The sequence below is a fragment of the Mastigoproctus giganteus genome, chromosome 4 (genome assembly GCF_048544385.1).
Source record: "Mastigoproctus giganteus isolate SK-2022 chromosome 4, ASM4854438v1, whole genome shotgun sequence".
In the NCBI taxonomy this organism is placed as follows: Eukaryota; Metazoa; Arthropoda; class Arachnida; order Uropygi; family Thelyphonidae; genus Mastigoproctus; species Mastigoproctus giganteus.
The window spans coordinates 64,306,814-64,450,992 of record NC_143578.1 but is presented as its reverse complement, the minus strand read 5'-3'; the positions used below and the strand labels follow the sequence as shown (position 1 = coordinate 64,450,992).

The 144,179-nt window shown below is 37.0% G+C and overlaps 1 protein-coding gene across 1 annotated transcript; it reads left to right on the top strand.

Moving 5' to 3' along the window:
* Positions 1-74,485: 74,485 nt before the first annotated feature.
* LOC150086797 (uncharacterized) lies at positions 74,486-141,135 on the top strand. The gene is made up of 6 exons (XM_090371583.1): positions 74,486-74,725; positions 86,903-87,046; positions 96,502-96,639; positions 110,738-110,852; positions 125,827-125,986; positions 140,965-141,135. Exons 1-6 carry the CDS (start codon positions 74,527-74,529, stop codon positions 141,073-141,075), a joined length of 867 nt encoding a protein of 288 aa, XP_090227709.1. The 5' UTR covers positions 74,486-74,526; the 3' UTR covers positions 141,076-141,135.
* Positions 141,136-144,179: the final 3,044 nt, after the last annotated feature.

The window sequence follows — 144,179 nt, the reverse complement described above, 5'->3', positions numbered from 1 at the left end:
ATGATAGAAATTTAGTGTGTATCTTATGACTTGCAAGAAATGAAAATTAGAAAGCATCGATTTCTGACTGACTTTGTGGGCATATATATAGAGTATATAATTATTTTACTTATCTTAAAAGACTTTCACCCTTTGGAGAAAAGATGAAACATCCGTAATCAATAACCTGTAATTAAAATCATATGGTATACTAAAATTTTCGTTTCCTGTTATAACTAGCTATTGACCTTTCATTCGTTAGAAAATTCAGAGAAGACAGGCAATGATGGGTTTTGAGTTATTGGAGAGTCGCGACATTAACTATTAGAGTGAAAAGAATATGCATAACAATCTACAAGCAGAATAGCGATAAACATACATATGTTCCCTAACAAAAAAAAAAAAAAAAATTAGAGAAGAGGCACGAAGTTATACTCACATATTTTAATATAAAAACAGTGTCTACTACATTCTTTTTCCCCTTTACGCACAAACATGTTACTTCAGTGATGAAACGCGTACATCCTGGAAATCCATCTCTTCCTTGTTCTTTACTTCCTCCAATCACGCGTGAATTGTTTCACAAAGTAGTTTATTCGATTCTTTTTTAGAGATCCTCTTCACAACAGATTGCTGACGTTCATAATATCTTATGAATTAAATTTACAGTTTTATGGAAAGAAGGTTTTACTAAGTACTGCTAAAACCTGTTTACAGACTTTTTCCTAACTTTTACAAAACATAGTTTGAGTACCACACGTTAGTTTCGTTATCACGAACACATAACACACAACCACGTTTTAGTAACAAATGAGTGCCAACTCCTCAGACACACACACAAAAAAACTTTTAACTTCAGCTGTTTTGAGTACTGTATTTTTAAAATAATTCTCCAAGAAATCAACTCAGAACGACCATAGTTGTAATAAGTCTCCAGAAAGTTATCAAAAATTATCACAGAACAGATATTTTTTAAGGGCAAAAAGAAAAAAAAGCCAGATATTGTTATACTGGACATACTAGTTAGGTATTAATCAGAGATTAGATGTTGCTGAAAGCTATTAGGCAACTGAGGGGCCATAAAATGCTTGTATTAATAACATTAAACATCAGCAGCAGGGTCGCTCCAGGATGTAGTGCACACTCTTTTTCCCACCCATTATTAATAAAAAGTTGCAATTGTAGTAATAGAGTTTTAGGAGCATCAGCGACTAAGACGATATTGCTCAGTGTGTATTGGATGTTAATTGCATGTGTTTTGAATTCGATTTTCTGTTTGCTGGGCAAAAAAAAAAAAAAACAAAAAAACAGAGTTTCCGGGAGAAAAACCATTTGCTGTCCTCACCTGAAACCGACTAACTCAGCCACGTTATGAAAAATCCCATAAAAATCCCTCTCGTTGTCAACAAGACTCTCGAACTCAGGTCTTTTCTACCCTGTGTCGGGAAAACGGCGATCCTATCAACTGCGCTACCCACGAGGGCATTAATAAAAAGGAAAGTTATGTAAATTTTAAAACTGAATTTCATTTACAATCAGCATTTATGTATGTATATGGATAACATTTGAGTTTTATGTTTCAATTGTGACTTATAACAATGCTTTGGATCAACCACTGGAGATACTAAAAAATACCCTTTGAATAATGTTTGATATTTTATTAACGTAAAGAAAACAAAAATAAACGTTAAACAAATAGGTATTTTAGAATATTTATAACTTTAATTTTAAATAAAGTAATAAATATTTTAAAATAAAGTAAATAGATTATAGAATCGCAGGCCTCCCCACATTATTATTATTTATTTATTGTCTTTAGCCATATGGTGCAAGAAAGCCTGAGGCTTTTGCTGCACCAGCCAAAAAAAAAAAAAATCTCTGTTACCCTGAGAGAGAGAGATGGGGGGGGGGGGGGAACAATAGTAAAAGTTGAAGGGAAAAAATAAAAGAAGAAGTAAAAGAAAGAGAAGAATGACGATATCCAGCTTAGAATCCTAGGTGCGTCATGCCCATACTCACTAGATGTGAGACCATGGGTGGTAAAACATGATTTAGAATCCTGTCTATGGCATGAGGAATTTTTATCGTTATTTTTCACAACGTAGCTAAATTATTCGGTCTCAGGTGAGGGCAGCACAGTTTATTTCTTCAAGAAACAAGTTTTTAGTCCAGCTAACAGCAAATTCACCACAGAACACAATTACAGAGATCTCAATTTATAGACGTAATACATACGGTGCAATATGGCCTAAAACGCTAGAAAACACAAACAGTGACTTCAGAAAAAAAAAAAAAAAAAAAAAAAAATATATATATATATATAAATAAGCACGATTTCGGAACAGTGGAAGTGTCTGGTATTATTCCTGGGAACGGTAAGGGAAAGCAACGGCGCAACCAGAAATTTTTTTTTTGGTACACTCTTTTACGTTTTAGATTCGTCGCTTTTACAAGCGCTAAACAGGTGACAGTAGAATTATATAATACAAGGGAGGATAATTTAATCCACGGACTGGTGCAAGGTCTTATCTTACTTGTCATCATCTGAATCTTCTGTGTATTTCTCTTTCTCGAAATACTCTAGACCTATATGCCTTGAGTGCTGCGTACAGATTTGGAGGCCTCAAATTAGAAGAACGTAGAGTTGCATTAGTATGTACAGAGAAGGGCAACAAGACTGGTGAAGGTAAGAAAGGGGTCCTCTTACCAAGAAAGGCTTAAATTCTGCAAATTGCAGCGGCTGGAGACTAGGCACCTGCGAGGTGATCTGTTTGAGGAATATAAGGCCTGGAATGGGTTGAGCACGCTGAATACTGATGGGACTCTTCCGCCTGCTCAGATTACGAACTTGAGGGAGCATAAATTCAAATTGAGGAAAGACAGTTGTAGAATAGATGTGCGGAAATTTGCTTTTAGACAGCGGGAGATTAATTGCTGGAACAAACTTCCATTTGTCATTGTGGAAGTTGATAGGTTAAATAAATTTAAGGAGGAACTGGACAAATTTTTAGAGGGAATGATTGCGTGAAATTGTTTTTTTTTTTTTTTTTTTTTTTGGCTGATGCTACATAAGCTCATACGCTTGCTTCCTTACATCACACGCCACTACTACTACTACTGCTACTACTACTCTCCCTTCAACTTTAAACACTTTCACCGTCGTAACCACGCATTAAATGCTTCTTGCTAGCAATTTTTCGAAAGTCTGCGAAGTTCTTCCATTGTGGCTCTGCGAGGATGGTTGTGTCTTATGCGAAACACTTGCGTGAATAAGGAGAAATGTAGCAGAACCTCGGCATCTATAGCAGTGATCACTGCCTGCACAATATTAGCCATATGACTATAATAATCTTGACGGAGAAATCACTTCACACCGGAAAGTTCGGTCACACCTGATTTTGGCCATCCTACCAAGTCACTCATTATCATACGCTTCATTCATTTCTTTAACTGTTTCCGATGCATTTAAGCCTCGTCTGACACAATAACAAATCACATAATGCTGTTCAATCTGAAGGTCAGACATGGTGCTAGCTTCAAAACGATTGTCAGTGACACGAGCCTGAAAAACTCTCTTCGCGCAACACTAGCTCGACAAGTACTGCTATGCGCACAAAGTCTGTTCAGTAGCAATCAGAGAGAGCGCCTGTATTATTATTATTATTATTATTATTATTATTATTATTATTATTATTATTATTATTATTATTATTATTAGCTATATGGTGCAAGGAAGCCTGAGGCTTATGCTGCACCAGCCAAAAAAAAAAAAAAAAAAAATTCCCGAGTTACCCAGAGAGAGAGAGAGAGAGAGAGAGAGAGAGAGAGAGAGAGAGAGAGAGAGAGAGAGAGAGAGAGGGAGGGTAGCATTAGTTGATGCATACGATGCAAGAAAGCAAGCTTATGCAGCATCAGCCAAAACAAAAAAATAAAAATAAAAACGCTCCCATTTCATCCCTCCGTTCGTTCCAAATACCTGTCCAGCTGAGCCTTAAATTTATTTAGGCTATCAACTTTCACAACAAAGGATGGAAGTCTGTTCCACCAACCAACTACCCGCTGGCTAAAGGCAAACTTCCGCACATCTATCCTACATCTGTCTTTCCACAATTTGAATTTATGCCCTCTCAGGTGATTATTCTGACCAAGAGGAAGAATCCCATCAACATTGAGCATGTTCAAACCATTCAAGGCTTAATACACCTCAATCAGATAATCTCGCCGGTGCCTAGTTTCCAGAAACTGTAATTTGCAAAATTTAAGCCTTTCTTCGTAAGGGCAACCGTTTGTTCAATTCACTAATCTTGTTGCCCTTCTATGTACTAGTTCCATCAGACCTACATCCTTCTTAAAATGAGGCCTCCAGACAAGGTCTGACCATTGATTTATAGAAGGGTATAATCACCTCCTTAAACCCTGCTAGAAAAATTCCTGTATATCAGTGACAAGACACTTTGAGCTACTCTTGCAGACCGTCTGCACTGCCCAGAAAACTTCATATCTCCCTGCACAATTACCCCCAGGTCCTTTTCGTTTTCTACCACTGTCAGTGTAGTACCACAGAGTTGTTACGTCACCTCTGTGGTACTACAGAGTTGATACGTCATTCTGGAGTTACTGCTTTCCATATGTAGTACTGGAAATTTGTCAATTTCAAACTTCATTTGTCACCTCTCAGCCAGTCTGCTCAACTTTTCTGAATTCTGTAGCAGCAGCGTACTGTCATTAGTGTCCTTAACAACCCTGCCAACCTTTGTATCGTCTGCAAACTTGGTTATTAACCTTAATATACCATCATCAATATCATTTATAAATACAGAAAACAACAATGGACCCAACACTGAACCCTGAGGTACTCCACTAATAACATTATTCCTCGATGAGCAGTGTCCATTGATTACCACTCTGTCTTCGCCCCCTCAACCTTTATCCATAGCAGTAATTTGCCTCCTATGTCACATTGCTCCAATTTGTGCAGCAGTTTTCAATGTGCAACAGTATCAAAAGCCTTTCGAAGGTCCAAATATATGATATAAAAGTTATTCCCCTGCATCCAGTTACTTTGTGACAACATCAAAGTATCCAATCATATTGGTCAGGCAAGACTTTCCCTTATTGAAACCATGCTGTGTCCAAACTATAATTGAAGTCTTGTCTAGATGATCCTGCAGTGCTACTTTAACCAGTGGCTCCATTAATTTTCCTGGAACAGAAGTTAAACTCACAGGCCTATAATTACTTGTGTCAGACTTTGATCCTCCTTTGTGAATTGGGGTCACATTTGCACATCTCCAGTCTATGGGTATCTCCCCTGAATCCAAAGAAGCTCTCATAATTATGGCTAAGGGTTTGCTTACTTCCTTTTCTGCCTCCTTTAATATAACTGGATAGATCCCATCCACCTCGGTTGCCTTTTTTATGCTTATCCTCAACAATTTCTCCTCCACTTTCCTCTCAGTTATTACAAAATCATCTAGCTCACTGCCAGAGTTTACTTCACCTCTTGCATTCCCCTTCCTGAATAACACCTCGCGTGAATGTAGATGCAAAATACTCGTTTAGTTTGTTAGCCACCACAGCAGGATCCTCAACTGTTGAACCATCAATATCCAGTGGGCCAATCTGATTTACCCTTTTCCTTCTAGAGTACATAGGTAAAGAATTCTTTTTTGTTTTTCTTTGCATCCTTTGCCAAGGATTTCTCATAATTTGCCTTTGCCCGCCTAATCTCCTTTGTGACTTGGTCACAGACCAGCTTATATCTATCATGGGCTTCCATGTCAGCCAGTCATTTATATGTATCCCATGCATTTTTCTTTTCTGCCATATGTCTCATTAGTTCATCTGACATCCATTTAAGCCTAAACCTTGAACAGTATTTCTTAATTGACATGTAAAGCCTAGTAGCCTCCATGATAGGTTTTTTGAATTCTTCTCATTTGGAATTTGCTGTTGGTAACATCATCAGTTGGTCCCAAAGAATAGAATTTAAACACTGTCTCTGACCATCGTAGTTGCCTTTACGAAAGCAAAAACCCTTCCCTTTACCCCTGATGGTAGTTACTTCTTTGAGTAAATCTCACTTCAGTACACTGTGATCGTTGCCACCTAGTGGTTCCTTTATCTGCAGATTCTTAATGCATGAAGAATCACTACTGATAATCAGATCAAGAGTATTATTCCCTCTAGTTGCCTCCCGAACACGCTGATGTAGAAAACAATCATCCAATAAATCCACAAAAGCCTTGCTAGTGTGTGAGTGACCAACCCACAAATTCCAGTCAATATCTGGGAAATTGAAATCCAACATTATAAGATTCTAGGATTTACTGGCCCACTCTATTTCCCTGTACAGTTTCGTATTATTCTCATCAGAGTCATTAGGTCTATAGCACACTCCTACTCTCAATTTTGATCTCCCACTGCTTATGTCATATCAAACTGACTCGACACTGTACTGTCCAGTGATGTCAACTGGCTTCACTTCCTTGGATTTTATGTGTTTCTTAACTAATTGCATATTCCCTCCTCCCTTCCTATCCTGTGTATCCTTTCTGTACAGATTGTACTCCCTAAATTCGAGTTCTGCATTCATTATATCTGTGTGATACGACGTCTCTGATATCTGTCTTTGATGTTTTGAGCAATACCTCATATTCATCAAATTTATTTACCAATCTCCTAGCATTGGTGTACAAACAAGTATACATGCACCTGTTCCTATTTTTAGCTACCCTAACACAACCCATGTGTTAACGTATACTGCAATGACTCCCAGCAGTCTCTGAAATACTCTGCATCATGTTTTCCAGGCTGCTGCTCATTCCAATAGAAGCAGTGCAAGAATCACTTTCACCTCTGCTAGTGGCTACTGTTAATCTATTAGTCTTTGTGTCCCCGGAAGCTAGCAGTTTTCCGACCCACCTAGCACTGCCTCGGTAGCATCAGTATAATATTTTTGCACCCTTTCTATTTAAGTGTATTCCATCCCTGTAGAAGCAGTCTCTCCTGTTAACAAGTACAGACCCGGCTGGAAAAAATTCTAACCCTCGGGCCTTGCACAACCTTTCCAGGGCCGAATTGATCGACAAGGCTCTCATCATATACTCCCCCTATTGTATCTGGGCAGAATTGCAGACACTTCCAAATGTACAAAAGTAGAAGGGAATCACCAAGAAAGAGAAGAATGATGATATCCAGCTCAGGACCCTGGGTTTGGCGGTAGTTATGGAAGATTAGTGTTGTATACAAAAAATCTTGCACCAGTCTGCGAATTGAATGATAACCACTCCTATAAAGCAAAATGTTTTTGTGGAATTTAACTTCTCAGTTCCGTGTAGGAAGTGAAAGTGTAAGAAGTGTCTCAGAGCATTTGTTGACTCAGAATCATAGTCATCAAATGTTCACATCATAGGAACTTCAGAAACGTAGCATCACTGTGATATTGCGAAGCAAAATTGGAATACGAAGGGTATAGTGTGTCCATAAAGGACACGTCAGGAAGGCAAATAATTGTTAACCAATAAATCATCGTTTTTTGGAGTAATGCTTTTGTTAAAAAGGATACAAATTGTAATATCAAGAAAACCAACTGGCACTGATTGCAAGGTTACTGTTGAGTCAGTCTGATGTGTTAAAATTATTGGAACATTGGCCAAATTGCTCCATGGGCAAATTTCTGGATTTAGTCATTTGTTACGTTTTATAGAGAAGGAGATGATCACTCAGTGTGTAAGGATTGGAAAGTCTTAATTTACATAAGCTCGTTAACACCTTCTGGGACAACACACATAGCTGTAATGGGAAACAGATGGCTGCGGGAAATAATTACGAAAAGTTTGCTTTCAGCCAGAGAGCGATTGATTGTCGGAACAAAATGGAAATGGATGGATGGATAGTTTTAAGAAATTTAAGGAAGGATTAAACAAATTATTAGAGGAGATGGACAGATGATATGGGTAGTTTTTTTTTTTTTTTTTTAGTTTTTTTTTATTTTGGAGGAGAGGGAGGCTGTGTAAGCTTGCTTTCATGCATCATTTGCTATTGCTAATATTAAAATGAATTATTATTATTATATTCGGGTCACCTAGAAAGTTACTTTCAACTATTATCAACTATTATTGCTGTTATCTCCCAATAAGTGTAACATAAAATAAGGAAAAATCAATTATCAATCAACTACCTATGTGAATGGCGTCTGTAAATTGTATGTGTTCTCTGGTCGATTTGCCAGTTTTGCTGGACGAAAAACTCCAGTTTTGCAGGGTAAAAAAACCTTGCTATCTACGCCTGAGACCGACTAACTCAGCCACGGAATGAAAAAAGCCCAGAAAAGTTCCTCGCATCATCGACGGAATTCGAACCCGGGCCTTTCCACCCGTGGGGAGGACGGTGACGATACCACTGTGCTACCGCGCAGACATTAAAAATGATGTAGAGCTGCTGGAACGGTTGCAGAGAATAACTAACAAGATTAAGAAAGGACACAATAGATTATTTTTTACCAAGATGGACTTCAGCCCTGCAAATTGCAGCATGTGAAACCTACACACTTTCAAGAGGCCTGACTGAAGGGATTCAACTCTCTAAATGAGCTGAGTAAACTAAATGGTGATGCATACTTTCTTATTCTAGGCCGACACAAACAAGAGGGCATAAACTGGAAAATCATGATTTCAGCCAATGAATAATTGGTTGTTTAAACAACCTTTCATCTGGTGTTGTTCAAGTAAGCAGTTAGAAAAGTATAAAATATTGGACATATGATGAAAACGATGGGTAAAAACAAACATATTTAAGTGGCTACGAAAGAAAGCAAATAGGTATGTGTTAAGCGCCAAAACAACTAATGCTACGAGATGTCAGTGTATAATTTCTGTAGTTGCTTGTATTCTTTTTTTGCCGAACATAAAACCAAGTTATAGTTAGAAAAATCATGCAACTCTCGTTGTGAAAGTTCATAACAATTCTTCAAGTTAATGACAAAGACAATAAAATAAATGTCCGTTTTTACTTTAGACGGTGAAGCTTTAAGAGTTTCACTTAATTGTAACTGTTTTAATGAAGCCGACATAACAACGCAACTAATAATAGGCTGTGCAGTTTTTGCGGCAACGTACCGGCTCGATCTCGTAAAGTGAAATTTTACGTCCGCGCACGTTATTCCAGGACCTCAACCAGCCCCTGTTGTTGTTGCTGTTGCTATTGTAGGGTTTAGGAATATCAGTGACTAAATCCATATTGCTCCGTATACAGGGTGGTCCGTAATTCGGGGTACAACCGGCAAGAGGCTGATTCTTCATGAAAAAATAAGTCGACATTGCAGAATAAATTTTTTTAGTATGAGGCTTCGTTTTTGAGAAAATAGGATATTAAATATTAGTTGTGTACGCGTGCACTTGACTAAGACACCGTTGAGCGGATTTCGATACCGATTTCTGTTTATAGTGTCCAGTGTGTACAGTACTTTAACATAGGGTGTGTAAATTAAAATAAGACACGATATATCCTTTTGATAATTTTCTTTTATTAGTTTCAGAATTATTGGACATGTTGTCCATTCTGTTGTATACAAAGATGGGCTCTTCTCACTACTTGTCTTGAAGCCTTTCCAGTGTGTTTCGAATTTTTAACGTTTCGAACGCCAGTACAATCCTTTCCTTCAATTGTACAAGACTGATGACGTCTACGGAATACACGATTGCTTTGATATGACCCCATAAGTAAAAGTCCAGAGGTGTCAAATCCGGAGACCTTGGTGGCCAAGCGATTGTTCCGGCACGACCGATCCAACGTTCGTATCGCTCATTTAAAAAGTTCCTCACTTCTCGAATAAAATGACCTGGGGAACCATAATGCTGGAAAATCATAGCTCTTCTAGTATCCAGAAATACATTTTCTAATAGTCCGGGTAACTCGTTACAGTGTAAGTACGATGGCTCCCTTAAATTATCTGGAAGGAAATAAGGTCCTACGATTTCGTTACAGATTATACCAGCCCATATGTTCAATCTCCACCTTTCTTGAAAATGCGTTTCAACAATACAATGCGTTTCACCGCCTTCATTTCAGTGGATGCCTTTTTCTACATCCTGTGACTCTCCCCACTTTAACTTACCCTCCTTTGTACACTCTGTACCTCCTCACATTGTTTTTTTTCCCTTGGTCCCCGTTCAGGAAGGTGAAGCGACCCTGACGGAGGCCACCCAGAGAACAGCTGGCAGCCTGGCTACCTCCTAGCAGTGCGTGTGTGCGGGCAACGTGGGGTCCCACCAGGGGCTCAGGTTTGATTGCTTGATCCTTCATGCAAGACAAAACTGGAACTCTTATGAGAAGTGAGAAAACTCCACTTCCCAGAACATTGACTACCGGACGGGACAACAGTCCCATGAATGACTCCCAACTGTGACATTTTGCACAACCTGTTCAGCCAAACCAACATTGGATCGCCTCTGCTGGGCCTCAAGTTTTTCTGGATGGTGCGGACCTGACCCTGCGGTCTGGTTTGCTCCCACCCATGCACACAGGCCACATTGGCCACCTGAGCCAGCTCTCTTGTCTGGCTCACTGTCTCACCTCTTCCTGGCAGGTGGGGAGGGGACAGTAAACTGTCCCCTCCCCACCCAGCCACCCTATTTCTTCCCCCTGGTGGGACATGGGCATGCCCCACTGTAAACTGGAGTTGCCTTCCCTTTCGGCTCCATATTTCTGTCTATTTGCCCCCCAGTCTTCAGCCTTCACCCCACTCTATCTGATAGCAACGTGAGCACGCCCCACACAATCTAAAACCACCAATCTAAATTAATTTTGCCCAACATTTTGGACTTCTAGCGCTCCCCGCGACGCGTACGCGATTTTTTTTTTTTTTTTTTTTTAAGGTTCTAGCCACTGAAATCTTAGGAACTTAGATGGCAGGACCTGCCAGAGTGAACTATATACCAGTGAGTACCTGGTCTGCCTCCACGGGGCTAAAGTGGGACAACGTCGGGCCTCAGTAGGGGTCTGGCGGCTAAATGACCAGATGAACAACGGTACAAGGCATCAAATATATACCAAGTCCATACACTTTTAAATCTCTGGCTTTTCCAGTCAACTGGTTCATCCACAATGTAAACGACGCGGAGATGGGGGAAACCCCTGGTGCCGCTTGACCCTAAACACACTTTACACTTTACACTTTACACAGGGGCTTTGTGGCCAAATGCCAGAACACAACACTACCCAATGCTATACATAATGTAACATACAACACTTTTAATGGATTTTTCTCACTCGGTGGCTGAGTTAGTCGGTCTCAGGCGTAGATAGCAAGGTTTTTTTCCCCTCAGAAACTGGGTTTTTTTCGTGCAGTAAAACAGGTAAATCGACTAGAGATCACATGAGTATATGTAAGAAATTACGGGTGGCTCTAATATAATATTTTTAACACACAACACTCTTCTGGAATTTAGAGTATTATTATTATTATTATTATTATTATGGTGCAAGGAAGCCTGAAGCTTATACAAAGCTTATTTGTATTAGCCAAAAAAAAAAAAAAAATTTTTGAATTACCCTGAGAGAGAGAGAGAGAGAGAGAGAGAGAGAGAGAGAGAGAGAGAGAGAGAGAGAGAGAATCACCAAGAAAGAGAAATGATGATAACCAGCTCAGGACCCTGGGTATCAACATCTTCTCTTTCTTGGTGATTCCCTTCTTCTCTCTCTCTCTCTCGGGGTAATTCAAAATTTTTTTTTTTTTTTTTGGCTGGTGCAGCATAAGCTTCAGTGTTGTGTGTTAAAATTATTATATTAGGGCCACCCGTAGTATTGTATTTCTTCACAGGGTATATATGGTGGAGATGTGGGAGGCCGCAGATGACGCCTGACACTAACACTATGCAACACGCCGCCAGAAGCCTTCGTATGTGGCGCAAGTAACACGAGTCTATGGCTTTTCCAGTCAACCCATCGTACATGATGCGTACTGTCCAGAGAGGTGGCAGTGGCCCTCGTGTGTAGCACAGTTGGTAAGATTGCCGTCCTCCCCACACCGGGTGGGAAATACCCACACCAAATATTAGGTCACCCGAATATTCAAATTCAAATTCCGTGTTGTGTGTCTTATGTCTGTTGTTTTCGTGTGTTCTATGGTCGATTTGTCTGTTTTGCTGGACGAAAAACCCCAGTTTCTGGGAAAAAACCTTGCTATCTACGCCTCAGACCGACTAACTCAGCCACGGAGAAGGGTGGAAAAGACCAGAGTTCGAGTCCCGTCGTTGAATTGAGGAATTGTTATGAGCCCTTTTAACAACGGTGCTGAGTTAGTCAATTGCGGGCGAGGGTGCCATGGTTTCTTCTCCCGGAAACTGGGGTTTTTCGTCAGGAAATAGAAAATCGACCATAGAAACGCAATTTACAGTCAATATATACGGTGGGTCCGTATTTCGTAGTACAACCGGCAGGAGGCTGATTCTTCATGAAAAAATAAGTCGAAATTGCGGAATAAATTTTTTTCTTACGAGGCTTCGTTTTTGAGAAAATCGACTTTAAATATTAATGAAATACGCGTGCACTTGACTAAGACAGCGTTGATTGGCTCTATACCACAACTTACTTTTCTGTTTGTATACAATGCCACAGCTTGGCGTGTTTATGATACGTCATCATCAGTCTTACTTATTATTATTATTAGTAGTAGTATCTTACTTATTATTATTATTATTACTGCTCTTATATTATTTCTCTCTGATTGGGAGTTCCATCTCTTGATGGCTATTGCTACCAAGTACACGGGGTGGTTGTTGTTATGTCTGGTGTTACTGTTGGTCGAGGAACTCTCTGATCATCCTACTGGTGTTCAGGATTGCGACTTTCTGGAGTTCCTTGTAGGTGTTCAATGGGAGACCTATTGCTGCTAGGCTGTTTTGTAGGGTCTTTGGCACCATATCAGTGGTTGACACGATGATCAGTATGTTACTTATTATGCTAGACATATGAATATGCCATATCTCTTTGATCTCCTGTCTTAGTTGAAGTACTTCCTGATTTTTTCCCCGTGGATTGCCAATGTTGGGTACCGCTACGTCAATCAGATAGATAGCCTTTTCCTTCTTGTCCACAAGGGTTATGTCCGGTCTGTTGTGCGGGATTGTCTTATCCGTTATTATGGCGCGGTACCAGTACAGTTTGTGGATTGGGATCTCTAGTACTGCCTGAGGTTCGTACTTGTAGTACGGTACATTTTCTTCGATCGACTGGTATTTCCTTCCTAGCTTCTGATGTATTATCCTCGCTACCTGGTCACCCATCTTGCGTCCCGCGGTGATGTGTTGGGTCGTTTCTGAGGCCAGGTGGCATCGGCGACATGTGTTATCGAACACCCCGAACTCCTCGGCGATGTATTTCTATAGTTCCTTGTAAGGTCACTGGATTTCCGATAACTGCTCATGTTATACACACTACTGTAGTTAAACCTAAAACTGCTATTGTAGTTTTTAATAAGAGTTTTAATATCACTGTTATATCTAGTCTTTGCTCTGAACATGCTACTTGTATTCATGTTTCAACTAATGTGATATCATTTTATTTAGTATCTCTATACTGTCCACCTTCATTTAATATTGATATTTCAGTGCAATACTTAGAAAATGTAATGAATTTTGTAGCTTCTAGTAATCTTATTTTAGCAATGGATGCTAATGCAAAATCACATTTGTGGTATAGTGATATGGTTGATTATAGAGGTGTTCAATTAGAGGAATTCATTTTATGTCATAATTTAAGTGTTTTGAATGAACCTTTTAAACCATATACTTTTGATAACATTCATGATGTTTCCAATATTGATATCACCTTAGTAAATAATCAATTAAATATAAGAGTCAGTTCTTGGGATGTTGTTACAAATATGACTAACAGTGATCACAGAGCTATTGTAATAATTATAAATTTATCTGAAATTAGCAATACAGATATGTCAACAGATGATACTTTGAGATTTAATTATAAAAATATTAAGTGGGATAAATTTAAAGGTGCTGTGTTGGATAGTTTTTCAATTTATACTAGGGACAATTTAAATTCATTAACTGCTTCTGAATATGCATTTTTTGTTCAATCCTCTATTTTTAATGCTTTAAATTTGGCTGGTAAGAGAAGAAAACAGAGAGGTTATAAAGTACCTTGGTGGTCTTTGGAGCTATCAGTATTAAGGAGGGAAGTGTTTAGAATGAGGAAGCTTTTTCAGAGGGTTAGGAGTAGAAGTAATAATGAATCATTAAGGTATAAAGAAATGTATAAAATTAAGAGGAGAGAATACCAAGAGGCAATCTCTGAACACAAATTTAATGCATGGAAAGAATTGGTTTGTACTACTGGAAATAGTGAGCCATGGGGATTGTTGTTTAAGTTAACTAGAAACAAGTTGAATGTTAATAATTTAATTAATACTGTGTATTCAAATGATACTGAGTCTACTGATTGGTAGACTTATGGTAGCACTTTATTTTTGAATGACAATTGTGGGGAAGACAGTGTACAGCAGCAACAAATTAGACAGGGGAATGAACAATACACTGGATCATCTGAGATGGAATTGTTGAATATTGATGAAGTGAAATTTGTATGTTCTAAGGTTGGGGATAATAAAACACCAGGTTTAGACTTGATTGAAAATAATTGTGTTAAAAAGTTTGTTGACTTGTGTCCAGAAATAATGGTTAATATGTATAATAAGTGTTTATTGAAAGGAGTTTTTCCAGGATTTTGGAAAATTGCTCTGTTAAAATTATTACAAAAACCTGGCAAATTGTTGACTGATCCTAGGGGTTATAGACCCATTTCTTTGTTAGCAAATTTGGGCAAAATATTGGAAAGATTGTTGTTGTTAAGGCTAGAGAAATTGTTCAACGAACAAAATCTTCATTTTAAATATCAATATGGTTTTAAGAGAAATAGTTCAACAGAGGATGCCCTACGCGATTTGATTAATTTTAGTGTAAATTCTGGTGAGAAATATGTGTTAGCATTATTTATAGATTTTGAAGGAGCATTTGATACTGTATGGTATCAAGTGTGCTTTTTTCATTAAGAGAATTAAATTGTCCCAATTTGTTATACCAAATTATTAAAAGTTATTTAATGGATAGACAGATTATTATAAGATCCCAACATTTAACTTTTAATAGAATTATTGATCGCGGTTGTCCACAAGGATCTGTGTTGGGTCCTATTTTATGGAATCTGGTCTTAAACCAGTGGTTAAGTAGAACAGTCCCTAATTGTTATAAGGTGGCTTATGCTGATGATTTGGTTTTGTGCGTGACAGGAAGATCTAGAGCAGTATTAGAAAGTAGAATGGAGGTTATTGTTCAGGATTTGACTGATTGGGCTACATTAAATAAACTAAAAATTTCATCTTCTAAAACTGTCATGATGTTATTAAAAGGAAAATTAGACTACAACAGACCACCTCGATTATTAGTAAACAGTAAACAAATTCCTCTTGTTTCCCAGGTAAAATATTTAGGGGTTATCTTGGATGACAAGTTATTATTTTTCCAACATTTGAATTATTTAAGTAGGAAAATAGAAAATTACACTGCTTCTATAGTTAGGGTTACCAGAAAAGATTGGGGATTAGGTAAACGCATTTTGTATCTATATTATAAAGCTATTTTTATTCCGATTGTGTCGTATGCTGCATCAATTTGGTACGTTCGTACTGTCAATGTAAAATTTAAACAAAAACTATTATCAATACAAAGAATAATGTTGTTAACTATTTTGCGTGTTTGTAAGACTGTTTCGACTAATGCTCTACAGGTGATTGCGGGGATATTGCCTTTGGATTTAACAGTCGTGTATAGAGCTTTTTGTTATTTTATAAGAAAAGGAATACAAGTTACATTTCTGGGGATTACTAATGAAGTTTCTTCTGCAGTCAGCAAACAGAAGAAAGAAATTTTGGTGAAATTAATTAAATTATGGCAGGACCGTTGGGATTCCAGTAGTACTGGTAGAGTAACTTATTTATTTATACCTAGTGTTGAATTTAATTTTAATAACAAATTGCATCGCTGGTTTTATCCAAGTATGGAATGCTCATATTTGATTACGGGGCATGGTTCCTTAAAAAGTAAGTTGCATCAGTTTAGTTTAGTGGAAGATCCTTACTGTGTTTGTGGAAGGTTGGAAACATGGGATCATATCTTATATGAATGCAATTTGTATGATGAATTTAGATTAGACTTATTTAATTTGATACCTAATTTTATTAGGGGTTCTGAATTAATTTGGCTGTCTAATGAAAGGAATTTTGTTGAATTTCAACGGTTTTGCAGGTTGACATTTAATAAAAGGAGGAGTATACATGTTGTTACTAATACTGACTAAAGACCTGTTTTTTTTTTTTTTTTCCTCCTCTGGATGGATAGGCATTCTGTCTTGGAGGCGGGGAGAATTTTTTTTTTTTTTTTTGGCTGGCCTTGTGGAATGACCATGAGGTGGGATTGTTACACTCACTAGTAAGATGTATTCTCCTAGTTGGTGCATTTTTTTTTTTTTTTTTTTTGCTGGCTCTTGGGTGTGGGTACCCCAGGAGCGGGACTGCTGGCACCCACCAGTCTTGCACCCTTACTGGTGGGTGCGGGATTTAGGTGCAATATGCACAGCCAGAGTTAATAGATCCAGGCATAGCTCCTCGTGCCAGGGATGGGCACCAGGTGGTAATTGCCCAATGGACTATCATCTGGTGGCAGAGTAGCCTGTTTGACTTATAACACATTACACACACGTGTACACACACTTACACTAACAGGCCATTATGAGAATATGATAAATTGGTGGAGATGGATGTATGTCCGGGTGCCACCCTTCTACAGTTAAATACATACATACATACATACATACATACATATAGTTCCTTGTATTGATTACCTGGTCTTGGATGGCGAGCATGAATCCTTCAGTCTCGGGGAATAGCGTCCCGCTCGTGAGCCATGCATTGGAAGCAATTTTCTCTATGTAATCTTGATCTTATTAATAATAATATTATTATTATTGCTGTTATATTTTTTCTCCCTAATTGGGGATTCCATGTCGTGATGTTGTTGTTATTATTATTATTATTAGCCATATGGTACAAGGAAGCCTGAGGCTTATACTGCACCAGCCAAAAAAAAGAAAAGAAAAGAAAATTCCCGCGTTACCCTAAGAGAGAGAGAGAGAGAGAGAGAGAGAGAGAGAGAGAGAGAGAGAGAGATCATCGTCATCCAGACAGGTGAGTAATTCAGAGTAGAACAAATGCTGTCCGACTGTGGTTCGTTCCATTCTCTGAATCAAAATCGCGGATGTAGTCTACGACTGCTTTAACATATAGAAGGGTTTTTTTCACTCGGTGGCTGAGTTAGTCGGTCTCAGGCGTATATAGCAAGGTTTTTCTCCCAGTAACTGTGGTTTTTTCGTCCAGCAAAACAGGCAAATCGACCATAGAACATACGCAATTTACAGACACAAATACGGGTTGATGTATTTAATTACGGGCAACCCTAAAATAATAATTTGATTTTTTTTTTTAACATACAGAAGAAGAAATTATGACAGATGTCAGTAATAATCCTCGTCTCTTAGTACGAGAGATCTTTCTACTCGGCATTACATTACCAGGTCGAGAATTATTCGCGTACTACGTGAAAATAGGTTGCATCCGTTTCATGTCCAGAGAGTGCAAGGACTAAGATCTGAGATCTCGTGATTTTGTTCCACGTTGTTCCGCAATTTTTACCACGAATTTTTGAACTAATGAGTCATTATTTACACGACACGGAATTTTCAATGTACATAATACGCATTAGTGGGCACTTTAATTTTATTTATGGCGATCTCACATGCATCCAAGGGACACATGTCAGATCGCATTTGGCGGAATGGAAACCTACCCAGCCAAGCTGAGTTAGCTGTAGATGTCCTACTCTGAGAATGTGTGTCAGCATCCGACCCTAGCCAGGCTAGATGAGTATACACAAATGCTATGGAGCAGGCTAGAAGACAATCAAAATCAGAAGCGGGTGAAGGTTGATGTCATGCTACAAGGTAGTTAAGGATGTGCTGTCCTTTTTATGAGAAGGGATCTTGGTGTGGTGAAAACGTCTATTTTTTTTTTTTTTTTTTTTGATTTGGTAGTTGTTGGCGGATCGGCTTCTGTGGCCATATTGCACCTCCCAAGGTTTTTGCAGTACCTTGATCCAAGCCCGAGGCGGGAATCGAACCCGCGACCTTTGGGTTGCCGGGCAGGTACTTGACCCACTCGGCTAGCCCGGTCGGCCAAACGTCTATTGCGAATTTGGTCAATGGTCGGTTTGGTAAGGCTTATGTTCCACCAGCCAAAAAAATAAATGAACAAAAATTAAAAAAATAAATAATAAAATAAAATGAAAAAGCCAACCTATGCATTTCTCTCCTCCCGTTGGTAACTATCCAGCTGATCTTTGAATTTACTCCAACTGTCAGCCTCAACCACCCATGTAGGTAATTTATTCCAGTAATTTATAACTCACTGGCTAAAATAAAATTTCCTGCGAACCAGTCTTAGTATCTTCCCCCCCATAACTTGAATTTATGCTCCTTCAAGAAGCTCGATATCGTTTGTCGATATCGTTTATTCGAATGTGCAGTCTCCACACTCGAACATAGTATTCCAAGTGTGGTATGACAATAGCCTTATATAATGCGCTCATGTCGTCCTTATCTCAACTAGAAACTATTCGATAAATCATCGATAGAACAACATAGGCCTTCCCCGAAACTTGTCTATCGTCGTTGATAAACAAGTGCTCGTGCTCACGGGGTAGATCATTGATTGCAGGACACAACGCTGGTCTTCATATAGTCGGCAGAAGTACATCGAATGGCTCCAGTACTCTTGGTGCCCACATATGCAGTATGGGTCGTCAATTATACCGATGGAAGTTAGCTTTTGTTTGATGGACACATATCCCGTTATTTAAAAAGTGACGTAAAAGCTAGGGAGAAACCATGATGATGCTTTTGAGTGGACAAGTAACACGCCCGGAATGAATTGTCTTATGACGGCACCCTTGTCAGTGTCAGTCCATCTGGACTGCTAGACATGCGACAGCTTGGCACCGAGAATTTTCCTTTCTTGTTTAATATTGTCCGCCAGATTGATGGTGTGATTCAGTATGGTGGTGGTGGGCAGGCATCTGGATAAACAGTAATGGAGTTCCCGACGAATGACCTCCAGGTCGAGAGGAAGAACTCCTGCAAAAACATGGAGGGCAAAGGTGCTCACCGTGCAATATGCCCTGGTTGTTGCAAGGAGGGTGGCGCATTGAATTGCTGCTAGTTTCATTTGGTTGCGGCGAATGGTCACTCTAGTAAACCAGACTCCAACTCTGTAAGTGATGACCGGGAGGAATATGGCATTGTAAAGCAAGGTCAGGGAGCATCTGTTGACGCCCCAGTCAGTCCTACTGATGTCGCACTTGCTGTATTGTTGCTTATTTTGTTCTGTAAGTATTTTATGTGTGGACGGAAGATCCCGTTTATTAAAACTGTTACCAGGACGGTTTTGAAAATCTAAGATGATTCCCAGGTATCTCAATTCAGTGACAAATTTGATGGTTTCGCCGTCGATTTTGATAAGTGTAGGTCCTCTAGCCTGTAAAATACCCTTTAGAAGATTGCTTTTGTTTTTTTCCGATGAGATATGGATGGCATAAAGAGCTGCCAGTGTGTTGCACCATGTATTTGGACTCATCCGACCAGCACACTCGTTTCCATTCCTCCAGTGCTCAACATGCTAGTTGCATCCGTTTAAAGCATATGTTGGGACAGCACAGCTTTCACCGTCGACAGAGACCATCGGTGAGAAGAGCGTGTCTCTTGGGCTGTGGCGGATTTCCGCACAGGCGCACGAGGCGCGGGCTGGGGCCTCTTAAATCGAGCGGGCCTCAAATCTCAGTTCTCAAAAAAAAAAAAAAATAAAAAAAATAAATAAATAAAATTGTTTCATTTAAAATTTTTATACTCATCTTTATTACCGTTACTGAATAAAACTATAATTTAATATGAGAAGATAGTAAACTCATATTCGAATATCCCTACATATTATATGAAATATCTATGCGAACTAAGTGAATCTGAAGTAGAATACATATTATCATTAATGCTAGATTTTATCTATTAATTTTATGTATTAATGTTAGATTTGGGAGGGATGGTAGTTGTGTAATTTTTACATTTAAACATTATTTAAAATATGTATGAAAGAATTGCGCAACCAAAATGATTAAAATCGCAACACCAAATCTAGACCGCGTGCTATAGTAAAAACGTGCGCATAGAATGCACACTGTAGTGGTACCGAAAATATTTAGAGGGGGGGGCCTCAAAATCGAATTGCGCCTAGGGCCTCTCAAGTGCTAAATCCGCCACTGCTCTTGGGTTGTCTGCTGTGAAACCCATACGTCTGAGTGTGCGGCGCATCGTCATTTGGGACATTGTTCTTGCATTGCCCATATTTTATTGATGTCGTCTGTCGCACAGTGACCTGCTGTTCAGCCGCTATCTGGATAACGCGCTGCACCCTTCGCTCACCATGCACATCCAGCCTTCGTAATCTTTTATAGTTCTGCCGATGGGAGTTGGTTTGACCTGTTCGACGCCATTCTTTTTACACCTTAACCGCAATGGGCAGTGAACAACCGACAAGACGTACCGTTTGTGATATGAAAGTACCTGACACACAAGCTTGCAACATTCAATACCTTTTGAAACTCGTGATATCTTTATTGCCTCCCATAACTGCTACTTCATCAATTTGAATTGCACGATGAGATGCAAATTACCACTGCTCTAGCTTACGAAGTTGTTCGGTTTTTAATATTGCGAGTTATTCGGCAAAGTCTATTACGGATGGGGCGGTCATAATAATCATCAAGTTTAATTCCTTTCTGTTTTCTTTACACTCATAGCCAAAAATATATCATAAGGTGCCTTAACATACCTCATCCCTTGAACAATTTGATTTCATGTAGGCATGTGCGTAGACATGTGTATATACATTTATTGATAGAGATGACATTTTATTATTGCAATTATGCGCGGAGAATAAAAATTACAGAATAGAAGTTCTCTCAAAACAGCAGCAATGTTGCAAAATTTAAGCAAACAAATTTAACAAATACTGGACATTTACACAAATAGTATTCGCTCAATTTGTTTACGGAAAGTGAGCTGAAATACAGAATTGTCAGAATCAAAAACCGGACACCTTGGGAAACCCTCATTGTTTTGTATATTCTGTTCTCAGTGCTCTTCCACCAGATATCACACAACATTCTATATTATGCTTATGTAAAATTTTCTTGACAACCTCTATAAAGGTAGAGCAAGTGGAAAGTTTAGATTATTTACAAATCCGACTGATTTTTATTTATTTCATAGTTTACGCATGCTTTTCATAGTGCATCGTTAGTGGGATGGAATAATCGTACTTTTATTTACATTATTTGTCCCATTGAAAGGCGGCGCTTTTGTATAAATTCGTCATTTGGACGTATTTACGTCATTATTGCCACTTCCGAAGCAATACTGTAGCTGGAAGGGTTATTGTACGAATTCTGAAGTATGTTGGGTAACTTTGTAGGTGTAATAATAATAATTGTTGGCTCGTAATGATAGGAGTGACTAACCGGGTATCGTTATGTATGGTTCATATTGATTGGAGCAGTGTTTATGTTCACAACATTTCATAAGAGTATTATCAGGTGAGTCGTTTAATGACACTTATACAATTTAATCACTATAGACTTTTTAGAAAAGAAAATGTTTTCATTTTGTCCAATTTTATTAGTAAAGTCTGCTGTCAATGTAATACCAAGTCCTACCAGTTTGACTATTAGTGTGTAACATTTTGGTGTTTCATTCTGGCTACTGTTACCATTTGGTTTGCTTAGCTGACATTATTATTAACCATAGGGTGCAAGGAAGCCTGAGGCTTATGTTGCACTAGACAAAAAAAAAAAAAAAAAAAAATTCTGAATTACCGAGAGAGAGAAAGAAAGAGAGATAGAGAGAGAGAGAAGTAGAAGGGAATCATCAAGAAAGAGAAGAATGATGATATCCAGCTCAGGACCCTGAGTGTGCCAAGCCCATACTCACCAGATATGAGTCCCTGACATGCTTAGTAAAACAATAAAATAAATAAATAATAGCAAGATACGCTTTACAATTTCATTGACATAGCCAGGTCCGATTCCAGGAAAAATCTTCATCGGGGATTTGTTTTTTATCTGGAAACTGGTGAACAGAAAGTGCATTGTGTGCTGGAGCATTGTCTTGATGGAGCATCCAACCACCCTTCCACAATTCTGATCTCTTCCTTCTAATTTTTTTCATTCATCCTTGTCGAAGCTTCCATGTAGTGTTTTGATGGAGCATATTCAGCCATAATAATTCCTTTAATTAATATTGAAGAAACAAGAAGCGTAGTTTTCATTTTTGGTTTTGACATTCTTTTGCTTTTTTTGGTCCGGAGGATTGTTTTGTCTTTCATTGCATTTACTGTCTTTTAGTTTTTGGGTTGTATTGGAACAGCCATCTTTCATCACAAGTAATTACAATACTCAAAGTTTGGTTCTCTTCAAAAACTTGCTATCTTCTCATTCTTTGATCTTATTTCAAAATTCTTAGCACACACTTATCTCATGCCTACATCAGGTGGTCGTTTAATAACACTTAAACAATTTAATTACTGTAGGTTCTGATGCAACCATTCCAATGCTTAAATGACAGTCACTTCTAATTAGTGTCCTTACCCTGTCCACATTTTCATCAGTTTTTTTATGGATTCCAGACAGCCTGTTTATTTGTAGTCTTCCATTTTCTTTTCCTTTTAAAAATCTTTTATGCTATTCAAACTTGTGAGCTCTTGATATAATATCTTCCCCATAAACTTATATAGAGTAATATGCTTCACTGTTTCTATTAGATAGCGTAGTATTGACATTTAATTAATTTAATTTATTGATCTTATTAATTTAAAATATCATGCCCCAAACTAGAGCATCAAAGCAACGGGCACAAAGTGGCAGGAGTGCTGTGACTCGGGGGAGAACTGAGGCGGGTGATTCTCCAACGCATCACAGCCTAAAAAAATGTGCAACTTGTGAAATGTTTGCCGAACTCTCTGGAACGGAACATGATATTGCCATGGGGGATGTCTTTGTGTGCGTGCATGCGATGTAAGGAGTGTAAGGAAATCAGGCGACAACTCAGCGTTGTTATGGGCTTATATGAGAGTTTGAAGGACAGGGTGGATGCCCTCGAAAGATCTAAATTGAGGGACCCATCAAGCTCTCAGCTGCCCACATCAGTGCCAGAGCTTGCACTTGGTCATCACACAACACAGCGGCAACCCCCAAGGCAGAATGCGCTGGTCCCACAGGAACTAGTAATTGTTGGTGACTCTATTGTCAGGGAAACGGGGAACATGCTTTGTAAAAAGGATAGGTGGAACAGGACCAGGGTATGTCTGCCAGGGGCAAAGGTTGATGACGTTGTAGAGCGGATATCATCTTTTAAGGGCACAAAACGTGATATAGTTGTACACGTTGGCACTAATGATATTAAGAATAGGAGACTGGCAGAATTACTTAACAAGTACAGGTCACTGTTGAACAAAAGCCAAGAATCAAGATTGAATTTGAAAGTGTCTGCAATTCTGCCCAGACACGATAGGAGGGAGTATATGATGAGAGCCTTGTCGATCAATTTGGCCCTGGAAAGATTGTGCAAGGCTCAAGGGATAGAATTTTTTTCAGCCTGGTCTGTACTTATTAACAGGAGAGACTGCTTCTACAGGGATGGGATACACTTAAATAGAAAGGGTGCAAGAATATTTGCTGATGCTATCGAGGCAGTGTTAGGTGGGTCGGAAAACTGATAGCTTGGGGGTACAAGGACTAATAGTTTAACAGTAGCTGTAGGCAGAGGTTAAGGTGATTCTTGCACAACTTCTATTAGAATAAGTAGCGACCTGGAGCGAGGGGTGTTGGGGGTTCCAGGGATGGATGGCAGTCATCATGAAATAGGTGAGTATATGGGATGTGTTAGGGGGAATAGGAATAGGAGCATGTATACCAATGCTAGAAGTATAGTAAATAAATTTAATGAATTTGAAGTGTTGGTCAAAACATCAAAGGCGGATATTGTTGGGATAGCAGAGACGTGGTGTCACACAGATATAAGGAATGCAGAACTGGAATTTGGTGAGTACAATGTGTACAGAAAGGATAGACAGGATAGAAAGGGAGGAGGTGTTATGCTGTTAATTAAGAAAAACATAAAATCAAAAGAAGTGCATCCAGTTGATATAGATGAACAGTGCACTGTTGAGTCAGTTTGGTGTGACATAAGCACTGCGAAAGCAAAAATAAGAGTAGAAGTGTGTTATAGGCCTAATGACTTGAATGAGTACAATGAACAATTGTACAGAGAAATAGTGGGCCAGTAAATCAGAATGTCTTATAATGGGGGATTTTAACTTCCCAGATATTGACTGGAACTTGTGGGTTGGTCACTCACACACTAGTCAGAGTTTTGTGGATTTATTGGATGATTGTTTTCTGCAGCAGCATGTTCGAGAGGCAACCAGAGAGAGTAATACTCTTGATCTGGTTATCAGCAGTGATCATTCGTGTATTAAGAATTTGCAGATAAAGGAACCACTAGGTGGCAGTGATCACAGTGTACTGATGTGGGATTTACTTAAAGATTTAATTACCATCAGGGGTAAAGGAAAGGGTTTTTGCTTCCATAAAGGTGAGTACAGTGGTCTCAGAAAGTTTTTAAATTCTGTACAGTGGGATCAACTGACGATGTTACCAACAGTAAATTCTAAGTGGGAAGCATTCAAGGAATTAATCGTGGATGCTACTAAAAGTTTCATACCCATTAAAAAATATTGTTCAAAGTTTAGGCCTAAATGGTTATCTAATGAACTAATGAGACTTGTAACAGGGAAGAAAAATGCATGGGATGCATATAAATTATCAAGCGACTCAGAAGCCTATGGCAGACATAAGCTAGTTTGTAATCAGGTCACAAAGGAGGTTAGGCAGGCGAAGGCAGATTACGAGAAATCCTTGGCAAAAGATGCTAAGAAAAACAGCAAGGATTTCTTTACTTATGTAAACTCTAAAAGGAAGGGACTGAATGTGATTGGTCCACCTGGCATCGATGGTTCGACTGTTGATGATCCTGCTCAGATAGCAAACAAACTGAATGAGTATTTTGCATCTACATTCACACGTGAGGAATTATTAAGGTTTGAAAATGGCAGAAGGTTATCAAATTGTAGCAGGATACTTAATGATTTTGTAATAACTGAGAGCAAAGTGAAGGAGAAATTGTTGAAGTTAAACATAAGAAAAGCACCTGGGGTGGATGGGATCTATCCAGTTATATTAAAGGAAGCAGCAAAGCAACTAAGCAAACCCTTAGCCATAATTATGAGAGCATCCTTGGACTCAGGGGAGGTTCCCACGGACTGGAGATGTGCAAATGTATCCCCAATTCACAAAGGAGGGATCGAAGGGTGACACGAGTAATTACAGACCAGTTAGTTTAACTTCTGTTCTGGGTAAAATAATGGAGTCACTGGTTAAAGATGCATTGCAGGATCATCTAGACAAGACTACAGCAATAATTCAGACACAGCATGGGTTTGTTAAGGGAAAGTCTTGTCTGACAAATTTGATAGGATATTATGATGTGGTTACAAAGGAACTGGATGCAAAAAATAATTTTGATATCATATATTTGGATTTCAGAAAGCTTTTGACACTGTTGCGCATGAAAGACTATTGTACAAATTGGAGCAGAATGGTATTAAGGGTAAGTTGCTACAATGGATAAAAGGATGGTTAAGTGGGAGAAGACCGAGAGTGGTAATTACTGGGTGCTGCTCTTCATGGGCTAATGTTATTAGTGGAGTCCCACAGGGTTCAGTGTTGGGTCCACTGTTGTTTTGTATATTTATCAATGATATTGATGGAGGTATATCAGGCTTAATGTCGAAGTTTGCAGATGATACAAAGGTTGGCAGAGTTGTTAATGACAGTAATGGCAGTGTGCTACTGCAACAGGATCTAGATAATTTGGGCAGTTGGTTGGGCTAAGAAGTGGCAACTGAAGTTTAACCTTGACAAATGCAAAGTACTGCATATGGGTAATAGTAACCCCAGAGAAACGTACCAACTGTGTGGTACTACACTTAAGGTAGTAGAAAATGAAAAAGACCTGGGAGTAATTGTGCAGGCATATATGAAGTTTTCTGAGCAATGCAGACAGGCTGCCAGGGCAGGTCATGGGGTTTTGTCAATGATATATAGGAATTTTGCTAGCAGGGAAAAGGAGGTGATTATCCCTCTGTATATTTGCCTTTAGCAAGCGTGTGGTTAATTGCTGGAACAAACTTCCATCTGTTGTGGAAGTTGATAGGTTGAATAAATTTAAGGAGGAACTGGACAGGCATTGGGAGGGAATGGTGTGTGTGTTTTTTTTTTTTTTTTTTTTTTGCTGATGCTGCATAAGCTCATACACTTGCTTTCTTGCATCACATGCCACTACTACTATTACTTGACATAGCAGCTCATAACTTTCAGTGGTGTTTTCTGTAGTTTTGTTAAAAATTTGTGGTTGAGTCATTGTTCAATTCTTTTTGCCTGTCATTTTTCTGGCAAACTGCAAAAACACAAGGTAATAAAAATCCGTCTTAGTGCAAAGCAAATAAGCGTGTTGGAATATGACATGTCAGAGAACTAGGGGAAAGGTTCAAGGTCAACTGAAGTCTGTTTCACAAGTGGTGCTTGATGTGTAGTCTCCTTATAGCCACACCTTATATGATGTGGGCTACAACACATTTGATTGAGAAATATAGAGCAACTGAAAATAAATTAAAAGAGAAAGAAATATTAAACATGTAGAACAGTACATATCTCAAGGATCTTTTTTTGCCAAAGGGCTGCTCTGATTACCTTTTCAATTTCAAATGAAATTGAAGGGGTAGCCGGAGCAGCCCTTTGGTTGATGGCTAACCAAAGCCCATATCTCTTTATTGCTATACTCCAGAACGTGGGTACCACTTTGTGGGTATGGCCAAAGAATGGAGGGATTGTCTGCTCAAGTTCTGTGATTGGCTGATTATTGAGAATGCATAATTTACTTCGTTTTTCTTTTCTGATTGTTTGATTGGAGGATTTGATTTTGGCTCACTGATTAAGGATTCTGAATACTAAAGGACATCCCACCTACATGTGTGACCCATCATGGCCAGTCCTTTATAGACGTTTCTCTAGCTTCTTCAGGCATTGCTCCTAAGCTTACTGATTGGCAGGTCCATCTGAGATTTGTCTACAAGTGACCACAATGTAATCATATTCTGTCTGACAGACAATACTACTCAATCAAGAATGGATAATTCTGATTCCGCTAGATTTCATACTAAGTCCACAAATTGGCAGGTGTTTGTCTCTTCCTTGAGGCTGCTCCTTTCGTCAGATCATCTCCATGAACTGGAATCATTTCCTATTGAGGAGCAGGTTGATATTATCCAAGGAAAAATTCTACAAGCTTGTGATGATTCTATCCCCTTTTGCAAAAGAAAACCATGCCATGTCCCATGGTGGTTGGCAACGCTTACTAATCTTAAAGCACTGACAAGATCTTCAAGGCATGAATATCAAAGTGCCAAGAGGAACAGAAACCATTCCATTTTGGAAGGCCTGGTTCTCCAAAATAGGTATAAAGATGCCAGACGTCGATATCATCAAGAAATCTATAGACACAAGTTTGCCTCTTGGGAGAGTTTGGTTGGTTCCCAGGGGAAATAGTAACCCCTGGGGACTTGTTTATAAATTAATAAATAATAAGATTTCAGCAGGAGAAGTCTTCACATTGGTGAAACCGGACGATAACCAAGAAACGCTATCCTGGACATCAACTATAAACAGAATTCTTGATGTGATCTTGCATCAGGATGATGAAACTAATGATACCTCGGAACAGGCAAGAATTAAAAATAGCAATCGCAGCTATAATGGTCATTCTTCTGAACCGCATTTTTCTCGTGAAGAAATAGATATTGCCATCAGATCTATGTGCTCAGGGAAGTTGCCTGGCTTTGTTTGTATTGAAGTTGATGTTCTCAAGACGACATAGAAAGTTGTCCCAGAAACCATTGAGTTCTTAGAAATGAATCTTTTCCAAAGGCATGGAAAAGGGCTGTTTTGAAAATTTTACTCAAAAATCCCAAGAAGCTGGCTGCTGACTTATCATCCTATACACCCATTGTTCTTATTTCCATGATGGGGAAACCCCTTGAGAAATTGATCGCTGCTCGACTCTTAACTTATAACACCAGAGGTCTATCTTCAACTCCAATTTGGATTTACGAAGCAGCATGACATGGAGGATGCCATTTTTCGACTCCTAGTGCTCAGAGAGGATACAAACACGAGGTATCTTTTGAGTCTCTGTGGATTTCAAAGTGGCCTTTGGTGGAAAGTGCCCTGGAGAGGTTTCGAGAGGCGCAGATATCCACACCTCTGTTTAAGCTTCTTAACAGTTATTTTTCAGACCGTTCAATTGTGGTCAGGAGCGGAGCGGAAATTGTTTCAAGACTGGTTACGAGAGGTTGCCCACAGGGGTCCCCTGTGCTAGAACCCGGTATTTGACTTGTGGTTGAATAACAGCTTTGATAATGTCCAGATGGCTGCCTACGCAGATGATTTTACTTTCTTGATTAGTGGAAACTCGAAGAAAGGTCTGGAAGATACTGTGGATATGGTTCTGCAGGAACTCTCTCTCTCTCACTGGACTACAACTCACAAATTACAAGTGTCTATTGCTAAGACTTCACAAATGTTGTTGAAGGGAAAATTGGATTGTAATCGTCCTCCACTGATTAAATATAGAAATCAATCAATACGATATTCTTCTTCTGTCAAATATCTTGGAGTTTTACTGGATGATTTATGCCACATGTGAAGTATATTAAGGACAAGTGTAAAGTACTCTTAACAAAACTTTGTCAAGTTACAAGGCAGGAGTGGGGTCTTAAGGGTCATATGCACAGGATGTATTATAACTGCTTATTTTTGGCTATAGTAACTTATGGTGCTGGAGCCTGGGGCTGTCGGGCAAACAAGGTGGCAGTAGTCACGTATCTCTTGCAGGCTCAACGTATTGCCTTGTTAACTATGTTGAGAGCATGCAGAAAAACTTCTACCATGGCCCTCCAGGTTCTGCTGGGCAAAACTACCAGTGCAATATGAAGTGCAGTTTCGTTACTTCAAATATCACTTGAAGAAAAATATTCCTGTAGTTGTCGATGACATTCAGTTGGACCTAAATAATTCTGTCAGTGGAAAAAAGATGGTTGCATTCAGTCTGTCTCAAAGTGGCAACGGGACTGGTCATCAACTAGTCTCGGAGGTACAACTCAAGAGTTTTTTCTTGTGGTTAAGGAATTTGTAAAAAAGGATTTACTGTGGTTCTCTCCAAGTTTGTATTGCATATTTTTATTAACTAGACGTGGTAGCATAAATAGTAAATTATATAAGCTTGGTCTTTCTACGACTACAGCATGTCTCTGTGGTTTAGAGGAATCTGTTGACCGCATTATATTTAGATGTCATCTCTGTTGTGAACTTCTTCATGAATTAGAATTGGTGGTGGATAACTTTGATCCTTGCAATAAAATGGAATTTGTTCAGTCGAAGAATATCTTCAGTGTTCAGCACCTTTGCCACCCGGATGTTCAAGTGAAGACTAGAACTGAGGCAAATCAGTGAATCCTGATTTTTTTTTTCTGGAATTCTTGTAAAGTTTTACTATGGTTTTGATGCCTTTGTTGTGGAGCCTTGCTTATGAATTTTCCACCTTTTGGAAGTCATAGTGTTTGCTCTTCATATTGGCTCTACACTTTCAGGAAAAAGATGTCCATCTTCACGAACTTGGCACTCTTTGGAAGACATAGAATGGACAAAGATGATGGAATGAGTTTAACTTGGATTTTAAGATAAAAATATTGTTCAGGCTCATCTTTTCCTGGTGTGAATTGTTCTATGTCACTCATGTCACCTCTTGATCATGATTTTTTTGAGCTCTTTATTAATTAAGGAACCTGCTATGTTCTCTTCAAACAGACTTTCACATTTTTGAAGACATTAGCCCTCTGAAATAATACGAACTTTCACATTTTGGAAGATGTACCCAGCACTGAAGATATTGTGCCCATATGATTGTTTTCTTTGTTTCCTGAGAGGATTCTACTCTCAACTTAGTGTTTTCTTTGAATAGTTAAAAGAAAAGAAAAATTATGAAGATAAGTTCTCTTCAATCAGCATATGCTTTTATCCTAGCTTCCTGTTTCCCCTTGCAGGGACTGATGATGCCTTTTGGGAAAGATTTCCTCTGTGATACTTGTTTCTGAGAATTCTTGCTGTATTTAAACCTGTATAGTTGATTGGTACCCTTAATTAGGGTCAGTTGAAGTTAATATTACTTCATGATGGTAGTCTCCTTTTCGAGATGATGGTTCCATGAAGACGTGGATCTCATGAAGCTGACTGTTGATGAAGATGATAGTTTCACTCTTCTTTTTTTTTTTTTTTTTTTTTTACTTATGTCTCCTAACTTCCCTTTCCTGGTGGATCCATCTGTTTGATTCACTTCTATACTATAATTATATCCTTCCCTCACCAGATTCCTTACTTATCCTACTGTAAATCTTATTTCATTTTCTACTCCTGTGCCTCCCTCGGACTTTGTCCCAGCTGCATGCAACATGATGTTAGTAGAACCTGGCTACCTCCATGTGGCAGGGATGGGAGTGGGACATAGTGACCAGGTGTTGCTGCTTCTTACCTGATAAGAGCCAGGTGCTGGCTGACTACATAACAACAGAACATATTACAAGTACACAACCAACACACTACATACAAATGGCCGGCTATGACGCAAGATTCTTAACATGATTTACGACAGTGGCTAATGGGAGAAACCCTGGAGTCTGCCACAACAACAACAACACAAAATCCCTGTTTGATTGGATGCAAATTTGCTTCTGATTTTAGCGGGAAATGCGAAATTATCATGCTATGCTATGCTCTGCTGCCCTCAGTTATTGTGTGTTTTTGTTATTTCATGTTCATGGTTTGCAAAAGGATGGATGTAAGACTGCAATTGAATGGTTTATGAGTGTGAATTTGACAGCTTTGGAATACAAGTATTTTCAGTGTGGATGAAGTTTGATGAAGTGTACTAGCTGGCATGTGAGGACTGATGCGTTGAGTTGTTTGTTTTCAAGTTGTTTCTTGACAATTTGATATTTTTTTCAGTAATTGTATGAGTTGTTAGTATCAGGTTCTCTTTATATTAGTGGGGGTAGCAGCCCCACGAAAGTGGGGGTTCTGGGGATGGCAGCCCCAAGACAACAACAGCAAATAAAAGCATTTCTCTTGATATGCATGAGCATTCTGATTGTTAATGCATGTGAAATCGTCTAATAATGTACAGGTGAGAAGAATCAGTGATTGTGTGTGTTAATTTTTTTGTTAATTGTTTAAAAACCAAGTGCCGTTTTGCCATTTCTTTTTCTTGTAATGTTGTGAAATCCCCCAGTAATGTACAGGCGAGGAGAGGAGGAAAGCAGTGAGTGGGAGGTGCCTTCACCATCCTATCACTGCCTTCCTCTTTTTTTTTTGCCAAAGTACGAGGTTGTACCCATGTTCTGGGATATAACCAGTGGTGGGAATCAATTTTAAAAACCGGTTCTCTATTACCTTACTTCCCCTTTTCAAGGTAAAAAAGAAAAACCAACCTACGCTACCAAAAGTAGCAGTTTGCATGGCATTCGGTGTGAAACGGCCTTTAGTGGCCTGTTCGGCAAACTCGGGAAATTCTAGGAACAGGTTCGTGTGAACCGGCTGAATCCCACTACTGGGTATAACCCTCTTGCTTTGTAAGGCTGCCATTCTGTAGAAATAGTTAGGATGAAGAGGTAATTTTAGCTGCCCATTGGCAAAAAAAGATCTGAGGTATGTATTGTTTCCCAGCTTTTTTCATGCTTTCTTTTATTTGATTTTCCTTCCATTCATTTGGTCTGAATTTTCCAACTATAAATCTTTGGAGCCCATATTATATTAGCTAAGTTTATTTGTGTGCTAAGTTTAGTTAAGTTTATTATATTAAATCATGTTAGTTAAGCTTATTTGTGCATTAAAAACTTTAGTACCTGGTAGCCACATGTAACTTATCTGTACTTCATTATCTAAAAAAATTGCGCCACTTAAAAATATGTTATTACAGGTAGTCGTCGACTTACGACCATGTTAGGTTCCAACCAACCGGTCGTAAAGTGATCTGGACGTAAGTTGGACCAGTTTAGGTAAATCACTGTGTACAACACAATTTGGCTTACTATTTACAAAAATAAAAAATATTATGAAAAGGATATCAAATACTGCATAAAACCTAAAAATATTTTATCTTAAAGAACTAAACAAAACATGTGTAGAAAATAGATAAGAAATATTTTACTGACCACTCGTGCTTGGCTGCGGGTCATCAGTGCCGCCACTTGATGTAGTGGGAGTTGTTTTTCCCATAAACACGTTGATTTTTGTCTGAATTGTTTGTTTCCTTTTCTGCTCGTAAATTTCACGGTATGGCCGAAAAGCATCTTGTACCATTCCTTTAATCCCTGAAAATTGTTCGATGTTTGGGTCCATTTCCTCAAAACGTGTAAGAAGTTTATTTAGATAACCCTCTAGTCCTGAATTTTCTTTCTGGTTCTTCCTCATCTTCCTTTTTCTCTTCTTCCATCCTTTCTTCTTCCAAAGCGATAAGTTCTTCATTCGTAAGTTCTTCAAATTCTTGCGCTAGCAGCTCCTCAACATCTTCCACTTCACTCTAAAGAAAGTCCATTTGCTAGTGTTACAATATTTTCCGTAACCATTTCAAGTTCATGTTCACTATCAAATTCATCAATAGTATTAACAAAACGCTGGACACAGTTTTTCCAGATTCCATTCATCCATTTCTTTGTCACAGCCTCCCACGCGGCCGCAATATTTTTGATGCATTTATAAATATCGTACTGTTTCCAAAACTCTCGCAAAGATAGTTCTGGGTCGGTGTCTGTTGCAGCTATAGTTTGGGCGAAAGTGGTTCGAAGATAGTGCACCTTAAATGTGGCAATCGCCCATTGGTCCATAGGCTGAATGAGTGGAGTAGTATTTGGCGGCAAATAAAAAACTTTTACATTTGGATGGAGGTGGTCTAGGTGAGGTGGATGGCCAGGTGCATTATCTAAGATTAATACAATTTTGAAAGGAATTTCTTTCTCGAAGCAATATTCACGAACTTGAGGTACAAAACAATTTAGAAACCAGTCTTCAAACAATGTTTGTCATCCAGGCTTTTCGGTTTGAACGGAAGTATACAGGCAGAGTGTGCTTGTTTACATTCTTGAATGCACGGGAATTTTCAGAATGATAAATTAAAAAAGGCTTCAGTTTAAAACCTGCAATGTTCCCACCAAGGAGCAAAGTCAACCTATCTTTAAGTGCCTTAAAACCAGTCATGCTTTTGGCTTCTTGGTGAATGTAGTTGTATTCTGGCATCCTTTTCCACAACAATCCAGTCTCATCCATGTTGAAAAGCTGCTCTGGTTGATACTCTCCTTCCGTAATTATTTCATCCAGACTTAATAAACTCTTGAGCTCCTTCCACATCCGCACTTGCTGATTCTCCAGTGACTGGAACCCTATGAAGGTTCAATCTTGTTTTGAACCATCCTGTACTTGCTATAAATGTCTGAGTGTAATCTTTTCTGGCGCGTTTCTTCAGCGTCTGAAAGAGACTTCTAGCCTTCGACTGCACTGTAAGAAGGCTTAAGGGTGTTCACTTCTATATCTGATCTTCCATCCAAAGAAACAATAATTTTTCTATTTCATGGATGGGCCCTGGACGTTGTTTCGTTATCACTGTTGCTCGCATGGGTGCCGAACTTTTAACAACTTCACGAATCCTTTCTTTGTCTTTCAAAATCGTCAACACTGTAGAATGAGATAACCTAAAATCATATGCGATCGTGTTCACCTTTCCTTCTTCGTGCTGCTTGATCACTTTCAATTTTGTGTCTAAATCAAGTGCCTTTGTCTACTCCTCGACAGGTCTAGGAGTAGACAAAGGCACTTTCCTCTTGGTTGACATGTTTAGGGGTTTTAAAAAAATGCTAATTGTAACACAAATATAACTGAACCAAAATAGTGAACGTAAATATGTACGCAAACAGCGATCGAGATGCATGAATCACAACATACATACATACGTCGGTAAGATGTTTTGTTCGACTGTGATGGCAAAGCTGACTAAACGGATTAACACTAGCTTATTCATGCAAACACACGTTATTGGTTGTGCATGTAGCGTCAGCTACACACACACCCATTCCCATTAGGCTTTGGGACTACGGGGACCACACGGATAGAGCCTGTGAGTGTAGTAGAAAAATCTGTGAGCACTGTGTTAAGAGAGGGGGTTGATGTGCATATAGCATTCTTCCTAGCAACAATCTTGTATGTATGCTCAGTTCAGACTGAAATATGGTGCGAGATGCAGTAGCAGTCGTAAGTTGATCAGTCGTAAAGCGCATAGGTCGTAAGTCGACGACTACCTGTATATTCTGCTTTATTGGATAATATGGATTATCCAATGTAGTTAACTTGAATTATAAAAATTATGTAATTAGGTAAATAATGTAAAAATCTTATTATGCAAAATTATCTAAATGACTACCACTTATATTAAATTATCCTTCCTTGCCCACTTTCACCCATAGGTTCATTTGGTCTAAAGATTGGATTTGGCAAGAATCCTGCAATGTCACTTGCTAATATTCAAATTTGAATGAACTTATATTTGATATTAACTTCAATAAAACTTTTGTTTCCCATTTCATATAGTAAAAACTGCTTAATTATATATGTGTGTGTGTATGTATATATACATATATATATATCTGTATTAGGCGAAGAATTTATTTGTAAATATTATTTCTAAATTTTAATATAGAGATCAGCACCGATTAATGCCATCTAAGTGACAGATTATGCATTACATCAGTCTGTGTTGATATGTTCTAGATATGATATAAAAATAAAAAATTTTATCGGATAGGCAATGAGGTAGCAAGTTAAGTGAGATTAGGTACAGTCTGCGAAAACTGCAGACTGTACCTAATCTCAATTACAACTACACTATTAAATGAACTAAGTAATAGCCCTACATACAAACGAATAACCTACAACCGCAATACTATTACAAAGAAAATTTTGGCTGTGCACAAAAAGCTAAATTTAACCAACATTAACACTAAATTCCCCTATCTATACTGCATACCTAAATTCCACAAATCCCCAATAGGTTTCAGATTTATCACCTCATGTAAAGACAACTACGCCAAAATCCCACACCAAAAACTATTACTTATACTTAACGCTATATTCGGACATATAACTAATTCAAATATCATTCTCAACAATAGCCCTATATTAAACTACTTAAACACGAATAAATATACTATAGAACATATAAATACATAGATTTCAAGAATCTCTTCACCAGTATCCCCCACAATAGTTTAAAAAATGTACTAAACGACTACTACATACAATATAAAAATAGTCTACCATACAAACAACAATACTGGAACGACCTTATAAGTGCATGCATTCTCAATAACTACATATTTAATGGCAGTAACATATAGGTATAGCTATGGGTGCCTGTAGCTCCAGCATCATAGCCAACCTATACCTTCACCACTTAGAACGCAATTTTAATGAAGATCTAAAACTATACAGATATATAGACGATCTGATCATGATCAATAGACCCAACTTCCTCACCGAAGCTGGTACCATATACCCTACCGAATTAGTACTAGAAAGCACCAACACACACACAGCTCCAAAAAAAGCATCCTACATATAATAGACAATGCACTACATATCAAACTATATGACAAACTTAACGACTTTCCCTTCAAATCCATAGACTTAACCAACTGGAACTCAAATATCTCCAAATGCATTCATAGGAACATTCATAGTAACATCAAAGCATCAGAAGGATTAACATATGCAATAAAGAAGATGACATAACAGACACACTCATCGATTTCAAATCCAAATTAAGAATGGATTCCCATACTACACTATAACACATAACCTACATAAAGCTATATTGATAGTTATCAACAAAAAACCTAGCAATAGCCTCAACCCACAAATTATTGCAGACAAAGTTCTAGCAACAAGAGACTTATACCGAGTGTTCGATATCATTGACTTGTTCACCTTCACTGGGCTTGTATATATGTACATAGTAGGCACTACCCATGGGGCCTGTCACGTATAGCTTACACTCATTGAAAAAGTAGTACCTATATTTTCTCCATGGGTAGGAATAAATTGCTTTATTTCATTATATTTCTTTATTACTTATTTCTTTATATCACTATATTTTGCTATTTGCCATATGCGCTATTCTCCAGAGTACCATTGACCGTTCCGCATTGGAACCGCCGCCTGTTACAAGTAAATCATATATAATTTGCTAGTTCATATACCCAGACTCCAGAGGGCGCTACTGTTTTTAGGCATCATTTTTTGGCTTGTTTTCTGATTTCATTTCACTAACCCCCAAACCCAGAGGGCGCCCGCATCCACCAGCATCGGATAAATAATACACGTGCTCCACTTCTCGGTCTTTCTATCTTCATGTTATATTTTACCAGGAATTTGTTCTATATATATTTATATATCAACCATTTGGTCCATCATATCTACTTTATGCATAGTCTTTATTATATCTTCAGTTTCTTATCTGCTGTTACAATATATCTTCTACATCATATAGATATGATACTTACCATGAACCATGATCCCTTTCTTTAAGGGATGGGAAGTTACGCTCCTGGTTTCTTCCCATGTACAATTGTATTCTCCCCTTTTTCTATACTTTTAGCCATATACTATAAAACTCTACTTTTTCATACCTCATGAACTATTAGAGCAATTCGAGGGGGATTGAGGTACTATTGCTATTCTATATCCTATTTCCGTTTTCCTTCCTTTAGCACATGCTGCCTATTCAACATAGAAAATATAAATATGTAACTACAGTGGATGGAACTCTAACTCTATTATTTGCTTTATGCGACTATGCTATCTGTCGGGATAATAGTCATCTCGCCCGTAAACTACAGATGAAAAATCTGCTTGTTACCTGTATTAGGCCATGATATCATATAATTTCTAAACGACTTTACTTACTACATTTCGGCTTATTATCAACTTTCGGCCTTCATTTCATATTATTGCTAAATTTCTTAATTCACTATGATCTTATTTTTATAATACGGCTAAATTTCTTAATTCACTATGATCTTATTTTTATAATACAGCTAAATTTCTTGATTCTCTATGGTACTATTTTATTACCATCATACCATCTTTTATATATATTCGAAACTAGTTTTACGGCGGTTGACAACAGAAACAGATAGCTACGTTAATTATGGGCTGATATATTGGGAGGGTTAGCTCTAGATAAAGTCCCTTTCAATATATCTACTAACCCATAATTAACACATTTTATAATTTTGCTTTATTATGTTATTTTTATATTTTATTTTATATTTTTTGCTCTATCATATTTTGCTTTATCATATTTTGCTTTATCACATTTCTATTTTTGTCACTACCACTACTTTTTTTCACCTTTTACCGTTTTACTTTACGTTCTTTCTCATTTTGTTCTACTCTCACTTTACTTCTAGGTTTTTGCTACTGTGCCGGCGACTTTCCCTTAACAAAACCATGCTGTGTCCGAGCTATAACTAAAGTCTTGTCTAGATGATCCTGCAGTGCTTCTTTAACCAGTGCCTCCATTAATTTTCCTGGAACAGAAGTTAACTCACATGTCTATAATTACTTGTGTCAGCCTTTGATCCTCCTTTGTGAATTGGGTTTACATTTGCACATTTCCAGTCTATGGGTACCTCCCCTGAGTCCAAAGAAGCTCTCATAATAATGGCTAAGGGTTTGCTTACTTCCTTTGCTGCCTCCTTTAATATAACTGGATAGATCCCATTCACCCCGTGTGCCTTTTTATGTTTATCCTCAACAATTTCTCTTCCACTTTCCTCCCATTTATTACAAAATCATCTAGCTCACTGCCAGAGTTTACTTCACCTCTGGCATTCCCCTTCTTGAATAACTCCTCATGTGTGAATGTAGATGCAAAATACTCGTTTAGTTTGTTAGCCACCTGAGCAGGATCCTGAACTGTTGAACCATCAATATCCAGTGGACCAATCTGATTCATCCCTTTCCTTTTAGAGTTTACATAGGTAAAGAACTCTTTTCTCTTTTTCTTTGCATCCTTTGCCAAGGATTTCTCATAATCTGTTTTGCCTGCATAATCTCTTTTGCGACTTGGTTACAGACCAGCTTATATCTATCATAGGCTTCCATGTCAGCCATTAATTTATATGTGTCCCATGCATTTTTCTTCTCTGCCATATGTCTCATTGGCTCCTCCATAGCCAGGTGGGCAGGAGCAGCAGAGCGTAGCATACGCTTCTTGATTAGACCGAGGTTCAAACCCGTGACCACCAAATACGGAGGATGCGGAAAGGTCAGGAAATGACCACCACATATCCCCGGAGCAATATGGCCTTAATTGCTAATGCTCCTAAAAAAAAAAAAAAAAAAAACAAATAACAACCAATGAATATGTCTCATTAGTTCATCTGACATCCATTTAGGCCTAAACACTGAGCAATATTTCTTAGTTGGTATGTAAAGCCTAGTAGCTTCCAAGATAAGTTCTTTGAATTCTTCCCATTTTGAATTTGCTGTTGGTAACATCATAAGTTGATCCCACTGTATAGAATTTAAATACTGTCTCTAACCATCGTAGTCGCCTTTACGAAAGAAAAAACCCTTCCCTTTACCCCTAATGGTAGTTACCTCTTTGAGTAAATCCCACTTCAGCACACTGTGTTTACTGCCACCTAGTGGTTCCTTTATCTGCAGATTCTTAATGCATGAAGAATCACTACTGATAATCAGATCAAGAGTATTATTCACTCTAGTTGCCTCCCGAACATGCTGATGTAGAAAACAATCATCCAATAAATTCACAAAAGCCTTGCTAGTGTGTGAGTGACCAACCCACAAATTCCAGTCAATATCTGGGAAATTAAAATCCCCCATTATAAGACTCTCTGATTTACTGGCCCACTCTATTTCCCTGTACAGTTTCTTATTATACTCATCAGAATCATTAGGCCTATAGCACACTCCTCTCTTTGATCTCCCAATGCTTATGTCACACCAAATTGACTCAACACTGCACTGTCCAGCGATGTCGACTGGCTTCACTTCCTTGGATTTTGTTTCTTAACTAATAGCATAACCCCTCCTCCCTTCCTATCCTGTATATTCTTTCTGTACACATTGTACTCCCCAAATTCCAGTTCTGCATTCCTTATATCTGTGTGACACCACGTCTCTGATATCCCAACAATATCTGTCTTTGATGTTTTGAGCAATACCTCAAATTCATCAAATTTATTTACCAAACTCCTAGAATTGGTGTACACGCAAATATATATGCACCTTTTCCTATTCTTAGCTACCCTAACACAACCCATGTGTTTACTTGTACCGCAGTGACTCCCAGCAGTCTCTGAAATACCCTGCATCTAGTTTTCCAGGCTGCTGCTCATTCCAATAGAAGCAGTGCAAGAATCACTTTCACCTCTGCCAGTGGCTACTGTTAATCTATTAGTCCTTGTATCCCCCAAGCTAATAGTTTTCCGACCCACCTAACACTGCCTCGATAGCATCAGTAAATATTCGTGCACCCTTTCTAGTTAAGTGTATCCCATCCCTGTAGAAGCAGTCTCTCCTGTTAACAAGTACAGACCAGGCTGAAAAAAATTCTACCCCTTGAGCCTTGCGCAATCTTTCTAGGGTTGAATTGATCGACAAGACTCTCATCATATACTCCCTCCTATCGTGTCTGGGCAGAATTGCAGACACTTTCAAATTCAACCCTAATTCATGGCTTTTTTCCAACAGTGACCTGTGCTTTTTAAGTAATTCTGCCGGTCTCCTACTCTTAATATCATTAGTGCCAATGTGTGCAACTATATCACCTTTTGTGCCCTTAAAAGGTGATATCTGCTCTACAACGTCATCAACCTTTGCCTCTAGCCGACATACCCTGGTCCTGTTCCACCTATCCGTTTTACATACCATGTTCCCCGTTTCCCTGACAGTAGAATCACCAACAACTACTAGTTCCTGTGGGACCAGTGCATTCTGCCTTGGGGGTTAACGCTGTGTTGCGTGGTGACCAAGTGAAAGCTCTGGCGTTGATGTGGGCAGCTGAGAGCTTGATGGGTCCCTCAATTTAGATCCTTTGAGGGCATCCACCCTGTCCTTCAAGCTCTCATATAGGCCCATAACAATGCTGAGTTGTCGCTTGATTTCCTTACACTCCTTACATTGCGCACACACAAAGACATTCCCCATGGCAATATCACGTCCCGTACCCGATTGCTCCACAAACATCAAGCAAGCAATGCATTTTAAAAGGCTGTGATTTAGAGGGCAACTGCCCCCCTCAGTTCTTCTTAGCCACAGCACTCCCATTAGCTTGAGCCTTTTGCTTTGCTGCTCTGGTCTAAGTCCTGATTTCGATTTAATTTCAATATAATTTCAATTTCAGTACAAAATTATAACCCTAAACTTGTATCCCAACACAGCTATAACGATATATATATTTTTCAGTATCGAGTATTATCTAAGAGTTCCGTTTATATAACTTCCGTATCAAGTTATGTATTAATTAATTATGTTACGTTTGTAAAATCTGTCGTTATGTATTTATTTAAAAAGTACAATTTAATTGACAATGAAATTTAAGAAGATTAATAGATTTTACTGATTAATTGACAATAATATATTATATACTATACTAAGCTAATGCTATCTAGTTCGGAATATAACGTATCGTATAACAATGGCGGCAAGTTACGAACGGTAAATCTACAGACACTTAAGTATTAATTAACTTCCAAATCTAGCTGTCTCAATTCAGAATAAACTAAGTATCCTGAATAGGTCTATAAGCTACTTATAGAAAATAATTTAATATAACAATTGGTCAATAAAGCAGCTAAATATGGCTAAAAAAACTTCTCGTTCAGCGGAGCTGCAACTTGTAACATGTGGATTTGATACACTTACCGATACTAAGTAATACCTACAAAATCTCTATCTAAATTAAACTTTAAACTAAGTATCGTAACTAGGAATATAAAGCTATTTTAGAAAATAAGTTAATATGCCAATTTAAGCTAATAAAACAGAAAAAATTTCACTATTCCAGGAGCAGTAAAAACTTCGCTGCCAAGGCTATTCTCGTTCTCCCAACCAATTTATGGGTAAACTACGGTGTATTTACACCAATATTATATATATACACACATACACATACATACATACAGTAGAATCCGGATAAGAAGTTTTCTAAGGGACTGGAGGTTTAGAACTTCTTATGTGGGAAAAACCTGGAAGGGAAAATGACTTAAGGGTGTGAAATATTAACTATAAAAATGAAAAGATACACATAAATTAAAGATGATTTTTAAGTAGTATTGCAGAATTTATAAATATTTTACTCTGCCTATGGGAAGCATTTTTAAACTGAGGATTTCTAATTGCTTAACATTCTGTTCATTAAGCTCATTACGAAGTTGGTAAAATGAGCTCCTTTGCAGTTTCAACACACTTTAAAAAGTCACAATTGCAATAAGACAGAGCAACAGTCCACTAAGTAATTCAGAACTGTTCATAACCATCAGAACTTAACTCTTAATGTGGTAAACGTATTCAATTATGGATATCGATGAAAACAATTGTAATATTATTATTATTACTAGCCACATAGTGAAAGGGAGCCCTGAGACTTATGCTGCACCAGCCAAAAAAATTTCTGAGTTATGAGAGAGAGAGAGAGAGAGAGAGAGTCAGAAGGGAATCACCAAGAAAGAGGATGATGATATCCAGCTCAGGACCCTGGGTGTGCCAAGCCCATACTCACCAGATGTGAGCCCCTGGGGTGATATATGTCACTTCCATTTTATCAAAATGTTTATAATAAAAAGGTTTTAGCACTGAAACCTCAGACTATGGAAAATTTACTAATCGAACAAGTTAGTGCCAGGCATCATTTTATTTCATAGTAAACTGGTGAAGTGGCACAGTTTCTGGTATATCTCATATTGTGAATGCCTTCACAACGAGTTGCCCTGATATTGCACTACCTCCAATAAGCAATGCTTATTGGAGGTAGTCCAATGGAGAAGACTAATGTTACTTATTCTCGGCAGCAGGGGTGGTATCTGCCAAGAATAAATAACATTAGTCTTCTCCATTGACGAAGCATTGTTTATTGGAGGTAGCACAATGTCAGGGCAACTTGCTGCTGTGAAGGCATTCACAGTATGAGATACATGTATATCAAAAACGATGCCATTTCATCTACTTCGATGGTTTACTATGAACTAAAATGATGCTTCACACTAACTTGTTCGATTACCAAATGTTTATATTGTTTAATATTTCTTAATATGAAAAATTAATTTCTATATTTAAGTAACGTATTAAGTGGGAAAACGCCATTATAAATAATACACCGTGTATTCTTTATCACAAACTTTTTACCCGGGAAACTTCTTAAGCGGAAAAATAATACATTACAACATAGTTGAAATTGGGACCTAAGAAACCAAACCTAGTAGAGGGAAAAATTTCTTATCCGGGTTCTACTGTATTTATTTATTTACTTTTACCTCACATATTATATATTTATGTATATACAGTGGAACTTCTCTATTACGAACTTCTACTTAACGAATTTCTCTATATTACAAATTTTTTCGCAAAACATTGCACCTTGAAACGAAATTATATGTGAAATTAACCCCATATAGCGAATTGCTAGTCTCTCTATAACAAATTTTTAAAAAAATTAGTAAAAGCACTTTTGAAGATTTTCAAGCATTTGCTGCTAAACAGCTGCTCAAATATACGGCCTCCTTCCCTCTGAAATTCGCATTAGCATCTGAAATTAATCATCCTTTTAGTGAACACTTGTGGCCATTGACACCTGTAGGACGGTCTTTGTTTCATTTTTGTTACAGTTATAAAACCAAATGGATTTTCTTAAAAGTGGTCATAAACTTTACAATAAATAGGGTAGATTTGTATATTGTTGGCTAAGGGGAAAATGAAATGTGCTGCTTGAAACCTTTAGCATGCTGCGGCGGCAATACATAGAATGCTACCTTAGTCAGTTTTTAGTAACACCTACTGAGTGACATTCGCTTCTCACCTTAACCGTACCATACGACCTTCCTGTTAATCATTATATGATATGTCCGTTCTCTCAGTAGATGGTTTTCATGAATTTTTTTTTTTATTTCGTTCTTTTAGAACAATTTGTCATAAATCACATAGTCTATATGCTCTTGTATTTATTTATTTTTTTTCTGTAAAGTAACATACAGCATATATTAACCGTAAATTTTATTTCATGCATATATGATTGAAAGCAGAATAAAATAAATTCACAAAGTCATATTTCTTCAAAGTGATTGATAGAAAAGGTCACGTGTTACTGTTGAATTGGCAAGCGAACGTCATTGAGTAGGCGGTAGTAACAATTCATTATATAGCTAGCGCAGCGAAGTTTGCGGTGTGTGTATCAGCAAAAGCTGCAGTCAAGTAATTTTTATAATTGTGGAAACAGTGTCGAAGAGAAAGTGTTTAAGTATTATTATTATTATTAGCCATATGGGGCAAGGAAGCCTGAGGCTTGTGCTGCACCAGCCAAAACAAAATTTCCGAGTTACCCTGAGAGAGTGCAAAAAAGATTCAGAAGTAGAAAGGAATCACCAAGAAAGAGAAGAATGATGATATCCAGCTGAGGACCCTGGGTGTGCCAAGCCCATACTCACCAGATGTGAGTCCCATGATAAAGTTAAGATTCTTCATGATATTGACCAGAGTTTTAAGAAAAAAGATATTGCGGAGAAATATGGCATACCTGCAAGCAGTTTATCTATGATTTAAAAAAATCGAGAACCAATTTTAAATGCAATTGAAGGAGGAGCAGACAAGAAGCGAATTAAGTTGTGTATATATGAAGATGTTGATAAAGCTGTTCTAAAATGGGTGCAAACGATACGTGAAAAGAATATACCAATATCAGGTCCAATAATTAAGCAACAAGCTCTGAAATTTGCACAGTCCCTTGTACGTACAGAATTTAATGCGAGCACTGGGTGGCTAGATAAATTTAAGAGGTGCCACAGAATTGTGGAAAAGGTTATTTGTGGAGAAAGTGTTAATGTAAGCTAAGAAGATTGCAAAAGTTGGAGGAACAGTACCTTAAAGAAGATTTTGGAAGAATATGAACCTAAGGATGTTTTTAATGCTGATGAAATGGGTTTATTCTTTAAATGTTTACTGAATAGAACACTTGCTTTTAAGGATGATAAATGTTTTGGTGAAAAACAAAGCAAAGAAAGAATCACTGTGCTAGTTGGAGCAAATATGACAGGAAGTGAAAAATCGAGACTTTTAGTCATAGGAAAATCAAAAAACCGAAGATGTTTTAGAGGCACAAAATCTTTGGAAGTTGACTACACCTTTAATAAAAAAGCATGGATGACAAGTGATATTTTTGAAGAATGGATATTAAAACTAGACAAGCTTATAACAAAAGAAAAAAGGAAAATCGTGTTGCTAACTGACAACTGTCTAGCACATCCTGCCTGGCGCATTATAGCCTTAGTCGCTAATGCGCCAATAAAACCCAAGCAACAAACAAGCACATCCTGTCACTATTTCTGCCAAACTTAAAAGTGTGAAGTTGTTGTTTTTACCACCAAACGTAACATCAAAACTCCAGCCAATGGACTAAGGCATTATTAAAAATTTTAAATTTCATTATCGAAATAGAATAAAAATGAAGATTGTCAATGCGTTAACAGAAAATAGAAACCTGGAGGTCACAATTAACCTTAGAGATTGCATCTCTGAACAGGCAAAAGTTTGGACAAACGATGTCACTGAATACACTATTTAAAATTGTTTTTCGAAAGCGGGATTTGCATTGAATACAGAAGTCGAACAACAACTGGACGAACAAGATGAACTGCCCCTTTCACAACTGAAAAACTTTTGGATCGATAACATTGGATAGTTGTTTATGTAGATCAAGATCTGACTACAATAGAACATCCAAATGAAGATGAAATACTGCTGAACAGTGTTAGACACGGCCATGATCACGAAGAAATTAACCATGACGCTGAAGATGCATCAGAACAACCCGTAGAAAAGCCAACTCGCGAGGAAATGATTCACGCTTTTAAAATGGTTCGAATGGGTCTACAATTTTGTGAAAATGTTCCTGATAATGTTTTTAATGCTCTGAACAAATGTGAGGTTTTCTTTGAGAATCAGACAATTTTTTAATTGTACTGTGCAAATGAAAGTTACAGATTTTTTTAAAAATTTGTGATACTTACTAGTGAAATTGTGTAAACGTAATTTAAATAAGTATGTTTTTGAAATAAAATACATTAAAAATAAATGTAGATGTTTTCATTTTCTAATTAGATAACAATTTTTAATAAAAAAGATATTCTCTGTGTAACGAAATTTCTCTATAACGAATTTTTTCGCTGGATTTATCGAATTCATTACAGTAATACCCCGAAGTTACGCGATAGGTGGGTCCGACGAAAATCGCTTAAGTCGAATTCACGTAAGTCGGGGTACAACTTTGCATATAAATACATATAAATTTTGTTTAATTGGGACCAAGGACTAACAAAAACACTAGTTTAAAAGAAAAATATTTAATAAAATTGCAGTTATTTATACATATTAATATAAATTATGTATTAAAAAAATAAATGAGTTACGTAAAAAAGTTATTTCGACGTCGATGGCTTCATAAAATCTAACAAATTCATCTGACGATACAGCGCCTTCTTTTTTTCATGCAGAATTTCTTCGTAGCAAGCTAATAATTTTTTATTCCTTGGCTTTGTAGCTATAATGTGTTCTTCATTGGAGTCTGTTTTCTAAAATTTTTAAGCCCTTTTCAATTGAGCTGAGACCTTCTGTCAAGCTTGCATTTGTCATGTGCTTTTCTGGTGGAACTGGGTCTGAAGTGTTGGATAATTCAGTGACATTTTGCTCACGCATCTCTATGAGCTCATTCATTGTCAGCTCCTCACTATGTGAATCCAACAGCTCGTTGACATCACCACTGACTTCCAAATCTAATTGCCTGGTAGATTAACAACGTCTATCATATGAGCAACATGATCAGTTTCTGCCGTTGTTTTCGTCTCGTTTTTAAAAAAAATGGACGAAGTTTCTTTCAGACACCATTCAATGATTCTTACGGCATCTAAAACATTGAATTATTTCCAAAAGTCTTTAACAAATATCTCACTATTTTGTCTCATAGCTTCATTCAGACATGCAAACGAACGCCTCGTGTAGTAGGCCTTGAATGTTTTGATGACTCCCTGGTCCACTGGTTGAAGCAAGCTGGTTGTGTTTGGAGGCAAAAACACAACTTTCACACGTGGGTCGAAATTAATTAGGGTGGCAGGAGGGTGACCGGGTGCATTGTTAATAAGAAGGATCAATTTAAATGGAATCTGTTTACACTTGCAATAACGTTCGACTTCGGGTATGAAGTGGTGACCAAACCAGTCCTCAAAAACGGAAGCTGTCACCCAAGCTTTATGATTTGACTTCCAAATCACTGGTAAGCTAATTTTAGATATATTTTTTAAAACTCTTGGGTTTTCGGAGTGATAAATTAAGAGAGGTTTTAACTTGCAGTCACCAGCTGCATTCCCGTCAACCATCATTGTCAATCGGTCTTTGGAAACCTTAAAGCCTGGAAAGTTTTTTTTATCCGTGAAAACGATGTAATTTCCGACAAAAATTGAGCACGAATTCGAATGCACACATATAAATATGACAGTTGGAATGCAAATTCTTCTATATGTGTGCAGCTCATGCGGCAGCAAAGTTGAATTTTGTTTATCTTTCGCTCTCACCCTCCGCCGTCGCACCGTATATCGATAGCATATGAAAAACGACCTTGAAGATAGTGGGCAGCAGTGTTGCCAAACGAAAAAATCAAGAACCGCGTATCTCCGAGTTCGCGTAAGTCGGGGTATTACTGTATAGGGAAGTTCGACTGTATATATAATTAACTATATAATATCGGTGTAGATACACCATAGTTTACCCATAAATTTGAACTACATATGTAGTGTAAAAGGCATCGTTTTAATTGTATCTCATATTGTGGTTGCTTTCACAACGAGATAGCTGGTATTAAAAAAAAAGCTGGTATTGCACTACTTATTTATTTTCAGTGGATACCACCACCCAGATGATTGTTTTGAAGCTATTTGGCTTCATCAGTGAGTGGGCAGGTGCCCTGGTAATTCAACATACCATCACAGTTGCTAAGTTATTTCCGCAATATGAGAGTTATAGAAGTTATTTCCACAAAACTTCGCAACTGTGATGGCATGTTGTATTACCAGGGTATCTGCCCACTCTGATGATGAAGCCAGATAGCTTCGAAACGATCATCTGGGTGGTGTTGGTATCCACTGAAAATAAATAACAGCAGTCTTCTCTACCAGAGAAGTGTTATTTATTTGAAGTAGTGCAATACCAGCTATCTCATTGTGAAGGCAACCACAATATGAGATACAATTAAAACGATGCCTTTTACACTACATATGTAGTTCAAATTTATGGGTAAACTATGGTGTATCTACACCGATATTATATAGTTAATTACCTAAACCCATAATAAATTATGCCTTGTGAATTTCATCTTCTAATATATATAATATATGTGGTTTATCTTCCAAATTGAATTGTAATTCAGTTTTGATATCTTGAATGTGTGTGTTGGGTGTGTCTTCCTCACATCACATCAGGTTTTTCTTACGCTCTTATGCCAGGGTCTTAAAATATTTCCATAAAAATGCAATTCAGTGCATTCAGATCAGAGGGATACATTGGCCATGGCAAAGAATTGACTTTTGGGAATGGATTGGGGGCCCATTTTCCCTGGTTTATCATAATATGATTAAGTGCCACAATGCTGAAATGGGAATTAGGTGTGTGCCTAAGGCCTCCCAGATATCTGAGGCTTCTAAAAGTTGAAATATTATTTTCTTTAGAATTTTATTTACATATCACACCAGTAAAAAGAAAAAAAAAAAAAAGTCTATTTATATACACTGATCACTGAATTATGACCACCTACCTAATACTTTGTGGGTCCTCCTTTTGCCCACAGTATAGCAGCTTTCCAATGTGGCATTGATTCAACAAGATGTCAGAAGCATTTGGGAAGTATGGCCAACCAAGATGTGTGTGTAATGTCCCTGGATTGCATTCTTAATTATTGCCTTTAAGATTTTTCCTACCACTGAAGTCAGACTAATAACCAGTCTATAGTTACTAACTTTGCTCTTAGAACTGCCTTCATGTATTGGCAATACATGGGTACTTCTACAATCAAAAGGAATCTTCACTGAGTCCAAAGATGCTGTCATTAGCATTAGTAGAGGCACATGATGCAAGAAAGCAAGCTTATGCAGCATCAGCCAAAAAAAAAGGTCCGATTTCACCCCTCCATTCCTCCAAATACCTGTCCAGCTCAGCCTTAAATATATTTAGGCTATCAACTTCCACAACAAAAGATGGAAGTCTGTTCCACCAATCAACTACCCGCTGGCTAATGGCAAACTTCCGCACATCTATCCTACAACTGTCTTTCCTCAATTTGAATTTATGTCCACTTGGGTGATTATTCTGAGCAAGAGGAAGGATCCCATCAGCATTGAGCATGCTCAAACCATTCAAGGCTTTATAAACCTCAATCAGATCACCTCGCAGGTGCCTAGTCTCCAAACACTGTAATCTGTAAAACTTAAGAATTTCTTCGTAAGAGCTACCTTTGTTTCATTCACTAATCTTGTTGCCCTTCTCTGTACTCGTTCCAACAGCTCTACATCCTTCTTAAAATGAAGCCTCCAGACTTGTATACAGTACTCAAGGTGTGGCCTGACCATTGCCTTATACAAGGGAATAATCACCTCCCTATCCCTGCTAGAAAAATTCCTGTATATCATTGACAAGACACCATGGGCTACTCTTGCAGACCGTCTGTACTGCTTAGAAAACTTCATATCTGCCTGCACCATTACCCACAGGTTCTTTTCACTCTCTACCTCTGTCAGCGTAGTACCACAGTTGATACTATCCTCTGGGGTTACTGCTTCCCATAAGTAGTACAGTCAGTCCTCATATAGCACGATAGTTGTGTTCCTAGAAACCCTCGTGCAATATAAATAATAGGCCCTATGGGAAAAATAGGATTAGATGCCCACCACCCAAGATTGAACACACATTTGCAACCAAAACATTACCAAACACAATAAATAGTCGTAATAAAATACGTAAGTATTTTATTACGACTGTTAGGTAATAAAATATTGCTAATGCTTTTGCTTCTATTGTAAGCAGACTTGTTCTTTGTTTGATCTTCTATCCAAACAGATGACAGCCGTTCCATCTCTTCCAATTCTTTGTGTCTTGATCTAATGAATTTTATTACACTTTGAGTTGTTCCTGTTATGAAACTTGTTTTTATTTTCTCTGCATTCTTTCTAATTATCGGCATTGCCTCATTTAGATTTCATATTTTTTCTCTATCGACAGAGGCGGACTGGCCATAAGCCTTACTGAGGAAACCTTGGCTGTCCGGAAGCCCGAAGACAATGGAGGCCTCTGTGATTTTGGCCATAAACACTAGTAAGAGGCCACTACAAATTTTCCGTGGTAAGAATTTTTGACCCAGTCCATCGATATTGCTTTTCTTTTAGGGAATAAAGCAAAATTACAAAATGAGGAGGCACGCTTGATACATATAAACAAAGCTGCGTGCGTGTAGCAACTGAATAAACAACACTGTAACGGAAAGACACTATTAACACCTCACTAGCTCGCATTTTACTAAAGCACATTTCTGGAGATCACTACCATAAAACAATAAAAAGTAATTTCCAGTTGTGTTTCTGCTAGTGGAATCTGTTATAAACGGGTAGTAAACTCGATCTAATTGCATTTGAGATAATACCGATACCTGGAATTGTGTCGGTTTTCGTGTTATTAGGGCGAAATATGTTTCCCCTTCACTGATATAAAAAACAAAAATACATTTTCAGAATCTTCTCTTCATTCCTATCGTGTTATGTTCATTTGGGGGGATTCTACATTGGACTTCCATTTCTTGTAAACACAAAGGTGAATTGTGCGTAAGCGAATTCGGTTCGTGTTATATATGTTATCGACCCCCTATTTATAAATCATGTATGATCGAATTCGTGTAGTGTAAACGTGTTATACAAGCACTGACTGTACTTTACATTTCTCAATGTTAAACTTAATTTGCCACCTCTCAGCCCATCTGCTCAACTTTTCCAGATCCTGTTGCAGCAGCATACTGTCATTAGTGTCATTAACAACTCTGCCAACCTTCGTATCGTCTGCAAACTTGGACATTAAGCCTGATATACCATCATCAATATCATTTATAAATACAGAAAACAACAATGGACCCAACACTGAACCCTGGGAGACTCCACTAATAACATTAATCCAGAAAGAGCAGTGTCCATTGATTACCACTCTCTGTCCTCTCTCACTCAACCATCCCTTTATCCATACCAGCAATTTGCCTCCAATGCTGCACTGCTCCAATTTGTGCAACAGTATCAAAAGCCTTTCTAAGATCCAAATATATGATATTAAAGTTATTCCCTACATACAGTTCCTTTGTGACCACATATTATCCAATCAAATTGGTCAGACAAGACTTCCCCTTAACAAACCCATGCTGTGTCCCAGCTATAACTGAAGTCCTGTCTAGATGATCCTGCAGTGCTTCTTTAACCGGTGCCTCCATTAATTTTCCTGGAACAAAAGTTAAACTCACAGGAATATAATTACTTGTGTCAGCCTTTGATCCTCCTTTGTGAATTGGGGTCACATTTGCACATCTCCAGTCCATGGGTACCTCCCCTGAGTCCAAGGAAGCTCTCATAATTATGGTTAAGGGTTTGCTTACTTCCTTTGCTGCCTCCTTTAATATAACTGGATAGATCCCATCCACCCCAGATGCCTTTCTTATGTTTATCTTTAACAATTTCTCCTCCACTTTCCTCTCAGTTATTACAAAATCATCTAGCTCACTGTCAGAGTTTAGTTCACGTCTGGTATTCCCCTCCCTGAATAACTCCTCATGTGTAAATGTAGATGCAGAATACTCATTTAGTTTGTTAGCCACCTGAGCAGGATCATCAACAGTTGAACCATTGATATCCAGTGGACCAATCTGATTAATCCCCTTCCTTCTAGAGTTTACATAGGTAAAGAACTCTTTGCTGTTTTTCTTTGCATCCTTTGCCAAAGATTTCTCATAATTTGCATTTGCTTGCCTAACCTCCTTTGTGACTTGGTTACAGACCAGCTTGTATCTATCATAGGCTTCCATGCCAGCCATTAATTTATATGTATACCATGCATTTTTCTTCTCTGCCACATGTCTCATTAGTTCATCTGACATCCATTTGTGCCTAAACCTTGAACAATATTTCTTAGTTGGTATGTAAAGCCTGATAGTTTCCAAGATTAATTCTTTGAATGTTTCCCATTTTGAATTTGCTGTTGGTAACATCATCAGTTGGTCCCACCTTATAGAATTTAAATACTGTCTCAAACCTCCGTAGTCGCCTTTACAAAAGCAAAAACCCTTCCCTTTAACCTTGATGGTAGTTACCTCTTTGAGTAAATCCCACTTCAGCACACTGTGATCACTGCCACCTAGTGGTTCCTTTATCTGCAGATTCTTAATGCATAAAGAATCACTACTGATAATCAGATCAAGAGTATTACTCTCTCTAGTTGCCTCCCGATCATGCTATTGTAGAAAACAATCATCCAATAAATCCACAAAAGCCTTGCTAGTGTGTGTGTGTGTGTGATCAACCCACAAATTCCAGTCGATATCCGGGAAATTAAAATCCCGCTCTATTTTGCTGCGGCTCTTACTGACCCGCTCTATTTCCCTGTACAGTTTTTTTTTTTATTATACTCATCAGAGTCATTAGGCCTATAACACACTCCTACTCTCAATTTTGATTTTCCAATGCTTATGTCACACCAAACTGACTTGGCACTGCACTGTCTGGCGATGTCGACTGGTGTGCCTCCATGAATTTTGATGTGTGTCTTTACTAATAGCATAACCCCTCTTCCCTTCCTATCCTTTCTGTAGATGTTGTACTCCATAAATTCCAGTTCTGCATTCCTTATATCTGTGTGACACCACGTCTCTGATATCCCAACAATATCTGCCTTTGATGTTTTGAGCAATACCTCAAATTCATCAAATTTATTTACCAAACTCCTAGCATTGGTGTACATGCAAGTATACATGCACCTGTACTTTTCCTTAGCTACCATAACACAACCCCTGTGTTTACTTGTACCGCAATGACTCCCAGCAGACTCTGAAATATCCTGCATCTTGTTTTCCAGGCTTCTGCTCATTCCAGTAGCAGCAGTGCAAGAATCACTTTCACCTCTGCCAGTGGCTACTGCTAATCTATTAGTCCTTGTATTCCCCCAAGCTAGCAGTTTTCTGACCCACCTAACACTATCATGATAGCATCAGCAAATATTCTTGCACCCTTTCTATTTAAGTGTATCCCATCCCTGTGGAAGTAGTCTCTCCCGTTAACAAGCAGAGACCAGGCTGAGAAAAATTCTACCTCTTGAGCCTTGCACAATCTCTCCAGGGCCGAATTGATCAACAGGGCTCTCATCATATACTCCCTCCTATCGTGTCTGGGCAGAATTGCAGACACTTTCAAATTCAACCCTAATCCATGGCTTTTTTTCAACAGTGTCCTGTGCTTGTTTAGTAATTCCACCGATCTTCTACTATTAATATCATTGGTGTCAACATGTACAACTATATCACCTTTTGTGCCCTTAGAAGATGATATCTGCTCTACAACGTCATCAACCTTTGCCCCTGGCTGGTTCTGTTCCACCTATCCTTTTTAAACAATGTTCCCCATTTCCCTGACAGTAGAGTCACCGACAACTACTAGTTCCTGTGGGACAATTGTAAAGCAGTTATTATTATTAGCTACTTGGTGCAAGGAAGCCTTGAGGCTTATGTTGCATGTCAAAAAAAAAAAAAAAAAAAAAATCCCAAATTACCCTGAGAGAGGGAGAGTCAAAAGTAGAAGGGAATTACCAAGAAAAAGAAGAATGATGATATCCAGCTCAGGACCCTGGGTGTGCCAAGCCCATACTCACCAGATGTGAGCATTAATCAGTCCAAACTGCACATTCTGCCTTGGGGGTTGCCGCTGTGTTGTATGATGTTCAAGTGCAAGCTGTGGCGTTGATGTGGGCATCTGAGAGCTTGATGGGCCCCTCAATTTAGATCATTCGAGGGCATCCACCCTGTTCTTTAAGCTCTCATATAGGCCCATAACAATGCTGAGTTGTTGCCTGATTTCCTCACACTCCTTACATTGCGCACACACAAAGACGTTCCCCTTAGCAATATCGTGTCCTGTACCCGATTGATCCACAAACATCAAGCAAGCAGTGCATTTTAAAAGGCTGTGATTCAGAGGGCAACTGTCCCCCTCAGTTCTCCCCTGAGCCACAGCACTCCCATTAGCTTGTGCCTTTTGCTTTGCTGCTCTGGTCTGAGTCATGATTTAGATTTAATTTCAATAAAAATCAATTTCAGTATAAAATTATAACCCTTAACTTATATCCCAATGCATTTATAATAGTATATATATGTTTTTTTTTTTTTTTTTCCAGTATAGAGTATTGTTTCTGAGTTTTGTTATATAACTTCCGTATCAAGTTATGTATTAATTAATAATGTTACGCTTGTAAAATATGTCGTTTTTTAGTTAAAAAAGTACAATTTAATTGATAATGAAGTTTAACAAGATTAATAAATTTTAATGATTAATCATTATTAGAGCTGGATATTAGAGCTGGAAAAGGAATTAGAAAATGTGAATTGGAATATCATGGGTTTGGCTGAAACAAGAAGAAGAAATGAATCACTTATAAGTTTATCATGTGGAAATCTGCTGTACACCAATGGAAACAGTGAAAGGAGTGAAGGTGGAGTTGGCTTTCTGGTCCATAAATATTTTAAAAACAACATTTTGGAATTCAAAAGTACATTACCAAGGGTGTCAAGACTAATACTCAAGATTTCTAAGAGGTACAAGCTAAAGATTATAATGATTTGTGCATGAACATCGAGCCATGATGATGAAGAGGTTGAAGAAATGTACACCGAAATTGAGAGTCTTCTAGATGAGCAGAAAACCCACTACACTATTATTATGTGGGACTTCAATGCTAACATTGGAAAAAGGCAAAACAGCACAGAAAGAGGAACTATAGGAAATTTTGGAATTGGTGAAAGAAATGAAAGAGGCAAAAGACTTGTGGAATTTGCAGAATCTCAAGGACTGTCAGTAATGAACACTTTTTTCAAGAAAAGGGTGAACAGAAAGTGGACATGGAAGAGTCCAAATGGATTAACAACTAATGAAATCGACTTCATCCTCACTAACAGAAGATATATTGTGAATGGTGTTACCGTCCTGAATAAGGTAAATGTTGGAAGTGATCACAGAATGGTAAGATGTACACTTGATATAGATGTAGGAAAGAAAAGGAAAAAACTGACTTGAATAAATAATACAAAGGTCTTTGAGATAGCAGAGGAGGAGAAAAAGCAGTATGTACTGGAACTTAAGAACAAGTTTGAGCTTCTGCAGACTGCCCAGGACCAAGATATCGACGAGGAATATTACAACTTTCTGAAAGTGATAAAGCCCAAGAAGCCTATAGGGAAAAGGAAATCCAAAGAAGAAAAAATTAGTCAAGAAACACTTGTCATGGTGAACCGAAGACGACAAATGAAGGGAAAGAAAAACACTGACAGGGAGAAAATTGAGTATACTGAGTTATGCAAAGCCATTAGAAAGAGACTCAGAGAAGACATAAGACGATTTAACACAAAAGTAGAACAAGCATTAAAGGAAAACAAAGGATTTAAATCAGCGGCCATGAGCAGTAATACAGAAAGACAAATTATACTGAAACTGAAGAATAGTGATGGTGTACTTATAAACAGCAGAGAAGGCATAATTCAAATAGCAGAAGACTACTATAGAGAATTATACAAAGAGCGAGGGAATGATGCCAGCAGTGGGGAAGATGGATTGCAAAGTAGCAACACATACAACATACCTGATATTCTTCCTGATGAGGTAGAACATGCATTGAAGAAAATGAAGAATCAGAAAGCCCCGGGGGTAGATGAAGTTACTTTAGAGTTGTTAAAATTGGGAGGAAGAGACATAACACTAAAACTGGCAAGGCTCTTCACAAAGTGCATTAGAAAAGGTGTGATGCCTAAGCAGTGGAATAATGCAATCATAGTTTTGCTGCATAAGAAAGGAGATAAATGAGAAATTGGAAATTATAGACCAATTAGCTTGTTATCCCACATCTACAAGTTGTTCACAAGGGTCATTACTAACAGATTGGAAAGAATACTTGATGAGAATCAACCGAAGAGCAAGCTGGCTTTAGGACAGGATTCTCAACTATGGATCACCTTCATGTAATATCACAGCTAATGGAGAAAGCAAATGAATATAAAACACCATTATGCCTGGCATTTGTGGATTATGAAAAGGCATTTGATTCCCCATACAGCATAAGGCAATGTTTCGGGCACTGGAAAGACAAGGCATAGATACCCCATATGTTATGATTTTGAAGAAAATATATGAGAGTGCTACCTCCTTTATTAGACTAGACAAAGACAGTAGGAAGTTTAAAATCGAGAAAGGAGTTCGACAAGGAGACACAATATCTCCGAAGCTGTTTACTGCTGCCCTTGAGGAAGCTTTCAGAAGATTAGACTGGTCGCAGAAAGGAGTCAATGTGAACGGAGAGTACCTAAACCATTTACGATTTGCAGATGACATTGTGGTCATAAGCCATGATCTCAAAGAATTAGAGGAAAATCTTAATCAGTTATGCACAGTTAGTAAGGATTTTGGACTAAAGATGAATATGGCTAAAACAAAAGTAACGATGAACAATTATGCCACAGAAAGGGAAATAATGATTGAAGGAGCAATAATTGAAAAGATGGAGTCTTTTCAATTATTGAAATATTGAAATACTGTACTTATCTGGGACAAGTTATTAGCTGTAATAATGATAAATGGCTGGAAGTCAAGAGAAGAATAAATTTTGGATGGATAGCATTCAGGAAATATAGTCACATACTGAAGAGCAATATCCCAGTTTGTCTGAAACGTAAAATAATGAACCAATGTATACTCCCCACCATGACTTATGGAAGTGAAACATAGGCTCTCACCAAAAGAATGGAAGAGAAGCTGAGAACTACACAGCGAAGAATGGAACGAGTTATATTGGGAATCAGACTGTTAGATAAGAAGAGAAACACATGGATTAGGCAGCAAACTCAAGTAAAGGACATTCTTATCAAAACTAAAGAACTAAAATGGTCTTGGGCAGGACACATAGCTCGAAGACATGATGACAGATGGACTAAGAAAATAACAGACTGGTACCCAAGAGGACCTATAAGAAAACCTGGAAGACAAAGGCGGAGATGGATAGATGAAATTCATGAGTTTTTGGGTAGTAAATGGATGGCCAGTGCTCAAAACAGAAGGAACTGGAAAGTTGCTGGAGAGGCCTTCATCCTGCAGTAGATTGAAAATGGCTGATGATGATTAATCGATAGTACTATATACTGTACTAAGCTAACTCTATCTAGTATGGAATATAACATTGTACAGGTAACCCTTGTATAACGCGGAGGTTAGGTTCCAGAAATATCACGCATTATAGAAATCGCGTTATGAGGTTGGTTCAGGTTTCATACAAAATGTAGGGTTATATTCCGTAGTGTTGTTTTTTTTGTTTTTTTTTTTTATTATAAAAACAACAATGACATTCAACAAAAACATTTTATTCATTCAAGAATTCATGTAACTAACTATTTAACAAATACATAGCATAAAATTATAAAAATTAGGAATTGTACATAAATTTCATTGTACATAATGTATAAATTTCAGAATTAAAGAAATGAATATTTTAATCGTCATCACTGTTTTCGGAAAAAAATATTTCGTAGATATTCTTTATTTACGATTGGTCGGATGTCGTTATCACTTGAAATCTCTTCGACATCATTTGTATAATTCTCACTGGGTACTTCAGCTGGTTTTCCTATCAAAAAGTCGGTAATAAGATCTTGCTTACTACTATGTTGCAATTTTTTATTAAGTTCATAATATGGAGCTAAACAACTGTCCAATTGTCTTTTGAATTTTTCCGAGCACTCTGTTGAGGGATCATTATCCGTAAAATAACTTCCTAACTTTTGTGTCAAATTTAATCCTTCTGCTAATTTCTTTAGACCAAACTCTTTAACGGACTCAGCACAATCAGAATCTTCAGTAGAACTTTCCAATTCCTCCTCACTTAAATCTGTTTCTTCATCAATTAATTCACGAATTTCATTTACAACCATATCGGAAAATCCCTTGCCACCACAAATGTGTGCCAGGTTTGTTATACGAATTAGTTCAACATCCACGGGAGGTATGAAATTTTGATTAAGGACGACACCAGGCCATATATTTTTTCCAGTAACCCTTCAGTGTAGAGGGTTTTAACTCCTTTACACATACAGAAATAATTTTTACACAATTAAATATTGAAAACTCTTTTCACACTTGAGGCAGTGTCATGTTAGGATTAGATTCCATTTTTTCCAAAATTAATTTGAATGTTTGACGAATATAATACACTTTAAATGTTGAAATTATCTCTTGATCAAGGAGTTGAATAAGTGACATATCAGATGGCAAATAAATTATTTTAATATTCGGATGGGTTACATTTTTTAGTAATTCTGTCTTTAGAAACTTTGAATCCAGGATCTGTTTTTTTCATTTTTCAATATATAAGTGCGTTTTGGATTTTTATTTCCAGTTTAATCCAAATTCGTCTGAATTGAATACCTGGTCTGCACTGTATCCATCTTATTCAGTGATTTTAAAAGTTCTTCTGGGAATTTTCGGGCAGCATCTACGTCTGCTGATTCTCCTTGGAGCTGAAGATTATGCAAAGAAAATTGCTTTTTAAAATTTTCGAACCAGCTCTTACTGGCACAAAATTTGTGCTGAGAGCTTTCTTCTGAAAAATCTTGTTCAAGTTCTTTTAAATATTGATAAATTTTGAGGGCTTTTTGTTTAATAAGGTTTCCACTCAAAGGCATTTTCTTGCGAGTGCAATCTTCAATCCAAACCATTAGATTTCTCCATTTTTTTCCATTAAAATATTGTGTACATGAGCAATGCACTTATCGTTGACCCAGCAATAACGCTATCTCTGATTTTCTGCTCATTTTGTTTGATTGTACGAATTGTTGATTCATTTAAATTCAAAGTCCTTGCAACAACTCCTTGTTTTTCTCCATTTTTCAATTTATAAACTGTGTTATATTGAAACCGCATTGTATAGGTATCACGTTATATGAGGGTTACCTGTATTGTATGACAATGACGGCAAGTTACAGTGGTAACTCTACGGACACTAAGTATTAATTAACTTCCAAAATCTCGCTATCTAAATTCAGAATAAATCAAAGATCTTGACTGGGTCTATAAGTTACTTATAGAAAATAATTTAATATAACAATTAAGTCAATAATGTGGCTACATATAGCAAAAAACTTTGTGTTCGCTGCAGCTGCAAAACTTGTAAAACACATGTATTGGATACCGATACTAAGTAATAACTTAAAAAATCTCTATTGAAGTTAAAAATTTAAACTAAGTAGCGTGACTATCAATATAAACCTAATCTATAAACTAAATTAATATGCCAATTTAAGTCAATAAAACAGCAAAAGTTAAAAAAAAAAAAAAAAATCTCTATTTCCGTAGCCATAAAAACTTCGCCTGCACAAATTAACCTCAATGGTTCAATACACTCCTTCTCACTCTCCCTCACAACTACCAGGTATATGCTGTTAATTTGTGATTCAGTTGTCAGGGAAATATATTGTGCAAAAAGGATAGGTGGAATAGGACGAGGGCATGTCCATCAGGGGCAAACGTTGATGTTGTAGAGCAGATTTTTTTAAGAGCACAAAAGGTGATATCGTTTTACATATTGGTACTAATGACATTAAGTGTAGGAGATTTGTGGATTTACTTAGCAAGTACAGGTCAATGTTGAAAAAAAAAAGTCATGAGTTAAGGTTAAATTTGAAAGTGTATACAATGAGAGCCTTGTAAATCAATTTGGCCGTGGAGAGATTGTACCGAGCTCATGGGGTAAATTTTTCGCAGCATGGTCTGTGCTTGTTAACAGGAGAAATTGTTTGTTTCTACAGCAATGGGATACACTTAAATAGAAAGGGTGCAAGAATATTTGCTGATGTTATTGAGGCAGTGTTAGGTGGGGCAGAAAACTGCTAGCGTGGGGGAATTCACAGACTAATAGATTAACAGTAGCTGTAGGCAGAGGTGGAAATGATTCTTGCACTGCTTCTATTGGGGTGAGCAGCAGTCCGGAAAGCAAATTGCTGAGGATTTCAGGACCTGATAAGAGTCATGAAACAAGTAAATACATGGGCTATGTTAGAGTAACTAAGAGTAAGAACAGGAGCATGTATACTTGCATGTACACCAGTACTATGAGTATAGTAAATAAATTTGATGAATTTGAAGTGCTGGTTAAGACATCCAAGGTAGATATTGTTGGGATGTCAGAGACGTGGTGTCACTTACATATAAGGGATGCAGAATTGGAATTTGGGGAATACAGTGTGTACAGAAAGGATAGACAGGATAGGAAGGGAGGAGTGGTTATGCTGTTAGTTAAGAAACACAAAATCTAAGGAAGTGCATTCAGTTGACATAAATGGATAGTGTGATGTTGAGTCAGTTTGGTGTGACATAAGCACTGGGAAAGCAAAAATGAGGGTAGGAGTTTGTTATAGGCCCAATGACTGTGATGAGTGCAATGAATTAGACAGAGAAATAGTGGTCTAGTAAATCAGTGTCTTATAATGGGGGATTTTAACTTCCCATATATAGAGTGAAACTTGTGGGTTGGTCACTTGCACACTAGCAAGGGTTTTGTGGATTTATTGGACGATTGTTTTCTACGGCAGCATGTTTGAGCGGTAACAAGAGGGAGTAACACTCTTGATATGATTATCAGCAGTGATTATTCATGCATTAAGAATTTACAGATAAAGGAACCACTAGGAGGCAATGATCACAATGTACTGATGTGGGATTTACTTAAAGATGTAATTACCATTAGGGGTAAAGGGAAGGGTTTTTTGCTTTCGTAAAGCAAAAAACCCTTCTACAGCGTTCTCAGAGATTTTAAGTTCTATAGAGTGGGGCCAACTGATGATGTTACCAACAGCAAACTCTAAATGGGAAGCATTCAAGGAAGTAATTTTGAAAGCTACTAGGCTTTTTGTTCCAACTAAGAAATACTGCTCTAGGTTTAGGCCGAAATGGATGTCAGATGAACTAATGAGACTCATGGCAGAGAAGAAAAATGCATGGGATGCATATAAATTGCCAGGCAACACAGAACCCTATGGTAGAAACAAGCTAGTCTGTAATCAAGTCACAAAGGAGGTTAGGCAAGTGAAGGCAGATTACGAAAAAAATCTTTGGCAAAGGATGCAAAGAACGGCAAAGACTTCTTTACTTATATAAACTCTAAAAGAAAAGGGATGAATCAGATTGGTCCACTTGATATCAATAGTTTGACTGTAGATTATCATTCTCAGATAGCTGCCGAACTAAATAAGTATTTTGCAGCTACATTCACACATGGAGTTAAGGGAGGAAAATGCCAGAAGTTTATCAAACTGTAACAGAGTTAAATGATTTTGTAATAACTGAGATCAAAGTGGAGGAGAAATTGAAGTTAAACATAAGAAAGGCACCTTTGGGTAGATGGGATGTATCCAGTTATATTAAAGTAGGTGGCAAAAGAAGTAAGCAAACCCTTAACCATAAGTATGAGAGCACCCTTGGACTCGGGAGAAGTTCCCAAGAACTGGAAATGTGCAAATGTATCTCCAATTCACAAAGGGGGAATCAAGGGGTGACATGAGTAATTACAGACCTGTTAGTTTGATTTCTGTTCCAGGATAAATAATGAAGTTACTTGTTAAAGAAGCATTGCAGGATTGTCTAGACAAGATATCAGTAATAATTCAGACACAGCATGGGTTTGGCGAGGGGAAATTTTGTCTGACCAATTTGATAGGATATTATGATGCTATAATTGTTCACAAAGGAACTGGATGGAAAAATTAATTTTGATATCATATACTTGGATTTCAGGAAAGCTTTTGATACTGTTTCACATGGAAGACTACTGTAATCTACATTTTTCTGCCAATGCTGTAATGTGTTAATTCCAGTTGCAATAAAAGTTCTCTTAGGCCTCCAGGAATGAATCCACTGCAGCAATTTCGTTAGTGCTGGTGGGGAAATGGATGTCAGCTGGGTATTTTTTTTTTTCAATTTAGGAAATTAGTGAGTCTGGCGATGCTGGATTTGGTGAATATGTGGGGATGGTCCAAGATTTCAAAGCCACACTCATGCAGTACAGTCATGGCAGTGACAGACTTTAAGCAAGCACATGTCCTGGTAGAACAAAATGCCTTGCTGAGCTTTCCTTGGTGTTTGTTTTCATGGAAATGTTTCACAATTGTGCATAATATGCTCCTATGACTGTCTGGCCTTTCTGAATGTAATCCACTAGCACCATCAGCATCAAAAAAATGCTATCATCTTGCCAACGGAAGGAATCAACTTCTTTTGGAGTGGGAAAATCCACTGTTTGGACTCTGGCCAAAAGTGAAAAAGGATCTGGATCTGTCTGAAAGTGATGCAGATGTTCACTTCACTTGTGTGTTTTTGATCTGCTATCAACAATTTTGGATCCCATCACACTGACATAATTTTCATAGTGAGAACTGTTATGTGCTACACGCGTTCAGACAAGATGTCTAAGATGCTGGCAATGTATCGATCTGTCACTCATTGGTCACTCATCACCAAATCATGCATTCTGTCAACTTATGGAGTGATGGATATAACAGGTCTTCTTCCAGGCTCTCGTCCCTCATTTAAATTCTGCTGCCTACTTCTTAACCATGGAATAAGAAGGGCATCCTTCTCCAATGTAACTATATCCTCATGAATTGTTTTTGATATTAATCCAATATTTGGGAAAAAATTCCTTTTTTCCAAAATATTGGATGACCTCACTGTGAATGATTTTATCCATCTTTTCATGCATGAAACTTGGTGGGTTACTATTTGAAGTGTCATACATATAGAGTACAGAAATTTTTAACACTGTACCACAACCTTTCCTACTCAGGCCACAAACTTTACAAACACCCTTCATATTTCACATTTCTGCATAGATTAATATTATTGTATTAATGGTAATAGTTAATGATTTATATATTTAGTAGACCAATAACAAAAAAACATTCATCAAAAAGCAACCACTTCCCATGTGTGAACTGTGAATCCAGAGTATGTTTCTGCTCATTTGTATATTTCCAATTCATTTTTCCAATCAGGGCATGGCAACATACATCCAGTGGTTCAGCTACAGTATATGATATATATGAAAAGTATGTCTGTTTGTCTAATTTTAATGAAATTTCGAATGGCTTGATAAATCTTTCTAAAAGAGTTAAATATAAAATTGCGTGAAAATCCATATACTAAAAGCTGAGCTGTTATGTGCAGATGAATGAGTGAACAAACATGATAAAAACAATCGGCCTTTATGCATATGCAAAAGTGCCTAAAAAGAGGTACGGCAGTCAAAATCACACGTGAAGGTTGTGCTGATTGAATTTTTTTTTGATGAGAGGGTGGTATTATCAGAGTTTGCTGTGTGAGGTCACTGTTAATGCATGCAGCCTGTTACCAAAAAAGTTATAAAACAATCTGAGATTTGATTAAAATGATATTGCATAAGAGGAAGTAGATAAAGGAGGTTCTCTTAGCTGCATTTTTATTATAGCAGTAGATTGATGTTGATATAGCAAAATCTATACCACATAAACTGAAAGGTGTCAGTAATTACCTGGATCTCATGTTTCTTGGATTCCATGACTGTTCTGCTTCTTCAAAGATGGATACAGATATATATTTTTATACACATGGTAGCAGTAACTCCATAGTAACTTATCAACTGTGTGGTATTACACTCAGGTTAGTAGAGAATGAAAAAGACCTGGAGGTAATTGTGCAGTCAGATTTAATTCTTTGAGCAGTGCAGACATGCTGCCATGACAGCTCATGGGGTTTTGTCAATGATATACAGAAACTTTTCTAGCAGGGATAGAGGTGATTATCCCTTTGTATAAGGCCATGCATCTTGAGTACTGTATACAAGTCTGGAGGCCTCACTTTTGGAATGATGTAAATCTGCTGGAATGGGTGCAGAGAATGGCAACCAGATTGGTGAAGGGAACAAAAGGGTTCTAGATAAGAGCAAAAGGGTGCTCTTATCTAGAAGGGCTTCAGTTCTGCAAATTGCAGTCTCTAGACCAGGCATCTGTGGGGAGATCTGATTGGGGGTGTTTAAAGCCTTGAATGGATTGAGTAAGCTGAATATTAATGGTATTCTTCCACTTGACACATGAGGGGTCATAAATTCAAATTGAGGAAGGATGGTTGCAGGATAGATGTGTGGAAGTTTGCCTTCAGCCAGTGGTGGTTGATTGTTGGAACAGGCTTCCATCTATTGTTGTGGAAGTGGATGGGTAGAATAAATTCAAGGGAGAACTAACAAATCCTTGGAAGGTACTGATAGGTGAATTTTTTTTTTCTCCCCCGGCTGATGCTATATACACTTGGTTTCCTACATCATTCCATTACTACTACTAAACATATGCATTAATATGGTAGTTCTCCACAACCATAGAACTACACACAAATGTAGTTCTGTGGTTTATCACAAAAGTTTGAGGTGAACTTCTTGGCTGTGTTCCATGCAGGATGTCTGCTCCACACATCACATGACTCCAATTGCTAGTAAGCACAGACATTGAAGAAAATGCTGTACAGAAGGCTGAGAGAGGCAACTGATATTAGTATTAGTAATGGCCGCATGGTGCAAGAAAGCCTATGGCTTATGCTGCACCAGCCAAAAAAAAAAAAAAAAAAAAAAAAATCCGAACAAAACAGTGATAAAAAAAAAGAAAAAAAAAGGAAATGAAACCTATCATCCTATGCACTTCCCTTACCCGAAAGTACTATCCAGATGACCTTTGAATTTCCCCAAACTGTTGGCCTCTACCACCCATGAAGACAACTTATTCCAGTAATTTGTAACTCGCTGGCTAAAATAAAACTTCCTGCAGTCCAATCTAAACATTTCCCCCCGTAACTTGAATTTATGTCCCCTAGTTCTAGCATCATTTATAATCTTGAAAATTTTGTTCTCATTCATTTTACTGATGCCTCTCAGAGCCTTAAACACCTCAATCAAATCTCCTCTAAGGTGTCTAGTTTTCAAACTCTGCAACCCACATATTCGAAGTCTTTCTTCATAAGGATGCCCTTTAGCAGATCTCACCAGGCGAGTTACCCTTCTTTGCACCCTTTCAAGAAGCTCGATGTCTTTCTTTAGGTGTGGTCTCCATACTTGAACACAGTATTCCAAGTGTGATCTAACATAAGCCTTATATAATGGGATTATCACATCCCTATCTCTACTTGCAAAAGTTCGATAGATCATTGATAGGACACCATGGGCCTTCCTTGCAATCTGTTTACAATGCTCAGAGAATTTCATGTCTGACCATGTCGTAACACCCAAGTCCCTTTCCTTCAGTACTGGGTTTAGTTGAACTCCACCAAGTGAATAAGTTTTTTTGGGATTACTGTTTCCCAGGTGTAATACCTTACACTTTGTTGGATTAAAGCACAGCTGCCATTTTTCTGACCATTCCTGAAGTCTATCTAGGTCTCTCTGAAGAAGCACAGCTTGACAGCGATCATTAACTATCTACCAATTTTAACATCATCTGCAAATTTAGACATCACGCCCTCTATCCCTTCATCAATGTCGTTTATGAAAATTAAAAACAACAGTGGTCCTAATACTGATCCTTGGGGAACCCCACTTCTTACATCAACCCAATCTGAGGAATAGCCATTTATCACAACCCTCTGCCTCCTGCCCTGAAGCCATCCTTCTATCCATCTAAGGATTTTCCCAGTGATTCCAACCTGTTCCAGCTTATAAAGCAACCACTCATGAGGGACTGAGTCAAAAGCTTTGCTGAAATCTAAATAAACAATGTCGAAATTATTCCCTAAATCCAGCTCGTGAGTGACCCTTTCGAAATAGCGAACCAGATTTGTTAAACATGATTTTCCCTTTACAAAACCATGCTGAGTATCCTTGAGAATTTCAATTCAATCCAAATGATCCTGAATTCCACCCTTGATCATTGCCTCCATGATTTTCCCTACTACTGAAGTTAGACTGACAGGTCGATAATTTCCAACTTCACTTTTAGAGCCACCCTTATGTATGGGAGATACATTTGTACTTTTCCAATCCAAGGGAATCTCCCCAGAGTCTAGTGATGCTCGCATAATTAGCCTCAATGGTTCAATGCTGGAGTATATTCCATCAACTCCAGGAGCCTTACTGGTCTGTAGGCTCGAAAGTTTTTTCATTAAATAATCTTGCAAAATTTTGATATCATTAATTACATATTTTTTAACTTCGCTCCCACAATTTCCCATTGCCACAAAAGGCTTTTCATTTGTAAATATCGATGCAAAATAACTGTTGAGTTCATCTGCAACGGCAGCTGGTGTATTTATTACTATCCCTTTTCCCTTGCGTAAAGGTCCGATCTGGTTTGTCCCGCTCTTCTTGGCATTTATATATGTGAAGAATTCTTTATCCCCCCTCTTTGCTCTGTTTGCTAATGATTTCTCATAAACTGCCTTTGCCTGTCAAACCTCTTTCCGTGGCTCTATTACACATCACCTTGTAGCTGTTATAGGCTTCAGTACTTTTTATTGCTCTGTAACCTTTCCATGCCACCTTTTTCTGCTCAAGTAATATGGCAGCTTCACTATTCATCCAACTTGGAACCCTTCTCGTGGAGTATTTTTTTTAATGGTATATACGCATTTAAGGCATCTGTGATTAATGTTTTAAAAGCGTACCACAGTTCAAATGTATTCATTCTCTCCGCGATATCTACCCAGTTAATAGAGGCCATGTAGTACCTTAAGGCATCGTAATTTCCTTTTCTGAAATTAAACCCATTCCTTTGCCTTTTACTTCTGCTACCTCTCTCGTCATCATCCACCGTAGAACTCCGTGATCACTTTCTGCTACTGGTTCCTCTACTGTCAGCCCTGTTATGTCATCTGATTCGTGTGTGATGATGAGGTCTAGGATATTCTTTTCTCTAGTACTTTCCCTGACATGTTGATACAAATAACAGTCATCTAGTTGATTTAAAAATTTTGTTCCCCATGTCGAGTTTCCTTCCCATTTACTCCAATCAATTAGAGGCAAATTGAAATCACCCATAATAAGGCATTGACGCTTACTTGCCCATTCCATTTTCATGTAGAGGTTTTTGTCATAATCTTCACAATCACCTGGTCTGTAGATTACTCCTACTCGCATTATACCTTTGTTTCCAACTATCTCACACCATACAGACTCTATACTAGCATGTGAAATGTCTGAATCCGGGAAAGCTATCGTCGCACTCAGGCTGCTTCTGATAAGAAGCATTACCCCACTACCCCTTCTATCTAACCTATCCTTCCTAAATACATTATGCAAGCTGTACTGAAACTCATCATCCCCAATTTCCCGGTGGCACCACATCTCTGTAAGCCCTATTATGTCTGCGTTACTTGTTTTAACCAGCAGTTCGAATTCGCTCATTTTATTGATGACACTTCTGACGTTACAGTATGAACAATTAAGATTTACTGTTCTTGTATATTTAACAACCCTAGCACAAACCTTGAAGTTTTTTAGGCTCTCTTCCCTGATATTAGCTACTCGCTCATGTGAAACGTCTTTGCCCCCAGAACATCTAGATAATACGTCCAGTTGGGGTAACAGATAAGAACTCTTAAGGTATGTGCAATAGTTACATTGACCAATATTATCAGATAAATGCGTGTCAGTATTACCCACATCCCCCCTAACTAGCAGTTTCCCTGAACCTTTAAGGTATCCTCAATAATACTGGCAAAAACGTTTGCACCACCTTTGTTTAAGTGTATCCCGTCCATACAAAACAAATTCCTTCTACCTACAAGTGTGGGCCATGCTGATAGAAATTTACTCCCTAAAGCCTTGCAGATTCCTTTAAGTCTTGAGTTAATCCACAAGGCTCTTAACATATAATCCCTCCTATCGTGTCTGGGCAGAATTGCAGACACATAGACATTATGGCCTAGCTCGTGATATTTCCTCAGCATGGTCCTGTATTTTTCCAACAAATCGTCAGATCATGTACGTTTAATATGTATGTTTAATATCATTTGTCCCCACATGAATAATAATATTTTCTTTACCTCCTTTAAAATCTGACAATCTGTTGGTGACATCATCAATAGTTGCTCCCGGCAGACATACCCTGGTTCTGCTCCACCTGTCCTTATTACAAAAATATTCCCCGTTTCCCAGACAATGGAGTCTCCTAATAAAACAATGTCCTTTTTAACCAGAGTAGTTTGCACTTGGTTTTTCTGTTTTGAGGCTCGAATCGGGTGTGCATCACTTGGTAGATTGCTGGAGTTTTGAGTCCCTGATGAGCTCCCAGATGCATTAGGGCAAGCACTCGTTTTTTCAGGGACTCAAATTGTTCCATCAGTGCACCAAATTGTAATTTAGGATCGGTGCACTCCTTACATCGATCACAAAGAAAAGAATCCCCAGGTGAGGTAGGATTAGTCACCAGGTCGACTTTGGAAAACATTCCACAGGTTCCACAACGGATTAAATCATTACTCACCCGTAAATCGCCATCTGCTATTTCCGCGTGAGTCACAATACTCTGTGATGTGTTTAAGGCAGATCTCGTAACTACCATTATAAAATTAAATAAATATCAATGAAAGTAACTTTAAAAAATTATATCTATAATATTATTAAAATCAAACAGTTACAGGAAAACTTATAACAAAATAATCCAACAATATCTAAATAAATCAAATATTTAAAAGCACTATCCAAAAGTAAACCACTTAACTGAGGAGCCCTGTCTAAGCACGTCTGCTCACCTCGAATGCCAACGTAATATTGCACATAAACAAAGAAATGAAGAAAAGAGAAGCAGAGGTCAGCAGGGAGAGTAAAGGTCATAACTGCTAGTGATACTGCATGTTCCATGAAAGTCAGATTGTTCAGAAGGGTTGCATTGACTTGTGGTACTGTAGTGTTGCTTTGAGCCTTTGCACTACACTTCTTGTAGATTGTCTAACTGCAGTTGTTGGTGGATATGATTCAGCAAAGTAGTCTGTGTTTTTCAAGCTGAGTGGCCCCTACTTTAGCAATACTAAGAAGTCAGGTCTTGACTAAGAAGTCAAGCACTCTGTTCTTGAAATGTGGCCTATTATTGTTTATAAGCAGACCTTCTGAGCAGTTGGTGTTCAGTAGCACTCTAATATAAAATGCCCTTTCCCAGAGCCTGCAACCCTGATTTTTATCTGTTGTTAGGATGTCTAATGTCTGATATTAGGAAATATTTCATCTTAAAATTAACAGCCAAAGTCCTGCAACAGTTAAGTACACTACTCCCCACCCTCTACAACCCCACCTGTACACTACTCCCCACCCTCTACAACCTTCTAATGATCTCTGGCAGCCCTGAAACAATTCATATAAAGATACTTTTTTTTGTGCCAGGTGTCAGCAACAAAATAATGAGATTAGCTAAGAGATACAACATCAAAGTAACTGGGCTCTGCCTACAAGTCCTTGAAAGATCTTATTTATTGCTGTATCAACATCACTAATGGTTTCTTGCTATCTCATACTTATTAGTCCAACAATTCCTTACGCTAATAAACCAGTAGTAATTTAAGACTCCAGAATGTCCTTCCTGTTCAAATAGTAGGATCAGAAATAATATCAAACAGTACTTACAGTCAGCTATATCATTCAATGTTTTAGGATCAGCGCACACCTTCTGTGACGACTTCTTCATCTACTATCCGGCTTCTAAATTCCGTTTTTCTCTAGCTTCTAACACGAGACCTCTTGACTGCCCCAAACCCAAGTATCTGAATAACCTTTCTCCTTGGCTGGGAATTTCTCCTTTGTAGAAATTCAGCAAACAGCTTGCCGCTTTCCAACTAACTAACTCCAATAACTTCACGGACACTCTTTGTAAGACCTGACTACTTCTTAAGAACTCTTCCTCGCTAATTATCATTGCTATCATCAACGATAAAAGGAATGGTAGGGTTGAAGTAAGTAACTGCATTAACTCTGTTACTACCTCTCACTAACCCTCACGTCTTCTTATCTGTTACCTCACCACTACTCTGCCAACAACACTCTTAACTCCAACACAACACTCCACTTAGACCGGAGTTCGAGCCCGTGACCACCAAATACGGAGGATGCGGAAAGGTCAGGGAATGACCACCGCATATTCCGGAGCAATATGGCCTTAGTTGCTAATGCTCCTAAAAAAAAAAAAAAACCAAACAACAACACTCCACCGACACTAACACTAATCCTACTCTCCTCACCTCTCCATTCCAACACTCTTTTAATGCTAACTATTCCTTCTGAAATCTATCCTTATATATGCCGTAGATTTCCCGGCATACCTAGAGCCCTTAACCGACCTCTCCCCTTTAATAGAAATGTCCATCAAAATTTGCATGTAGTAGCGTTCGTCCCCCTAGTGGTTTTTTTTTTTATATAGTAAGCCTTTGGCTTACAAAATTATTTATAGATGTGAAACCAATTATAACAGTCACAAGAGAAATAATGGAAAGTAATGTAACAGACAAGATTAATGTCATTGAACTAATGATTGTACATTTCATCTGCCTATAAAATAGGTATGAATGCATGTAGCTAATAGAGAAGTAATATGTTTAAGTAGCTGGATATGTCGGTTTCTGATGGTTACTACTAGTTTTTAGTTAGGTTTAAATATTGGCCCTGCGGTCACCAGGTATAAGAGTAATTTATACTATATTGACAGTTTAGCAGCTTACTGGAAGGATATAAACCTCTATATCTTCTCCTTCCACTTTATCTATAGAATATGGTTGGTCTGATTTGTGGTGCATTAGCATAAGGTGCCTCTTGTATTCACTATGCCCATCCCATCTGTCTGTCGATGTAATAACCCAACTTCTAGTGGATGAATTTTCATAAAATTTTACATTTGGCTTTTTTTAGAAAGATTTGCTAAGCCTTCCCAAATTTTATTAAAAGCAGACCAGTAGAAATCTAGCAGTTATTTCTTTGTTTACATCTATCTGCATATAATAACTCAACTCCAGTGGATAGATTTCTATGAAATCTTATATTTAGCTCTTTTAGAGGGAAATGTCAGGTCTTCCCAAATTTTATTACCTTTGCAAGAAAGCTGATAGTTATTATTTCTTTTTTCATATACCATATATCATAGTCAAGGCACTAGATATTGTTTGTTGCTGTGTACCAATTAGAGCAGGGGTGGGCCACATCCGGCCCACGACGATGTTGAATCCGGACCCCTCGGTAAATGCATAAATATAGAAAATCCATACCTGACTACACTCGCCGTAAACGTTCGGCTTAATTCGGTTCAATCGGGAATTGCGGCCAGTACAACAGTAACCAAGTGATTCTACGCAGCGTCAAAGAGTTATTTCCTAATTATTATTGTAGCATCGATCGAACGAAGTTCCTTTGGGTTTGACTTCTTATTGAAAAAAATATTGGTGCGAGATATTTTATGTTTTATGCCTTTTCTAATTATTACAATTTTTAATTTAATATAATTTATAGCCCATAAAATGAGCCAATTAAAAAAAAAAAGAAAAATTGATGCCGAATGCCGCATTTTCAATGATAATTGGACATTCAGTATTTTTTTTTTAAAAATACATTAATAATTTGCTAATTCAAGTAATATAACATTTTTTAGGTTCTGATTTTTTTTATTAAATTGTTCAATCTATTCCGGCCCGCATCATGATACGAAAATTTCATTCGGCCCGCTGACGAAAAAAGTTGCCCACCCCTGAATTAGAGGAATGAATGGACAATACTACAGATTTGCAGAAACAAAATGTTCTCAGTTCACACATAAGTGTTGATTTTCGATCTTTTTTTTTTTTATATAAATCATGAATTACTGTTATTTGCTAACATGCCTGAAATGTAATGCACTGGATATGCATTAAATATAGTTGGTCCAAACTTGCATAAACTTGTATAATTTCTTTTCTCTTTGGCTAATTGTTATTTTGTCAGTATTATATGTATTAACCTTGGGGCTAAATTTTAGGCCTAGCTGTAACTAGTACTGACAATCATAGATAGCTATAGCTTGACTTAGGAAAACTCTGGAGGACTTAGCATAAATAAAAGGAATTGCCCAAGTGGTATATTAGGATCGAGTGGGGTGAGAATGTTTATTTTTGATGATTTTGTACATAAATATTTAATAAAAGTTTTTGGTGTGCCATTATGAGAATAGGGCATGCTAGATTGTGTTTAACCCAGTGGTGGGTCACCTAACAGGTGACCAACTTTCTTTTAAATTTCTGGAAAAATATTTTGGGTTTTTTGAATTCTTCTTTGACAGTATCAATATTTCTTCTTTTCTTAATCCATCAGCAGGCTCCAGATGACTTGTTTTTCTTCTAAGCATGTGGGGTCACTTTTACCCCACATGCCTACATTCAAAAAAAAATTCAGCAAAAAAAAATTTAATTTTTTTGATGCCACAGAAAACTTAAGTTTAAAACCTTTTTTTTTTTTTTTTTTTTTTTTTACAAGCTTAATTATAAAAGCAAATACTTGAATTATAGTTTGGGGCCAAACTTTATAATTAATATAGTGTTATGGTGGGGAGCCTCCAGCTGAACATATCATGATTCTGTTTCTTCACTGTTTTCATTTTTAGAAAAATATCTGTGTCCAGTAATTCATTTATTTATTTTTTCTTAGTTCCTCAGCATGTGATTGTTTACTCTTCTACTAGCTGCTTCTCTTTAACTATAAACTTGGAATGTCCCTGTGATGGAGCTGAAATGGCTCAGGTCAGGGTTCTCCATTGTATCAGAGTTAGTGGGATCTTGGATAACATGCTAACTAACATGAATTTATTTTCTTCTGCTTCAGCTCCTTTTCATGATTAAAACCTAAACATTCGTGTTATGTGTATAGCCATATGTCTACCATTGGATTGATCCAAATGCAAACTTCATACTGACGATCGCTTCACAAAATATCAAAACTTCACATTGTAACTATCAAAACTCCTTTTCCAACTGCTTTTCTCTCTCTCTCTCTCTCTCTACAAGCATCCATGAGAAGACATAAAACAAAAGGTGTTGCACCCATATTTTTTAATTGGTATCAAAATTTCCATTCCGTATCTTAGTTCTTGTCATATGACCATGACTTTCTCTGTTAAAACTAATGTCCGACTGAGCCAGGTTTTCGGGACCTTAAGTGAATGGAACTGTTCACAATAGCTCACAGATCCTATCTGTTCATTACTATTTCTATTTGGATATCTTGCAACATTGTATGAGATAACTACAACTTCTCTGTCTCTTCCCCCCCCCCATTTTTCTTTTGTATGAACCATTAGGTTCTCTCCATTCATTTTACCACACTCTCTCACAGGTAGCATGATAGTTACAGTCACTCTCTCCACTCAATGTGGAAATGGCCTGCAATTGAAACTATGGCCAAGTTTCTTATGTGAGGGCTGCATGGTTTGTCAGTCAGCAAAGCAGGAAAACTAACTACAGAATACATAATATACACTAAAGTTACATGGCCTTTGCTGCATGTTTCTTCAACAGATCCAGTAATTGCACCCCTTGAAACCACACTTGAACGTGTGCATTAGCAGTTTAACATCAGTTCATAGTTTTATTCCAAATTCCCACTTACTAACTTTTCTTCTTTAATTTAATTTAATTTTGTTCTTCGTAATAATCTGCCTTCTTATGTTTCCTCTAAACTATAATCTGCAGAAATCCAATTTAACAGATATCTTTTGGTCTTCTCAACCAATAAATGCCATGGTATCAGAGTACCATGTTCCAACAACTTTTTGTTTGGGGTTACCATTAAAAAAAACTTAATTTTATTTATAAGAAAACAAATTACTTTTTTATATAGTAATACTGAATGGTCTATGAAATCAGTTAATTAAGGATTCAAAATCTTAGCATTTACCTTTGGCAGTTGAAATGCCACTGATTGTAAAATACATAGGCTTTATTTAATAAATTACTGTATATTGCAAGGCTTGTTTCCTTATGCAAGTCTTTCTCTTTTAATCTTTTCAAAAAAAAATGCACAAATGCCTTTTGACTGTCAGTATTGATATTGGATCTTGGCACACTCAGAAAGAAGAAAAATATTTTCTTCGAAAATGGCATGCCTTCCATTCCCTAAAAATAGATTTAAAGACTTTTAATTATAAAGGATTTTTCAAGCTTGCTTTCTTTTTAAATTCATCAGATTAAATAATTTCATTTGCTATGGCTTTTAAATTCTTAACACAAACACTTTCATATAACTGAGTGAAATGCCACTTTGAAATATGACATTAAAGACCAGTACTCGTTTATAGCTAGAATTTAATGAAATTACATTAAAATGTAATTACATTAAAATATCATCATTTGTGATATGTGGTTGTTTTTTTTTTGTATAACTTATGCCTATTTTTTAACCATTTATTTTATAGGTTGTATTCATTTTCTGCTGCACAAATAAAGTGGGAGTCCTTTTGTTGAAAGCTTTCTTAAAGCTATAAAATTGTATGATGTATGTCGGGATAGATGATTTGATTCCTAGAATGTTCCTTCTTCTGGCTGCTTGCGCTGCATCACTAATATCAGTTGAATCTGTGGAATATCTTGTAGAACTTGAACCAGTATCCAACAGAAAAAAGTTTGACAAGTCAGATATAATTCAGAGTTCTACAACTACAGGTTACTTATTGCTAGAAAGTGAAAGAAGTAAGTATACTCTCTACTTTATTCATATTTCTCCACATACACACACCAGATGTGTCTCCTGTACATTGCATGTTTTCATAATATGATAATTTGATAGTATAAACCAGAGCTATGGTGCTCAATATATTCTAATTGATTTAAATATTTATAGAAGAATAAGAGAAATTTACCTCAATATGATACTCTCCAGAAATTAAAAAGAATATAACATTAATGCAAAATGATTACGGTAAAAAATAAATTGAAAACAATTAAAAGATCAATTGAACACAAAAATTAAAAAAAAAATTTTTTTTTAAAGTTTAACATAAATTTTGAAATATGAGGGCTGTTCAATAAAGAGTGATTGTAATTTTTCATGAACAACTGTACTGCTTGCTCTTTCTAGCTGAGCTGTGGAATTTAAGACTAAACCAAGCTGCATCATATAGCAATTGTGCAGTTGACTTGTGTGCATGGTGTGACTTTGGTGGTTGTTCAAGTTTGTGCCTGTTCAGTTTTGCCTATGTGAACATGACATGCAAGGAACAGTATGCTGCGCTCAAATTTTGTTTCTGTGTCAAGAAAACGTCAATTGAAGCATGTTAAAAGAGGTCTATGGTGAATCTGTGCTTCCATATAGTACAACTTGCAGGTAGTTTAGCATGTTTAAAGATGGACCTGATTCACTCACAAAAATCGGCAGTCCTGGAGCTCCAACTACTGCTGTGGCACAGAAACCATAAACACTGTTTCTGTAATCATGAGAGAAGATTGTCATATAATAGTAAGGCAACTGGCAGAGATGTTGAGAATATATCAGTAGGAAGCATGCATGGTATTCTCCATGACCATTTGCATATGACTCGCGTTTGTGCATGCTGGGTTCCAAGACTACTCACACCAGAGCAACACCGAGTTTGCATGGAGGTTTGTTTGTCGCAGTTTTCTTTGCATCTATTTGCATTTCTGCTGTCTGTGACTGTCAATACAAAGGTTTGTATTTTTTCAACCAGTGTGTGTAGAAAACTGGTTCTTTCAAAATTGATCCATGGATAATAGCCATATATCAGAATAATCACCTAATCTCTTTCCATGAGTTTATTTTGATTTGTAATAAATAAAAAGTTTACTGTATTTGAAGGGTATTTAATATTTAAATCAACTTAAATTTTTCAGTCTTTCTTTCTGTTAGTATTACTTCCATCAGCAAAATGGGCCTGTTTTATTTATTTAATATACCAAGTGGCCACAATTAAAGTATCCCTATTTAGAGCTGTGTGGAGCACAATCTGATGAAATCAATGCAACAAAATTTGGCAGGGATGTTTGGAAGATATGAAAGTAATATAAAAAAAAAAGCAATTATTTCCAAAAATCACCACAGGCAAAAGTTGTATGAATGCTTAAGCTGTTACATGGCCTTTGTAGCTGTGCATGCTACAAATAAAGAACACTCTATTAATACTCTAGTATGGTAACATAACATTGTCACTTTGTTGCTTGACATCTTTATTTCACCACTTTGTTAGCATCACTTAACATTTGCCATGACTGTTGTATACATTAGCACAGCATGAATGGTACAGTACCTCCTGTTTCAAGTGCTGATATTGAATAATTTGTCAGTCAGTACTCTATATGTGCCTCAACATGGTCATTACAGAATGAGTGTTCGTCTAGCAGAACCCAAGTTGAGTAATAGAATGGTCAACTACAGAACATAATGTGTCAAAGTAATGTTTCTCTTGTTCCTTGGGATGCTTACTCTTCAGGGCTGTTAAATCATGGATGTTGCCACAACATACCCATTGGGCACCTCCGTAGCCAGGTGGGAAGGAGCAGCAGTGCGTAGCACACGCTTCTTGATTAGACCGGGGTTCGAGCCCGTCACCACCGAATACGGAGGATGCGGAAAGGTCAGGGAATGACCACCGCATATCCTGGAGCAATGTGGCCTTGGTTGCTGATGCTCCTAAAAACCAAATAACAAACAAACAAACAACATACCCATTGTCCTTCAGGTAGTCCCAGAACTAAAAGTTACAAAGGGCGAAATTAGGCAACTGAAGTGACCACACTGAGAAATGAATGGCTGATTTCTCCTTGAAGTGGTAAAACTCTGTTGTAGCAGTTCGTGTGGAGGTGCTCTGTCTTGCATTAAAAGTGTTGTTTCTAGCATCCACACTGTGATGGTGTTGTGAAATAACAGGAGTTGCTAATATATCTGGTTACCTCTGGATGGTAAACTGAACATTACAGGTCCACCATTACTGTTTTCATGAAGATATGTAAAGTATCCCTATTTAGAGCTGTCCTGACAATGACCCTGAGTGCACATAAGGGGATTTCCTGTATTGCACAGAATGACAGTTATACAAATACTGCTGTTTTGGGTGTTTGTAGTCCCATTCAAGTGGAAATGTACCTGATTTCTCTCTCTCTCTCTCTCTCTCTCTCTCTCTCTCTCTCTCTCCCTCCCTCCCCCCCCCCCCCAAAGGATGTTCTATAGGTACACATTGTCTATGTACATTTGTGCCAAGAAGTTGAGAGCAAATGCCAATTGAGATTTGATATCATTTGCTAGAATGGTCAAAATGACAAAATAAGTTATCTGATTGCAAAAAAAAAAAATGGGTGGCAGACAACAAAATGAAAGATGATTTAACAAGCAAGACAAAGTAAAATTCCAAGTTTTTTTTGTTGAATTAAAAGAACAGTAGAAGTAACAAATGAATTTGACAGAATGGGATAATTAAATTTTCGTCTGCAGTCTGAAAAAGAATGTCTAAGTGGATCCAAGTAACACCTATAAATTAGTGGTAACGTAGAACAGTACTTTTTTTGAGTGGTGTGGGTTGTCCTTGATATGTTCGCTGCCACTTATATTTGCAGGGGTCCTTTATGTGTGTCTTGGGCACTTCTGAAGCACTTACACAAGTAGGCAGTTCTCTTTAGTAAATGGATTTCAGCTGTGAAGAATCATCACTCCAAATAACACCAGCATCTGTTGTTTGTAGTGTTCTAACATCAACAGATGGATTTCAACAAGATTCAGAATCTGCATCCTTGAATACAATTCTATTTCAGTATCAGATGACATATAAAGAGCTAATTCAATATGATGAACTTCAAGATACTGTCCATTCCTATTCCTTTTTAGTCCTCATGTCCCAGGCTGTAGATTCATAACCCTTTAGGGTAAAATGTTAATGTAAAACACTTTATACACACATTTTTTCAGTAGACACACATTAAGGATGATATTTTGTTTCTCACAAACTAAAAAATTAAAATTCAATAAGCATATAATCTTCAAAAAATTTTACCTTTTGTTCTTGTGGAAATTTTAAACTAGATAAAATAACTTTAACATGAGCAATGAACATATGAATCTGAACAAAGTATACAGCTTTTATAGTGCTCTCTAGATGGTACAATTGACACTAAGCAAAATCTCTGCTGTAATGCAATAACCCATAGTTCAATCAGTGTGCCACTATTGCTCAGTTGTTTTTATCTTGTGCCTTTCCTTTTACAGCACTCACTTATTCACTCCAATTGAATGGATGCAAGTTTGCATTCCAGCAGCAAATGTGTTAAAAATGTTGATACTAATATCACCTGGTTGGGCCCTAATGGTATGAAGTAAATTTTTATTTATTTAATGAATTTTATTTTTTTGGGGAGCAAATGGGGGAGAAGGAGTGATTTTGATTTTTGTGCACTTGGTAACATATGGCCTTCTTCCATGGCAGTGTTGGGAATTAGGAAGCAGAAGTTTCTATATATTTTTTTTTATCTTATATTTTTGGCTGTCTTGTTTTCTTAAGTTGTTAAAAGTCATATGAAAAGGGTGAAGTAAAGGAAGACTTTTGTAGTTGTTAAGAAAATTGCTTGCTAGTTGCAAAGTGGCCTCAAAAACAATATCTCAACATAACCAACACTTTAAAAACACACTTACTGGCTTTAGGCTGTATTGAGTAAAGTACTCTGGCTTTACAGAGTACTTTACTCAGTACAGAATTACAAATGGACTTTGGTTCAGATGCCATCCCACATTAAAGATATACAGACATAGGATGACATGAACTACATACCCAAAATCCTTAATCTGGCTTTAGCAGTGACTCCACCTGGCTTCAGTGACTGGGAGTCTCAGTAGTACCCCTTTAGATGCACTATTCAGACTCCCCCTTTCATAGCTGGCAGAAAGAATATACACTAATTTAGGATGCTTCCTAGAGCATTATGAATAGGTTTGGTTCTGTGCACTATCTGCCAAAACTGTTTTAAAGCTGTACCCTTAATGTAAGGAACATTGATTTCACCATGATTCCTGTAATAACCTCAGAACAAGGTTTATATTGTGTGATAGATGAGGAGACGACAGAGGTGGTAGTATCACACTGGGTGATGAGAGTCATACCCCTCCTAGTACTGCTTAATGTCACAGAGGCTTGGTCATTGCTCTGTGTGGCAGATGCTGCTACATTCTGATTCTTGCATACTTTGTTCACACCTGGATGGTAAACCTTGAACATAAGAGGTTCTTGGACTGATCAAACAAAAAGAACAAAGTAAAAGAGCTTAAAAGTAGTTATTTTTATTCAAAGTAAGCAGTGCCTAATTGAATGCATGTATTACATTGTTCTGAAAGTTTTTGAAAAGAGTCAGTGAAAGAGATGATGTTTAGTTCAGTGGTTACTTTTTTCTTTTATGTCCTCAACATCCTGAAATCTCTCTCCTTTGAGGGCAGTTTTAACCATGGGAAATTGAAGTCTCCTGGTGCTAGATTGGAAAGTAACATGGTTGGTTGATCTGTACAGTACCATGTTTCATCAGAAATGTCTTTACAACAAAGTGTCTTTACATACCAACTAAGAAATATTGTTCAAGGTTTAGGCCTAAATGGATGTCAGATGAACTAATGAGACATGGCAGAGAAGAAAAATGCATGGGATACATACAAATTAACACGTGACACAGAAGCCTATGATAGATACAAGTTGATCTGTAACCAAGTTACAAAGGAGGTGAGGCAGGCGAAGGCAGATTACGAGAAATCTTTGGCAAGGGATGCAAAGAAAAACAGCAAAGAGTTCTTTACTTATGTAAACTCTAGAAGGAGGGGGATGAATCAGGTTGGTCCATTTGATATCGATGGGTCAACTGTTGATGATCCTGCTCAAGTAGTCAACAAACTAAATAAATATTTTGCATCGACATTCACACATGAGGTGTTATTCAGCGAGGGGAATGCAGAGGTGTATTCAACTCTGACAGTAAGCTAGAGAATCTTGTAATAACTGAGAGTAAAGTGGAGGAGAAATTGTTGAAGATAAACATAAGAAAGGCACCTGGGGTGGATGGGATCTATCCATTTATATTAAAGGAGGCAGCAAAGGAAGTAAGCAAACCCTTAGCCATAATTATGAGAGCTTCCTTGGACTCGGGGGAAGTACCCACAGACTGGAGATGTGCAAATGTGACCCCAGTTCACAAAGGAGGATCAAAGGCTGACACAAGTAATTATAGACCTGTGAGTTTAACTTCTGTTCCAGGAAAATTAATGGAGGCACTAGTTAAAGAAGCACTACAGGATCATCTAGACAAGACTTCAGTTATAGCTCGGACACAGCATGGTTTTGTCAAGGGGAAGTCTTGCCTGACCAATTTGATTGGATACTATGATGCAGTCACAAAAGAACTGGATGCAGGGAATAATTTTGATATTATATACTTGGATCTTAGAAAGGCTTTTGATACTGTTACACAGGGAAGACTGCTGCACAAATTGGAGCAGTGTGGCATTGGAGGCAAATTGCTGCTATGGATAAAGGGGTGGTTGAGGGGGGAGAAGGCAGAGTGTGGTAATCAATGGACACTGCTCATCGTGGACTAATGTTATTAGTGGAGTCCCTCAGGGTTCAGTGTTGGGTCCATTGTTGTTTTCTGTATTTATAAATGATATTGATGATGGTATATCAGGCTTAATGTCCAAGTTTGCAGATGATATAAAGGTTGGCAGGGTTGTCAATGACACTACTGACACTATGCTGCTGCAACAGGATCCGGAAAGGTTGAGCAGATGGGCTTGAGAGGTGGCAAGCCCATCTGCTAGTGGGCTTGCCACCTCTGCCACTACACTGACAGTGGTAGAGAATGAAAAGGACCTGGGGGTAATTGTGCAGGCAGATATGAAGTTCTCTGTGCAGTGTATACAGGCTACAATAGTAGCTCATGGTGTCTTGTCAATGATATACAGGAATTTTTCTAGCAGGGATAAGGAGGTGATTATTCCCTTGTATAAGGCAATGGTCAGGCCACACCTAGGTACCGTATACAGGTCTGGAGGCCTCATTTCAAGGGTGCCTCCGTAGCCAGGTGGGAAGGAGCAGCAGTGCGTAGCACACGCTTCTTGATTAGACCGGGGTTCGAGCCCGTCACCACCAAATATGGAGGATGCGGAAAGGTCAGGGAATGACCACCGCATATCCTGGAGCAATATGGCCTTAGTTGCTAATGCTCCTAAATAACTACAACAACAACAGCCTCATTTCAAGTAGGATGTAGAGCTGCTGGAACGAGTACAGAGAAGGGCAACAAGATTAGTGAATGGAACAAAGGGGTACTCTTACGAATAAAGACTTAAGTTTTGCAAATTACAGAGTCTGGAGACTAGGCACCAGCGAGGTGATCTGATAGAGGTGTATAAATAAAGCCTTGAATGGTTTGAGCATGCTCAATCTGATGGAATTCTTCCTCTTGCTCAGAATAATCACCTGAGAGGGCATAAATTCAAATCGATTAAAGACAGATGTAGGATAGATGTACTTAAATTTGCCTTTAGCCACCGGGTAGTTGGTTGGTGGAACAGACTTCCATCCCTTGTCATGGAAGTTGATAGCCTAAATAAATTTTAAGGCTCAGCTGGACAGGTATTTCGAACGAACAGAGGGGTGAAGTGGAAATGGTTCCCCCTCGGCTGATGCTGCATAAGCTCTGATAGAGGTGTATAAATAAAGCCTTGAATGGTTTGAGCATGCTCAATCTGATGGAATTCTTCCTCTTGCTCAGAATAATCACCTGAGAGGGCATAAATTCAAATCGATTAAAGACAGATGTAGGATAGATGTACTTAAATTTGCCTTTAGCCACCGGGTAGTTGGTTGGTGGAACAGACTTCCATCCCTTGTCATGGAAGTTGATAGCCTAAATAAATTTTAAGGCTCAGCTGGACAGGTATTTCGAACGAACAGAGGGGTGAAGTGGAAGTGGTTCTCCCTCGGCTGATGCTGCATAAGCTTTCTTTCTTGCATCATATGCCTCTGCTAATGCTAAAGTGCGAGATGGGCAGGGGGCATTGTCACGAAACAAAGAACCAGATGCCTTTCTCTTGAAAATGTGGCTTACTTGGGAAATGTGCTTCAATAGTCTTTGAAGCACACTGTACATAGAACGGTATTGATTCTCATCCCTTTGGGTACAAATTCCTTGTGAATCACACACTGTTTGACAAAAAACATGATCTGCTTAATCTTCTGTATTCTGCTTAGTCTTAGTATTCTGGACTTCTGTAAACAAAACTTTTTGATGATGATTTTGAAGTACACTGCATGCTCTTACACTTCATCTCTGGGTTGTACTGAAATGGCAACACTCATCTCCGGTGACAATACAGTTGAGTAAATTAGCATTGTCTTGACAGGTCTGGATGAAGTGTTCAAATGATGACACTCTTTGTTGCTTCTGCTCATCCATGAGGCTGTGTGGCACGAATTTTGCACAGACCTTCCTTTACCCTAAATCTTCATGTAGAATTTGACAAATTATCTCCTTGTGCATATCCAACTCATCGGCCATCATTCTGAGGGTTAAATGATGTCTCTTTTCACAATTTTCTGGACTTTTGCAACTGCCTTGTTTTGAGAGGTTGTCCAACATGTCTAATAAAGTTTCAAGACTTCAGGATTTCCATAATTTTTTACACAATTTTTGTTTTCTTGATGTTAAGCTGCAGCCTGCTTTTTCACTCTTGTCTTTAACCAGCTGGATCAAACATAGATCCAGTTGTTCTCATATCATGTGCAATTCCAAATGGATTGTATGCTGGTTTAAAGTTATATATCAGTGGCTATCCTATTGTAAAGGGTGACAGAATTGTAATTAATCTTTGGTGTGGAACGTGTCCTTTGCCAAAGCCAGGTTTAGCAATGCATATTTCTTTCAGAATAAAGAATGAGGTTACAGTTTTTAATACTAGAGTGAGTTTTAATACTAACACTTTTCAAGCTGGAGCTCATTTTGATATGTTAATTGTTGTAGAAAGAAAAAAATTTTTAGTTTAAATTAATGGTGAAAAATTTTTTTTCAACTGTTTTTTTATTATGCATTCCTACTAAAATCTGTAGATACATTGCGTATCAAAGGAGATGTAATTTTAAAATCAGTACAATTCAGATGAGGAATTTCTCTCCCTTTATACTTCTAATTATTTCCTCATGCATGGATTTAGGATCAAAGCTTGCTTTTATTCCTTCGTCCTCTTATTAGGTTTATTTCATTTCGATACTATTCTAATTACATCTTACCCAGATGCAGCCATTCCTGAATAAATCTCAGGTAAGAGAATTTCTGACTTAAAATATAAAATTTCTAAAATTTAATATTCTGAAACTTAAAGTTTACACTATCCTATTTGATTTAAATTCACACCATTTATTCTAAATTCAAAATGAGAACACAGATCCTCTGCAAGAGAAAATCACAATAAGTTAGCATTTGTCTGACTTTACGAAAATTAGCAGGTCTCGACTACACAAGTCCAACATGGTTAATAAAGTTTCAAGACTTTAGGATTTCCATAATTTTTTACACAATTTTTGTTTTCTTGATGTTAAGCTGCAGTCCTGCTTTTTCACTCTTGTCTTTAACTATTAAAATCAATTGTATTATTAGATCTTCCTCATTTTCTTCAAGCAGAGTTGTATCATTTACATAACTTAAATTATGCCACCAATTTTCACACCAATTTCTGACTCATCCAGATACAATTTTCTCATAATTAATTCTCTATACAAATTAAATAGAAATGGGGATAAGATACAGCCCTGTTGCACACCTTTTCCGATTCTAAACCAGTCTATATCTCCAAATGTTGTTCTGATCTTACAATGATGTTATTAGCTCAACCAAGTGTGCCGGTATTCCCAATTCTATCAAAGAATTCCACAGTTTTTCATATTCAACACAATCAAGTGCTTTGGTATAGTCGATGAAGCACATGTATACATCTTTCTGAAATTAGTGGCCTTTTTCCACAATCCAACGGATGTTTGCAGTGTGATCAACGAGTGCCTCTTCTGTTGCAGAAACCAGCTTGAACTTCAGGCAGAACTGTTTCTATGATTCTATACAATTGTGCTTGAATGATTTTCGATAGAATCTTGCTTGCATGTAATGTCAAGGCTATTGTGCGGTTCGAGCAATTTCGGGTGTCTCCCTCTCAGATATATTAATAGTAATCTCTTGTGTTAGCCTCTGCATCAGAAGTATGGATCGGAACTTTCAACATGGGATGATGGATGTCGTGTCAGTAACCTTCCTGTCCATGCAACTGCAATTTGTCTCAATTCCCAAAATCTCTTCAAAGATGGAAGATTATAAGTAATATCTTACTGAAAATAGATCTACAGCCTCACAAAATCATGGAACATGTTCAGAAAATCATTAATAGGCTAGTTTGTGCCTTTACAGAAAACATCTGAGGGTGCTAAATAGCCTGGGTGTTAGAGGTGGAGCAGCTACCCAGAAGCCTAATATCATGGTCACCAATATAGAACATCGATTGGCATTCTCAATATTTATGGACTGTAGTACATAAACTAGTGGCCAGAAGGTGTTATGGGGTAGCAAATTGCAGTATCCAATTTGTTTCATTCCAGTGGGGAGGGTGTGGAGATTGGCTGAGAGAGTGTGTTTCATGTAAAAGTGTATTGTCTCTGTCATGAAGTTTAGCAGAGGTGATCTGATAATATGGGATTATTTCAGCTGGTTCAGACATTGTCCATGATTTTCCCATCGTGGTGCATGATTTTTGCACTACCTACACTCTGCTTGTACTGTGGAAACATTATCTCCATTGGCACTACATATCATATAGCAAGGATTATACAGGACTGGTTTGTGGACAGTGACATCAAAATGTTAGACTAACCAGTTAAGCACCTGGGCCTCAGTCTCATTGAAAACCTGTTGTGTCCAGCCACACCTACTTGATGTTGGTGGCAAGTATGTCCAGGTGGGTTGTTACTGTCATATAAGCAAGAAGTGATTGTACTATGTAGGTTTTTGAATTGCAGCTCTTTTTGTAACTACCTGTATGTGTAGGAATGTTTTAAGATCAGTGTGAAGCAATAATTATTTCTTTACGTGCATATATATATATATATAGCTCACCTCCATTAGCTAAACAGCTAGATAATAACCTGTAACAATAATACACAATTTTTACAATATGTATACAGCCACTCCCCAACTTACATAATACTTGACTTATGGAAATTCGACTTGACGTAAGTTTTTGCCAGCCGGTGCAAACTTAAAAAAAATTGTGGAAACATATTTTGCATCCCGTAGGAATAAATGGAGGTATCATGAAAATATCATAATGTGAACCCGTAACACGTTGTTTTTTTTTTTTTGGTAATTCGTTCCAAGACCTCGGAAGTTGAAATTTTCACTATATAACTAAGCTATTTATCTCTCTAAAAGGTAATTTTTATGATGGAATTTTCGCTACACTTTCATTGTTATCATATGTTCCGTTATAAAAAATCAATTTTGAACGCATTTATGATATTTTTCTAAAATACATTTCTGGAGGTCACTACCATAAAACAATTTGCACTTTCTGGTTTATTGAACTTTTCTGTTAGTGCATCTAATTATAAACAGGTAGTAAACTTGATATTGCATTTGCAATAATCCCGGTAACTGGAATTGCGTTGTTTTTTACGTTATTATGGTGAAATGTGCTCCCCCTTTACTGAAATCTTCAATCATAAAAAACATAAATAAATTTTCAGAATCTTCTCTTCATTCCTATTTACTTATTACAATGATGAAGGGAAATTGGCCAATGGAAAGTGAAAGTGCTGGCGATGCTAGGAAACAAAACGAAACAAAATTGATTTAGAAATGAAGATGATTAATTAAGAAGTACTAAGCAGGACGAAGTTTGTCATCTATTGTAATTAGGTCTCACTGCTTCAACAGTGAATACTATTTTAAGGGACAGTGAACATATAAAAGAACATGTTTAAAGGATCAATGCATTTCACACCAGGGCCAGTCCACCCCAACAGTGATCACAAAACAGCGTTCAGGTGCTATATCAAAGATGGAAAAGCTATTAATAATATGGATGGAAAATCAGATTCAAAAGCAAGTGCCCTTGAATCTAATGGCCATCAAGCAAGAAGTATTTATGAAGATAACGATAAGTACGGCAAACCCCAAGCCAAGATCATGGCAAGCGATGGGTGGTTTAATAGGTTCAAGCATCATGCTGGTTTCCAAAACATTAAAGTATGCGGTGAAGTCACCAGTGCCAATTCTGCAGAGAAATTTTGTGATGTGTTGGATTTCTCCAAATCAATCATATTAATGATATAAGCAGTGTGCTTATCAGCTGGAGATGTTGATTCTGGCAATGATGCTCGAAAGGTAAAACTTGCTGACGTTATGCCTGTCTCCTCTCTCTTTTTGTAGTTTTATTATTTTGAAATTTTTGTAATTTTGTGCACTTTTGTCATTTTTCATGCACACAAGATAAAAAAAAATTGAATAATTCTATTTATGTGTTTGTCAAATATTTCCTTTTTGCTTCTATCAAATTCAGCACGCATAGTTGTGATCGTGGAATTTCCTTAAATGCTTATTTAGGGAAATTTTGACTTGCATAACATTCCACGGAACACAACCCTTACGTTAATCGGGGAGTGGCTATATATATATATATATATATATATATTTTTTTTTTTTGTTCCTTGTATACAAAATATTAAAATTTAATATACTGATATTAAATATGCATACTTCCAGTGTGATAGACTTTAATTTCTGAATAAAGTGTATGCATTGTACTCTCTAATATACACAATTTCTTTTTCTTTTTTTTTTTTACCTACAAAGGAGAATTAGGTCAGTTTTGCAAGTATAACAAACAGTGCCAAGCTTATGATCCAAATTCTATATGTGGCAATACTTGTATTTGCCAACCTGGTTATATTTTACTTACATCTCAGTATGACAAGAAAAGAAAATGTTATAAAATATGTAAGTACTTATTTTTCATTTTTATTTTTTTGAAGTAAAATTTAACAACCTAAATATTGATGGCAACAAGGATTCTTTAAAATAAATTAATTCATTTATTCCTCAGGTTGTGGGTAATAAAGCATTGAAATATTAAGTGTTTGATTATTTTTTTTATTAATATAAATTTTTTTACTTTTATGATAATATAGTGGTTTTGTTGCTTGTCACGCATTTGAAAAGATCTGGGTTTAGTTTAGATCCTGTCAATGACTAAAGAAATTTCTTAAAAGCTTTTTCACTGATAGCTGAAGTTAAATAATCTCATATAGATGTACAGGGTTTTCTCCTTGAGGTAGTTAATTTTTCTTTCACAGGACATTTCATTTAAACTAATTCACAAATCCATGTTCTATAGACAGCCCCACTGACAAGTATTGGAGCATATGTCACACTACTGTGATAATAAATATATGATATTGGCATATATCATATAAATAATATGATATTGGCAAATGAAATTGAACTACAGAAATATGAATTAGAAATTTGAAATTGGATTTGGACTACGTAGTAACAACCATTGGTGATAAATTTTGTGTGTACTGTGATTATGTACAATTTGGGGCAACAGAAATGGAGGTAGGATGGATAGGTAAGGTGAGGTAAAAATAAAAACAAAATTGGTCCATACGTTATTAAGCTTCCTATATTAATATATTAACATATATAGACTTCAATAGATTGGATCTCAGAAATTTTAAGAACATTTTAACTTTCAGTATATGCTGAGGTAAATGAGGAAAAAAATAATTAATAATATATTTGACATTTTTCAACACCTTAACATATAAATTATGAATTATTCTTTAGTTATGTATAGAGTTATGTTTCTTGGAAAATCCATTGCCAACTGATTATAATGAGGTACTGTGCAACAGAGAAAATCCCATTGGAAGTGGAAAGAGTTATTTTTAGACTGGTGGTGACAGGAGACATTAACACTGTAGTAGTGGTGGCATATGATGCAAGATTGTGATTGCAATATAGCTGGTATTTGATGAGTAGTACAGCATTTATTAATATAGTGCATATCATGGGTCCTCCAAAAAAAAATGTTTATTTTGTAACATTACCTTTGTACAAATTATTTTTGCAATGCCAAGGAGCATTGAATAATAAATATCTAAACAGGTCTGTACTAAATAAAACTGATAGATTGGTTTAAGGTTATGAACTGCGCAGATGAAGAATTTTGAGCTCTTTGGAATGGATAAGTTTTTTGGACAATTTTGCTGTCTTTTTGACTTAATTAACATATTAAATTGTATTCAGTAAACAGTTTAATAGTCTTAGTCATTTTTGTTAACTTACTTTTATTAGCTAGAGATTTTGTAAATTATGACTTAATATTCATAACCCTTTATTTGGTGCAAATATTGTAGCACATAACTAGTAGTATAGTGCATGGTAGTGGAATTAATTAGTAGAGTTTTAATTGTGGTAAATAAGTAGCTCAAATGTTCTAATCATGTAGGTTGGCATATATTTTTCTGTTTTTAGCTAAAAATTTTATTTTGCTTTTAGTAAGGCTATCATTAATTTAAAACTCTTCAAATGTGATGGTATAGCATAACATATAATGTAAACTTGAGAGCATAATACATATAATTGCATTTAGGCATATATTAGCTTAGTGTATTATTGTCAAATTAAATAGAATTTAAGTGGAAACCATGCCCCAGACTAGAGAAGCAATGCAATAAGCTTAAAGTAGTGGGAATGTTATGGTTTGAAGAAGGACTGAAGGGGAGAAGCAGTTCTCCAACAAATAATGGCTTAATCAAATGTGCTACATGTGCAATGTTTGTGGATTTTCTGGAACAGTACATAATACGGCTTAAGTGTGTGTGTGCGCGCGCATGTGTTCAGTGTAGGGTGCATGAAGAAATTAATGTCAACTCAGTGTTCTGATGGGCATTTATGAGAGCCTGAGAGTAGGGTGGATGCTCTCGAAAGAATTAAAATGGGGATCCACCAAAAAACTCTCAGCTGCCCAACTCAATGCCAGAGCTCACAATTGCATATCAGGCCACACAGTGGTATTCCTTAAGACAGGATGCACTGGTTCCACAAGAGTTAGTGATTACACATATAAAACTACCTATAGTACCTGCCTGCCCACTGATGAGAGGCCAACAAGCTTTGAAATGGTGCCATCTGGTTGGTGGTATTCGTTGAGAATAAGTAACATTAGTCTTCTTTACTGGTGAAACATTGCTTATTTGAGCTAGTGCAATACAAGGCAACTCATTATGAAGGCATTCACAATATGAGATGTAATAAAAACTGTCATTTCACCTACTTTGGTGATATACTACAAACTAAAATGATGCTTTGCACTAACTTGCTTATCTATCTGCTTTTTATTATATTTAAATTAAAATATAGTGAACTATTATTTTATAAATGCAAACACTTTGGAACACTAGGAAACTCTATGGGAAGAACTTTTTTTTTTTTTTTTGCTCTAAATGTGTACAAATAGCAGAGTTTACAGTAAATTCATCATCATTCTGTGCATTAATTCTCCTTCAATTCATACTGATCAGAAAATTTACAAAACTACTGTAACTATGTCTGCTTGTGTAATTTTATTAAATATATAATATGGAAAGTTATAGGAAGACTCCAGTTATACAGATATAATAAGAGAGATATTTTGAAATTTCATTTTAAGAATAACTCACCTTAGTAATCTGCTTATCAAAGTTTTTATATGAAAGAGGTATCATTAAAAATTTCTGCTTATCCTGGAGCTAAGTGTCACAGTTTAAAACTACCCATAACTAGGCATAGAAATGAAAGTAATTTGTTTATCTTTGTTTATTTTATTTTATTTATTTTTTATCTTTCTTTCACCTTTTTTAAAGCACAATAGCAAGAGAACTAAAAGATTAGTTTTTATTGCTACTGTGTTTTAAAATTACTTTTGTTTCTTTTATCTTTGTTAGTTTCTATCTCCAGTGGGTAGTTTTAAATTGACACACTTGACTGAAGTGCATTTCAGGATAAGTAGCAATTTTTAATGGTATCCCATTTTCTTGGCTGTTCCGCTTTTTTTTTTTTTTTTTTAACTCTTTTATATGAAAACTTAGATTTGCAAATTATATGCAGGTGAGTTACTCATAAAAAAAGTTTCTAATTATAACTGTTATGAAATATAAATATTTGTTTATTTAATGTTTGTTAATAAAATTTGTCTTTAGTTCAATTGAAGGCTCAAAAAGGGCGAAATAATTCTTTAATATGTTAGAAAAAGTAGTTGAAACTAACGACAAAGAATGAATAGCAATGGTTAGAGATTTAAATAGAATGGTAGGAAATGACAATTCTTCTATAGAGGCATTTGATTAAAATTTTGCGATAAAGATAAAAATCTGTTACCATTTTATTTCAGTAATGCCATGCATTTTTAATCATAAATGCATTACAAAGGGGTATCAGAAAGTTCATACCCTTACCTAAAAATAATAACCCTAGAAAAGTGAAACTTCACAGGAACTTAAATCCTTTTCTATGTACTCTCCCTGTATAGTAACACATTTCTCCCATCTAGGATTAGTTATATATAAAGTGTTTAGGGCGTAAGCCTCAAGCTATGGAATAGTCTAGACTATGTATAAGTATAGTGCGAAAGCATCAATAATACATAGCCAAATCTGAATGAACAGAATATTAGCAAAGCGGGATCGTTTTAAGTTATATCTCATATTGTGAATACCTTCACAACAAGTTGCCATTATTGTACTACTTCGAATAAGTAACATTTCACCCGAGGAGAAGACTAATGTTACTTATTCTCAGATGGATACCACCACCCATACGGCACCATTTCAGGGCTATTTGGCCCTTCTTCGGTGGGTGGGTAGGTACCCAAGTGATGCAATGGTGGCAAAACAGTTATGAAGTATAACTCCACAAAGAGTTATTGTGAAGGTATTCACAATATGAGATATAACTTAAAACGATGCCGCTTTGCTGATATTCTGTTCATTCAGATTTGGCTATGTATTATTGATACTTTCGCACTATACTTATACATAGTCTAGACTTTTCCATAGCTTGAGGCTTATGCCCTAAATGCTTTATAGTCTAAATACATCATACACCATCAGGCATCTCTCATATTGTGGAGTTATACTTCATAACTGTTTTGCCATCATTGCATCACTCGGGTACCTACCCACCCACCGAAGAAGGGCCAAATAGCCCTGAAATGGTGCCATATGGGTGGTGGTATCCATCAGGCATCTCTCATATTGTGGAGTTATACTTCATAACTGTTTTGCCATCATTGCATCACTCGGGTACCTACCCACCCACCGAAGAAGGGCCAAATAGCCCTGAAATGGTGCCATATGGGTGGTGGTATCCATCTGAGAATAAGTAACATTAGTCTTCTCCTCAGGTGAAGCGTTACTTATTTGAAGTAGGTAGTGCAATATCATGGCAACTCGTTGTGAAGGTATTCACAATATGAGATATAACTTAAAACGATGCTAACATTCTGTTAATTCAGATTTGGCTATGTATTATTGATGGATTAGTTATTTAATGCCTTGATCATAAAGACCACACACACTTTTTACCAAATCCACGATTCCACTTCATTGATGAGTTCCTGAGACAAATCAAAGTGGCATCTCAAAGTAGCAATGGTTTCTTCGTTTTTCGAAACGAAGTCTAATGGTGCTAGGTCAGGAGCATGGTATGGGTGCTGCAGTAGTTCGAAGCCGCACTGGGCAACAATGTTGGAGGTGGCAACGGCCGTGTGAGCCGGTGTATTGTCTGACAGAAGATGGACACCTTTGGTTAACATTCCATGCCTTTTCACCTTCAATGCATTGTGTAACTTTTTCAAAAGATTTCTGTAGTATTCTCCAGTAAGTGTGGAACCACTAGGTAGATAATCTGTCAGGATAACCCCTTTTCTGTCCAGAAACATGGACAACATCACATTCTTCACAGATTGAGTGGCTTTTGCCTTTTTGGGAGGTGGGGAGGGGGTGTGCTTCCACTGCTTTGACATGTCTTTAGTGTCCAGATCATACTGGTACACCCAGCATTCATCATTTGTCACAAACTGATCAAAAACATTCTCAACATCCCCATTACTCAAATCCAGCAGTTGGCGAGAACATTGCATTCGACATTGCTTCTGCAAAGGAGTCAGCAATTTTGGAACCCATCTGCACCTTAGACATGTGCAGATGGTCATGTAAAATGCTGTGGGCAGACCCATAATTAATTCCCACTGCATTTGCAATGAAATGAATTGTCACATGCCTATCACTCAGCACCAGCTGCTCAACCTTTCCAACCTTCTCACCATCTGTAGATGTTGATGGCCTTCCTTCTCTTGGCTCGTCAAAGACACTTGTACAATTGCACTGGAACTCCCATTTCCACTTTTTTACAGTGTCATAGGATGGACAATTCTGTCTATACACCGCTTTCATTTCTTTGTCAATTTCCTGAGCTTTCTTGCCTTGCAAATGCGGGAACTTGATCACTGCTTGATACTCCACTTTGTCAACCATAGCGTCCTTCTTTCAGATTCCGGGCTCCACCTCTGGCGTAAGATCATCTACGGAATGAAATTTTACATGTTAGTTATTGAATATGTAGACAACTTATATTAAAAACGGCATCTTCCTACTGATGTTTTATCTAGATTGGGGTACAAACTTTTTGATGTCCCCTCGTATTTCAGCATAAAGTGAGTCACTTTTACATGGAATGAGCATTTATAAAAAAAAAAAAAAAAATTTCTTAACCAGCTACTTGAAGATACAAGGGTATACATAGGACCTGATGCAACTATAAAATTCTTAACAATTTTTAAAAAATAAAACCTGTAACATGATGCTTCAGGGAAAAAAAAAATTTCCACAGTCAGGCATAAAATTTAATGGAGTTTTTTGAGAAATAAAAATAGTTCCAATGTTCACCACGAGAGGGTTAAGGTTTTAGTATAATACAAAAGGTTTTCAGAGAAATTTCTGTTATACAGTATATCAAAGATGTTATGTTGTTCCACCTCATCGATTTTTAAGTAGATGAGGTGTAACATGATTCATACTAACCTGCAGCTAGTATATAGAAATGGCTGAAACCTATGTTGAATGTTATTCTTTAAAGATCTTAAATAAACAGGTTTATCTCTGTACACATGACTTTTCAAATACTCCATAGCCAAAAATCTAAGAGTCAAGTCCAGTAAATGCAGTGGCTTAAGATTGGTGAAATCCCCATTGATTATTTTATCATGCGCAAATGTTTCACACAGTATGAACTGGTTGAGCGATATGTAGCAGGGCTGCATTATGCATGAAGACTACCTTGTAGGTATTGGTGCTCTCTTAAACGTGGTATAAACTTATCTGAGAGGGATTTTTTATGACATTCTGCAATGGTTGTGATTTCCATCACAGTGAGCTTTAAAAAAAAAAAAAACTAAATGGCCTGACAGTAAATGAAGTAGTAAATCTATACCACACAGTTATCTTTTGAAATGGGGAGGAACTTTCTGACACTGATGTAGGTGATTTTATTTTAGTCCAGAACAGATTTGTCAACCAAGATGGTTCTTTTCCATTTTATTTAGCTCACATTTGGCAAAGATTATGTATTTAGGTTTATCTGTTCTTTTTTTGTGATTGCACTTTTGTGATTTTGTAGGGATATCATGCATGTAAACACAAATAACACTGTTAGGGAAGGTTAGTGCTCCAGGCAACAACAGTGAGAAGCCATATGTGCACTATAAGTAGCCAATTCAATAGATTCAGCTGTCTATGCAACAGCTTCAGATCAGACTCTAGGACATCCAGTTCATGATTTGGCACAGAGATCTCCTTTCTTAAAATCTTGTAATTGTGCTAATGAGGGTTTGTCTTGAATGTGGAGGTCACGTTACCTGTTTGAGAACTTGAAAGTGATGGTAAGCTGTAATAATAAACATAGTAAGCTATGGTTATTTTGAGCAAAAACAGCAAACTGTTAAAGATTTGTCTTGCAGCAGCATAGACTTTACTCTTTTTCACATAGTAAACAGTAACACAAAAGGCTGCTTTCCTCTTTTTATACATATGCTGTAACATCTTATGTAAATCTTGGTCTTCTTATGGTGGACAGACTGCAAATTAATGAAAAAGTTAGGATAGGTGATGTTAAAATGGAATCACTGTTATATGATATTGTGCTGTTAAATCACAGCTTTTTTTTTTTTTTTTATGAAAACCCCAAACATGAAAGGTATCAAAACCTATAGTACTTAGTACCGTGCATGGGTTGAAGGAAAAGTATGGGGGAGGGGGGGGGTGCCGGAAACTTTGCTCTAGAGACTAAACATGGGTTTCACCACTTCAAGCCTCCAATAAGTAAAGTGGTGGTATTTCACCAGTTGATGAAAGTCATCTACCACCTACAAATTGCATGATCTTCAAGAATTTCTGGTTTAAGCTTGTAAATAATTTGGCATAGAAATTAGTTATAACAAGTAATATAAAAAAAAAAAAATTAAGTCAATTCCTACTTAGGTCAACAAATAAAAATTTTTATTTTAGTTACTTTTTATTAAATAATTACAATTAATATAAATATGTATATACATATGACAGAATCACAATATTAAGTGGCAAAATAGAAAGCGAATTTCCTTGCAATTTTCCATTTTCCTTTCTATATATGGTGTTGGACTATTATTTTTATTCACATGTTTCATTTTCCATTTTGTTCCCTCCTTGACTCAAACTAGAACCCAGAATGAAAAAAGAATCTGAAAAAGAAATTTTTTTCCAGCGATCTACACGCTTCGCCACTGATGGTATTTATTCCTAAATTTATATCCTGCTAAATATCTTATATAAGAGAAATTTTTTTCTCCCATATAAAACTAAAATTAATTAATTAAATTTAATTAATGAATTAATATTTGAAAAAAAACTGTATTAACATCAAGTGTCATCCACTACAAGTTTAAAAAAAATGTATTTGAACTTGAGTGGATGAATAACAAAAATTTATCAAAAAATTATTGATTTTCGCAAGAATTGAACTCTCATTCTTCACGTGAAAAATACTGAAATCCTTGCATTTTATCGATTGAGCTACTGCCTGTTGATTTCAATTTTATTCCTAAATTTATATCCTGCTAAATATCTTATATAAGAGAAATTTTTTTCTCCCATATAAAACTAAAATTAATTAATTAAATTTAATTAATGAATTAATATTTGAAAAAACTGTATTAACATCAAGTGTCATCCACTACAAGTTTAAAAAAATTTATTTGAACTTGAGTGGATGAATAAAAAGTATTTTATTAACGATTGAAAATTTGAACAAGATATATAAATATATATAGGGAGAGTGTGAACTAATAATAGGAATTGAAAAATAAAAGTTATGAAGGTTGGGAGAGAGACAAGGAAAATTATTCAGTATAGAATAAAGAACCAAAGTTAGAAAATTAGTAATTCTGTATGTTTAAGAGCAGTCTTTAATGGATCTGGAAGAATAGACATATAAAAATAAACAACAGAATAAGTAAAGTAGGAGTGTAGATAAATCAGTTAAACATTCATTTGGAGAAAAATAGAAATTAGCCAAAAGACAAAATAACACACTGCTTATAACACATTTTTTAAATCTGTTTTAATTTATAGAACTGAGAGGAAGTAAAGGGTTGATTGAGAATTAGAATCTTTTGAAATGGGAGCTTTAAGTAAATTAATTGAACTAATAGATAAAAGTAGAAGCAAGTCATTAACCCCCCCCTTCCCAAGATATTCCTATTTCCTTATCACAAATAAGGAATAAGAACATCTTGAAAAAGCAATCCAGGCAAGCTAAAGATGGTATTGGTGCATAGAAAAGATGGAGAAATGAAATTAAGCAGATATTCAAAGCAAAATTGAATGGTAATAGGACTAGAGGTCCTTCTTTTCAAAGGAAGTGGGGGGATTAATGATGTCAAGCAAGCATTAGAGAAGTGGGCTTCTATTAGCTACAGTCTTAGATCTAATAGGAAAGAGGATTACATGGAGAAAAATAGTGAAAAAAGGTCACAAATGCTAAAACAGTACAACCAGTGACCTTAGCACTCATTAAGTATAACAGATTTTGATGATTATTTAATATGGGTGTATTATTAATTAAAATAATTTTTTTTATATATTTTGATCTGCTTGGAACATATCCCATATTTACAATATTAAATGTACAAAATAGTATATTCCATGTTATACTTGATTACAGAAATGCAACAAGAGTGCAAAGCATCATGTAATATAAAAAGATGATCAATGAAAGAAAATGAAATGTGTTCCCAAGCCAGACTTTTGATTGTTTTGTGTTATATTTGTTATGTATGATTATTGTTTACATTATTAATTTATTTTTCCTTTAAGTAACAAGGCTGTATGAATCTTGTGAGAGTTCAGAACAGTGCTCTAAAATGGTGGATATCAATTCTCAGTGTTCTTACTTGCTTGGCTGTATATGCAATGATCAGATGGTAGAAGTGGACAGTAGATGCACATTCAAATGTAAGTAGAAGAGAAATAGTCTTCTGTTACTCTTTTCTCTTTTGTATATTGGAATGAATGTATGTTATGTAAAAATATAATACTTAATGAAACTAGAAATCCTATTATCATTTAAACTTAAACTTTGGATGCATATCTGATGGCATTTATTTTTAAAAATTATTTGGAAATACTGTGCTGTCAGTTGAATAATAAAGAGCTCTTTATTATTTTCAACTAACAGGTTTCATATTTACTAAGTTTATAACATAATAACAGATTTAAAATCAAACTGCAGAATGGATCAATTTACCAGGCATATTTACTTGCTTGTACACTGATGAGTTGAGTATTGGTTAAGTCATGAAATGCCAATATTATAGGCATAACAGAAACATATCACTCTGGGACTAGGGGTGCAGAATTTGAATATGGCAGTTATAATGTGTATGGAATTGACAGACACAACAAGAGTTAGGAGGAGTTATGCTTTTGATCACAGAGCACACAAATTCTAAAACAGTACAACCAGTAGACAAAGGTCAAAGTAATGTTGAGTCAGTCTGACATAAACACTGGAAAAACAAGAATGAGAGTAGTTATGTTATTGACCAAATGACAGTAAAGAGAAAATTTGGTTAAGAAGCAAATACACTAAAACAGCACAACCACAGACATAGGTTGCCAGTGTAATATTGAATCAGCCTGGTGTGACATGAACACTGGGAAAACATAAATGATAGTTGGAGTCTATTATAGGCCAAGTGACTGTGATAAGTATGATGAACAACTATACTGACAAATAGTCAGCCAGCAAATCTTGGCAGATTTTTTACCTTTCTGGATATTGATTGGAACTGGTGCATTGGCAGCTCATTCAGTACCAGAACATTTTTTTTTGATTTGCTGGATGATTGCTTTCTACATCAACAAGTTAGAGAGCAGTGATTCATTGTATTAAGGATCTTCAAGTAAAGGAACCTTTATGTGGCAATGATCACAGTATATTGATATGGGATTTATTCAAAGAAATAACTACTGTCAAGGGTAAAGGGAATGGATTTTGTTTTCACAAAGATGATTTTATAAGGAGCTCAGGCATTTTTTAAACTCTTTTCAGTAGGATCAACTAATGTTGCTATAAAGTTATGTGCCAAATTGGAAGTGTGGGAAGTGTTTAGAGAGGTAAGTATAATAGAGGTCACTATTAAGCGATTAAATGTTTTGTGCCAACTAAGAGATATTGTTCAAGGTTTAGGCCAAAGTGGATGTCAGATGAACCACATGGTGGGGAGGTAAGCTAAGGCAGATTATGAGAAGCCTTTGGCTAAGAATGCAAAAAAAGTAGAAAGGAATTATTTGTGTATGTTAACACTAGAAGGAAAGGGACGAATATTTTGGTCCACTTGATATAAATGGCATAACTATTGATGATTCTTACACATTGCTGATAAACTAAATAAATATTTTGTATCTACATTGACACATTTTTAGAGAGAGGGTTAGTAGAAATCTGTCAAATACAGATTAGGAATTAAATGATTTTTTATAATAACAAAAGGAAGATGAGAGAAAAGCTGCCACAGCTAAAAGTAAACAGAGCATCTGGCCAGGTGGGCAGGAGCAGCAGTGTGTAGCACACGCTTCTTGATTAGCCTGGGGTTCGAGCCTGTGACCACCAAATACGGAGGATGTGGAAAGGTCAGGGAATGACTACTGCATATCCTCGGAACAGTATGGCCTTAGTTGCTAATGCTCCTAAAAACCAAATAACAACAACAGAGCATCTGGGGCTGTTGGAATCTGTCCAGTTAGCTTTAAAGAAGCTGCAAAAAAGGTAAACCTTTAACTATAATAATGAGAACATCCATGATTCAGAGGTTCCTTACAGATGGTTGGCAATATGCAAATGTAGGGTGAAATGGGCAAGTATCGATCTGTAAATTTGCCCTCTATGCCAGAGAAAATAATTAACTAATAGTTAAAGAATTAATGGAAGGTAACTTTAATAGGAGAGGAGTAGGGCAATCAGAATGTGGATTTGTTAAAGATGGATCATGTCTGACCAGTATGATTAACTACTATGAGGTTGTCACAAAGAAACTGGATGCAAAGAAAAATTTTGACATCATATATATTTAAATTTCAGTAAAGCCTTTGATAATATACTATATGTAAAATTGTATAAATTGAAGTAATGCGACATTAGAGGCAAGTTACTGCTATGGATAAATGGGTGATTAAGTGGTAATAAAGAATGGTTACAAATTGCCACTGCTTATCATGATGAGTGGAATTCCACAGGGTTCAGCCTTGAGTGCCCCTTACTGTTTTTAATACAGTGAATGTTGGTTATTGTTATCAGCCACTTATATTGAAAGTCTGAAACCATTTACATTATTATAAATGTAATTCTGACCGTTTTATGTAATCATACTATTATTTATTGTTATAAATGTTTACAACCTTGTCCCTTGCGAGGTGAAAGCAGTGTCTTAACTAACTCCTAATCCCTGTCACATGTCTGTAATCTTCACAAAAAACAGCAAGAGCCTGCAAAAAAAAACCAGGGTGAAAAATCAAGAGAATGACAGGCTTTGTTGTTAGCTGTGGTTGGAACAATTCTGCCTTCTAAGATAACCTCTGATCACTATTGATGTCATAAATGTGACATTCACTCCACTGCTGGTGCTCTTGCTTTTGTTTAATTGCTCTATCTGAACATCTTAATTCTCTCCTGTGAGTGATTAAGTGATACTCGTGCATTATGCTGTGTTTAGGTACTGTCTTCTTTCCATGAATAGGCTAGAGCTCAGTTCAGTTTTCAGTTGACATCAGTCAAGAAGTTGAACTTTCTTTTTTTGCTTGTTTCCCCAAATGTTCCAGAAAAATGCAGAGTTAAGTTTGAGGAAAAAGAAATTGTGGCTAAGTGTTTGTGATGTCTTACCTAAGTATAGCCAGAGGGCAGTTGCATTAAAACTCACAGCCTCTTTTGTGTAAACTTTTAAAGAATAGAAAATTGCATGAATTAGGAATAATTTAAAATGAAAAGCTGGACAGAAAAATAAATAGATGTGGAAAGAGTGAACTTGTGTAAGAAGCACTTCTGAGATGCTTTACAAATGCAAGAAAACGATAAACAAAATAAACATCTCTGTATTCAGAAAATCAAGAAAGTGACAACATTTGCTGTTAGGCCTTGTGCTCTTGCTGGTGTTTAATTGCCCTGTCTGAAAAAAAAAAAAAAACTCTGCCAACTGAATAAAAAAAAACAACAAAGATGCATAGATAACATCACAAATTTTCATTAACTGTTTAGGAATGAGACAGAGAATCATTGCAAGTCAATAAAAAAAATTCACTTACCTTATATAACTGCATTGCTTGGCCAAAAGTGCAATTGAATGTAAAACATCTTTTCCAGCAAATATAGCATCTATAGTATAACCCTTTGATCAAGGAATCATAAAGGTTTTTAAAACATTGTACAGGAGTGCAGTGCTTGCAGCATTATTGTAGAAATTGAAGAAAACGATAATGCTCAAGCTAAGCACATAGCAAAAAAAAAAAATTATTTATTAGATATAGTGCATATGATGGCTAGTGCTTGAGATTTAATTTCTGAAGGATCAAAAACTGTTTTCATAAAGTTGGATTTTTTCCTCCAGGTATTGTTGAAAATATTGAAGAAAGCAGCACAGTGCCATTAACAGGGTTATACCATTAATCCATTTATTATACAAAATCTTCTGACAACAGGTGATATCTCAAAGGATATAATTGTTGGAATTATGCCAAATAAACCTGAGGAATATAGTTTACTTATCCCTTTTAAAGTTTTATATACTACAAATTACCCTGTAGGTGTCTAAATTACTGATATTGCAATTTACAGAACCCCAGTCTTCCTTGGTAAGAATATCCTTTTGTGTCTCCTAGCTAATATTCCTTTTTACACCTTTTCCAAACAAATCTACTCCCTTCTTAAAATGAAGTTTCCAAATCTGTATCCAGTATCCCAGATGCAGCCTAGCAGCTACCTTTTGCCATCAGGGACAACGAGGTGATTATCTCTACCACCTCTTTGTCCCTGTGCAGGGCCGCCCACAAGCATGTTCAACCGGTTCGTCAAACAGTGCCCCATTCTCAAATGGTCTAAATAATAATATCATCTGCATCTTTTCTGCATTTCTATCAACAAGCCTACCGCCGTCTTACCCACATTATCATCACTCCAAGAGTGCTTGCACTAGTCAACTTGAAAATTGCCAGAAGTAGAACGTATACTTTATTCTCAATGTGTATGTTTCGTTTGATATCGAACATAGGACGTTATTTAAAAATGTAATTTTTATGTTGTACTCACTTTCAATAATAGCTGTATTGTTTGTGTGATGCGGGTGATTAGGCCCCGAGTGCCAAGCGATAGTGACAAGCGATTTTTCTCTGCGACTCATAAAGTGATCTTTGAAAGTGATATAGTTCTATTTTTTGTTGTGCGATTTTCTTCTGTTTTGTTCACTTAAAGCGGTTCTTCACTTAAAAAGTCTTACGTAAGAACCCAGAAAGGGAATCTACCTTTCTTTTTTTGTATTTATATTAAATACTCACACTCTACTAACCTTAATAACCGCTTGGTCACTGGTGGCACCGCTCCTGCCTCCACGTGGCGGGGCCGGTAATCTGGGAGAAGAAAGACCTTCTCCCAGGGCTAAAAGGAGTAAAAATGGACACTCATGATTTCCCACGATTAGAGCCAAAGAGCTCTCAACATGACAGCCACGAAACTGATCATGACTTCTCATTGTCGAAAAGACAAAAAAAGGATGCAAACAAACAGGAATCTCCAGCTTTCCTGATTATTCATTCTCTGTCTTCACAACCTGTCAGCAAGCTCTCTCCTTTCATCATACAACGATGCCTTGTAAATGCAGCAGCATCTCCAAAAATGGTGAAACGTCTTCAGTCTGGCGACTTGCTAATAGAGACCTCTCACCCGAGACACTCCGACCTCCTGTTAAAACTTACATCTTTAAGTGGAATTCCAATTCAAGTCACTCCACATAACACCCTGAATTCTTCCAAGGGAGTGATCAGTGAATGGGACCTATTGAACGTTTCCGAGGAAGAAATAATCCAGGAACTAAAGGATCAAAATGTCACTCAGGCCAAGAGAATTATGATACGAAAAGACGGCACCTTAGTCCCAACACGTAGCATAATTTTAACCTTTAGTTCACCGAACCTACCATCCTCAGTGAAAGCAGGCGCAGGCTATTTAAACTGTCGTGTTCGGCCCTTTATCCCAAACCCTCTGAGATGCTACAAATGTCAGAAATTTGGCCATTCCCAGACAGCATGCCGTGGAGATTCAACATGTCCAAACTGCGGTTGCAAAACTCATACTCAATCGGAATGCAAGGCTCAAACTCCACAGTGTCCCAATTGCAAGGGCAATCACCCAGCTTACTCCAAAGATTGCGATCTCTGGAAGTTAGGAAAAAAAATACAGAAATACAAGACTGAAAATAAAGTATCTTTTCAAGAAGCTAGAAGACAAGTAAAATTAAGTATTCCAAAAACCACTTACGCTTCGGCTACCCATAGTTTCAAATCAGTAGCATGTCAGACAGAAGTGTCAGTCTCTCCCAACAAATCGATCGCCGAGTGGGCTCGATTAGTACTAACAGCTCAACCTACATCTGAATCACAGTTAGTGGACCAAAGTAATAATACACCACTCACAGTTCCAACTCAAAACGTAACCCACAGTACAATGACAGAAAAATTGCATAAATCAGATCCTGTGGAGGTGAAACAACCAACAAGCATGGATACTGATGATATGCCAAACCAAGAGGATTTTCTTGAATTGCATGCAGATGGAGATATGGAGGATAAAAACGATTCAGGACGCCCTAATTTTCCCAAGAAAGAAAAATCTAAATCCGACCGTTTCAAACAACCCACACATAAAAAGCAGACAGATTCATCTTCCTCTTACAAAACCAAATAATGGAACATGTTATCCAATGGAATTGTAGAGGTCTTCGCAGTAACTTAGATGATATACACGAATTAATTCATCACTATAATCCTCTTGCAATGTGCTTACAAGAAACTAATTTGACATCTCTGGTCTCAGTTTCAATCAAAAATTACACTGTATTCAGACAGGACAGGGCTGACTCCAATAACCCTCATGGAGGAGTAGCGATACTCGTGAACTCAAGCATCCCCGCCAGACGTATTCCATTACAAACATCCTTAGAAGCCATTGCCACCCGTGTTGTTAATGGTATTACTCTAACATTGGTTTCCATTTATCTTCCGCCTAGTCATCAATATACTATCCAGGAACTTGAAAATCTTGTTATACAGTTACCATCACCGTTTTGTTTACTAGGAGACTTTAATGCACATCACCCATTATGGGGTTCCCCCACCTCAGACAGACGAGGTAAGCTTATCGAAATGCTGATTGATAGGCAGAATTTAACATTATTGAATACTGGGTCTCCTACATATGTGCACCTCCCTACGGGCTCAACATCTGCCATAGACCTTTCCATCTGTTCCCCAATCCTTTTTCCAAGTATAGATTGGATATCTCTAAGTGATCCTTATAGCAGTGACCACTTTCCGTTAATCTGCAAAATTCAAACATCCTATTCCGTTCCAACAGAAAGTCCAATTAAATGGAAATTTTCAAAGGCTGACTGGACAAAATATAGATCGCACATCTCATTTGACAACGATATCATTCAGTCCGGTTCCATCAATAGCGTTACTGAGCATATCACAAATCAAATGCTGACAGCTGCATCCGTCGCAGTTCCTCAATATCAAGCAAGTAATAGACGAAAAATAAATTACTGGTGGAATGAAGATTGCAATAATGCAAAAAAAGAGAAAAACAAAGCATGGAATCTTTTCCGCAAATATCCTACCACCTCCAATCTTATTAACTATAAATGGCTCAGAGCTAAAGCACGCTATGTCAGACGCCAAGCAAGAAAAGAAACTTGGATTAAATTCGCCACATCAGTTAATAAAAATACCGATATCAGATTAATCTGGAGAAAAATAAAATGTTTGAACAATAAATTTCCACCTCTATCCACCCCGCTACTAAACTGGAATGGACAAGAACTCTCTAATCCCACAGAAATATCAAATGCACTGGGAATTGTATTTTCTCAGTTGTCTTCCTGTAATGCTTATGAACAATCATTCCAAAACCGCAAAACAGTTGCAGAGAAAACCAGACTGAATTACACTGACAATTCTGCTTTATCCTATAATCAACCATTTACCATGTTTGAACTACAGCAATCTCTTACAAACTCAAGAAACAGTGCTGCTGGCCCTGATGGGATATATTATGTAATGCTCCGAAATCTAGATCAAAGATCACTGTCTTCGCTGCTCATATTTTATAATCGAATTTTTTCTGAACATACCCTCCCAAGCTCCTGGAGTCATTCATATGTACTACCGATTGCAAAACCCAGTAAAGATCATTCTGCTCCTCAAAATTACAGACCGATATCCCTTACCAGCTGTCTCAGCAAAACTCTCGAGAAAATGATACATTGCCGTCTCACTTGGTTCCTTGAGTCTCAAAACTTGATAAATAACAACCAGTTCGGTTTCCGGAAAAACCGATCCTCACTAGATCTCATGATCAAAGCCGAGTCAAATATCAGAAATGCTTTCATCAAAAAGGAACATCTCGTCATGGTCTGTCTTGACGTTGAGAAAGCATTTGACACTACGTGGCATTTTGGCATCTTAAAGGATCTTCATTCTCTTGGCCTGAGAGGTAATTTACCATATTTTATCCAAAATTTCCTTCAACGGAGATCATTTCAAGTTCACTATCGGGGAACCCTCTCTAAAATCTTTATCCAAGAAGAAGGAATTCCACAAGGGTCCGTTCTCAGCGCTACCTTGTTTGCAATGAGAATGAATCATATAACTGATCTCATTCCGAAAACTGTGGACTCATACCTTTTCGCAGATGATCTCTCAATTTCTTGTCATTCTCAAAACATGCATTACATTGAACGCCAACTTCAAATATCAATGAATCGCATCCTGACATGGATGACACAAAATGGTTATAGACTGTCCAGCCAGAAATCTACTGCCATTCACTTCTGCTCCAGACGCAATATGCATCCGGACCCCGAGCTGCATTTGAATAACCATCCGCTTCCCATAACTAATTGTATTCGTCTACTAGGATTGTTTTTTGACAATAAGTTAAATTTCCAAAAGCACATTGAACATCTCCGGACTACTTGTCAAAAAAAACTAAACATACTCAGAGTCTTATCAGCCACAACATGGGGAGCAGATCGTTACAGCCTGCTTCACTTATATAGAACCATAATCAGATCACGACTGGACTACGGTGCACCTGTCTTTGACTCGGCTAGGGAGAGTGCTTTATCTCGCCTCAACCCTATTCAACATTCAGCTCTCAGAACAGCACTAGGTGCGTTCAGAACATCTCCAGTGCAAAGTTTGTATGTTGAAGCTCATGAACCTCCCCTAAATATCAGGAGAAAGATGTTGCTGCTGAACTATGCAACCAAGATCCAAAGCCAAATGACCCATCCTAATTGGTCAATACTTTATAATCCACATTTTACGACCTTGTATAGAAACAAACCACAGTCAGTTCGGCCTGCTGGTATTAGGCTAAAACATCTAGCAGAAGATTGGGATATTCACTTTAATAAAATCTTACAAGATCCTATAGACCCCAACCCTCCATGGTCTGTCATCATGCCATCTTGTGACAATTATTTCCAACAATGGGGTAAACACTCCCTATCAGATATAAATATCAAAAAGCTACACATAGCGCATACTCAATGTTATCCCGACTTCATTAAAATTTATACGGATGGATCAAAGTCTGAGAGTGGAACGGGCGCAGCAGTAGTACTCCCCGATACTATCATTTCTCTATCTCTCCCAAATGAGTGCAGTAGTTACACTACTGAATTATATGCCATAAAGCTTGCTATAGAACACATTTCCCATATGTCAATTCAAAAGAGCTTAATATACACAGACTCGCAGAGTTCCTTATTAGCCTTGCAAAACAACTCTCCGTCTAATCACCCTCTAATAACGCTCATCAGAACAGAGTTGATACGTCTGAGAGAGCATCAACAAAAGGTTATTTTCTGCTGGATACCTGGCCATACTGGAATACCAGGAAATGAAACTGCAGATGATGCTGCCAAACATCCATCGAGAGCAGCCCCAACGAATTCATTAGTACCGTTCATAGATTATACAATTAAGATCCGAAGTATATGTAATGGTCGATGGACTCTGCAATGGCAAGCGCAAATTCATAATAAACTTTTTCAAATTAAACCTGTACCAAAATTATGGGCTTCCAGCCCCATTGCAAACAGACAAGAAGAAGTAATTCTGGCCAGAGCCAGAATAGGCCATACTCATTTAACTCATCTGTTCCTCCTGTCAGGGAATGACCCTCCTCAGTGTAACCATTGCCATACACCACTCACAGTCAAACACATACTTCTGAAATGTACTCTATATAATAATGCTCGATTAGTGTCATTCATTTCTCTGGCAAGCTTAAAGGAACCTTTGTCACTTAGCCATATCATAGGCGAAAAATCAAATCTCACAGAATTCTTCTCCTTCTTAAAACAAATAGGACTGTACAGCCATTTCTAACTGTCTCTACATGAAACAACACAGGCAGTATGAATCACTTTTCTAAGTGCAATATGGCCTAAGTAGCCATTGCACTTAAAACCCCATCAACAACAACAACAACAACAGCGGGTGATTATTGGTTCCTGTTATTATTTATTCATGTTCCTATTTTTAAGAGATCACGGCATTAATATTGTTTAACAATAATAACAATATTGTTAATGTATTAAATAATATTTGTATTTAAAATTTTTGTTCAGTATAATATAAAATTATTTAATTATTTCATAGTTACTGTAAAATTTGAAAAAGTAAAAAATTAAAAAAGAATTATTACAAAAACACCCTGTATAAGTTTTGCACAGTACCCAGGGGCCCACAAGTAATTCTTGAACAGGATCGCACAAATTTTGGGGCCGGCCCTTCCCTGCTAGCAAAGTTCCTGCATATCATTCACAGAACTACATGAGCTGTTCTAGCAACTTGGTCGGGAAAACCAGAGAAATTAAAATCTCTTGAAGTATTTGTGGAATGCCTTAGAATTTACGCCGACCGGGCTAGCCGAGTGGGTAAAGTACCTGCCCGGCAACCCAAAGGTCGCGGGTTCGATTCCCGCCTCGGGCTTGGATCAAAGTACTGCAAAAACCTTGGGAGGTGCAATATGGCCACAGAAGCCGATGCGCCAACAACTACCAAATCAACCTTAGAATTTACAGGAGGGAAAAGTGAGGACTAGACATTGTAGAATTTAAAAGAGCACGTTAAAATTTAATTGCTAAGAATTTTAAACAATAAACATCAGAAATATTTTTGATGTATTATGTTTATGTGCTGTTTGTATTCACTGCTTTTTAAATTTGTCTTTTTAGATTTAATACTGTAATCAGTGGGCAGTTGTTTATATTGTAGTACAATATATATATAGTACTCTACTATGTTGGGTAATAAGTAATGATTGGTAAGATAAACAGCTTTTTATATTTCATCAAAAAAATTCCTTCTGTTTAATGTTATTAATTTTCATAAACCCAACATAATCGTAATAAACATCACTCACTGTATTCATTAATAATATTGATGCAGGTGTTTCAAGTTTGGTGTCTTAGTTTTCTTAGTTAAAGAAAATAAATTATCTTTATTGTTGGTAAGTACTGTACAATTAGTAGGAACAATAATACTCATCATGGCAACATGGGCAGGAATTACTTAGACAATCCAAATAAATTAAGCAGATGTACTGAAAAGTGGCATCTGAGGTTTAATATTGATAAATGCAAGGTTATTGTATTTAGGTAGCACCACACTCAAGGTATTTGAAAATGAAAAAGACCTGGGGGTAATTAACAGTTCAAACAGGCTGCTAGAACCAATGGGGATCTGTCAGTTGTTTTGTATAGGAACTTTGATAGCAGGAACAAAGTGGTGATTAACCCAGTGTATAAGGCAGTTATTAGTCTGAATCTGGGGTATGCAGGTTTGGAAACTTCATTTTAGGAAGGACGTAGATCTGTTTGTAAAGGGTGTAGAGAAGAGCAGTACAATTATTTGGGGAACACCAAAGGATATACTTACCAAGAAACACTGGGTTTCTGTAAATTGCAATCTGTGGAAACAAGATATTTGTGCAGTGACCTATTTGAAGTCTATAAAGCTTTAAAATGGCTAAGTAAACCAAATGCTGATAGCATCTTTATTCTTTCTCAAGACCACACACACACACATACAAATTTAAATTGAAAATGGATGATTACAGAATAGATGCACAAAAATTTACATTCAGCCAAAGAATCGCTGATTGTTAGAATAAACTTACACCTAATGTGGAAGTTGATAGTTTTAAATAAATTTAAAGGTGTGGATACATTTTTGGAAGTAACAGGCAAATGAAGTGTAAATTTTATTTTATTTTTTTCTTTACTTGTGCTGTATAAAATTTGCTTACTTGTATCATGTGTGAAATTTTGCCTTTAGCCAACTGGTGGTTGATTGCTGGAACAAACTTCCATCTGTTGTTGTGGAAGTTGACAGCTTAAATAAATTCAAGGCAGAACTAGACAAACATTTGGAGTGAATGGATGGGTTGAAACTGGAAGACTTCTTGTTTTTTTTTTTTTTTTTTTTTTTTTTTTTGGCTGATGCTATATAAGCTTGCTTTCTTGTATCATATGCCTCTGCTAATGCTAATGTTGCCAATACTAATACCACTTTGATTAGTACAGTAATTTTATGATCTATGAATGCCATTCATTGCTGAAAAATAGTTAATAAATCTTGGATGATTTTCTTATATAATAAATTAATAGGAGGATATATGCCAAAAATAAATTTTCTCAAACTTTGTTATATTATTGTTGAGACATCCTTTCTTTAATGTGCATACATTGCACTTTATTTTAGATATACAATACATGGTATTGAATCAAAAAAAAGGTGAAATACAGTATTTTGTTTTCAGTGATAGACAAAGTGATACCACTGGCTTGGTGTGGCTTCATTACAAAATCCAGCAGTGGTCTGGCCCAAGGTTTCTGGCTATGAGGGTTTTTATTATACAGGCTGGCCTCGATTGATGCATCCCGCGAGCGCACCGCACAAAACGGAAACGCGTTAATTGAATATAATAATCAATAGGAAAAATTATAATTGGTCCTTGACCTTTTGGAATGTCCATAAAGAATTTTAAAAATACCTTTTAAATAACTTTTTAACTGTATATAATGTAAAAGGTAATGAAAATAATTATGGAATTAACTGTTTATTGCATAAAACAGCGGTTCCCAAACTGTGTGCCATGGAATATTTTAAATTTTTGAGGGAAACAGCGATATTTGGCATCTGTCAGACACCGCTCGAACTATTAGCTCGAGGTAGTTCACAGTTTCAACATTTCTTATTAAGTTGTTTGGACCTAACTACTTAATAAACGGAACTGTTAGGTATTTATTTTGGTCTAGGTGCGCCGTGAAAAAAATTACTGAGACACTAAGGGCGCTGTGAACCTCTGACATAAAATACACAATGAAGAAATGACTGTTGTGGAAATATTTGAACAGTGTTGACTTTCTCTTTTCATCAATCAATTTCTGATAGCCGACAACAATCTTCTCCAGGCCCAGGCGAAATAAATATCGAAGAGAACCTTTTGGTTGAGGTTCTCTGCGATACGGCGCCTCCGTAGCCAGGTGGGAAGGAGCAGCAGTGCATAGCACATGCTTCTTGATTAGACCGGTGTTCGAGCTCATGACCACCAAATACGGAGGATGCGGAAAGGTCAGGGAATGACCACCGCATATCCCGGAGCAATATGGCCTTAGTTGCTAATGCTCCTAAAAACCAAAAACAACAACAACTCTGCAATATGAAAGATTTCATCTAGTTCTTTTACCGTTATCTCCTTCGCAGTAACATTTTCATCTGGCTCATTTAAAAAAATTTGAATTTTTAAATGCAAGTCTGCATTGACTTTATTAGTGGGAGACAAACAAGTAACACGTCTTCTTCTGATGGTTGGTGGAACACACTGGGGTAGGCAGCAGGCAAATGTTTGTTTATTGCCTGTCCAACTTGCGATTCAAATCTTTTTCAACTATTGCATTAAAAAAAAAAAGATTGCGTTACTAGAAATTTGCATCGTGTAAAGTGAAAAGCGGTACAATTTTTTTCAAATAGCAGTAACTGAAAAACACGTTAATCAAACTCGTGTTATGTGAGGCCTGGCTGTACTTATTTTAAATTTATTTCTTGAAGTTTAAGTTTCATGGTTTTAATTGTGATACACCTATGCTGTGAATTGAGCCAGAATGCTGTTTCATTCACATGTTTTGTACGGTAAATCTAAACTGGCATGAATTGGCAAATTCCTGCTAGTTTAATTAAAATTCATGTATAATTCATGCTAGTTTAATTTAAGCCAGTTTAATTAATGTCAAAATCTGAGTTTGTACAGGTAAACAGGACATGTTCATCCTGCCAAGTGATCATGTTGAGTGCATGATCACTTGGCAGGATTGGGCAATTTTTTTTCTCCCCCCCTACTTTATCTACATGATTAGCTTATTATTTATTAAATGTATTATTTTATTCATACATTTGTTCTTTTATTCCTTTTGACTGTGGTTAAAATTTGGAAATGAAAAATTGTTCAGTGAAGTCCAGACATGACAAAATTGCTTTGTTAATGTTCCATTTAAAAAAAAAAAAAAAAGCAAAGCTATTTATTATGTCTTTCATTGTACAATGAGTTAGTTGAGTAAAGAAATTGACAAAAAAAGTACATGGCCGCTACTGACGTGTATCCTGTACTTCTCAGATATTTCCAGTAGGAGTAATTAAATTTTATTTACTCACAAAACCATGTTTATTTATCTTATTACTATATTATTAAAAGAGAGATCAATTAATCTCTTAGCAACTACACAGCAGCAGAAAGAAAAGGGAACAGGAACTGTAAATACTGCATTAATTATTGGAATCAGTGCTGGCATGATGTTCTTGGTGATATTTCTTGGAATTAAATTCATGCAGTAAGTTCTATTTCTAACATCATATCATTGAAATTATTTTACAATTTTTTATACACTTCCCTACTGTTAATATCTGGACATCTGCATAACTACAAATAACCTTTATGTACATGAAAACTAAACAGAGACTAGAGGAAAATTTTATTTACAAGAAAATTAACCGAAAAGTGGCATCTGAGGTTTAATATTGATAAATGCAAGGTTATTGTATTTGCGTAGCACCAAACTCAAGGTATTTAACAAGGAAAAAGACATAAAGGCTAAAGGTTTCAGCACATGCTGAAACCTTTAACCTTTATGACAGCCTCTAGTCTCCATGGAATACTCTTTACCAGATTTTTGTAAACATATTCTGATATTTTCTGCCATTCAGCCTTTAAAGTGATGGCAACCATTTCAGCTGTGTTTTTGGCAGCTTCTTACGCACACCCAACAATTCAGTTCTTTCCAAAGGCCTTCTATTTGATTGAAGCCAGGGCTTTGGGCTGACCAGTCCAACTTTTCAAATCTCATTTTCTCAAACCAGTCCAACACAACACAAGCAGTATGGTATAGAGCATTATTCTGTTGATGCAGGTGTGGCCCTTCCCCACAAGTAACACACTATTATCAGTTACGTCTAGATAGACCTCAGCATTCATGGTCTGTCCAAAACAATCAATGGTCCCAGGCCAAACCATGAAAAGCAGCCTCTGACCATCACACTGCCTTTGACAACCTTCATTGTAGTTACAATACAGTCCAGGCTTTCTCTGGGCATCCACCACAGCCAGACATGACAGTCATACTGGTGTACCATACCTCATCGCTCTAAAGCACAATTTTTCATTGGCCATAGACCAATTCTAGGTAAGGTCTAGCATCTAGACCTTACCGATCTAGCATCTGCCATTAGTTGGGGTGATTAATGGCTTGTGAACAGCCACATGGCCATGGTAACTCGTGTCATGCAGCAATTCTGTGCACTGTAATGGGGTTGACATGTTCCAGTCGTCTCACTGAGGGCTTGTGTTTGTGCTGTGACAATGTTGACCTGGTTCCATGTGGACAATTCTTTGCATGGCTTTCCTGTCAACTTTAGAGGTTCCTAAAGGTCTAGATAGTTTTGGCAACAGTCCACTTCCATTTGCAGATCACATTGTCATTCATCAACCTAGGGACCTTCACTGCCAGTGAAATTTCATGATAATGAGGTGCCACATAAGACACAATTGTTTATGTGGCAGGGGCGCCTCTGTAGCCAGGTGGGCAGGATCAGCAGTGTGTAGCACACGCTTCTTGATTAGACCAGGGTTCGGGCCCCTGACCACCAAATACGGAGGATGCGGAAAGGTCAGGAAACGACCACCGCATATCCCCGGAGCAATATGGCCTTAGTTGCTAATGCTCCTAAAATCCAAATAACAACAGTTTATGTGGCACCCCATTATCGCTCTGTACTTGAAGTCTCTGAACTTCGTTGATTGTGACAACTTGCATTTGCTATTGTACTATCTCCTTGAATGTCTACGAGCATATTTATAGTTATGTCTGGTGTGGTACTTGGGTAAAGACTGGTGACTGTGAACAGAGAGATATTCAGATATTAATGGTAGGACAGTGTGTATACTGTTATTTATTTTTTATCTAGTAGATAATTGTTTGGATTAATTTATATTAATAAAAACATTTAAACTCCATGTTGTTTTCTTGCATTTCATTATGTAAATCATAGGAAAAAGCCTTCTGTTTTGATTGTAATTCTGTTATTCTTCAGAGTTGACCCATCCAGCAACTGAACAACTTAAGTGGTACTTGACAATCAGGAAAGTCACAATGTCATAAACTAAAATAAGTAGCAGGTCTTGTGATAATAGTTATGCTTAAATTTCAGCATTTTGAATTTTAAAGGATGCTATCACTTGGATATTTTTTAGTTGATTGTTTATACATGTAATGTCAGTCTGCAGTGAACACTTAGCAGAAACTATAGTTAACTCTGTAGCTTGATACCAAAAATATTTGCTGTCAAGTAGTAGCTGAGAACTATTGGCAACCTATGGCTCTTATGCCACGGGTGCAATGGCACCACAAGATGATTTGGTGTAATCACTGTAAAAAGGCATTGCCACAAAGACAGATAGACTTCATTAGTGTCCAGCTTAATTTCAGAGTGAATCTCTATGTATTTCAAACACCCCACCGTCTGTAGCACTGCCCACCACACATGCATAATTTTTGCAAAATAATGGCAGATAGTTTCCTTATACATAGATGCTCTGATTTTAAAAATTGACCGCTGGCATCATTCTGTCTTATTTCTTATGAGATATTTAGCCTTAGTGAGAGTAAAGCAACTTTCTACTTGCTTAACATATTGATCCTCTTTCCTCTTGCTCTACTTCAGAGGTCTACTATTTATTTTTTGCTTCAGATATCTGTATATCTAATCTCCTTTTTCCTATTCTTTCTTTATGTCCATATCTTGACGAGTTAGCTTTACTTACCTTTAATTTTACATTTGTTAGTCCAAGTTATATTTATTTTATTTATTTTTTTTTATTTTCTCATTTGTAATATGGTTTTTCTATCACTTCCATCTTTGGTTCCGTTTATTTTTCTTAAAAACACTCATTTCTGGAGATTCTAGTTATTACAGTAGAATCTTTTTAATACGTGGGGTCAAAATTTGCATGGTTGGTAATAACAAGGTTGTAAAAAGTGTCAAAACTGTATATTTTGGGGGGTTAGGGATGTATAACAAGAATTAAGAAATAATTACAGAAATAAATGAAATAAAAAAATAAAATAAATTAGTAAAAATAATTTATTTAAAAAAAATAAAAACCATAACAAAAGTGTCTTGTCTAACAATAATAAGAATAATATTTTATTTTATTTTTATTTATTTATTTATAAGATAAAACTAAGAGAAATGAAATAATCTAAATTCATTTTCACAGCTTTTTGTTTTATGTGTAGTCTTAATTACAGCACGGCCATCAAATGCAATAGTTGCTTCTTTATCAATGTTACTGCGGACTAACACATTCTCTATTTGTTCAACCCATTTTGGGATTCTTTTTTAGAAGGCAGAGTGAGTGTCTTTTCACTTTCATTACTAGTAAAAATAAAAATAAAAAAACTCAGTTTTGCTTGGTACTCAGCAGCTCTTCTGATATTGGTGTTGCTGTGGTAGCAACTACAAAAATCACCAAGAATATCTTTATAGTTATATCCTAATATCTAAATATTTCCTGTTTAAACAGTAATGTTCTTTCTTTGTTATTGATTTCTATCATTCTAAGATATTAATGAACACTCCTAGCTGAAGGTTCAAAAAAAGATATTTGAAGGGTTTTTTTTTTTATCTTCATGTGCTCAAACAATTTCATTACATACCCTTATATTTTCCATCTGATATTTTTGCCTACAGTTTCTTAGCCAATTAAACTTTCTTCCAATCTAATTCTGAAAGCTATTGCATATCATCCTTTCTTGCATATCATCCTTTACTTCTAGGTGAAATTAATTTATAATTATTATTTAAAAAAAAAAAAAGAAAAGAAAGAAATTTGATAGCTGTAGGCCCAAAGAGTTTACAAATTAATTGTGGCTTCAGATATGTTGAATTAATTATTATGGGCAGCCAGATTTTCAGCATCACAATTATTCACAATGGGCCTTTTGTGGTAGTTTTCTGGCTCAAACTTCAACCTCCTTATTCATGGCCATGCATATTGACCTCTGCAGCTCCAATGTATTTATCTCTTGGTTTCTGTGATACAGTTATTTTGACATCATATAAACCTAGTTATTCTGTTAATTCCACCTTCTTCATCATTTAATAGTCGTAAACAACAAAAAAGTGGAATTACCCTGTAATTCCACTTTTTTGTTGGCTTTCTATACCTATCTTGATGGTAAACTACAGGGTAACTTCAAAATATTTTTTAAATATAGTAATGGAGAAAAAATATTTGCTTCAGCATTTTGAAGTTTTTTTTTTTTTCCCTTTTTTGTTAGTTGTTGGCGCATTGGCTTCTGTGGCCATATTGCACCTCCCAAGGTTTTTTGCATTTTCTACTCTGATCCAAGCCCGAGGCGGGATTCGAATCCGTGACCTTTGGGTTGCCAGGCAGGCACTTTACCCACCCAGCTAGCCCGGTCAGCAAGTTTTTAGTTATACGGTGATGAAAATTAAGTTCTTTTTACTTGTTTTTAATGCTCACTTTTGCTGACAGAACAATCTAAATTTTTTTATAATGTGATTCATAAAGGGTATATCACTGTTCACCATACCCTTATATTTTCCTTGAACAGGTGAAGTTCCACTTCTCTTCAAAATGAAAAACGTCTCTTTATAGCAGTTCAGTTGTTGCACCAGTGCTTAAAGCTGTATTTACACTGTTAATGCAATTTCACAGTATAATACACTGAAAGGACACCGAAATTCACGTGATACCTGGTTTCTGGGCAATGCGACGTTGTCACTCCTCTCACTAGTGGAGGAACCCGCTGCTTGGCAGATTTATAGGTACACTGCGTCACTGCATTCACGTAGACGGTAATTCGATGTCAGTATGGATAAATGTCACGAGTCAACTGACTTTGAAAGAGGGATGATAGTGGATGCATGGGTCACTATCGTGGAGGTGGTACAGAAATTGCACTATTCCTGTTCGACAGTATCAAGATTTTATCAGGAATACGCCATTTCTGGAATAGCATGTCATCGTGGACAGTGCTGTGGGTGGAGAAAGGTGGTGGATGAACGTTGCTGTCGACATCTGTCTGCATTGTTTCAACCGGAGAGTGACAGTGGCACAAATCACTGCCGACTTCAGCAAGGGAGGAGCCAGAAATTTTTCCACCAAGACCATCAGGCGATCATTAGCCGACCTATCATCAGAGTTACATTGCTAACACCATGACACAGGACTTTACACCTCAACTGGGCAAAAGAACATTGGCACTGGACCTTGGATGATTGGAGATGGGTCTCCTGATCTGATGAGTCCAGTTTCCAGTTATTTTGAGTAGACAGGAGGATGTGTATTTGGTGGAAACCGCATGAAGCTGTGCACCCGTTGTGTCAACAAGGAACTGTTTAAGTAAGTGCAATGGTCTGGTAGTAATTAAGTAATGGTCTGTAGTGTATTCAACTGGCACACATTGGGACCTCTGGTACATCTCGACGCGCTGACCGGGCTAGCCAGGTGGGTAAAGTGCCTGCCTGGCAACCCGAAGGTCACGGTTTCGAATCCCGCCTCGGGCTTGGATCACAGTAAAATGCAAAAACTTTGGGAGGTGCATTATGGCCATAGAAGCTGATGTGCCAACAACTAACAAGAAAAAAAAACAAAAAAACAAACCCATCTAGATGCATCTCTGAATGGTCCAGGTTACATGTCCATCCATAGGGCAGTGGACTCTTCCAACAGGACAATGCACCTCCTCACAGAGCCATAGTGACTAGAAAATGGTTCGAAGAGCATTCTGCAGATTTTACCACCATGGAATGGCCTCCCCGTTCGCCAGACATGAACCCTGTGGAGTATTCCACAGCATCTTTGGGATGCTGTGGAATGCTCCACCGGAAAGGTCTGTTCGAACTTTGGATCCTACACCCAGGAATGCGACGGAATTATGGACAGTGGCACAGCAAGCATGGATGGAAATAACTGCAGAACGTTTTTGTGAACTAGTGAACTCAATGCCTATGTGACTGCTCTTATCTGGGTGAAAGGTGAGACTACCTGTTACTAGGTAGGTATCCCATGATTTCTGTCCACTGTGTTGCCATTTGTACACTTCCATTTCAGTGATATTTTTGGTTGTTGCATACTTTTTTTCTCTAACCATCCATCATATTAACTATACAAAATGCCCCTATATTATAGGAAAACAAGCATTGAGTTAGGATCTATGATGTGATTCATTGTACAAATTTGATTGTCATATTAGTTCTCTCCCTTGCTGCCTCCTGGAGGAAATCATTGAAGTTAGTCATTCACAGATGATAGTTCAACTGTCTTGAACAGAAAGTGAAAACGTAACAACAGCATCTATGAAACATCAATGAATTATGGCCTAATACTGAGATAAACCAAGGAGTCTAGTTGAATCCCTATCAACAAGAATTCACAATGATTTGTGCTAAAAGAGTTTACTAAAGGGGATTTTATATTACACATTAATAAAAAAAAATTTACTCAGTGAATATTTTGTCTGGTGTCTGTATGTTGGTTTGCTACAAACCTTGCACAAATAGCTACAGTTTCTTGAATAACCAACATCAATGCCTTAAATGATGATCTCCAGGTTATTATCCAGTGGGGAGAAGAAAACTGAGTTAACTTCAGTCCTACCGAAACCCAGTCCTGTTTTAATTCTTGCGAAAGAGTGTGTAATAGTCTCATGTTCTTCAACAACAATCAGATTTATAGGAAAAATTGTCTTCACTGGGTAAGGGGATAACTATGACTTCTAACCTTTTTTTGGTATAAGTACATCACAAATATTGCTTCCTCTGCATCGAAAAAAATTTGCTCTTTTTTATTCGCCTTCAGCGTTACTTTTTTTTTTTTAAACAGATCTTAACTACAAATCACAAATGTGGTATTCTATGAAATATTGTTCCCACCCACATCCGGAATGGTGCCTCCAAGAGTCAGGTTAATTAATGATCCCTCAATTAGAAATCCACTCCATTCCTTGGCACACAGACATTGTTTCTGTTGCATCACTTTTTGATGGATATTTCCACTGGCACTGTTCTAAATTACTATCTGTAAACGAAAACAGGACCGTGTTTTGAAGCGATTATGCCTTAAAAACCATAAAGCTTCTTCGTCTGAGCTGAAAAGAGAATGGGAAGAACATACAAGAGTATGTTCTTCCCATTCTGCAGTAACAATCAGAAGATGCCTTTTCAAAAATGGACTTGTAGCCAATCTTCCTAAGAAGAAGCCCCTCACACAAAAAAACGAAAAAAGCCCAATTAATTTGGTGTAATGAGCATGTCAAATGGACCCCAAGCAGTGGAAGTCAGTTATTTTCTCGGATGAGAAGAAATTCAACCTGTATGGCTCTGATGGAAGACAAACGATTCGCCATAGACGTGGTGAAGAATACCATCCAGACTGTATAGTCTACAGTGAAATTCCCTACCAGCCAAATGATATGGGGGTGCATTTCATATTGCGGTGTAGGTCACCTGCAGTTTATAAAAGGTTCTGTAAATGCCATTGGATGCCTGGCTATATTGGAAGGCCAACCATTAGAGACCATTTCAACTTGCCAAGTAACTGAATCTTTCAGGATGACTCTGCTCCTTGTCATCGGGCGAAAAGTGTAAGTAGGCACTTTAGTTACTTTAGCTTCATTTCTGCATTAGAGGTTCAACAGTAATGTGTTTACATTTGTTACAGGTGAAAAAATGGTTGGAAGAACGATCCATTACAACTGTTAGCTGGTCAGGAAACAGCTCGGACCTGAATCCTATAGAGAACTGTTGGCATCGTGTGGAATCTGCAATTGCCAGAAAGAACCCGAAGATCTTTCATGAACTTCAGGAAGCCATAATTTGTGTTTGGAACCGCAAACTATCAGTTGATTATCTTCAGAAATTGATCTTGTCAATGCCTCGACGGTGTGCTGCTGTCATCAGGGCAAGAGGCGGTTCAACTAAATATTAGTTTGCACCTGATGAACTTTTCATTTTGTTTTCCATTTAAAATGATAAACTGAAGCAACTGAAGCAAATTGAGGGCTTCTGATAACATTTCAGCCATAATTGTTGTGTTTACCAAAACTGTTGTATAAAAGGTTGCAAAAGCTAATTTTGGAATATTTTGAGAGCACTTGTCAAATATTACTTAGCTTTGCCTTAACTATTAATAAATATCTTTTGTTTATATTTCTATTTGTGATGCTAGTCATTAATGTAACATACCATCACAAAAAAGGGTTAGAAATGTGAAATTCCTAGGTGATGTAAATGCCATTGGATTATATGTGACTCAAGGCTATGATGACCAGATGCTTGCAACTGGGGCAAAATTAGTTTTAAATCTTAAAATCTGGGATGATGAGGACTTCACTGTGTTTAAGTAACATGTGCTATAAAAATGAAATGAAAATATCTATGAAAGAGAAATTTTTTTTAATATATCATTAAAATAATTATATTAATATATTTGAGGAAAAACTAAGCAGTACTGTAATAAATCAGAAACTTGAGACACCTGATTTATTTTATTGAATGCTACCTTGTCATGTCAGTATTCATCGAGGTGGTTTCATCCCTCTGAACTGACATTGACAAGACAGGGTGGCATTCTAAATGCATACTTAATGTGGTGTCAAAAAAGGTAAAGTGCAGCCATTATCAACCCACTGCAGGATGGAAGCCTCCTCAACAATTCATGCTGAGGGAAATGGACAGTAATCTGCCACACTGGTCCAGTGCGGGTTGGCAAATCGACCGTATTCAGCAGTCAGGGGCTTGAACCACTGTCTTACTCAAAGAGCGTGTGCTACTGCACTCCCACTCCTGACCACTCGGCTACGGTGTGTTGAAACTATATTTCAGGAAAGTAAATTTTCCAAGAAAATATAAATAGTTTTTAGTAGATTATAAATTTCAAAATTATTTAAATTAAATTATAGATTATTCTCAAATAAAAATAGTACTTAGTACTATTTTTACCTATAGTACTTAGTACTGTGCTTGGGATGGAGGTTGAGAAGATGAAAGAAGATATTTGTTGACATTAGACTTGAACTTCTGTAGACTGTAATTTTCAGGAAATATGTATGAAGGAAGTTTGTTCCAGAAAACGTCAGTTGAATAAATAAACGAGGAAGATGAAAAGTTGGTTCTGTGAGTTTCAAGTTGGACAGTAAATGGATGTTGGCTGGTGGCGGCACATGTTTGGACTGTTTTGAAAGAGAGAGCAGGAATTATAGAAGCCAATTCAGAAGAACAGTGCCCATGGAAGCATCTGTAGAAAAGGCATGCAGCAGAAACAGCATGTCTATGAGACAGCGAGTGGAGAGACTCTGTTAGAGAGGAGTCATTAATTAACCTAATTGTTCTATTCTGAATGGAATCTAGAAGCCTGAGAGAGGTTTTGGGGGCACTGCCCCAGATGTGGGAACAATATTCCATGGTAGGGCGGATTTGCAATTTATACACAGTTAACAGCTGTTTGGAAGAAAAGTAATGCTGAGAGCGAAAGAGAAAACCAAATTTTTTAGGTGCAGAGGAAGCAATATTTGTAATGTGCTTGTGCCAAGAGAGATTAGAAGTCAGGGTAATCCCCAAAAGAGATATATCATTTTGCCTAGAAATTGGAGTGTCACCAAAGATAAGCATAGGAGCAGAAGAATCCTTTTTGCGAGATATAAGACAAGACTGAGTTTTAGAAGGATTGAAATCAACTAAGTTGTCTTTGCCCCACTGGAGAACTATCTGGAGATCGGCATTTAAGGAATTGGTAGCGGATATTCAAGAAGTTGAAATTGATTGAGCAGGGCAAGATCAAAATGGAAGGTGGAATGCAGCGTGCTATCATCGGCAAAACTATGGATAGGATTTCCAGTCAATGGAAGGTCATTAATATACAAGAGGAAAAGAGTGGTGGGAAAAAACTAAACCTTGGGGGACACCAGCATTAGTGGAAAAGTTAGAAGACAGAGAGCCATCTACTGTTACCCTCAGTGAGCAATCAGAGACAAAACTTGATAACCATTTTCAAAAACAGTTGGCAAACCATAAGATGGAAGCTTGTTTAGGAGACCTTTAGGCCAAACAGGATCGAAAGCCTTTGAGATATCGAGCAACTGCTTGTGTTTCCCCGAACTTTTCCATTGAATTTGTCCATGAATGGATAATATAAGCGAGAATATCACCACTGGATCGACACTGATGGAATCCATACTGGCGATCATTGATCAGACGGAAGATTTCTAGGTAGTTTAAGAGTTGGCGGTTGATTGATTTCTCTATTACTTTAGAAAGAGTAGAACGAATTGCAGTGGGGCGATAATTTGATGGGAGGGATTTGTCGCCCTTTTTAGGAACTGGCTGGATATGAGCAAATTTCCAATTAGAAGAAAAAACACCTTTGGAATAAGAAAGTGAAAAAAGGCAGCAAAGAAAAGGAGTAAGTTCAGGAGCACAGGTTTTGAGAACAAGTGGAGAAATATCATCAGGACCTGGAGCTTTCTTAGCATCAAGATTTGTCAAAATCCTTCTGACATCCTTTTAATGGAAGACCACAGGAGGCATTGAATGGAGTGTGTTGGGAATGGTGGGAGGTGTTCTACCAAGATCATTGGCACAGAAGTTGGAAGAAAAATGGGATGCTAACAGGTCGGCTTTATCCTTGGCTGAAGTAACAACAGAACCATCTGGTTTTGACAGAGGTGGGAGCAGAGATGGGCAAAAGTTGTGGCCAATAGTTTTGGCAAGAGACCAGAATGCTTGGCTACCATTAGGGCAAGAAGCAAGTTTTCTACTCTTAGATCTTCAAAAAGGCCTCTAAGGTTGGGAAAGTTCATGTTCACAATATTAAATTAATACACCAACTGTTTAAATTAACATAGTTTAATATTTACAAAAATAATGGATATTATAAAATCTATTTACAATGACTGACTTACTGTACATTATAATAAAATAAAATACAATAAAATAAAAGTAAAAAGTTAAAATACAATAAAATACTTAAAAGCGTTAAAACTGTGCAATTGTAGCTTATGGGGGTGCCTGCCTCTTTTCTCAACAACACAGCACATTAAGCAACACATCCTTAAGTATCAGGTTCACGGCACACGTGGTTAACCAGGCGCATGAGCAGTATATTCTTCATGTGTACCGGAAGTGGCTCGGGGGGCGTGGAGGGCAGAAATGCTCATCTTTTGCGAGGGTTACAGCCTCGAAAATTTAATATTGTGAACATTTCTATTGTGTTCACAATTTAATATCGTGAACGTTTCTACTCTTAGCCTGTTCAAAATCTAGTTTGGACTGATTAATAACTGCTTTACAATTGTTGCGAGCTTTGGTGTAGGCAGAAAATGAATCTGAAGATTTGAAAACAAGCCAATTACGATATGCAACATTCTTCTCTTGAACAGCCTTAGCACATTTATTGGAAAACCAAGGTTTAGATAAAGGACGAGGTTATAAAGTGGAGTGTGGAATAAAGGATTCCATTCCTACAAGAATAATTTCACTGACACAATCTGAGCAAACGTTGATCAGAAGTTTTGAAACAGTAATCCGACCAAGGAAAAAAAGAAAAGAAATTCGCAGGTCATCCCATTTTGCATTCTTGTAATGCCAATACAAGGTTGGGAATAGCAATTAGATAAAGGCTCCATTGGAGAAGAGACGATCACCAAGTTGTGATCTGAAGTCCCTAAAGGACCACTCACTTTGACTTAGAAGGGTTGTTTGTGAGAAAAAGATCAAGTGTGTTGGCTGCATGATTAGGATTGTCCGGTATTCTTGTAGTTAAATGAACAATCTGTGCAAGGTCATTAGTAATCGCAAAAGCCTCAGCATCTCGACCAGCTGGTTCGATGTGACTAGAAAATGGAAGCCAGCTGGAGTTGTTTGTTTGTTATTTGGCTTTTAGGAGCATTAGCAACTAAGGCCATATTGCCCCGGGGATATGTAGTGGTCATTCTCTGACCTTTCCGCATCCTCCGTATTTGGTGGTGACGGGCTCGAACCCCGGTCTAATCAAGAAGCGTATGTTACGCACTGCTGCTCCTTCCCACCTGGCTACAGAGGCGCCGCTGGAGTTGTAAACATTAAAATCACCAAGGAAAATTACCTCACTGTTAGGAAAGTTGGACTGGAGAAAGTCAAGTTGCAAAGAGAGGAAATCAAAGAGCTGCAAGTGATTAGTGGAGTTTGGAGAACGGTAGAGACAACAGATGAATTTGACACAGTGAGGTGTAGAGAGATTTTAAGCCAGAGAAGGTCGAAACAAGGAGTTTCCAAATTACCAAGTCTCTGGTGGAATATCAGAATGGACATATGCACAGGTACCACCTTTGAGGCGAAAGGAATCATACAGCGAATAATTTGGGCAACTGAGATGAGCAGTAGTTGAATCAACCGATAACTGAGATTCTGTCAGAAAAAGTACATGGAGTTTGGCAGACTGCAAGTCGAAATGGACATCATTGAGATTAGAATTAAGACCACGTATATTTGTGAAATGAACTAGGAAGTGTTTGGGAGGTTTAGATCTTTTTGCAGATAAGCTTACTCTATTAGTTTGGCAATTCATGGTGTATTCGATGGTAAGAAAAAGTCGGGGGGGGGGACATGCTGTATGAAATAATGAAATTTTTGGATATGGTGTATACATGATAAGAATATACTCAGATCCTTGACATAACATGGCCTCGACAATGCTCCCTGCATACACACTATTCGGACTCCCTCCAATCACTATCTAGCAGAGTAGAGGTAGCAAGATTATACACTAGCTGATCCAGAAGCCTCCTAAAGAGTTACCAATTGGTTCGGTCCGGTGTACTAACTAGTGGCCGGCCTGCGAATACCGTTTTAGAGCTGTACTCTCAAAATGTAAGGAAGATTGGATCTCGCCTTGATGTTCATCATAACCTCAAAAGTCATCAGTCATACTGCATAATGGAAGAGATGGGGAAGGGTTGACCGGAATTTAGCTCTGGAGACTAAACATGGGTTCCACCACTTCAAGCCTCCAATAAACAAAGTGGTGGTATTTCACCGTTTGATGAGAGTCAATACCACCTAGTATTGCATGGTAACATAGAGGGTGGCATTCCTCCATGTGGTGTGGGTGCCACACCTGAACCCCTGCTTACATTAGTTCACGCCTGGGTGGTCACCCACAGTGTGCATGTGCATGGAGGTTATACCCAGGGTTACTAACAGTCCCACCATTGTGAAGGTGCAAGCAGAGGATTTGGCTGTCACAGACTGTCCAGACTTCGCCGAAATTGGTTATTTGACTTGAATGTCACCCAAATATCAGTTCCATCAGCGTTTTAGACTCCCAGGTAGCAAGTACAGCTTGTCTGGCATATCTGAGAGAATGTCTGACAACCTCATTGTGTAAACTGATAAGTCACCTTTTAGAAAGATAACTTAGTTATATAGCAAAAATTTTAAATTCCAAGGTTTTGAATCGAATCACCAAAAAACAATGTGCTGTTGGGTTTAAATTACGATATTTTCATGTTACAGTGGTGTCTCTGGAACAGATTGATATCATAAAGTGGGGGTCCACTGTATGTATTTATATACATGAAATAAATTAAAACACGCACACACACACACACACACACACACACACACACACACACACACACACACACACACACACACACACACACACACACACACACACACACACACACAATAAGTATGTAATCTTTGAATGATATCATTTCTTCACCCTGAATTTGTGGGAAGTTAATTTTGCAGGCACTAAGGGGACAAATTTTTCTTCAGTGCATAATTTAAGCATTTTAATTGTTGCTTGCACATAACTTGTAACTTCTGTTATGCAATTTTGACACAATTAGTTTTTAGTAATTGCTTATTGAATATGCTAAGTACACTATGCATAAAATTAAAATATATTTCATTTAATGACAATTCAAAAAATGTTACGGTTACAACGAATTTCTGCAGCCTTTCTTCCATAAGAAAAAATGCTTTCAGTACTTCAAAATTTTTTTTGAAAAGTATTCAAGGCTTTTTCTTGTGGAAGAAAAGACCAATTGCTTGGTGTAAACTTAACCAGTGAATTTCTCATTGTGTTAATAACTTGTTCATTAGAACAAAATTGTCAGAATTACAAAGTTCGGCAAACTAGTAACAAAAATAACATTGCATCCTCTAGCAAGATCAATGGAGATTGCAAGACAGATTGTCTGTCCATGTGCAGTTCTGCCTTTTAGCCTTGAGTGTACCCACTGTGCTCCAGTGGATTTTACAGTGGGTGCACTCAGTCTGTACCACTTATTGATTTTAAATTCCAAAGTCTTGAATCGAATCACCAAAAAACATCAGGAAGATCAGGAAGGGAAATAAAAAAAAAAATAAAAAAAATTAGGACATCTGGTCATCCTATCTAGATAATGCAATAAATCTAGATAATGAAATAAATTCTTTAGACTATTGCATCCTTTGGCCATCTAGATGTGTGATCTGGATGACTAAAGGATAAGAACCTTCTCGACCAATCCAACAGTTGGTAGTTTAGATAATCAGAAATCGGTCAGGAAAATATGTGGTGAAGCTGAATGGTGGAAACAAATGAACCATCATGTCAATAAAGGAACATCCTCAAAATGGCCTTCCGGCTCCTTTTCCAAAAAAGTAAGGTATTCACCCCTCTAGAGAAAATCACTGAACCTGTGTGGTCCAATTAATTGTTTCCTAACAGTTCGGCACCATACATACTCATTACAAGTATTATTCATTCCACCTTGGTGAGTGAATAAAGTGTACCTGCACACATCAGTTTTAGTGGGCACTTGGCAAGAAAAATTTACTGTCTATCAGCAAATACAGCACTTTTTGCAAATAGTATGGATGTAATACTTAGCATCTCTTGAAAAGTTGTTTTAAGAACTCTGAAGTGTGCAAAACTCACCGACTAGTTTTGCAGTCACAGTGCTGTAGTTGCTAGTGGCTGAATTATGATATGATCATATCATGGTCTGTCCATCCAGAACTTGGTTTAAAACTACTCAAGATTTTACTTCCCAAAATTTGGGTGATCCTGTTGGAACAGCTCGTAAAAAATTTCATTAAACTCAATGCTGAATTCTACACTGTAACATTGCTTTATGTAAGAAATAATGCATCAAGGTGTATGTATGGTTTTGAATTTATTCTATATTATATAGATCACTGAAATGATTTTTTAATCCTGCATTTATAAAGTATGAATCATCAATAAATTTCTAGGTGTCAGCAGCAAAACCTTTCTGCACATGACCAAATTGTAATTTTACAAGAACAGCAGAGGATACAGGAGGGTACAAGCGCAAGAAGTTTTCTTCCACTAACAGTGCCACCCCCTGTGGCAGATAACCCACCGTCATATGATGACATTGCAAAAGATGGAGTAAGTAAGATTTTGATAGCTAAAATTTCATTTAATTCATTAGAAATTTTTTATTGGTGTGTTGGGGGGGGGGTCATTACAGGGTTGTTCCTGAAGAAATAATGCAAAGTATAAATAACACTAAATCAAGTGAATTATAAGCACTTCATATGTAACAGTTTGAGTTTATAAGTAAATTGCAAGGTGTGTTCAAGTTATACGGTCTCCAAATTTGTCTCATAAAATAATCAATGTGTGTGTGTGAGAGACTGCTTTTAGTTTAACTGCTGATTAGTTCTGAATGTTTACAGAAGATGGCAGCACAGTGCAGTATATCACATTGATTGCAGTGCTCTGAACAGTATACTATGTTTATAATGCTTAAAATGGTATCTTACATGCAAGAATGTGTCATTATCAGATTTTTCCATCTCACCTGGAAAAGTCCAATTAAAAGCCATCAGGAAATGTCAGAAGTGTATCCTGTAGATCTTATGAATGTGAAAAATGTTTATAGCCGGGTACGTAAGTTTTAAAGAACTGGAGTCCTGCAGGAATAAACCAAGGTGTCAAACCAGTCATTCTAAGGCCAACATCTGCTGGGTTGAGGAAATAGTTTTGGGTGACAGAAGGTCAACAGTGAATGAAACTGCAACAGCTACAGCCATTTCTGTTGTATCTACGCATACCAAATTCCGTGAAGATCTCAGAATGAGCAAGGTGCCAGCTTGGTGGATTCCAAGTCTGCTTTCTCAGGAACAAACAGAATTGTGTGAACTTCTATGAAGCAGTGCTCATTCAAAATGCTGCAGTAAATGGATCATTGTTTTCCTCGATTTGTAGAACCCTTGTCTCATGATGGATGAGACATGGATTCCACTGTTCAATCCAGAAATGAAACATCAGTCTGCCCAGTGAAACACACTAATTGACCACTACCCAAAAAAGTAGTGTTGCTTCAAGTCCAGAGAAAATGATAGTTGCTGTTTTCTGGGATATTGATGGAATAATCCTTACACATCGTTGAACCCAAGGGCGCTATGACAGAAACTCATATGAAGTTATAAAGAAAAAGTTCCCAGCACTTCAGGAAAAAAATGTCCACACAGACTGAATCATATTCATTTCATTCAGGACAATGCTTCACCCCATTCTGGAAATATGCAAAAAAAAAAATTTTTAAGAAAATAACATTGAGGTTATCCCACATCCTCCATGCTCACCTGACCTTGCACCTAATGACTTTTGGTTGTTCCCAATGATGAAAGATGCTCTTTGTGCCAGAAGATTTCCTAGCTAACTAGCAGCTGCTTCTGCCATTTACTAGTGGCTGAACAATATCTCCAAAGAAAGCTTTGCCATGGTTTTCTCAGCTTTGAAGAAAAGGTATGGAAAACATGTGCAGCTTCTAGGAGGCTATCTAGAAAAGTGAGACAAGTGTCACCTCTGTATCTCGTGTACTTTATGAGAAATAAATTGAGACCTTATAACTTGAATGCACCTCATAAATGCCCACACACACACACAATACAACTACCTAACAATTGGTAATATTTCCAGATTCAATGTTGAATCCTGTCATTGCACAAAGTTTATTTACATGTGCTGTTTGTAGAGATTACAAAAGGATCTCTAAGATGAGAGGGAATCCAAATTGTGTAACTGCAGTTCCATCATCCTTGTTGGTCACTGTGCATGTCTGCATAGAGGCATTGAGAAAGGAACCAAATGCAAGTTGCAGGAACTATCATTTGATAGTAAGTAATATTTACAAATTGCAATTCTAGGAATTGCAATTTGTTTGTTTCACAAATTGTTTCTGGTGCCAGTGCCTTTTGTTTATTTTATACAATATTTAACTTGAATCTTTAAAGGTATAAAGGCTACTCTTTAAAACTCAGTGTTTATTCATTTGTCATTGCATTAGCATGCTCTTCTCAGTGATTTTAAAAACCAGCATGTCCATCCACTTTCTTTCAGTAATCATCATGTTCACATGGTATAAGTAAAAACATTCAGAAGTCATTTTCCATTGCAAAAAAATTACTACTTAAATTTCCTGAACGACAACGTTATTGTTATGACTTTCTCCATATGGGATTTTTCCATCCCATGATGAGTACTGGGTGGTTGGTTGTCTGGTTATTATTATTACAGTATTATTATTATGTTGCTCTTATATTATTCTCCCCGATTGGGGTCCCACCTCGTGACAGGTATTACTACCAAGTACATCAGGTGGTTGTTGTTGGGTCTGGTGTTACTGTTGGTCGAGGAACTCTCTCTGACTATCCTACAGGTGTTCAGGATTGCAACTTTCTGGAGTTCCTTATAAGTGTTTGCTGGGAGAGCTATTGCTGTTATGTAGGGTCTTTGGCACCATACTGTTTGTTGACATAATGATCAGGATGATCATTACTTGTTGCATATGCCACATCTCTTTGGTCTTTTCGTCATGGGTTTTCTGGAGGTTGCCAGTGTTGGGCACCACTATGTCAATCATATAGCTAGCCTTTTCCTTCTTGTTCACAAGGGTTATGCCCGGTCTGTTGTGCGGGATTGTCTTATCCGTTACGTTATTATGGTGTGGCCTCAGTATAACTTGTGGGTTCAGGTCTCTAGTACTGCTTGGGGTTCGTATTTGTATTACAGTACACTTTCTTTGATCAACTGGTATTTCCTTGCTAGCTTCTGATGTACATCTACGAGTTTACTCAGTCTGGTTGATCACTGTGCAGCCCACAGTGATGTGTTGGATCGTTTCTGAAGTCAGGTAGCATTGTCAACATGTGTTATCTGACACTCCCGGCCCACTGGCGATGTATTTTCTATACGTGTTGATTACCTGGTCTTGGATGGCCAGCGCCTCCGTAGCCAGGTGGGAAGGAGCAGCAGTGCATAGCATACTCTTCTTGATTAGACCGGGGTTCGAGCCCGTCGCCACCAAATATGGAGGATGCGGAAAGGTCAGGGAATGACCACCGCATATCCCGGAGCAATATGGCCTTAGTTGCTAATGCTCCTAAAAACCAAAACAACAACTTGGATGGCCAGCATGAATCCTTCAGTCTTGGGGAAAAGTGTCCCACTTGTGAGCCAATCATTGGAAGCAGTTTTATCTATGTGGTCTTGATGGAGGTCATTGTAGTGTCTGTCATGAAGTGTCTTCTTTGCCCATTTTTCTAGCTTCGTTTGTGTCATCTGGGTGGGAGCGGACTCCTCGCTTAGATTGAGTGGGGTGTACTGCTTGTTTATCTTCCTTATGACGGCCTCCGTAGCCGAGTGGGCAGGAGCGGGAGTGCAGTAGCACACGCTCTTTGAGTAGACCGGGGTTCAAGCCCCTGACTGCTGAATACGGTCGATCTGCCAACCCGCACTGGACCAGCGTGGCAGATTATGGTCCATTTCCCTCAGCATGAATTGTTGAGGAGGCTTCCATCCTGCAGTGGGTTGATAATGGCTGCACTTTACTTTTTATGGCTTGGTAGAGTGCTGCTGTGTGTTTCTGGAAGTAATCCTTCAGGTTAGTAATCGCTGTTTTCTGTTGCTCGGTGAGATCTATCAGGCTCCTTTCCTTCCTCTTTCTGAGCTATTGTTAGGCTCTCCACAGCTGACTTCTGGTGATATTGGCAGTTGTTGGTCACTATTGTACTTGTCTTTCTCATGATATCCTCCAGCTCAGTTTTAGTTCAGTCTAATACCCCGAAGGGGTATGTCAGCACTAGGGCTGCATAGGTGTTTATAGCTTGAACTGTGTTCCCTCCATTCAACTTCACTTTCAGCAGGCTTCTGAGTCTCTGATGGTATTTTTCAGTCAGGCAGGCAGGCTTTGATTTCTTTGTACTCTAACTGTAGAGCCTGCATCAACTCTTGGTATTTGTAGGTATCTCTCTCTGTCATGGCTTCGATCTCTTTACCAGTTTGTAGCTGGTAGTTTCGGCCGACTAATTTTCCCTGGTGCAATCTGTGGATCTTGCATTTGTCTAGACCAGAGGTTCCCACCTTTATAAGCTTGCGTACTGGTCAACCACATTGGTATCTTATGACGTACTGGTGTGTTAATTAATGAGTACATACATCTGTTTTGAAAAGTCATGTGAATAATTAGGTAAGCAAAACCAAGCTATTCAACCAAAAACAGAAAACATTTTTTTTAATTAAGAAAATACAATTTATAAATGAGGTTTTTATATTTTCACATAACATGTGGTTTAAACATTTTCCTTTTTACTTGAATTTTTCTCATTATTTCTTAAAACTATCAAATTTACTACATATTAAAATAAATAAAGGGATTACCTTGGTCTCTTTATAGGAAGGCTTCTTTTCCAACTCTCCTAGCCCATCACGTAAAGAATTCAAATAGAATAATAAAATTAATAAAAATTCACTGTTTTAATGTGTTTCATACTGACAGCTTGCCCGTGATTCAACAAATCGGAATCACTGTTGAGGCTCCAATCCAACCCCTAAAATACCAACCGTGACACAACTATCAACATAGGGAAACATTATGTCAACATTGACCAATAAGTTAAAACAAATATGAATATGTGAAGACAGATATTTTCCTCCTTAAGTTGGGCAAATACTTTTCAATGCCTCGTGTTCACAGGATAGAATAGCAATAAAATTGTGCCGATGTGTTTGTACTTAAAATAAAATTTAGTTCTCATCACGCATGCGCTTTTATAGGACCAATCATCTGATATCAAAAAAGGTCTGCAAATGTTAATCGAGTTTTTGCAGAGTTTGATTTCAAGGGTTTCTGCAATAAGTAACTTACTATAATTATGTTGGACTTATATTTTAGCTTCATTAAAAACCTGGTTTTGGCACATTACAGCCTTAGTTGCTAATGCGCCAATAAAACCCAACAACCAACCAACCAGCTTCATTAAAAAGCAAAGAATATTCTTCATTTACAGCATGAAATGCCAGCTCTGAGGCATTTGTTCTCAGCGCACGTACCGAAGCCTTGCGTTGCTTCATGCGAAAATCTAACCCCCCCCCCCCAGTGGATCCAATGTAAGTTGAATCACAATCTTTGCAAGAAATGCTATAAACAAGATCGTGTATTTGTTGAAAGGAAGAATTAGTTGTACGTTTCCTTATTAATGTATACAATTTATTTGTGGGTTTAGCTATCGCTTTCATATCCATGCCCTTACTTAAATAACTTAGTTTGCTTATACCAGTTTTCAACATATGGGATTGTAATAAAATGCTTTTTTTTTTTTTTTTTTTTTCAATATTTGTTTTCTGATTATTATTGGTTATTTTTTCCTGGGAAATCAATTTAACTTTGTTAATAGGGGCAATTGGGTAACCTCTATTGAGGAATCTTTTTGTTAGTTCCTTGATTTCTAATTGTAACGCATTCGGTGTGGTTGAATATTTAAAAGCATTTAAGAACTGATTAAGCATGATCGATTTTTTTGTATGTATATAGGTGATAGCTATTATAATGTAATAACATGCCCATATTAGTCGGTTTACTGTAGATACTAAAATTTTAGTTTTCCCCCACCCTCTGTAATGTAAAATTGAAGAAAATTTCTAGCTTTAATTTCTTCCTTCTCGATTTCTAATGTAAATTTTAATCTATCTAGTATGAATATTATTAAGGACTTGTAAAATAGAATTTAAGTAGTATGATTTGTTATGACAAGAACGTCGTCTAAATATTTGCCGTAATATAAGATTTGTGGTATAAATGGATTCAGATATATGTTCTTTATTTTATCCAGATATAATTCTGCAATGAGTTCACTAGTGATGGCTAAACCCACAAATAAATTGTATACATTATTAAGGAAACCTGACTAATTCTTCCTTTCAACAAATACACGATCTTGTTTATAACATTTCTTGCAAAGATTGTGATTCGACTTACATCAGATCCACTCGGGGGGGGTGTTAGATTTTCTCATGAAGCAATATGAGGCTTTGGTACGTGCGTTGAGAACAAATGCCTCAGAGCTGGCATTTCATGCTGTAAATGAAGAATATTCTTTGCTTTTTTAACGAAGCCAAAATAATTAATTAATGTCCAACATAATTATAGTAAGTTACTTATTGCAGAAACTCTGCAAAATCCTGATTAACATTCGCAGACCTTTTTTGATATCAAATGATTGGTCCTATAAAAGCGCATGTGTGATGAGAACTAAATTTTATTTTAAGTACAAACACATCAGCACAATTTTATTGCTATTCTGTCCTGTGAACATGAGGCATTGAAAAGTATTTGTCCAACTTGAGGAAAATATTTGTCTTTGCATATTCATATTTGTTTTAACTTATTTGTCAATGTTGACATAATGTTTCCCTATGTTGATAGTTGTGTCATGGTTGGTATTTTAGGAGTCTGATTGGAGCCTCAACAGTGATTCCGATTTGTTGAATCGCGGGTGAGCTGTCAGTATGAAACACATTAAAAAAGTGAATTTTTATTAATTTTATTATTCTATTTGAATTCTTTATGCGATGGGCTAGGAGAGTCGAAAAAGAAGCCTTCCTATAAAGAGACCAAGATAATCCCTGTTTTATTTATTATAGTTTGTAAAAAAAAAAAAAAAAAAAAAAAAAGAAAATATTAAGCCTATAATAGCTCTTATTAAAACTATATTAAATTAAATGCTAATGGTTATAATAGTTAATAACTTTAATTCCTTAAAAAAGGAATTAAGGTTATTAACAAGATTAAGCAATTTAAAATTATTTAAACACATTAGTTCAGCACAGTTATAATTTTTATTAACAAACTATAATTTAAATAAAAACAAAATTGCTAATTAATATATATATTTTTTTTTATTTTTTTATTTTTTTTTTGAAATGTCGATTTACATACAATCCACAATTACAAAAGGAAATACATCTTCTTTAAATAATAAATTTTCCAAATGAAGGCAAATATTTAAATTCAAAAGCCAGCAATATAATACAGGCAGTTCTCACTTTATGAGTTTTCGCTTTACGAGTTCTTAGATTTTTCCCTCAAGTATCAACAAAATCGAAAATATGAATGTTAATTTCAAAAAATTAATTTTAAACATTCATAAATACTGCATTCCAAACCACATGATTAGCTATACAATACAGTGTACCCCGCTTTACGATATTAATCAGTTCCAGAGACGTCATCGTATCGTTAAAATATCGTAATGTGAACCCAATAACACATTGTTTTTTGGTAATTCGTTTCAAGATCTCGGAAGTTGAAATTTTTGATGTATAACTAAGCTAAATAGCTTAGTTATACATCATTAATTTATCTCTCTAAAATGTCATTTTTAAAGTCACGAGAGTGACCTTAAAGCCATATAAAAGGTCTTTAGCGTGGTTTGTAAATTGTATTAGTTACCAATTCAGATCATTAAAATGCACTACCCTTTCATTGTTATCATATGTTCTGTTATAAGAACCAATTTTGAACAGCTTTGTGATATTTTTCTAAAGCACATCTGTGGAGGTCACGACCATAAAACAGTAAAAACAATTTGCACTTTCCAGTTTATTGGGCTTTTCTGTTAGTGCAGTCTATTATAAACATGTAGTAAACTCGATCTTCTTGCGCATTTGCGAAAATACCGATAGCTGGAATTGTATGGGTTTTTATGTTATTATGGTGAAATGTGTTCCCCTTTACTGAAATCTTCAATCGTATAAAAAACATAAATTAATTTTCAGAATCTTCTCTTCATTCCTTTTTTTTTTTTTTAAAGCTTTGTAAACTTGTTACTCCACTTGAATCGTGTTAGTTGCAGTTTGTGTGTGCCGATGCCATTAAAAAATGCTTATGCATGCAATCATGAAATTTATAATTAAAAGAGAAGGTTATCTTGAAAATAAACACCTCTTGAAGCATTTCTGAAGAAGACGACTCCTTGTGCAACAAACCGTGCAGAGCCAGTAACGAGTGATCAACGAGTGTGCATTTAGTCAACAATGATAAAGAATAAACATTCTTTAACATTTGTAAATTGTAAATAATTTATATTATTATAATTTGCTTGATTTTAACATTTTTAACAGGCTACATTTTCACATCTTTTGATAAATCATCATTGTTTAAACATAAACTAATTAGCTAATTAATTTCATTGTTGAAAACGTAACCCCTATTTTTAAACCTTGTGGCTATGTGAAATAAATTCCCACTTTACGAGTTTTCGCTTTACGAGCGCATGCTAGGAACGAATTAACTTGTAAAGTTGAGAACTACCTGTACGTCCAAATACACTAGTAAACACCTTTCTTCTTTCTCTCTCTCTTTTTTTTTTTTTTTTTTAATATACGGTGGTGATAGGGGAAACCCTGGGTGCCACCAATAACTTTACACGAATACTTGAATACTTGTACATCCAAATAAGAAAAGAAGATAAGGAAATCAAGATAAGAAAACATGCCAGATTCCTAAGCAAATATTTCTACTTTCCATCATTTATATTCCAAAAAAAAAAAATCATTGTTTGCTACTAGATCTGATGCGATGGCTGAATCTGTTTTGCTTTTACTAGCGAATGTATATCTGGATTGATTAGTGTCTCATTCGAAGATCTGATTCAATATTCATTGAAGTTCTATATTTATTTTTCATTGCGGTCATTGCTGAAAATCCAGCCTCACACAAGTAAGTCGAATTAAATGGTGTTAAAACTTTCAATGCCTGCTCAGAAAGTAGGGGACATTCTTGGCAGATAGCAAAATTTTGTTAAGTTTGAACTCTTAAACTTCCGTGTACATCACATCTTCTGGGATCTCATTCGAGAATGCAAAAGGGTTCCTAATCCAATTATGTGATGTTAGGTCTTCCTGGAAATATTTTTCAAAACTTGTGTGCAAAGATTTTATATGTTTGTGGATGTCACAGTCACATTTTTGGTCATAAATATGTTATTTTCTTGGATAAATTCGTGAAGTGTGAAGATAACATGCTCATATTGTTTTTTAATACCTGCTCTTCCATTAGTTTTAATTTTCTTTTAAAAGCATTAATTTTATCACTGGAATCAAACACTGTACTAGTTATTCCTTGCAAACTCAGATTCAAGTCATTCAATCAGGAAAAAATATCCACTAAATAAGTTAGTCTGCATAACCACTCTTCATTCAAAAATTACCTTTTTTGGGATCTTCTGATTGAAGAAAATCATATACTTCGGAGCACAACTCGAAAAGACAATGAAAGGCCTTTCCTCGAGAAAGCACCTCACTTCTGTATGGAGTAACAGTTTTTTATGAGCACTCCCCATTTTGTTGCAAAGAATGTTAAATAATTGGAATTAAGAGCTCAAGATTTTATAAAATTCATTGTCTTTACTGCTTCATCTAGAACCTTTTTTAGATTAAATGGCATATTTCTTGCAGCTAAAGCTTCACGATGAATTACAGTGCACAGACTTGCATGCCGGTGCCACTGTCTTAATTTTGGTAACTACCCCAGATAGCATTCCAACCATTGCATGTGCTCCATCCATGCAAATTCCAACACATTTTACCCAGTTTATGTCATTTCTCTTACAATAATCATTAATTATATTAAATATTTCATCGGACGTTGCTTTTCCACATATTGGTTTGCAAAATAATATGTCTTTCTGCATTTTGTTTTCATGCTCAAATCAAACCTAAACCAACAATTGAGCCAAATTTGAGATATCTGTGCTTTCATCAATCTGCAGGGAAATAAAATGAGCTCTTAATCTTTCGAGTAGAATGGCTTCTACTTGAGATGCCATGTCATCTATTCGGCATTTTACCATATTATTTGATAATGAAACAATATCAGTCTGTTTAGCTGCTTTTCTCCCAAGATACATTTTACAATATCTTTGATTGCTGGTAATACCAATTTTTCTCCAATAGTGTGAGCTTTTCCGTACTTATCAATACGTAAACTCGCTAAATATGATGCTTTCACTACGTTGGAATTAACATCAGTGAAGGAAGACAACTGTTTTCTGAGTACATAGTTCGGTCATCTTTCTATGAAAGAATTCAAGGTTTGTCTTTTAAATTTGGGTGTTTTGTTGTCGTCTTTGAAATGAAGGTTTCAAACTTGAATTGGATAGACATTTGTAATAAACAACACACTGCGGAATTGGTTCTGCTTCTGTGCCTGATTTAACACAAAGCCATAAATTATATAATCAGGATCATACCTCCTAATCCATGTTGGCCTACAATAATCACTACAACTGCAAACACTACTTTTAATGTTCACTAACCAAAGTTGACTGTATAAAATAAGAAAAGAAAAGAGGTATATTTTCCAAGGAGAAAGACTGAAATACTCGCATAGATATGAACTGTGAAAAATAAAGTTTTGGCTTTAGTAAGATATTAATATTAAAAAGTTTACTCTCCCATAAGGGAAATTGCATGTGGTTTCATTCACAGCCCGCATACCGGTACCGGTTCACATACTAGTGGTTGTGAACTTCTAGTCTAGAACAAATTCCATCCTGTTATCATTGCTGAATTCTTTGGTGATCCAGAGTAGTTGCTTCTCTGTTACTGTGTACAGCTTGATGTCATCCATGTACATTAAGTGGGTGAGGGTGTACAGGTTCTTCCTTCCTTCCTTCTTTGAGGTTATATCTGTACTTGCTGCTGTTGAGCATGGTGGGTAGCAGGTTAAGTGCTAGACAGAACCACAGTGTGCTCAAGCCATCTCCCTAAAAGATTCCTCTCCTAATGGGGATTATTATTATTACTGTTGGTCGAGGAACTCTGACTATCCTGCAGGTGTTCACGGCTTTCTGGAGTTCTGTGAAAGTGCTCTCTGGGATGCCTATTGCTGCTTGGTTTTCTGGAGGCTTTTTGGAATGATGCCAGTGGTTGACATGTTCAAACCAAAGAGCAATATTATTGTCGCTTTCCTCTCCTAATGGGTTTTTCCTGATCCCAAAACTGGTACTAGTATCAGGTGTGTGGAATGGTTGTATCCAGTTACTATTATTGTTTGAGGAACTCTTGCTCTCCTATAAGTGTTCATGATTGTGGCTCTCTGGAGTTCCATGTAAGTGTTCTCTGTGAGGCCTATTGCCACTACGCTCTTATAGAGGTTCTTTGGCACCATACCAGTGGTTTACAGTGTTTGTGATGGTCATTACTTGTTCCATGTGCCACATTTATTTGACTTCCTATCTTAGATCTGTGCATTTCCTGATCTTTTTCTTGTAGGTTTTCTGGAGGTTTCTGGTGTTTATGTAGTCTTGATGGAGTTCATTGTAGTGTCTGCTATGGAGTGCCTTCTTCACCTATCGTTCTATCTTTGTTTCTGCTGTCTCGGTGAGTGGAGTTTCCTTGAGGTTGAACCATATGTGCCATTGCCAGTTTTTTTTTCTTATGGTTTGGTAGATTGGCACTGTGTTTTCCAAGAAGTAATCTCGGATTCTTAATCACCTTCTCTTGTCCCGTGAGATCAGTGAAACTCCTCCCTCCTTTCTGAGCTATGGTCAGTCTTTTGACAGCTAACTTCAAGTGGTGTTTGTGGCCCACAGTCATCATTATCCTTGTTGACAATTTCGTGCCACGGGTTTTCTAGTGTTTTGAGGGGTCGCAAAAGCAATTGCATCAGTGATTTGCTTGTGAAGTTCATCCAGATTTCCATTGGTCACACAATACACCCAGTCCTACACACAAACCCACAGAAAAAGTCCAGTGGGATTATATCTAGTTAGCGAGGGCTGCTGGGGAATTGGTCTTCCCCATCCAATCCATTGGCCTGGAAAATGCTCAGTGATAAATTGTCACAGAGTCCAAGCCCAATGAAGAGGAATGCCATTTTGCTGAAACAATGTTCACTTAATGTTCTGCAATCTGTGGAATCACAAAATGCTCTAGCATGTCGAAGTAATTGTTACTGTTTATAGTAGTCTCAGCGAATAAAAATGGGGCAGTCACCTGGTCATGAGAAAGGGAGCGCTTTTCTATCATTCAGTTTTGGGGAATCCCATTCATGCTCACTAATGATATGAAGGATTTCACTACCCCAAATCCTGCAGTTGTGGCAGTTGACTTTACTGGACACGTGGAAGGTGGACTTGTCACTAAAGATAACTTTGTTCAGTAAGTCGTCATTATTTTCAATCCTGTCCACAACAAACGATCTCCAGAGTTGCAAGTCATCTGGTTTCAATGCTTGTACAAGCTGGATTTTGTATGCATAAAGTTTCAGGTATTGGTAGAGAACGTTGTGAATGGTTGAGTGGGACATTTCTAGTTCTCTGCTAGTATTACAGTAGATTTCCTTGGACTGCATGTAAAACTTTCACAGATGCACTCAATATTCTCGACACTTATCACAGCCCAACTCGCATCCTTATACAGGAGACTTGCTTGAAGGTACTCCACCTCCATATTCCCAGCAGTACTATCTTTGCACTGTAACTACAGATTTAAACTTGGCAAACCACAATACACAAACATCGTTTTCTGTCTCCATTTTAATGGTTATTGTGAGGCACATCTGTTATCAACATCTACACAATGCTATATAAAACTCTGAGCAACTCTTTGAAATGACATAAACATTATTCATATATGAGCTCTAGTTTGCATTTAATAATGCATTTCTCTAATTTGCATTTGTAATGTGGTTAATAATTTATGGACACCCTTGTATTACAGTGGATTATTGTTATTGAGAGATTTTTTTTTTAAAATTTTACTCAACATACAAAATGAGCGCTGCAATTTTGTATTCTCAGAGCTGTAGCTTCCTAATCCCTGCACTAGGGTATTACCTAAACAGAAAATGTAATGCAGTGATGTTATATTACAAATTACTTCAGTACTTGCATGAAGTACAATTCTTAATACTTTACACAATACTACTTACTACTATACACATAATTTTGTAAGTAATTTGAAGTTTTTCTTCTACAGACTACTTCCTTGGTCTTTGTTGGCTTATCAATTAGACCTGATACTCACTGTAAGTTTGTTCTAATAAAGATGTAGAGAGCTCTGATGATAGTGCCTTGTCTTTTACATGAATAGTCAGTTCATCTCTTTTAGTGATGTTATTCATGTTATTAAAATAATTTTGGCAAATTTGGTAGAATATTGGATAATGCTGTCATCTCCAAAGTGAACATTAACCCAAATCTTGTCAATGGAGAGAATGTTTCCAAGACAAAGTGGAACATAGTGATGCATACTTATTATAAAATTATTTCAATATCTGCTTTGAAATATAATCCCACAACCTTTACTCTAATAAAGTACTTTACAATATTTGCTATCCTACCACAAGTCATTAGATACCCCTCTAATTGCAGGAAATTGACTACAAAAATGCAAATATTTTAGCCTATAAAGGTGATAAGCAGTTAGCGTGGATTTCCCCTTCAGATGTGTGCCCTGAACAATGAGGGCTTGAAAGAAGCTAAGAGCATTTCAGATGGGAATAATAGTTGGATGTCATCTGGGGGAAAATGTTTGTGTTGCTTGGAGTGAAAAATTCCCAAATTGATAATTATCAACATAACTGAAGAAATGGAAGTCCAGAGTGATACTGATCCCAAAAAATGGCTGGGTAGGCACAAAACACTGAGTGCTTGGGCCAGTGTGCCTTAATGTCTGGTGCCTCCATAGCCAGGTGGGCGGGAGCGGCAGTGCGTAGCACACGCTTCTTGATTAGACCGGGGTTTGAGCCCGTGACCACCAAATACGGAGGATGCGGAAACGTCAGGGAATGACCACTGCATATCCATGGAGCAATATGGCCTTAGTTGTTAATGCTCCTAAAAACCAAATAACAACAACCTTGATGGCTGGTTACTTTATTTTGTCATCAGACCCTAGAGTCAGACATTGGTGCATTTCTTGTAGCCATGAGTGGCTACAAGAAAACCACTTAGCAAGATACAGATCTCTATGTGCTTCAGAGACATAGGGCTCTGCATGCCACAAATTTTCATGGAAGAGCTGTCACCCACAAGCCTTTAATAACAAAAAAAAAATACATACCATTAATTGGCATAGTACAAAAATTACTTTGAACCTGGACTGTAGATCAGCAGAATTTAGTCCTGTGGGGTGAAGAGTCATGCTCTACACTCTTCCAGTCTGATGGAAGTGTTTGGGTACAGAGGATGCCTGTAGAGTGCTTAATACTTGTGTGTTGTCTTGACTGTGAAGTTGAAAGGAGGAGGTTTCATAGCCTGGAGTTGTTTCTTATGGTGTGGACTAGGTCCTACTGGTCATGATGCATGGAACCATGAATGCTGTGGTGTGCATAGAAGTTCTGGAAAATACTGCATATGCTATATTGTGGTGGCACACTATGGCCATAGTTGCTGATGCGCCCAATAAATCCCGAAACAAACAGCTATATTGTGGCAATTTGATGGACACAGCCCTTAACACCCTCCAAAAGAGTGATGCTTCATATTACAAAGCAGTGATTGTGAGTTTTTAAATGAGTGTTTTGAAGAGAATAACATTAGTGCATTGCAGTCACTAGCATAGAGCATTGATCTCAACCTGGTTAAACATCACGTTGAATTAGAAAGCAGAATTAGTGTAAAACTAAGACATCTCTCTTTATTAATGGAGCATAATACCTCTAGTTTTCTACCAGAAATTAGTAGAAAGTCAAGAAATTGAAGGAATTGTTATGACCGAAGATGGTCCAACACATTAATTTCTTTGAATAAATACGTTTTTTGTTCATAGCTGCAAATCTTCCATTATTTTTGGAAGAATTATGCTTTTCAAGTAATAATTTATATACATAAAAACACTAATTAATATACATAATAATTCTGAGAAACCTAATGATCGAATGACTGATTCATGATGAAGTATGAACATAAGTTTTAATGAATGGCAAACTTGTAATTAGAGGTGTGTTTGCATAATATTCAGTTTATTAGTTTTTGTACTCCTCACATGTCAGGTTATTATTAAGATTTAAGTTAAGCCGTATGACTATTCATTAAGTTAAGTTATTATGACTGAAATATTTTTTGCTTTTGTAGCTGCACCTTGATCCACCAGACTATAAAGAAGTTGTGAATTTACCAGGTCATGGAACAGCATATGCACCAGTGTATATAAGCGAGAGTGGTCACATACGACAAGCTAGGTAGCTATTTTGATTCTCCAGGATGCTGCTTTTTTGAGGACATCAGCATTTCACAAGATATCATCTAGCCATTATATGATGTTATGTATTGTTCACCAGTTCTTTTAAAATAGTCATTGTAAATATTCCTATTGGCATATTTTTATGCATGTAAATATTTGGACTTCATTATTCACAGCAAAAATCATATTTTGAAATAACCAATTTGTTTAGGTAAAAAAAAAAAGGTTTTTTTCCTTACCTAGAACGATCTGTTGTTTTTTAATTATTTATAAGATATGAGCAAGTTAGAATGAGACTAGCTCAAGTTGTTAGACGTATGTATGCATTTGATGCTATGCATTCCTAGTATCTGTCATTTTAAGAAAATTCCAAATCTTTTAAAACAATAATCTGGGATTTTAATTTAGTAATATATTTATAATTGCAGGCCTTTAAAGCAAACTGTGCATTATAATAAAACACAGTTTTTATGTATATAAATTATTTATTCAAACCTGGAAATACATCTTAGGATGGAATAGGCAGATATTTCAGTTTAAACACACTATAGAACTTATTCTGAAAATCTGTTTGTGATAAAGGCACCTTTATCCCAAGGTTTTCAGAATGGAAAAAGTTTCTATACTATGGAAACTTTTTCCAAAGTATAGTATAGTTAGGATAGAATAGTTGCTTGTTTTGTCCTTTAGCTGTATTTCTAAGATAGAATAAACAGTTTAATTGGTGCAATGATCTGTAATTATAGTGCTACTCTTGAATAATAACCTTTAAAAATCTTTTAGAAATGTACACTTTAATTGATTTCTGTTAATGAAGTTTTAATTCTTAAACGCACAGATATGCCAAATTAACATAAAGAGTACATTATTTTTATTAAAGAAATAAGTGCTAGTCAAATGAAGGGGGGGGATAGAATTCAGATATTGCCAAAATACAGATTTTGCACTGTAATAAGTTTCAGTTCTCTGTGCTCCAGTGGTGTTAGTCATAAATATATATAGATGTACTGATTTTCTTTTTTTCTTTCCTTTATTATTTATTTAATTAAATTTTATTTATATATACACACACGCATGTCCATACACAAAAGTATTATTAGAATATTAAATGAAAGTTGGGGGGATTTAATGTCATGTACAATCCTCCCCCCATCAGGTTTAATGACATTAGTATAACCCTCTGGGGATATTTTTTTATAACTTTTCATATTGTCATTTTGGTATTTTGAAATGGAGGAAAAAAAATTGTTTTCTAGGTTTTACTGTATTATAAATTTTTTGTGCATATCAAATATACATATTAGATCTATTATATATAGATCTATTATATTAGATCTATTATTATATACTATATATACAGTATCTAATAAGACAGCCTCCTTAGATGAATATCAGTAAATAAAATAAATTTGTAGAATGTTTCATGAAGGGTCTTGGAATCTTGCTCTGTTCCTCTCTTAAGCTAGAGGAGAGTTGGAACATCTTATTCTGGCTGTGATTTGGGTGTTCCGAAACATCCTGGAGGTGTTTAATTGGATTCAGATCTCACCTGTAGGTTAAAAATAGTAGGTTCACCACTTGCTCCAGTTTGGCTATATCACACTGATCATACTTGGTGATATGGAGTGTTATCTTGCTGATACAAATACAGCTGTATTTGTGGTTTCATTGACAGCTACCAGCTTATACTGATACCCACTGGATCAAGTTCAAACTACATAAAACAGGTCTATACCATCACACTGCCACCACCAAATTTTCTTGCTGGTGCAATACATTATTTGTGAAACTGTTTTCTAGGCATATGCCACACCCAAGTGCATCCACCTGATGCATGGACTGTGTAACATTCTTCATCACTGCTGCTCTTTGCACCAGGATAGGTTATTTGTATTGCTAAAGCAATGCAAACAACAGTTTTGACTTTGACAGACAACTTTGACCTTATGAACAACAGCATGGTTATGGTAACCCCTTCTGTGAAGTATTGTTTCTGATGGCTGTTTGTCCTGCACTTATCCCAGTTCTCACGACTGTCTCAAGTTAGCTCAAACAAGGGTGCCTTTATAATTTCCTCTCGGTATTTGTTTCAGCTGTTGACATGCTGCTGGGGATCAGTAATGATGGCCTGCCTGGTTTGGCATGAATGATGGTATTACCGTCCACTTTCCATCGGTGTACAATATTTCCAGCAGATGGTTTTGGGTGTCCCACTCTGTCATTATCAAGAAAATGACATATCTACTATCACTCCTTGTGAAAGGATCTAGGTCTTTTTCTCTAGTCACATTATGTTTTATCTGTCTGTCCGTCATTGAGGGTAAAAGCCTTTTATAGTTTATTTTGAACTTGTGCTGCCGTCATCTACTTGTCACTCTGGAATTAATCAGTATTTCACAGGTGAGGTATCTTAATACATGTTGGAAGATAATGTGCATTTCCAGTACAGGGGTCACTTTTTAAGTAGTGGTAACATTGCAGTTATTCCAAAAATATTATACATGTGTAAAGCAAAAGATAGTACAGTTTAAATTTTGTGCTGTGTGCTTTTTGATTTGGTCACTAGAATGTATGTATGCAGGCAGACTGAATTTTATGATTAAGTAGATACCATCACATAATGCGGTTTACTACAATAGAGCAGCATTTTCTTTTAATAAAATTGTGATTATGTGGGCTGGAAACTATTAGATCATCCTCCCTTGTCCATGTGATTTATTTCATCCCCAAATTTAAAGTACCACTAAATGGACAAACAATTAAAAACTAAGGATGTTGTTTATTATGGCTGTTCAGCAAGAAGTGTGACATTAATGAGATTGATGCTGCAACTGATATTTTAAAACTTTCATATTGTTGGGAGAGAACTATGCAGAGCTGGGAGAGTATTGTGGAGGTTCTTGTTTTGCTTAGAAGTTTTTGATTTCATTCATTTGACAATTTGTTTCTTTGTCTGTATCATTCTACCTCTTATGGCTACACACTATATGTAATAACATAATTTAAAAGCAAGTGGCATGCAATTTAAAATGCATGTTTAATTTTACACAAGTATCATATTTTTGGAATAATTAGTGTTGCCACTCCATAACTTAAAGTAGCCCTT

Coding starts and splice junctions, on each gene's coding strand:
- LOC150086797 (XM_090371583.1), top strand. CDS start 74,527: ATGATGTATGTCGGGATAGATGATTTGATTCCTAGAATGTTCCTTCTT. Junction 110,853..125,826: donor CTTGGAATTAAATTCATGCA/GTAAGTTCTATT, acceptor ATAAATTTCTAG/GTGTCAGCAGCAAAACCTTT. Junction 125,987..140,964: donor ATGACATTGCAAAAGATGGA/GTAAGTAAGATT, acceptor TTGCTTTTGTAG/CTGCACCTTGATCCACCAGA.